Source organism: Salminus brasiliensis, chromosome 19 (assembly GCF_030463535.1).
Source record: "Salminus brasiliensis chromosome 19, fSalBra1.hap2, whole genome shotgun sequence".
Lineage (NCBI taxonomy): Eukaryota > Metazoa > Chordata > Actinopteri > Characiformes > Bryconidae > Salminus > Salminus brasiliensis.
In genome coordinates this window covers 4,647,687-4,791,865 of record NC_132896.1, presented here as the reverse complement: position 1 = coordinate 4,791,865, position 144,179 = coordinate 4,647,687, and the positions used below count along the sequence as shown (strand labels likewise).

The 144,179-nt window shown below is 42.8% G+C and overlaps 1 protein-coding gene across 2 annotated transcripts; it reads right to left on the bottom strand.

Annotated features, from left to right (window-relative positions):
- Positions 1-27,069: 27,069 nt before the first annotated feature.
- Positions 27,070-140,353, bottom strand: spon1b (spondin 1b). 2 transcript variants are annotated; one of them, XM_072663909.1, is made up of 16 exons: positions 139,695-140,353; positions 138,668-138,774; positions 127,293-127,426; positions 115,130-115,203; positions 113,355-113,471; positions 109,214-109,362; positions 58,538-58,602; positions 50,999-51,200; positions 47,597-47,737; positions 45,123-45,198; positions 41,656-41,841; positions 37,892-38,062; positions 33,659-33,826; positions 31,554-31,718; positions 29,523-29,753; positions 27,070-28,641 (listed from the first exon to the last, which is right to left on the bottom strand). In XM_072663909.1, exons 1-16 carry the CDS (start codon positions 139,897-139,899, stop codon positions 28,478-28,480), a joined length of 2,355 nt encoding a protein of 784 aa, XP_072520010.1. In that variant the 5' UTR covers positions 139,900-140,353; the 3' UTR covers positions 27,070-28,477. The 2 variants fall into 2 exon arrangements, with proteins under 2 accessions (XP_072520010.1, XP_072520011.1); XM_072663910.1 differs by having other exon boundaries at positions 28,482-28,641; positions 29,668-29,753.
- Between the last annotated feature and the right edge of the window lie 3,826 nt (positions 140,354-144,179).

The following is a 144,179-nucleotide window of genomic DNA, read 5'->3' as shown; positions in this document are numbered from 1 at the left end:
CTTTAACCTTTTCCTTCCTTAAACAAGTGGATATCTTATATCCAGTCCTCTCAGGAAGAACTCTCCTAAGGAGTTTGTGGTTAATGGACGTTAACAGACCTTAAATAAATGAAAGGTGATCTCTGACTTCTGCACAGGGCAGCATGTGTACCTACACCTATAAGTAACCTTTCCCAAATGTTACATATGGTATATAATGAGAATGCATTAACACACACACACACACACACACACACACACACACACACTTTCTCTCACATATTCACACCTGAACTGCGCATATACACACAACCCCCCCACCACCACCACTTCACCCATTCTCCCCTCTTTAACACGCCATCTCTACCATTTTAATTAGCTCCTACTCTAGCCATTGCTCTCCTGAACAGACAGACGCAGCTCCTCTGTGTGGCAGTAAAGATGCAGTGTCTCCTGCTGGATTATTTATAGAAGGAGCAGACAGACCATTCTTAGCTCTGTACAGCTGTTCTCAGATCAGTCGCAGTAAATCATACCTCTCATTTGAGCTGAAACACAAAGTGTTGGTCCCTCTGTTTGGAAACAACGGGGCATTTAGGGCACACACATCATATACTCTCTTCACTTATTTACATAGATAGGGAAAGTGTTTGTGTGTGTGTTGATGGTTTTGTTGTCTCCTTGGGGTAGCCAAAAAAAGATAGACTTAAGTTAAAGTCCTTCAAAATGACTTTGATCTATTCTGGGAGAGAGCCATTACACCCCAGTCTGTAGATGAAGAGCAGTGTTGTAGCTCTAGATGATGCACTGCATTGTGCTGTGAGTGTAATCCTACTCATGTAGTTTATTATAGAGAGGAAGCTGCTAACATGTATACATGTATTACTAAACTGCATTTAGGGTTGCTATTCCAAAACTGGAGAAACTGGAGAACTGAAAAGTGAAGAAGGTGTGAACTACTGAGCATTAAGATGTGCTTCATGGAGGGAAAATATGATGAGTAGTTGCCTATAAGAATTGTAATGGTGCAAAAAGTCAAACTTCAGAGGCATGTGATCAATAGTCTTTATGTTTATTATAAAGCTCTAGATTTATTCTCATCCAACCAGTCAAATTCACACTTTCTGGATGGCAGATTTATCTGGATAGGGTTTTTTTATTATTTGAAGGATGACAAGCCGAAATGAAAACAAACAAAAACAAACGGAAATGAAATAGAAGTAACAAGGCTATTTTTAAAAGGGAAGGAGTAGAAAGTACAGATAATAGTGTGAAAATGTAGAATAGTAAAAAAATATTCGACTGGAGTAGAATAATAATTACACCAGTAAAGCATAGATAACCAAAGTATTTTACTTAAGTAAGGTAACAAAGTATGTGTACTTCATTACTTAACACCTCCAGTGAGAACACTCACAGCAGTTAACTATAATTTAAGGGTTGCTTTTACAGTTTTTCCAAATGATGCTGGAAGCCATGAAACAAATCATTAAAACGTCTAACTCCCATACCAGAACTGTAAAGCAAAACATGAAAAGTCCTAGATCCTTAAAATTTCCATGGGAGAAGGTCTAGGCCCTTCAGATGTCCAAGTGAGAAGGTCCACCCCCCTAACCCCACTCCATAAATTCAAGCCAAGGTCCCCTGGATTTTCAAGTGAGAAGCTCTAGGCCTTCAAAATTTTCAGGTAAGAAGTCCTGGGTCCCCCAATATATGTATACATGAGAAGGTATAGGGCCTTCAGATTTCCGAGTAAGAAGGCCAAGGCCCAATAGATTTTCAAGTGAGAAGCTCTAGGCCTTCCAAATTTTCAGGTAAAAGGCCGTAGGCCTCGTAGATGTCTATGTGAGAAGGTATAGGCCCCCAGGTTTTTCAAGTAGGAAGGACTAGGCCCTCCAGATTTTCTGTTTACTCACTGAGGTGTAATCATTAAAACCCGTTCCTCCTCTACCAGATCTGGTAACCAACATCTTTTGGAAAATGTGAGAAGGTATATGCCCTTTAGATTTCCAAATGAGAAAACCAAGGCCTCCCAGATTTTTAAGTGAACAGATCTAGGCCCCCATATTTCTAACCGAGAAGGCCTAGGCTCTCCAAAATTCCTAGTGATAGGTCTAGGGCCTCCACATTCCCAAATAAGAAGGACTAGGCCCTCCACATTTCCAAATAAGAAGGTCAAGGCTCTCCATATTTTCACATAAGAAGGCCTAGGTTCCCTTAGATTTTCAAGTGAGAAGGTCTATGACCCCTGCATCTCCAAGATAGATGGCCAAGACCCACAAACTTTCCAAGTGAGAAGGTCTAGGCCCCACACATTTCCAAGCAAGGCATTCTAGGCCTGACAGATTTCCAAATAAAGAGATCTAGGCCCTCATATTCCTAACCAAGAAGACTTGTGCCATCCATCATTCCAAGTGATAGATCCAGGCTCTCCAGATTTCCAAATAAGTTCAAGACCCTTCATATTTCCAAGTGGGAAGGCCTAGGCTCCTTAAATTTTCAAGTGAGAAAGTCTAGGACCGCTGTATCTAAATAAGAGAAGCTCTAGACCCCCTTATCCAAGTGAGGAGTTCTAGATCTCAAGATTTCCCAGTGAGAAGGTCTAGGTCCTGCAGGTTTCCAAGTGAGCAGGCCTTGGTGCCCCAGATCCCCAGATGTCCAAGCGCGAAGGTCTCGGCCTACGGGATTTCCATGCAAGAAGGTCAACCCCCCTTCACAATAGTCCTAGAATAAGGACTTGTACTTTGACAGGAATACCAGATCTGCCTATTCATTTACACTACCAGAAACAAAGGTGCTAAAATGATTCTTTGAAGTGGGCCAGCATTTAAATGTACTCTCTGGTCAATTCTTTATTTTGAACTTTCTAACACAATTGAAAACATCACATTGTTGTTGTTTTGTGTGCTCTGACCTTTAGCATCACATAAGAGTGTGAAGAATCTGGATAATGTTAATGTTAAATTCTGTGCCAATTAAATGCTTCTCCTAGAGCCTTCAATCCCAACACCTTTATTTTCTAAGGGTGTACGTAACCATGTCTGCAGTCTGATGAAAGTCAGTGCACCTCAGATTCACCTTTCATGCTATCGTCGTGCCTGCACAAAGGGAAAGAGTGATGAAACTATTTGACTGCAGACAATGGACTTTCAGGGTCTTGAGACTGTGCGGGTCCTTAATGTTGGAGACTCTGAAGCCTAAGGCAGTAGACTTAGCCCATGCTGGCTAAAGAAAAGAAAACTCATCGAGCCGCTGAATGTTCAGAGCAGCCAGAGGCCAGAGGAGAGATATGCTGTCCACACTGTGATGTGATTCTCAATGTGCTGACGCAGACCAACCATGAATTCTGTGAAATGACCGCCCAACACACACACACACACACACACACACACACTACATATCATACACAATTGGCCCTTAACCACACTGAATTTTCTCTCTATCAGTCACTGTTTCCTGTCTGATAAATTACATCCACCAGCTCACCAATATGACCGGGTTCATATTCTGCAGTGAGATTTCTTTGGAAAAGAGTCATTACAAAGCACTGGGGCCATAATGGGAGGTATTTAGGGATAGGCGTGATTTACATTTAAGGCATTTAGCAGATGTTCCTCTCCAGAGTGACTTACAAAAGTGCTTTGCTGTTTACCCAAGAAAAACCTCAACTAGTCTGAATAGACTAAAAATTCAAAGATCCTCTAAGTTTAGACTCTACTAAACACAAGTCAGTAAGGTGATCACTCTACTATTTGCCTAAGTACTCTCAAAAGAGGAGGGTCTTCAGTCTGGCTTTGAAGACAGCGAGTGTTGGACTCCCAGAGGAAGTTCATTCCACCACTTCGGTGCAGGACAGAAAAAAGCCTGGACGCTCGTCTTCCGCAGATTTTGAGGGATGGCGGGTCGAGCCGAGCCGTACTTGAAGCTCGAAGGGTTCTTGGTGCAGATCGGCTTTTGACCATTGCCATCAAGTACGGAGGGGCTGGTCTGTTCTTGCTTTGTAGGCCAGCGTCAGGGTTTTGAATCTGATGCAGGAAGCAGCAACAGGAAGCCAGTGATGAGAAAGCAGCAGAGGAGTAACATGGCTGAATTTAGAAACGTTGAAGATGACCTGTGCTGCTGCATTCTGGATTAGTGATACTCTACAGATGGAGTCAAATGAAAAGTTTCAGCTTTTTCAGACTGTACATATACAATATATGCATTCAGCTACTGTAAGTTGCACCCTTTGAAGACAGAGATGTGCAAATGCACATCCACATGCAGCTTGACTAGTCCCTGTAGAAAAGTGTTGTCAATAGAGAATAGGATTCTCCATGCCTAATGCCAGTTGTGGGCTTGAGGGGTATCAAACCCATGCTTAATGCCAGTTGTGGGCTTGAGGGGTATCAAACCCATGCCTAATGCCAGTTGTGGGCTTGAGGGGTGTCAAACCCATGCCTAATGCCAGCTGTGGGCTTGAGGGGTATCAAGCCCCTCGGCAGCATTGAGCAGCATTGTGGAGCAGTGGAAGAACTGTGTTCTCTGGAATGATGGGTGGTGCCCCATCCAATACTTTTGGGACAGGCTGGGGATTTGCGGATGAGGTGGGGTGGTGGTGATCATCATCCAACATCCTGACCTCACTAACTTTGCAACAATGGTTCTTTGCCTCTTATATACGTTTTTGCTAGACCGCCTAGCAGGTCAGCCCAGAAGTAGGCAATTTCGCCTACTGACTGGCTGAGTGAGTGACTGACTGATGGACCTGTCTCTTGTTTGCTTAGAAGAGACATTTTCTTGTACTGCTGTTGTGAAAACCACATTTTGCCATTAAGCTAACAAGTATCTGAGCTGCTGAGGGGAGATGTAGTCTTAGGTAAACTAAGCTAAGGTTGGATTCCCTGGCTTGAAATATTAGTGTAAAGGGAAGTGGAGCAAGGACACAAGTGTGTGTCAAAGTCTGTAGCAATAGAATGGCGACTCAACATTGCTACCGTGGCATTAGCAGCGTGCTGGCCCGGCATCGCTACCACAATATTAACGCAGCAGCCTCGGCCAGCATCACTACTGCGCCATTTGCATTGCTACCATGCTGACCTCCTAAACTATGTTCATGAGGTCCTGGGCCCTTCACATCTAAAAGCTAGTAAATCTAGTTTTTACTTGGGCGAATAACAGAGTGGTGTCCTTACTGACTTGTGTTTAGTAGAGTCTAAACTTAGAGGTATCTTTGAATTTTCAGCCTTTTCAAACTAGCTGAGGTTTTTCTTGGGTAAATAGCAAAGCACTTTTGTAAGTCGCTCTGGATAAGAGTGTCTGCTAAATGCCTTAAATGTAAATGTAAATCTGTGATCTACATCTTAAGGCTCTAAGGGCAAGGCTTAAGTCCTTTACCAGGAAGCCAAAGACACTGAAGCTAAAACAGCATTGTTGCTTTGACTTTTCTACTTTACCACCGAAACACACAGTGCTGTAAATTTACATATTCCGAATGTGTCGATCGGTTGCACATGAGTTCAAGTATTCTGTCAGCTCAGTTCCTGTCTTTCTGTTTATGCCTTCTATAAACCATTTGAAAACAGTTGGCACATTAGAATCATGTAAATTCATCCAAACACCATTTGTTTCAGTGCTGGAGAAAAAAAGGCAAGCGAGGCACTAACTAACATTTGGCTTTTTATGTAGCGAAACAGTTTGAAGTTGGTCGTCTTCTTACATTCCCATGGCAGCAGCATCTGGGAATCTTGGCAGCGATCAGTTAGGTATTTCTCCAGATTCGCCCTGAAACTTTTTCAATCACCATGTTTTGGGGAAGAGTTACATAATTCATGCTGTAATCTCCCTCGTGGGCCGGCTGTAACACCATAACCACTTTTGAAGCATATGTTGAGGTAGATATTTTAAGGATTTCGGTTGAAAAGCTTGTCTGTTTTAATCAGTATAGAATTGTATTAATAATTGTATTAGTCCTATGGCTCGCCGACGGTCCGAAAGTGTTGTTACAAACTTCTATTATGGCCTTACCAGTTTGTACAGAAGTAATAGTTACTGGGTAATAGGTCTTGTTAAAGGGTGTTAAGTTGTAAAATTGCTTGGATTTGGATTGATTTAGCAGACTTTCACTGTCTCTCAGCTAGTGGCATGTTAGATGAGTTAAAAAGTTTGCCCTCATGATGCTTTCAGCTGAAATCTTGTGTTCCAAGCTTTCGCACACAGTTATTCCCAGGGTCGGGGTCGCAGTGGGTCCGAAGTGGGTACCCTGAATTAATGGGCGCAAGTCAGGGATACTGCCCTGGACAGGGTGTGAGTCTATCGTAGGGTACCACACACAACCACTCACTCAAACACTCCCACCTATTTAGCACGGCCAGTTCACCAACCATGGGTTTTTGAGAGTTGGGATGAAACCACAGTACACAGAAGAAGCCCACATGGACATTGGGGAGAACACATCAAACTCCTCACAGACAAAAAAACAAGCAAGGATTGAACACACAAGCCCAGGCCCCTAAAGCTGTGCAGCACCACACTACCTGCTGCACCACCCTTCCACCCTGTGGACACCCCTTCTAATGAATGCATTCAGCTACGTTTAATTAGAAGCCATTACTGACACAGATGTGCAAATGCACACACACACAGCTTGTCTAGTCCCTGTAGAGAAGTAATAGGACTCAATAGAACTGTGTTCTCTGGAATTATGGATGGTTCGCCACCTAGTACTTTTGGGATGACTTGGGGAGTTGGAGATAAGGGAGGGTGGTGATAATCCATCCACATTTTGTGGCTGAATGCAATCAAATCTTTACAGAAATGCTCCAAAGTCTAGTAGAAAAGCAGAGAAAGTAACTTCAACAAAAGCAGGATAAACTCTTTTTTGATACCCTTGATTTTGGAAGAATATATTGTCCCAATGTCCCAATATTTTTGTCCTTTTTTTGTGTTTTAATATAGCAAAAGCAAAGGGTCAAACTTTCATTACCGACATATTAGTTTCATAGTAATAATAGTGATCAATTAGACATAAGGACAGTCCTATATCTTAAATTCGGACACAGTCATGTGCAGTTGATGGCTGCTTGATGTGTGTGAATCACACAAATGTCACTGGATGTTGGGCATCTTCCCTGCTGACCTTCTGCCTGGCCTGTAACACAGCTATTTTCAGTTCCTGCTGTTTTCAGAGAGGTTCTGCCTCCCATCTTCAGTGAGTGAAATGCTGCTCAGCGGGGTCCAGCTTGGGTGATTTACTGGCCCGTCAAAATATTCTTTTTGACCCTGAAAAACTCCACAGTTGTTTTAGTGGTATGTTTGAGTCACTGCCTTGAGTCATTTGAATCTGAGCAGTTAAGATGTTTCAGTTCACTTTAGAATTTGTGAAAATGCTGAGTGCCATCATATAAACAAATAGACTCCAAAAGACACGGTATTAAAGACACAGCTTTAATTTTATAAGCAAGTTGTGCTACAGCAGCTCTTAACAATACAGGTGCTACAAAGGGTTCTTTGGGTGATACCATAGAAGAATTACTTTTGGGCCGCTAAAGACCCTCTGTGACATAAGGGGGTAGGAGATGGGATGAAAGCATGGAGCTTCCTCTATTTCGTCTTTCCAGAAATGAAAATCAATTACCTTATAAAGGAGATCTTTTCAGCTGTGCTTGCAAAAACAGTAGCTAAGAAGGCAAATTGCACTACCCCAAGAATCCCGCCAGCATCATGGCTCAGGGAATTGCTGGGTTGACTGGAATGACTCTATGTTGTACCTTGGAAGTTTTCCAGGCCTCCAACAAGAGTGACTCTACACTTAAAGACTTTTTGGGGGCTGCAGCCAGAGTGACTCTACATTGTGGCTCTGAGGTTCTCCAGGCCTTCTGCCAGAACAGCTTTATATCATGGCTTGTGGGACTGCTGAGTGACTGGAGCAACTGGAGCAACAGCTTGGAAGTTGTCTGGGCATGTTGCTGGAGTGACTCTACATCTTGTGTCAGCGTGTAGGTCTACTTCCAGATTGGCTCTACATCGTGGCTCTGAGGTTTTCCGTGGCTGCCGCCAGAGTGACTCTACATCGTGGCTCTGAGGTTTTCCGTGCCTGCCGCCAGAGTGACTCTACATCGTGGCTCTGAGGTTTTCCGTGCCTGCCGCCAGAGTGACTCTACATCGTGGCTCTGAGGTTTTCCGTGGCTGCCGCCAGAGTGACTCTACATCGTGGCTCTGAGGTTTGCCGTGCCTGTGATCTGCGTGTGAAGCCAAGCTCCCTGTTGGAGTGGTGATTGATGGAGGAAAGGGAGGAGACAGGGTGGAGGTGGGTTCGAAGTTTGCTAGACCAAGAGTTGAACTGAGAAGCAGTGGCTTATATGGGGTTTGAGGACTGGGGGAGAGGAGTTAAGGGTGTGCTCCTTCTTCTTTCTTTATGCTCTTCAGGTACGCCTCATCAGGAAAAGACTCCTCAGCCACCATACAACCTAGATAGCACAGGAAGAAACGGACAGCTGATTGGACTGCTGCCAGGATTATATGTTATTATATTTACTACAATATTTGCAATCATCAGGATTTCTCTAAAGGCCAAGAAGAGTAGTCCAGCCGAATAAGGCACTGTCATTATAACCAAAGGATCGGTAGTTCGAATCTTGGTCATGCTGCTTGCCTTTGGCAGCCGGGGCCAGAGAGAGCACAATGGAGCTCGCTCTCTCCAGGGTGGGTAGACGGCACTTTCTCCGCCATATCCCTCCAGTGCAAAGCTAGCTGGCACTGTCGTCTCCTGGCCGTTGCATCAGAGACATGGGTACACTGTGCTTTCCTCTCAGTGCGTTGGTTGCTGCCCGGTGACGTTGCATCGTCAGCAGTTTGTAAATGAAAAAGAGGCGATGGCAAGTTGCACAGGTGTGTGTTGGTCTTCACCCTCCCAGGGGGAGAATATGTATGGGTGGGGTAATTGCCGATCCAAATTGGGGAGAAAATGGGTAAAAAGATCGAGTTTAAAATAACGAAAGCCCCTATATATCCTTGCTGATCTTTACCAAGGGTGCCAATAATTCTGAAAGGGGCTGTGTATTTCAGTCTACTTAAACACTAAGCTCTTCTAAAGATGCTGATCATACAGCTGCTGATGTTTAGTTCCATTAGGATGTCTTAAACTGGTTTAATATGTGGACCGTCCCCACAGATATATCTTAGCTCTACGCCAGGTGCAGAGTTGTATTAGAAAACTAGCCTCTTAAATGCATGATCCCTGTTGTCTCATTAACTTTATATTGCCTGAAGCACAAATAGATATGTTAATACTATGTTTCCCTGTTCAGACATTTTAAAAATGAAGGAGGATGATGCCATTAGGGAGGAGAAGGTGTCTCAGTCACTGAACTTCAGTCTCCAGAGGTGGGATTAACTGTATCTCTGTGCACCAAATAAGACAGAAGATAAACATTAAGCATATAGTTGATATAAGAAGACCAAACATCTAAAGTCATCGTAGTCACAGAGATCGTGCCGGCTACTTCCAGCCTCCGAGTTGTGAAACAGAAAGCAAGAATAGAGGTTCTAGACGTTCTGTGGTCTCAAAAACCAACAGCATGTTGAAGGAACACTGTGCTGACGCTCTTAGTGTTTAAAAAAAGACCTCCAGACTGGTACTCTACATACAGTTACCCTAAATATAGGACATATTCATTTTTCAATGATCTGCCATAACAGCACTGTGTTGTCAGTAGGCCTTGTGTATGTTCACTTCTAAAGGCCATGTCCCAAGAGAACCTCGTGCACCATTGCCGCACACTGTTACCATAGCAACAGGGCCTCCTCTGGTAGAGGTGTTAGGCTCCATCGGTAACAAGGTTAAAAAAATATTAGCACATGCTTATAATTCGTTCCCATGGCACCAGCGTTCATTCAGCAGAGCGCTGTAATTCATAAAAACTATCTGACGGAATCTAATAAAGGAGGGACACTAAACCCAACATACAAAGCAGAGTCAAGTAGCACTTACAGTTTTCCTAGAGTGTTTAGTTCTCTAAACTGAATTCTCTCGTACTGTGTTGAATAAACTTTACGTCAGATTACTTTTAGTGTTGAATTCACTATCACAGTATTTAATTCCCTGTTACAGTGCTGAATTCATGATTACAGTACTGAATTCACTATTACAGTATTTAATTCCCTGTTACAGTACTGAATTCATGATTACAGTACTGAATTCACTATTACAGTATTTAATTTCCTGTTACAGTACTGAATTCATGATTACAGTACTGAATTCACTATTACAGTATTTAATTTCCTGTTACAGTACTGAATTCATGATTACAGTACTGAATTCACTATTACGGTATTTAATTCCATGTTACAGTGCTGAATTTGTGACTACAGTACTGAATTCATGATTACAGTACTGAATTCACTATTACAGTATTTAATTACATGTTGCAGTGCTGAATTCACTATTACAGTATTTAATTACATGTTGCAGTGCTGAATTCACTTTCACAGTATTTAATTCTCTGTAACATTGCTGAATTCATGATTACAGTGCTGAATTCACTATCACAGTATTTAATTCTTTGTTACAGTGCTGGATTCATGATTACAGTGCTGAATTCACTATCACAGTATTTAATTACATGTTGCAGTGCTGAATTCACTATCACAGTATTTAATTCCCTGTTACAGTGCTGAATTTGTGACTACAGTACTGAATTCACTATCACAGTATTTAATTCCCTGTTACAGTGCTGAATTCATGATTACAGTACTGAATTCACTATCACAGTATTTAATTCCATGTTACAGTGCTGAATTCACTTTCAAAGTATTTAATTCCATGTTACAGTGCTGAATTCACTTTCACAGTATTTAATTCTCTGTAACATTGCTGAATTCATGATTACAGTACTGAATTCACTATCACAGTATTTAATTCTCTGTTACAGTGCTGAATTCATGATTACAGTGCTGAATTCACTATCACAGTATTTAATTCCCTGTTACAGTGCTGAATTTGTGACTTCAGTACTGAATTCACTATCACAGTATTTAATTTCATGTTGCAGTGCTGAATTTATTATCACAGTATTTAATTTTATGTTGCAGTGCTGAATTCATTATTACAGTATTTAATTTAATGTTACAGTGCTGAATTTAGTTTTACTGTATTGATTTCACATATATAGTACTAAACTCACTGTTACAGATAGTGGATTCACTATCACAGTCCCGAATTCACTATCACAGAATTTAGTTACCTGTTGCGCTACTGAATTCAGTATTACACTATTTAGTTCATTGTTAGCGTAGAATTCACTCTTACTGTGCTGAATTTAGTATTAATTGTATTGAATTGTGTTGATTTCACCAATAAAGTACTTAACTCTCTGTTAACAGAACTACATTTACTATTATGGTGTCATTCATATAGTCACTATTATGGAATCAATTTATTCATACATTGTTAAACTTACTGATTTCACTCTTGACTTTACTGATACATCTCGGGTGTACAGTTAGACACTAGAGCCCAACTTTTAAAGCTCAGTTTGTGTCAGCTGTCCCAGTGGCTATCCCAGTGGTTACAACCCTCTTCCTGGATATCTACAGTGTTATCTACAGCACACCTCATTTAGTAAACACCTCATTACATAGATGTATCAGACAGGGATGCAGCTAAACTCTTACAGGAGCAGGGTTGAAATTCAGAAACTGACCACAGAGCTGTTCTGATACTCCCACACATGTCACTGTCCCTGCTGTGCTGAGAATGGTCCACCACCCGACTATCTAACAAATATCTGATGGCTTTTAGTGCTCTTAGTGGTGGTTATGTGTGAGTTTTACTCTATACATCACATTCTCTATGTCTTTACAATGTTGCTCTCCTGTATGGCCTCTGAAGGACCACAGTGAACCTTCTTCTACCCATCTAGGTTCTTCATTCAACACTGTAGGTGCTCATTCAGAATTTGGAGAGTTGGTGGCAGACCTAGTCAAATATTAACCCAAGAATGAAGTTGGCATGATCAATACCTACAAAAGAGGTTCACTCAAAATGTACTTAGATTATGGTTGCAGTCTTTATATTTCCATGGAAACAAGTTTTTAGCATGTGTTGAACCTCAAGTGACCCGCTGTGGCTGAGATGCTCGAGACTTGGCCCGGTGCCGGAGTCTTTACACAGAACTACTTCTGTCTGACAGTGAATCTCCATATGCATCAAGCCTAAATGTCACGTGCAGTCCAAACTAAACTCATTCCTGATGTTATTACCCTTTCAAATGTCATCTCAGAACCAGTACTATGCGCTGGCATTTACAGAGCAAAATGAAGAGTTTTTTTGAGAAAAAAGAGCTTGGTTTGGAGATCTTATCAGTTAACTCTTCACTGCAACAGGTGGCGTACAAAAGGTTAACTGTGCAAACTCCAGATCAATTACATAAATATTGTTCATCAAGATGGACAAGTGGTTTTGACAATGTGGTGAAAAAACGACCACCAGCCATCTGAGCGCTTGGCCTATCATCAGGAGGTTGTTGGTTCAATCCCTGGTGATGCCACAGCCATCCGTGGATAGCCTGTGGATAGCCCTGAGCCCTAGAGGGTATAACTGGCCTCATGTTCTCTCTGGGTGGGTTAGATAGCCTTTCCTTTCCACCTTCACTCAATGCCAAGCAATGCTAGCCAACACAAGGGTTTGTTAGCTGATGTAACAGAATTGGCGGTCAGTGTTCTCCTCCAAGTGTGTTGAGCTGTCCAATGACTTTGCATTAATGGGAGTTTGAGTTTGAGTTTGAAGATGCTGTAGTTCACTTTAAGTGACCCAGAGGAACCATACACCAATCCGCCATAACATTAGCACCACTGACGTAGAGCTGCATCTGTCTGCAAAGGGGTGGAAGGTGATTGGCTTAACAGGAAAAATGAGAAAGGCACTTTGACAGGAACCAAACTGTGATGTTCTAGACGACTGGGTCAGAACATCTCCAAAATATTAGGCAGGTCTTGTTGGGCGTTCCTGTGTGTGCAGTACCTAGCAAAAGGGCTCCACGGAAGGACAACCGGTGAAGCGGCAACGTGGTCATGGGCACCTAAGGCCCACCCACCTCACAACTTACAGGACTTAAAAGAACTGCCGTAGGTCTTGGTGCCAGACGCCACAGGATACCTTCAGGGTTCTTATGAAGTCCATGCCTTGAATGGGCAGATGTGCTGTGGTGGCCTACTCGATATTAGGTAGGTAGTACTAATGTTATGGCTGATCAGTGTATATACCTCATAGGCTCCTCCTTGCTGTGTGAAAGCAGGAGTCCCTGATAATAGGTAGGAGCTTGAAATGACTAAATTGGGAAGAAAATGAGAAAGAAATCCCAGCAAGTGATGAGAGCTAGAGCAGCTCATGCAAAAACTAAATCTATCCATGAACTCCATGAAATGTTTTGGCTCCAGATTCAGACGATTCCCAGTGTAATTCAGCCCACACCAAAAAGGCCAGGAGTCAATCTAAAGCCTCCAAACCTCCTCTCTCAAACACACTTCTTTCTGGACCACAAGAGTGGATTTGGGAGAGGAAGAGATGCATTCTCTGCGCACCTGCAGGCAGTAAACATTAAAAAACAGAGAGGACTACACTTTCCACAGGACCTATAGTGAGCTACAGTCCAATTAAGTTTAACTTTCCAAGCAACGTCTCCAACCAGAGGAGGAAACAGATATGACAGAGGGAGGTTTGAGAAAAAGAGATAAAACTAAAAAGAATATCGTCCATATACTGAATCACCTTGCCAACCACTGCCCGTGGTGACCATGGAGATCTATAAGCACTCCCCCATCTCTCCAACTGTAACAATAATGGGTTACCAGCATCTACATCATCTTTATAAACTGCAAACCAGGTCACGGTAATATTTAGCCTCTAAAATTCAAAACGTCCACATAACCAATATGTTTCCACCAGAGGAAGAAGTCCCTCAGGAACCAATTGGTCAAAATGGTACTGCAGCAAAAGCCCAGTGCAGTAGATCGTTTTCTCAGTAGGAGCTTCTTGATGAGCTGCACATCCTCGCAGACCCACAGCATGGATTTTCTCCTCTATCTTTCTATGATGAAAGCTATTCGAGCTGTTTAGCTGGTGGAGGCGGTGTTGATGCTTAAGCAGATCCTGCACAGTTGTGAGAGCTCCCGTACAAAAGTATTGGGACACCTGCTCATTCATTGTTTCTTCTAAAATCAAAGGTATTAAAAAGAGTTTATCCTGCTTTTGTTGGAGTTACTGTCTCTGCTGTCCAGGGAGGAAGGCTTTTTAATAGATTTTGGAGGAGCATTGCTGTGAGGATTTGATTGCATTCAGTGACAAGAGCATTAGTGAGGTCAGGATGTTGGATGATGATCACCACCCCAACTCATCATCCACAACTTCCCAACTCTTCCCAAAAGTATCGGATGGAGCTCCACCATCCATCATTTCAGAGAACACAGTTCTTCCACTGCTCCACAGCTCAATGCTGGGGGGCTTCATACCCCTCTAGCCCACGCCTGGCATTAGGCAGCATGGTCCAGTAGCAATAGCCAGTACCTGTCCACAATGTGTGCACAAATATTTGAAGCATTTAATAAAGGAACTCATGTACAGTAGAATAGACAGTGTGGGGGGTATGATCATAGGGTTTAAGCCAACCTAAGGTATGGATTTAAAGGGTTTAAGGGGTGAAAGATCATGTTTATCTTTCCCATTTGACTGATATTTGCTCACCTTTTCACTCTTGCCTGCTTGAATAGGAGGTCATTCATAAGTGGTCATTGATTAAGACCCTGTTCATGTACAGAGCTGGCATCACTCTCCTTCCCAAGTCCACAGTCGATCAATAAAAGTGAAATTACCTTGATCACAGTGGTTACTGAAATCACAGGGAATGGCTATTTGCTCAAGTTCAATCTAACAAATGCTCCAGGGCCATCTGTAGACCACTGTGTGCCCATCAAGAAGTTAACAAATTAATCCAGTTTCAAGTAAGTGCTTTAGCATCTATTGCTCATTCCAGCGGCTTCTGCTGGGCTTCTGCTGAGCGGAATTCCAAGGAGGTTCCTGCTTCTCCTCAGAGAGACCTGTAAATCGTGGCCTACACACTTCTGTTTGCTGCAAGTACACCGGAAGTCAAAAAGGACTGCTCAGATTTCCATAGTGTCATACACAGATGTTGTTTAGCTCTGTTGGGGGTGTCTAAAGGATCCATTTCTTCTTTTTTTGGGTGGAGAACCACCAACCATGACCTGATCTGCCAACAAGACAATGCAGGACACCTCTCTGACCATCAGCTGATGGTGTAGGATGAGGAGTAAGGACGTTCGGGTCACGTCATGCAAACCCAATCACCAGATGTTAACCCCCATGCAGTTTGGGACTGCCAGTTTATGAGGGAAGCTGACCAATAGTACACAATATGTCCAAATGTTTGTGGACACAATAATGAATGCATTCAGCTACTTAAAAATCCCACTTGTTGCTGACATAGATGTGCAAATACACACACAGCTTTTCTAGTCCCTGTAGAGAAGTTGTTGTTATACCTAATGCCAGGCGTGGGCTAGAGGGGTATAAAGTGGAAGAGCTCTGGAATGATGGATGGTGGAGCTCCATCCAGTACTTTTGGGATGAGTTGGGGATGATGAGGTGGGGTGGTGGTCATCCAACATCCTGACCTCACTAATGCTCTTGTTGTTCAAATCCTCACACCTCACAGTAGAGACAGTCACTCCAACAAAAGCAGGATAAACTCTTTTTAATACCCCTAATTTCAGAAGAACCAATAAATAAGCAAGTATCACCAATCCTGTTCCTGGAGATCTACCTTCCTGCAGACTTCAGGCCTGGCTAAACCCTACCTAATCCATCTAATTACACATTCAGTGTGCATGAGTAAGGTGAAATAGGGGTTTCAGAGTAGAGTTGGAGGTGAGATCTGCAGGAAAGTATGGTAGATGTCTAGGAGAAGGGCTGGTGACCACTGATCTTTTTGAGGACGACAGTGCTTGTGTCAAGGTTCTTCCTACTATCCCACAGCTCTCTTAAGTGTTTTTGGAATCGACCATCCTATTCACATTGTCATTAACATTTTCTAGCAGGATGGCTCCTCATTTTCACATCAGTGCTGGCCTTCAAATGGAATGTGGATCCAATACATATGTCCATGTCCCCTGGCAGAGTCTCAGACAACATAACGTTCCATAACATTAAATGTTAAGTGTGCAATGATGGGTGTAAAATTACTATATGTTACTTTGCCAGTGACCTATAATTACATGCATGATGATTCAAGTGTAACGTTTATTCCCAGCAGGAGGTGACAGTGGCAAAAGCCTCTCTCCTGTATACTTGCCCAGTGTGTGCTTTAGATTTTGCTACATTACACATGAGTGGCTTCCACAGAGCACACACATATACGCTATGCATAAAAGCAAAGCATAAAAGCAAGCAAAGAATATATTCACAGTGGAGCTGGGATCGTCAAAACATTGAGCCAAAAGCTTAGAGGCAATAGCATTCAGGCTCTACTCTATCAATGATAAAACAGTGAAGGTATCAGGCCAGTCAGTTAGTGGAAAACGACTGGTATGCATTAAAATAAGGCAATTAAGGAAAGTCAGCGGTTCAGTAAAATCACGTCATTAAATGTGCTATTTAATGTATCTGAAATTTCACAATTTTCCTAAAATGCCTCAACAGTACCACCATCATTTGACTGAGGCAGTTCATAGCTATTATCAGCGTACATTTGGGGACATTTCACTGTGCACTTTCTTTAAAAATCCATTCTGAAGTGCAATTTAATTTATTGTATTTACTCATGATTTACCCTGTAATGCCACAACAGTTCCACCCTTATTAAAGAGAGGCAGTTCATGGCTATGACCAGTGCAAGTTTTGGAAAAATTTTACTGTGCACTTTCTTTAAAATTCCATACTGTCATTTAATTTATTAAAATTTCTAATTATTTTCCCATAATTATTTTATTTTATTTTATTATTTCTAATTATTTCCCCATGTAATGACAGCTGAGAGGATCATCAGAGTCTCTCTCCCCTCCATCATGGACATTTACACTGCCCGCTGCATCCGCAAAGCAACCAGCATTGTGGATGACTCCACCCACCCTTCACACAGACTGTTCTCCCTCCTGCCATCAGGAAGAAGGTACCGCAGCATCCGGTCCAACGCGACTAGACTCTGCAATAGCTTCTTCCCCCAAGCCATCAGACTTCTCAACTCTACCATTTACCCCAGACAATATTGGAAGCATTTTGCACTAATAACCTTACTTCCTCACTGGACTCAATATTTATTGCACACTGCATAATTTGCACACTACACCAATAATTTATTATTCTCTGTCTGTACTGTGTTGTATTGTCTGTCTGCACTTGTACTGTGTTGCACTTGTGTTCTGTATGCACTATGTCTATGTTGCACCATGGTCCTGGAGGAACGTTGTTTGTTTCACAGTGTACTCTCTATGTAGTTGAAATGACTTGACAATGCCACAAAATCCATCATCATTTTCAGGGGCAGGCCTTTGCTATCACTAGTGCTATGAACTGTAAAACAGTTAGGGTATTAGGCCAGTCCATTAGTGGAAAACAACGGGTATGCATTTAAATAAAACAAATTAGGATAGCTAGCGGTTTGGTAAAATGGCATTATTAAATCTATACTGAATTGTCATTTAATTTATTACTATTTCTAAATATTTTCCCATTATGCCACAAAAGTTCCATCATCATTTTCAGGGGCAGGCCTTGGCTATCGCTAATGCCAGCAGAAAACAGTTAAGGTATTACTCAGTGCATTAGTGGAAAAAGACAGGTATGCATTTAAATAAAGGAATTAATGAAAGCCAGCGGTTTGGTTAAATGATGTAATTAAATTTATACTGAAGTGATATTTAATTTATTGTAATTACTCATCATTTTCCCAGAATACCACAACAGTTCCAACACAATTTGAGAGAGAGATGGCCCATAATCATCATCCCTGCAAGTCTGTAGAATTTTACTGTATATATATATATGTTATTTTTTTATCATATTGTTTCCATACAATTATTTTTCATCCATACTGAAGTGCTTTTTAATTTATCTCACAATTTCCCCATAATGCCACAACAGTTCCACCATCAGTAGATAGTCCATAAGCAGTTCATGGCTTTTACCAGTGCAAGTTTGGGAAAGGTTCACCGTACACTTTCTTTAAAATTCCATACTGAATTGTCATTTAATTGATTTCCATTTCTTATTATTTTCCCATAATGCCACAAAATACCACCATCATTTGAGACAGACAGGCCCTGGCTATCACTAGTGCTCCTCTGTCAGCTGTAAAATAGTGAAGGTATCAGGCCAGTCCATTAGTGAAAACGCCAGGTAAGCATTCAAATAAAGCAATCAAGGAAAGCCAGCGGTTCCGTAAGATGACGGCGTTATATGACTGGAGAGGCTCTGTCCACTCTTTGCTTACCTCTGCTAATGACAAGTGGTTGAGTACCACGGTTTTGACCTGATGAATCAGCAGCTTTTCAAGCATATTCCATTTGCAAATGCATGCATTGACCAACATGTCTCGGCATGTCTGGACATGCTATCGACCTCTCTGTGTTATGAAGAGCCCACAGTCATGTCCAGTGTGCTCTGCAAATGGTTATGGTTTAGTGAATAAGACACCTTAACTGGAGCAAGCAGGTGAGCAGAGAACATGAATGCTGTAGGTGTATTAAAATGTGTATGATATTAATGTATGTATCTATAATCATTAATAACAGGGTTGGGTGGTAAGGGAATACATATAACAGTGTTATATAATACAGAAAACAAAAAGTAACTGTAATTAGAATAATTAGATTACAGGTATATTATATTAATAGAGAAATTACAAGCAGGATTACATTACAGCTTAAACAGGATCACTCCTCTTACCATGTTCATCGTACCTTTTTCTTCTCTCATATGGAGCTGGTTCACCCCAGTGGAGAATCTTGAGATTGCCTTCCTGAGCGTGATGGAAAAAACCTTCGGTAATGGAAATTTCAAAAGAATTTTTTTGAATTTTTCAAATGGAAAGGAAAAGAATATCACTCTCCAAAGCAAAGTGAGGCCTTACAGCAGTAATGCTGAGCTCCATTTACCTCAGAAGTCAGATGTCAGAGTTGGGAATGACGTCACATCACTTTCCAATGAAACCTTCCGATAATTAAACCCTATTTGAAAACATTTCCAATAAATAGTTAATAGTTAATAGTTAATAAATAGTTTGTTAAAGACTTCTGAGTTTTCCACAACTGGTTTAATCTAATCAACATTTTCCCTAATTTCTATGTCCTAGATTAGCACTGTTAGCATTGTCCCAGGTTAGCATGGTTAGTGATGCCAGTTGATTATAACAACGCATTATACAGTGTTCTGTGCATCCAAACACCATTAAAATTGTACCATGGATTTAATAAGACATAGATACATAGAAAGTGTACTAAGCTGTAAACTTTTATTACAGTCTATATGCAGTGCCGCCATCTTGGACTTTAAACTTGGGGTTGGTTTTAGACTCTCCTGACATTTTCAATTTGGAACTCCAACAAATCCAACATCCCAGTTCAAATGGAATGCAACCTAAATATAATCTGAGCTTTAAAAGACTCACTCGAATTTAAAGAAACATTGGAAGGTAAGGTGGCGTTGTCTAAGTTTTTCTTTCTGTTGATAATCGAGTGTGCAGGTGTGTTTCTGTGTGACATTTCACTGCTAATTATAATTATCACAATAACTTGTAAACTAAATGTTATATATCCTCAACAACATAATGAAGCATTCTCGAATCCTCTTTCTTACAGGGTATGTATACAGGCTATATACAGTATGTATACAGGCTATATACAGGATATAAACGTTCAGTCTATCAGTCTAATAAATTTAGACTATTTTAGATGGACATGGAATTCATGCAGATCTAAGATGTTTGTTTCAGAACATTTTAAAATTGAATGGACTGATGGAGATTACCCAAAACACATGGCCTTTTTTCTTTTCCTGTGAAGTTCCCTTGTTGGAGATGAGGTTTTGTTCCAGCAGTGTTGGTTTTCATAATTTAGGGGATTTGCTTCATGAGGACGTGAAACTGTTTGAAGTGCATATCAGACTGTCTGGTATTTGGTGTAAACACACAGGACTGTTTTGTGTAAATTTATATATTACATTTTTACTCCTTAGTTACTTAAAAAGTAATGGAATATATTCAATTTATGTTGCAGTTACATTCATGAACAGGTAACTAATCTGGAATACATTTTTAAAGTAACGCTGCCAACCCTGATTAATAACATGTCCCATTTGCATGAAATACATTATAAAGGTTACATATGTTCTTGGTTCTATCTCTTCTTTTTTGGTTGAGAATCACAAATAATGTCTTAATCAAGAAGCTCAACAAGACAGTAGCTGAGTTTCCATTCAAACAATTCCATCCACTACAGTTACGCCAAAAAACGTTACATGATGTAACCCAGCCAACATGCTCACGTGGGGCTCACATGGGTGAAACGTGGGCAAGGTGGGTTCCAAATCTCGGACTGTGTGAGTTGGGCTTCCCAAATGGGCCCCATTGTTAAAGCTTACCTTAATCTCAAATGGGTCCAAATCTAGGCAATAAATGCAATGTATAACCCATGTTTAACCCCTCCTGGTCCCATCACGGACCCTGGTGGGCATCGATATGTGGGCCAATATGGAACCCGAGGACAACCCTTTTCTTGTTCTCAGTTGGGCTACCCATACAGGCCCCACGTGGACATGTTTGCTGGTAGGCTGCCATGGTTAGGAGTGGCATTGAAACCAGCAAAATGAAGAGGTTGAGCTCGGCCTTTGCTTTTAGCAGAAGCATCTTTAAAGCCATTTGCAGTCCTTTTATGGCTGGGTTGTTGTTTGCAGTTCAGAGAAATGCAAGGCAGGACGAGCAGTGGCCCTCCTAATGAGGGCTGAAATGTAAGTGCCACCCCGACAACATTCACCATGCAACTGGGAGCACAAATGCACCAGCCATTTCTGCACTGAGTGCAAAGCTACCAGCTTTGGATTCAGCATTTCAGAACATTGAATGCCTTTGAAAAGCTGTGTATCATGATCTCCAATTACCGGCTACCTGTGCCAACTGACGAGAGTCCAAGACTTTTCCAAATCTTTGGGCAATATTTTGGGATATAATTTTGGAAAATTTGTTTTTTTTAAGTCAATTACTTTTGTTTTTGTGCATTTTCAAAATTACATATGATTTTAAAAATCCTAAAAAAATTGGTGAATGGAAAACCTGCCAATATCAAACCCAACAGCACTCACAAAGGATGGAGTTCGTTGAGAGGTAAAAGGAATTTCAAGAGATGTCATGGAAGCACAATCACCAGATTTAAACCCTATTCAGCGCTTGTGGAACTGTGTTGGAAAACATGTAGAGAAGAACTATGGGAGGTGTGTGCACAGCCGTGAAGAATGCGTGGGAAGTAGCTCGTTTTGAACCTTGTCTATATATTGACCGGGATCTATTGGTGGAGAACCTCCATTAATGATTTGATCTAGAAGACCCAAGAATGAGAGAGAGCCTGTTTGACTGTGTTGGGAAACATATGGAAAAGAAACCCACTAAACTCTGTTGAAGGTGTGTGAACAGCAGTGAAGAACGTGTGGGAAGCAACTCATGTAGATCAGTAATGAGGCATGAGGCGGTCATCAGGGCCAGAGGAGGGCCTACACAAAACTGATTCACACTCTTAGTGCTCTATTTTTCCTTTCCATTTCATTTCTGGTGTGTATCATCGAAACCTAACCTCAATCTTAACCTGATTAAAAATGAAACAAAGAGCTTTTATATAAAGAGCTTCACTGCTCCTGTAGATTAGTCCAGTTTTCTCTGCTTTTACTACAGTCAGGACATCTTTCATCTCAAAAAAGCACAAACACACAAATGAAGGTCAAGCACACCCAGCGTTTTTGTGAAGTCAGTGGAGGACTTCTGCACACACACTAACGAGAACTGCATCTAGCTGTACAGGCTGATGAAACATCTCTGAAGAATGGCATTCCAGCACTGTTGTTCACAATGAAGAAGACCTTGTGTCTCCAAAGGAGTAAAGGTAAAGGTGCATGTATCTATCACTGTACTCTGTACAGGAAAATGTGTCCTCCACATTTTACCCATCTGTGGTAGTGAACACACACACACACACAAACACACACACACTAGTAAACTAGGGGCAGTGAGCACACACATACACCCAGAGTGGTGGGCAGCCAACTCCAGCACCCAGGGAGTAGAGAGGGTGAAGGGCCTCGCTCAAGGGCCCAAAAGTGGCAGCTTGCCGAGCCAGAGTATTGAACCCACAACCCTGTCATCAAACTGAGCAGGGTTAAGCGTTAAGCTGAGCTAGAGGTGTTGTCACATGAGCCGACAATCACGCAAGACGTTTACTCTCAGAAATTCATCTTCTGATGCTGTTGTGGATTTGTGTGTCAGACCACTTCCTTTACCAGAACTCATTAGTTTCATTTTCCAGTTTCCAAGCATTTTCAGTTGGTGTAGAAAACTGGACTCACCACACAACAATTTCCACTTTTAAGATTACTCTGTCTGTGTCTTTTTCTAGTAATTATGAGAGCAATCTGAACGGCGGTGCAGCAGTGTTCAAGACTAGATTTAAAATTTACCTTTTTGCGCAAGCTTTCAATTAACCCTCCATTACAGACCACTGTTTCCTTGCTATCAAAGTCTACCTGCATATTACCACTGTTCTGTGCTTCTCTGAGAAGCTTTTATTGTTGTCTACTTGCTTTACGGGTCTTACACCAGACTATCTGTATTCCTTATAGTTGGGTGCTGCTGCTTGCCTACCCTCTGGTCCAGGCTCTCCTGCTGTGCAAACCTGCCAGTTTTTTGCTGTGATGTACCTAACCCATGTTTTTTTCTTCTTTTCCGTTTTCTTCATATCACTTCCCCATGTACTGAGATACCAGTAGGATTGTTTTATTCATGCCTCACTGCATGGCTGTGCTTATGACTGTTTAACCTGCATGGACTTTGATATTATCACTGAGTATGTGTCCTCTCACTCACATTCTGATCGTTTATGGCTTGATGTTACATTAGCCACAGCTCTTTTTCACTATTTTCGTCCAGTTATTTTTGTTGTTCTGTAATTTTGTCTGCTATTTGGTGTCGATCCGAGGAGGATCTTCTCAAGGTTTCTTACTTCGTTTTTAGGACATTTTTTACACTTTACCTTGTTTTCCCATACCTTTTTATTTTTACTTCATTGTTTTCTCAAACGCCTGTCAGTATGCTGCTGACCTTTGTAGCATTTGAGGTCACTGTACTGTACTCAGCAAAAAAGTAGAAAACTGGAGGTCTTCTAAAACTAGTGGTGTTCACATCTTGCCCACTTTATTAGAAAAAACCTACCTTCCCTTTCCACTTTATGATATAAGTTGCACTTACCTGTGATATTGCACCATTGCACCTTTCCGGGTGTTACAAAAGGAAGCACAGGGCCAGTCTACAGTTGATGATGAATATACTGCAGGCCGAGCTGATCCAAGATCAGCATCTTTACACTGAGATGCATTGTACGAAAGCTCTCAGGATGGGTTTAGTAGTGCAGTAATTATGCAGTGATATGCAGCCTTATAACTCTCCTTTTAGATTCCCACTCAAAGGGACACATGATGAGGTACAACTATCATTTATGTCCACTCAGTGGTGAACTGCAACCGTTAGAGCTAGGCCTTCAGTTCTGATTCTGAGCCTTGAGGTAAAGCTGACACACATTAATATTATTTAGATTATAGTAGCTATATATATATATATATATATATATATATATATACTCTTTCAGTACAGAGCTGTAGTACAGAGCTGCTGCCACTGCTTTCCATTTCAAACAACAGCATGATTGGTACAAGTGTTTTAGGCACAGCAGGTTTTCACATGACAGCATTGATGTATAGGTACACTATATGGACAAAAGTATTGGGACACCTGCTCATCCATTGTTTATTCTGACATCAAGGATATCAAAAAAGAGTTGATCCTGCTTTAGTTGGAGTAACTATCTTTACTGTCCAGGGAAGAAAGCTATTACATTAAGTGACAAGAGTGTTAGTGAGGTCAGGATGTTGGATGATCACCACCCCACCTCATCCCAAAAGTACTATCATTCCAGAGATCCCTCTAGTGTTTTCCAAGTCTGGTCATGGAGGCCCACCGCCCTGAACATGTTAGTACAGGCCCACCCACTACAACTCTGAAAGGGATTGTTAATGGGTTGTTGATTAGTCGGATCAGGTGTGTTGGGAGCATGGGCAACACTAAAATATACAATACACTCATCTAGCCCATTCTTGGCATTAGGCATGGTGCCAAAAGGTTCATATTCTTGCTCCAGACAGTCCTATTCTATTGGCCTAGACAAGCTTTGCGCATCTGTGTCAGCAACATGTGCAACTTAAATGCATTCATTAGAAGGGATGTCCACAAATATTTGGACATACAGTATATGATTTTTAATCTTTATTTATATATTATATTTTATGGTTTTGACCCTTGACAACCCACAGACATTGCCTTTTGGCCCCCCTAGACAAAATCTTCGAGGATGTTTGGGCTAGAGGATGGCTTAGACAAAGTGCAGCTACACAACAAAGGGGTTTCAGAGGCCAGCAAACATCTTATTTGACCCATTCCTGACACCTTCTCTAAAAGCTCTGGCCTGTCAGTTTTCTGGGTACTTGTCTGGAGGTCCTTTCAAACGAGCACAATATGCTTCCAGGATACAGAGTGGAATGCAGTTGTTCTGCTCGTCCAGAACGTGAGGAGCCTTTCATCCTATTTGGCCTCAGCTGATGCTTCTACCTCACCATGGATATTTATATATTATGCATCAGCAAAATGTCTCTCTGACAACTGCCGGTAAATGTTTCATGAGCGTGCCATGTAGGCTGTGTGTGTTGCCATAGCTACGGCTGTGTTGGATAACAACAGTGGGATGATAGCTAATTACGTTTTTATGCAGAGCAGAAGATTGGGCCAGAGGCCTCTTAGCTTATGCGTAATCACAACAAACATTTGCATATGTTTCACGTTTGGATCCAGCTTTCTCTTAAAGTTGGTACAAAAATGTCTCCAGTTTTCGCTGATTTGGGAACAGTTTGTACAGTTATAGTAATGCTGTAACCCTAGGGGCCTTCATATGGGCCCGTTCTTTAATTCCTACCTCTCAAATAAAATAAATAACACCAGTTTCATAGCAGTTATGAGGATATCGGCTATATAGGCTTAGCTAAGGACTGCACACTATAGCACATATGCCTTTCATATATCTGAGGTCATTTCACCTCAAAAAGTCTATTGACAACTAATGCTTGGGAAGCTTTAGAACCCCTAAGAACCTTTAGAACCCACAAAAAAACCCAGCCTAACCAGTTCAAGCTAGTTATAGTTATAGTGTTATTATAGTTATAGTGTAATTCTGAGCATTTATGAAATGCTGTTAATCTGATAAGCACAGTTTAACCCCCCAAATGTCCAGCAGGTCTAGCAGCTGAACAGATGAAGGCCAGTTGGTTTCTGTGTGGTTACTGCTCCCTCTAGTGGACAACAACCTTTATCATATGGCTTTGAGACTGGGGAGCACAACCTTCAGGGACTTCACTGTTGATCTTTAACCAGATTTCATTGGTAAATAGATGCAGAATCTACTGGACATCCATTACTAGCGATCATCTTAAATATGAGTTGGACAGAAATGTCTTGAGTGCTTGGCTACAGCTTGTGTAAGGAGAAAACTGCAGATGTCATTTTTGGCACAGTCATCACTGAATCTCTACAGTAAACAGATACAGTAGATCACTCAGCACCATCTGGTGGGGAACACAACAAACTACATCATTTAGCTTTAAGAAGAACAGGCTGCTTAGAATTTGTCTCCTTGTTCTGTGTCTCCCTCTGGAGGAAAAACTGATGCAAAGCACTTAGACCAGAGAGTCCAGATATTATTACACACCAGTAGTTAAGCTCCTGAAAGGTCCTGGTGGATGTGTGTGTGTGTGTGTGTGTGTGTGTGTGTGTGTGTGTGTGTGAACGAGAGAAACAAAATGAGAGTGGATATACACTGCATGGACAAAAGTATTGGGACACACCTCTTAACCCCTGAATTTACATGTTTATGTTGCCACAGGTAAAAATAAAATCCAGCCCTTGCCATGCAGTCTGCCTTCCCATGCATCAGTGAAAGAATGGGAGGTTCTGAAGAGCTCACTGAGCTCCAGTGTGGTTCTGTATGTAATAGGAGACAACGCTGCACCAACAACAACAAGTCAGCTGATTAAATTTATTAAAATTGATTAATAATGCCTATGGGTTTAAAATGAGACAACATAAAAGCTCCAGTAAGTGTAATGTGTAGGTGTCCTAATACTTTTGTCCATACAGTGCATCACCATGCCACTGCCTGATACATCTGAGAAGGCAATCTTGTACTTAACACATTAATAATAAAGTCGATTAAAATACAGAAGAATCCACTGAAACATGCTTGTATGGAACTAACCCAGCCACTGCCCAAACTTCCACCGGCGCCGGGTACCCAACTCCAGACACCAGAATAAGGTGATGCCAGTATGAGCCGAAGTTCGAATGCAGGGTCATGCTGCTTGCCACCAGCAGCCGGAGTCTGAGAGAGCACAGTTTGTCCATGCTCTCTCAGGCATGGGTTGACAGCGCTTCCTCCTAGTGTGATATTGGTCAGGCTGAAGCTGGGGAGCCGTGCCTTCCTTCAGGCATGCTGGCTACCTAGTGGTCAGCATCAGCAGCAATGGCAGGGGCAGTTCAAAAGAAGGCGGTGGCTGGCTTAACATGTGTCGGAGGAGACATGCTAGTCTTCACTCTGGGGGGCACTGCTAGTAATAAGGGGGAGGGGTAACTGATATTAGAAATAAATAAATAAATAAATAAATAAATAAATAAAAAGGGTTTTTGCAGATACTGGCCCTTTAAATAAATGTTGGTATGGATCATAAGGAGGAGTAACACACTGAGGTTTTGTCACATTTACTTTTATTGTAAAGGTGATTTATTCCAAAATAGTAATATATTGCAGAGAGAGAGAGAGAGAGAGAGAGAGAGAGAGAGAGAGAGAAGGAGGGAGAGAGAGAGAGACTTACACATGACTTTGGCAAGAGTTTCGAGTGTTGATAATATCAAAATCCCACAGAAAAAAGTTAGAAAGTGTCTAAAATTAGAACTGCACTCCTCAGCTCCCGTCACTACGGCCGAGTTACTGTGTCACATTAGCCTCTACAGGTTATTTTATTTATTACAGCGGAATAAAAAGTCACAATGTACTTTCAACCCAAAACCAACAGACCATGGTGTACAAAAGACTTGGAATGGTTGTTCTTACTGTGCTTTCTGTTCAGCGACACCATTCTGAAGCATCCACAGGCTTATTATTATTATTTCACATTGTATCATTTTTTGCTTCAAAAAAAAAAATAAACGTTTAAAAAAATCATTTCTTGCCCAGCTGGGAGTCTTCTAGACGGTGCGACAAAACTACTTTGTACAGACAATGGAAAATCAATCCATCCCCAGCAGATGGTTGCTGTCCAAATCGATTGGGCATTGATTGCGGGTGACCCACCTTGATGGTGCTCAATAGCAGTGGCTTGATGTGGCCGTGCTGACCCCCGGATTAAAGGCAGGGATGGGAGAGGATGGCTGGGGGTAGACTCGATTGAATTGCAAATCCTGGGTGACGCCCTTGACAAAGAACAGCCGGCGCAGACGCGCTCTGCCAATTCCGAACCGGACCACCGTCCAGCGCTCTGGACCCATGCTGCCAGGTGGGAATTTCCACTGACAGCCCTTTTTTAAGGCCTGGGCTGTTTAAGCTTAAACTAAGCCCAGCTTTTGCATTGTGGAAAAAACAACAACAAATAAACTAACGTGTGAAAAAAAAAAGTGTGTGTTGGTGTGCTGGGCATATATATAGTGCATTTACGTCTGTGGAAATTTCACACTCGGAGACTGTACAGTGCATGCTAATGGAGGGGTGCGGACAGAATTAGTGCGAGTGAAAAAATCGGAACGTAAAAAGAACTGATGTTACTGATGTTTTAGTGTGTTTTAGTGTGTGGCGGGTGAAGTCGAGTACTGCCGGTTATAGAGTAATACATACGCCTGCTGAAAAGGCAACTAAAACTAATCACGGACGTCTGCCTAGTCCTCACTCGCGGTGAGGAAGACTCTAAAAGCCTACGAGCTCTAGCTGCGGAACACAGAACCGTCTCACCAGTCTAGAAAGGCCTCACGCCTCACCCTCGGCTAGGACTGAGCGTGCTGACGTGCGCACGCTTGTGTGTGTGTATATGTTTGTGTTTGTGCGTGTGTGTGTGTATTCTCGGCCTGTGTCTGTGCGTGTGTGTGTGTACCCCTGTAGTGAGGGGTTAGCAGGAGTGCATGTTGCAGGTGCGGATTTCTTTCTTGGGCTTGCAGCTGTTGGACTGTGAGCCTTTGCTGGTCTTCTTTACGGCCTTCACCCGCTCCTGGATCCCACCGCCACACAACTTGGAACACTCCGTCCAGCTGGACCAGGGGCGCAGTTTGCAAACTGGAAGGAGAAAGCAAACGAAGGCTTGATCAGGAGGGTTTTACTGAGGTAAAATAGATTATTAATTTTTTTATTTTTATTTTATATAAAGATTTTTTTTTTTGCTAAATTTTCCCCTTTTCCTCCCCACTATCAATGCTCCTGACACTAGGAAAGTAAGGATTTAGCACTTGTCTCTGATACATGCAAAGCCAGCCACCACCTGTTTTCAACCTGTCACAGCCCAACACAGCCTCCAGCTCCACCAGCATCGCTTAAAAGTGATGAGGGGAGAGACCCATCTGTAGGGAAGTACAGCCAATAGAATAGGACTCTCTGGAGCAGATAAATAAACATGAACCTACTGGCACCATGCTGCCTAATGCCAGGCGTGGGCTAGTAGAGGGGTATAAAGCCCCCCAGCAGCATTGAGCTGTGGAGCAGTGGAGGAACTGTGTTCTCTAGAATGATGGATGGTGGAGCTCTATCCAATATATTTGGTATGAGTTGTGGAGTTATGGATGAGGAGGGGTGCTGCACCACCTAACAGACGCCTGCGCCGGCCAACATCGCTTTAAAGTGATGAGGGGAGAGACCCATCTGTAGGGAAGTACTGCCAATAGAATAGGACTCTCTGGAGCAGATAAATAAACATGAACCTATCGCTCCATGCAGCCTAATGCCAGGCGTGGGCTAGAGGGGTATAAAGCCCCCAGTATTGAGCTGTGGAGCAGTGGAAGTCTGTGGAAAGTGTAATTCACTTTTTCAGCATAAATCCAAATTGTGCTTTGTGCGCCACATCTGGAGGTACAGAAGCAAAGAAGTGGGCTGAGGTGGTAGTGTAATACTACAGCACTTTAGAAAAGTCACGGATTTGAGGTCAGTGGTATTTGTGGCCACACCTGAACCTGGACGTCCAGAACGGTCCTGCTTTTTTTTCTTAATATCGCTGTCCCGTGGGCCCCGGGTGCATTTTCTGATTTTACACTTCTTCCTCTGCACCGTCTCCGGACATGGCGCTCCCCCAAACTGAGGCTCTAACTTCACCATTCGAGAGCGGATCGCGTGACCCTTCCCACAGGACTTGTTGCACTCTGACCACTCTGACCAGTCGGACAGCATACAGTCCACAGCTGCAGGGGAGGGAAAGAAAGAAGTGAGAGAGAGAGAGATGGGGACAAAAACATAAGGGTGGGATTAGTTGGGACACAGACACAAGCAGTGTTACTGTACCTTTAAAGCCTCTGGAATCACAATTTGATATATTGATGATTTTGTTGGGTGTGAACTAGGGTGCTCAGTGAAGCGTCCAGCAGAGTTTAAATAGAAAACACAATGCGCTGTGCTGGACGGGCAGGGTAAGGGTGGGTGACAGGCATTGGATCTGCTGCGTCAGGATATTCCGTCCGTCAAGAGGGATGATGGGGGATGCGCTTTAGCCAGGTTTTGGTTTAGCTTTCGCTCTCCAGCTCAGACTCAAAAAGGGGGTGGAGCAATGTTAGCATCGTGAATGGTCAGGGGTATGCTGACATAAGCATTTCCCACTTTTAGGACCACCCATCTTACATCAAGATTCCAGTTTGTTCATCATTTGCACATCATGTCAGGAGATACATGGATTAAAATGCTTGGGTTGAGGCTCAGATAATCACTCAGATAATATATATATATATATATATATATATATATATATATATATATATATATATATATATATGTAGTATATATGCAGTGCAAACATAACAACAATAAATAAACAAAATAAAATAAGTAAAATATACTGGATAACTAAAATAAAATACCATAAAGGAATATACACAAAATGTACAGGAGGGACGTATGTAGAAACTCTGCAGAATACATGGAGAGGAGAGCAATACTGGTGGAATCCAGCAGACGTTTAATAGACTTCAGGAAGATCTTCATAAGACATACTTTGTACGTTTCCACCGGGGGCCCTGAGGAGCCAGATTCACTTCATTAAAAAGAACACTCAGATTAAGGTTGCCAGGGGCTTTAAGGCCCCTTTAACTCAGAGTTCACATCATAATTAACGAGTAATAAATGATAATAAAGGGTGTAAACACCCATATTTGCATAATATCAGTTTTTCCTCAACACTCTGCAAAAGTGTGTGTTAAGCACACAGAATGTGCATCTGCTTTTAAAAGGGGTTCACCGTTGTGTGTGTGTGTTTGTGTGATTACCATATTACCATACAGGGGGCAGTGGTGGCTCAGCGGTTAGAGCTCCGTACTATTGATGACAGGGTTGTGGGTTTAGTACCCGGGCTTGGCAAGCTGCCACTGTTGGGCCTTTGAGCAAGGCCCAAGCCTTTGAGCACCCCTGTCCTTCACGCTTAGCAAAAAGGGGTCTATATAGTACCGGAAATGAGTTCTTTGACTCATATTAGAGGATAGTGCTTCCAGGTTCTACTATTCTGCTATATAGCCTATATATGTAGAGAGAGTTATCATATACATGCCATATAAGGCCTTGGTGATGCCACTTGGTGATGCCACTTTAGGGCATTTCACTGTAGTGAATCAGTGAACCATTATCAATGCAAATTTTAATACAAGCCAAAATAAACATATAAAGAACCTTATCTTTATATGGTTCTCATCTTTATATCTAGTCTCTCCGGACTATTGATGACAGGGTTGTGGGTTTAGTACCCGGGCTCGGCAAGCTGCCACTGTTGGGCCTTTGAGCAAGGCCCTTCACCCTCTCTGTTTTCCCAGGCGGCACAGCAATGGCTGCCCACCGCTCCGGGCATGTGTGCTCACTGGTGAGTGTGCGTGTTTTTACTGCATGGATGGGTTAAAGGTGGAAGCCAAATTCCATCTGTGTCACAAATTGTAGCATGCATGCTTTTTTATGTATGTGTGTGTGTATGTGTTCCTTTGGATGTGTGGGTGTGTGTTACTCACGGCATTCTGGCATCATGCACTTCTCCACCTGTTCCAGTGGTTCTCCACACTGGTTGGGCAGTGCCGGGGTCTTCAGCATGCGCCGCCGAATCCGCATGCCCATTCCGCACGTCACACTGCAGTGACCCCACTCTGACCACGGAGACACCATGCAGGACAGTGCATCTGCACACACACACACACACACACACACATATACAAATGTATACTGCATTAGAAAACACACAGATAATCACATGCATACAGTAAAAAGCCTAAATTCGCTCTGTGAACCTGGCGGTGGGGGTTATGGTGAATTTGTGCAGAGGTGTGCTCAAACGGAAACTGCATGATGATGCAACAGCAATCATCTTAGACAATGAAGTCAACAAAGTCGAGTCAAATGAACACTTGATGCAACACCCTGGAAATTAGAAGCTGTCTCCCTGTTTCAGCTGACGGTAAAACCATTAAGACGTTCCTTCACAGATTAAAGGTGGTTTGCTGAGGGGACTCGGGTCATGGAGGTAAATGAGGCTGTTCCTTTCAGAACTTAATGGCAGAACTAGGAGAATGTATGGAACGTATGGAGAGTTAGGGAGTGAGTCACATATACACACACAGCTTGTCTTGTCCCTGGGAAGGGAAGTACAGCCAATAGCATAGGACTCTCTGGAGCAGATAAACATGATGAACCTATTTGCTCCATGTCTAATGCCAGGCGTGGAGGCTTGAGCGGTGTAACATGGAACTGTGCTATCTGGAATGATGGATAGTTGAGCTCCATCCAGTTCTTTTTGGAATGAGTTGGGGATGATGAGGTGGGGTGGTGATTATCATCCAATATCCTGACCTCACTAACGCTCTTGTCACTGAATGCAGTCAAATCCCCACAGCAATGCTCCTTCAAAATATAAATTAATACCCATGATTTTGGACGAAACAATGAAGGAGCAGGTGTTTCAATACTTTTGTCCAAATAGTGTAGTTATGAATATTTTGACGGCTATACTTAGTTTTGTACATTTTTGTGGAATGTATGGGGTTTCTATCACTTGTTTGTCGTCTATGGATCTTCGACCCAGTAAAAATGTGGTACGTGGACCTGTCAGATACTTGATATTTGAGCACCCCTGTCCTTCACGCTTAGCAAAAAGGGGTCTATATAGTACCGGAAATGAGTTCTTTGACTCATATTAGAGGATAGTGCTTCCAGGTTCTACTATTCTGCTATATAGCCTATATATGTAGAGAGAGTTATCATATACATGCCATATAAGGCCTTGGTGATGCCACTTGGTGATGCCACTTTGGGGCATTTCACTGTAGTGAATCAGTGAACCATTATCAATGCAGATTTTAATACAAGCCAAAATAAACATATAAAGAACCTTATCTTTATGCCTAGAGTGCAGTACTTACCCTTCTTGGGCACAAATTTTAAAGTCTACATGAAGTTATGAAATAACTGAAAGTTTGGGAGAAGGACCACGCCCAAACTCCTCCTCTCCATCACTATGTACTATAAAAATGAAAGCTCCAACTTTACTCAACCTCTACCTGGCAAGGTGGGGTCTGGCTTCGGGTCCCATTAGCCTGAAGCCCCCCAGAATTCCAGTCCAAATCTCTCGAGGTACTTGCCTCAGCTAGCAAGTGTGGTGCACACTTCGCAAAACATGTGAATAATTATGCCAACACATCCAGAGATTTCCATAACTGACCACTGATGAAGGGCTAGAGGATGGCTAAGACAAAGTGTACAGTAATACAGGCCCACTGTACATCTTAAACTGGACACCAGCAGGGTAGAGCAACAGGCTAAGGGTTTCTGATAAAGTGGACAATGAGCAAAGTCACTGATTTCTATAACTTGTCACACCTCATGATGAAACAGCCTGTGGATGATACACTGTATTCCTTATTGAGAGACAAGAGTGGGCGATTCTGCATGATTTAACCCTTCAAAGGAACAACTGTACCAAACCTGCTCATGAGGCTAACAGTAAACGAGCATAGCATGACGCTAACTGGTGGCTGTTTGGTTTCATTAACTGTTAGCAACATTTAGCTTGTTTTCAGCTCTGTGTGTGTGTGAGTGTGTGTGTGTGTGTAAGGTTCATACTCACTGCACTCGGGCATCATGCACTTCTCAACTTCCTCCAGCTCCGCTCTGCATGGAGAGCCGTCCGAGGCATCCATCTTCATCATCCTCTCCCTCCTCCTCATCCCTACGCCACAGCTCACACTGCACGGCTCCCAGTCACTCCACTCTGTCACTATACAGCTGCTGGGGGCTGATGCACCACACACACACACGCACACACACACACAAACACATGCTGATAAGCTTACACCTTAGAACTAAGTAAATCAGGCCTGGACAAGGCCTTGATCTTCCTCTGACACTGCACCCACAGATGCATGTGGACATAACGCTGCGTAACCCGAGTCATATTCGTGTAAAATCCTGTAGTATTACTCTGCCGCCTCAGTCCACATGCTTCTCTACCTTCAGATGCTGCTTCTGGATCTCTCAGCTTGTCCAGAAATGCATGTGTGCAGCTGTCCATGAGAGGGCGCTTAAAGCGTGACACACCACAAGCATGCTATATGTCCAAATATTTGTGGACAGCCCTTGTAATGAATGCATTTAGCTACTTTCAAGTTGCACCCACTGCTGACACAGATGTGCAAATGCACACACACAGCTTGTCTAGTCCCTGTTGAGATGTACTGCCAATAAAATCAGACTCTCTGGAGCAGATAGACATGAACCTATTAGCACCATGCTGCCTAATGCCAGGCATGGCCTAGAGGGGTATAAAGCCTCCCAGCATTGAGGAGCTGTGGAGCAGTAGAAGAACTGGTGGTGGTGCTCCATCCAGTCCTTTTGAGATGAGTAGAGGATGAGGTAGGGTGGAGATCATCCAACATTTACAGTTACTTCAACAAAAGCAGGATAAACTCATTATAAATGTTTTCGATCCCCTTGATTTTGAGAGAAACAATGAACAAGCAGGTGTCCCAATACTTTTGTCAATAGAGTATATAATGGCACGTTACACTTCTTTGATTCTCCTGCATCTGTCTTTGCTGTAGCCCCGTTTTAACACATCTTGCTAAACAGACAACAGCCTGTGGTTGGTTGGATTGCACTTGGCCACTTGTTTTTTTTTGATGATAGGCAGGTGTCTATGATAGCGATGCTCCATTATAACCGGTAAGCGACTCCATCAAGTTAATGCAGAAAATGTTAAAGAGTTTCTCTTGCCAGCTCTGTCACTGTATCCTCATAATCTAAACTCCCTAGAGTAAAAACACACATGAAAAAAGGACTTCAGTGTTATGTGACACTTCCACTGATATTACACCCTCCTCATCTCATTTCCACTCTTCACTGCTGCTCGAAATGAAATATCCCCTACCTCAGGGACCAAGGCATCAAAACACGACCAAATATCATATTTGCTTAAGGAGAATTTCTCCATTATTTTTGAGGCACATATAAAGTCCGGCCTGGCCTTAGTTCCACTGTCAGTGATCCTCCATAGAAAATCCCTTTTTGCACTAGGCTTAATCTCTGTTCCGCCTCCTGACTGACTTTGCAGTGTTAAATGAGTTCACAAATGACTCATCAGGAGTCTTCTCCCACTCTCTCTCTCTCGTCCTCTCACGCTCTGGCTTACACAAGCACCATACACACTCTAAAACCGCTCCTCTCCCTCCTCTCGAAAGCTCCACCACCGCACCTGCTCCTCCCGATGCTCCAACTATACTCAACCTCTACCTGGCAAGGTGGGGTCTGCCTTCGGGTCCCATTAGCCTGAAGCCCCCCAGAACTCCAGCCCAAATTTCTCGAGGTTCTCCTTCCTTGCCTCAGCTAGCAAGCGTGGTCCGCAGTTTGCAAATTATGTGAATAATTACACCAACACATCCAGAGATTTCCATAACTGACCACTGATGAAGGGCTAGAGGATGGCTAAGAGAAAATGTACAGTAATACAGGCCCACTGTACATCTCAAACTGAACACCAGCAGGGTAGAGCAACACGCTAAGGGTTTCTGATAAAGTGGACAATGAGCAAAGTCACTGATTTCTATAACTTGTCACACCTCATGATGAAACAGCCTGTGGATGATACACTGTATTCCTATAATTATTCAGAGACAAGAGTGGACAGTATGGACAATAACTCTAGCCATGTTCACAGGTGATTCGTCCTTTTGAACATCTCAGAGCATTTTAAAGGGCAAGTAACACCTGTAATCACATGCTGAAGATCTGACCAGACGATGTGAGGTGATATTCTGGAGAGTTTCTTCATACACTGAAAAAGAAGGCAGTACGAGACTGAAAGGATGACAGCACTGCGACCATAGAGCTACACACTGAGAACGTCCCACAACTGAACCAAAATCATTCATTCTATCAGATCACCCCACCTTTTATTTTACCACCCCCCCCTCAAAAACTCAATTTGGACCATCTAGGATTGTTCAGGATGCTCAAAATATAACAAGCTTATTTGCATATCGCAGCATTCTGTGGTAACAGCATTGCAAAGACGTTTGCCCAGAATTCATTATGCAGAAAAATCTCTATAATATATTTAACAAAGTGAAACTGTGAAGAAAACATTCAAGGTATATATGTATATAGTATAAAGGACTATATAATATAAATAATAATATTACACATTGCTATTTTTAGACTGTTGAAAGCATATTATAAGATTATTTAAATTTTTATAATAATTAGTCAGAATATTGGCATATAATAATTACAATTACAACGAATATGTTTCTACTTGTTTGTTATTGTATATGTTAATGTTATTGTATTATTATATTATTTATATTATACATAAATAAGTACTATACAAATAAATTTGATTTGAGTTGATCTATTGAAATCTTAGTATTTTATTAACTAAGACTAATAATTTAGCTTATTGTAAAAACAGACATCAGAAAGATAATATTGCTGTTTTTAAACTATAGTGCAGATAATATTGCTCAAGCAATAAAGCTTAAAATAAAACCTAAAAACATGAAATAAAATGATATCTGAGTATAACTGAGACTTTCACTGGATAAAAACAAGATTAAAAAGTCAACAGGCTAAAGTCTAAAAAAAGCTGTTAAATATGACACTTAAATTAATATTTAACAAATTAAGTTGTGTTTAATGTAATATTCACTCAATATTCTTATTGACATTGATTTAATTAATTTACGGTTAAAATTTAATTTCATTTGCAATTCACAGGTAATTTACAACTAATATTTTAGTACAACTTTAGAAAGAGAAATATTTTTTAAATAAATTTGAGGTGATTTTACTGATAAGATCTTCAGTTCCTTATTAGTTCTTCAGTAGCGTAACTTCATTAGTAAACTCAATAGTTAAATAGAGAAACACTGGAATGCTTAATGGTTCCTTTCCCTGTTTAAATGGTTCTTTACTAGAATGCATAAGTTAATTATGCATGTTAATGTGGTATGGTGAGTAGTGGATCACTGCCAGGATGCTTACAAGAGGATAATCCTCTACTGTGCCAACTGCAGATTGAGAAGTAGAATACTGATCAGTTGATTATGACACTGCGAGTGTGCTGACGAGTATATCATCGCTGTATCTTTCATTTTTTTTAGTTTTTCACTTTTTGACATCATGTGAATCTATAAGGTGTTCTTCATAATGTCAAATGAAGTGAAATCACATTTATTTTTATTTTTTTTTACAACTGCCATTGTCACACAGCAGCTTTACAGGAATCAGCCAGAGGACAAGAGATCAACAACATAAAAACCTAAGACCCCCAGTGGGCAGCTAAAGGTGACCGTAGTAAGGAACAACTCCCTCAGAGCTGGAGAAAGAAACCTTGGGAGGAATCAAGACTTTATAATTATAATAAATTATTGATAAAAGTCACAGAACCACTGCATAAGACTGTTCTACTGCTCAGGCAGGGCAAAATAATCATAATACAGTATAGCTTATATAATCATGGCAGTGGTGGTAAGAGTAATGAGCTGGTTAATGCTGGTTAAGGGTGGTAATAATACTTGCAATTTTGGAGATACAAGGTTTTGTGGGAGAATGATGATACAAAAGCTTAGGGTACAGTGCCTTGTCCAGCAAGGTAACTATGGAGATGCCAGCATGGGTGTCGGGGCGTGGCGTTCTGTAGTTCTGTTCTGACCTAAGTGAGCTCTTCTGGAAAGCTCTTAAGAGACCTTTCAAATAATGGTTCTATACAGCACTGAAAAGGGTTCCACCATTTTTGCTTAGACTTTGGCACACACACACACACACACACACACACACATAAACACAGTGCAGCAGCATGACTTACAGCAGTCCTCGTTGACCACACACTTCTCTGTCTCCTCGGTGGGCTCCCTGCAGCTGGACCCATCCTCAGGAAACTGTTTGATGTACCGTTCTCTGGACCTCATGCCCATTCCGCATGACGCGCTGCAGGGTGACCAGCTTATCCACTCGGACAGCATGCACGTAGACGGCTCTGCAGAATAACACACACACACACACACACACACGCAGCATGCTGAGCCCTTCGCTTACAGACTGATCTGAAAATGATGGCCTCCACTGTACTATACTACAGCGATGGCTATAAAAAAAATCACATACATTAATAATAATATGATGTGTATGACAGGATGTCTACTTGGGGCAGCAAAGAGTGACAAAAGAGAACACTGCTATTGATTAGATACATATTGCTTACAGTAATGTGTAGCTCGCTGAGCTAGTTAAGCAAAGGCTAAGGCACCAAGTATCAGACAGCCGAGAGCAGCTGCTGCGGACTAACTGCTGAGCACCGACACAAGTGTTGACCACAAAAACTAATGTCTGGGAAAACGAAGTCCAGCTACTGGTGATGGGAAGAACAGAAAGGTGAAATGAGAGCCCGGTTCTGCTGTGTTTGGACTCTTAGCCAGCTATGTAGGCTTCGATAAGTTAGCTAGCAGGATAAACACCACAGCACAGGCCAGGTTCCAGCTAACCGAGGCTCAAATCACACCAGTTTAGAGGATTAAGCCTCATATCTGAGAGCGCAGAGTCGAGGAAATGGTGTTAGGAGTGTTTTCCACTGTTTTCAGCCTCACTTAGTCGACTGGCTCATCCAGGTTTGCTTGCTCTGTCTTTCAGAGCATATGGCTTAACTAGCAACTATGGTGGGCTTGTTTTTTGTCCACCTGTTTTCCCACCCTGTGGCTCTCTTTAATGCACATCTGGCAACGGGCCTAAACACAGAACAGATATGTGACACCTCTGACTTGAACCATGCTTAATGCCAGACGTGGGCTAGAGGGGTATAAAGCCCCCCAGCAGCATTGAGCAGTGGCAGAACTGTGTTCTCTGGAACGATGGATGGTGGTGCTCTATTCAGTACTTCTGGGATGAGTTGAGGAGTTGGGGGTGATGAGGTGGGGTGGTGATCATCATCATCCAACATCATCCTGACCTCGCTAACGCTCTTGTTGCTGAATGCAATCAAATCCCCACAGCAATACTCCTCCAAATTCCAGTGGAAACAGCTTAATGCAGCTTAATATCTCATTTATTGTGTTTGATTGTAGCTGGGATGTCCAGCTTCGGTCTTGGAAGTCCAGCACTCCAGCACAATTAGCTGAGTTCTCTGCTCATCGCACATCAGTTAATCATCAGGTCCATTCAGCAGCAGGGAATTGAGCAACCTGTGCCGCCAGCACTGGCACTGGACGGCCACAGCGTCACAGCCTTTTCCACACTGTCCATCTCTGCCCTTCACCTCGCTCTTCTCCCTCCACTCGGGCTGATAAGGCATCAAACAGCCTCACTTTATCTCCTCCCCGCCGCTCCAATTAGCCCCGAAGCAGGAGCTTGTAAATAGATTTGTTATCAGGCTGGATGAACGAACTTGGGGCCGCTCTCCATAGATTTCTGCTCGCCGCTGCCCACTGGGACTGATCAGCGAGTGGCGGTGAGTGCCGGCTAATGAAGCAGAACTAAGCGAATCATTAATAAGAGATGTAAATAAATAAGGCCTTGACATAAGGGAAAGGGAGGGGGGGGGGGTTGGAGAGGCTCCGGCATTGGCCCCCACCTGGCCCGTCATCAATCAACAGACCATTAAATAAAAACAAAAGAGCGAAGTGGTGGTGGTGGTGGTGGTGGTGGGAGGGCGGGGGTTGTACAGTTTACTCTGGTGATCGATAGGGAGCAGCGGAGGAAAAACAAAAGGCTGCAACTGCTGGAACAGACCACACGTCAAAGTCTGCAGTGAGGGGCTGCAGTGAGTATGAGGATAGATGCTCATGTGTATATTCATGGTGAAGGTGTAGCCAGTGTTACAAATTACAGCAAATGGCTGTAGTACAGTATAGTGCACCAATGGTCGCTAGGTGGCAGGTTAGAGAGGGTTGGTAGGATGGACATGTGTAAGCAGAGACAGAAAAGTGACAGAAAAGAGAGAGAGAGAGAGAGAGAGAGAGAGAGAGAGAATACCATCAGCATGGTCCATACTGTGTCTTTGCCTTATCTCTTGGCCCTAAATCTCATCCAGCTGAGGTGCAAATTTCCCATCGATTTATTTAAACGATAAACTACGCCCAGAAACAGCTTTATGGTATCTTCCTCTCTTCCTCCACAACAAGGGAATCGATGTTCTGGGCTACAGTGGGCAGATCATTTACATTAAACCTGCTGCCAGAAGCTGAGGTTAGATAAGGGCACCCAAATCCAGAACATATAATCATGCTCTACCAGGATTTCTTCCATATTATTTAGCTTTAATTTGGCAAAACAAGTCAGTGAGCCACCCAGAACAGACCCCCTAACACCCCCCCCCCCCGCCCCCCAAGCATCTTATGCTTTACCAGTTGAACTAGCGGGCCAATGCTCACACATTTGCCCTAATGGACAGATTTATATAATGAAACATTAACTAGTAACTAAATATTAAAATTTTTAATTTTAAAAGAATTGTTGTTGATAAAAAATAAAAATTACATTTTTTATTTATTCAAATGAACATTTCATGATAAATGGGCCAATTACTTTCAATTTTAAAACATTTCTGGCCTTTTCTTGTGAACTTACCATTTTATAGATGTAAAAAAACTGTAAGAACCTCTGCTGGCCTCAGTGAGGAGCTCATGCACAGTAGGTCATGTGCTCCAGTATGCCAGGGCTAAGCCCCGCCCTTCACCTGAGGCTCATCTCCAGCACACAGGTGCTGTTCATAATTGGACTGATGAGGACTCCTCTTAAGCGTCTCAGTTTTGGGTGTTCTTGGTAAGGTTACTGTTATACTACCAATCTTGGGTGTGTTTATGGTGCCTTGTTGTAGTTTTGACCTACTGCTTTGTTCTCTTGACTGTGCTGTATCTGCCTGCCTGTTTCTTGACCTCCGCCTGCCCTGACAAGGAGTATTGCTATAGCCCTAATAAAGTCTGTTTAAACCCATATGTTACAGATGCCAGACTTTCATTTAACACATGAAGCTAGGCTTCTTATTCAGTAATTAATTAAGAGAAACTATTGTGAATTATTCAGTAATTCTCAAAATAGTCCCTCAGGGTTCTATTTTGGGGCCTATTAAACTGATGTTAATCATGACAGTAATGCCGTTATGAGAGTGATGGAAGAGTGGATTTACTTACAGCGTCTTAGGGGATAAAGAAAAGCCACAATGGTGGAGATTTCCATGCAAACAAAAGTTCCAGAGGTGGATATTTATGATGTAGAAAAAGTTCAACCCCTGCACGGATGGAAAGGCTGTGAATCTCTATAGCATTTTCCAAACTGTCCATCAGATCTCTGTATACAGAAAAGTTGTACTACTGCAAACTTCTACATAAAGAAAAGTTACACCATGAGATCTTCAGATGTTTCACATCTCAGAAAAGTTGTAGAGATGAAGATCTTGGTTCAAAGAACCATCACCCTTCAGCTGTGAACTTAACTCACTCTTCTCACCCATCTCCTGTGTGCTGAGACTGCAGTGTGTGAACCTGACCCTGCCAAACACACTCCTCTACACATACAAGTCCTGAAGATTCAGAGAAAATGTGTGTGTGTGTGTGTGTGTGCGCTTAATCTCCGCCGTACCCTCTTCTCTGCAGCCCGGCCCCATGCAGGGCTCAAAGTCCTGGGTATGAAGGCAGGGCACGGTGGCGTCCAGCTGAGCCTTCAGCATCCTCTGCCTCATCCGCCGGCCCTTATCGCAGGTGGATGAGCTGCAGGCTGACCAAGGAGACCAGTTGGAGTAGATACATGTCTCTGGAGTGTTGTCTCCTGCAGAGGAGAGAAAGAGAAAGGACAGCCGTCTTTGAAGGTCCAGTACGACATGACTAGACTACCTGATCACGCTGGCCTTATCTCCCACACTGGACAAAAAAAGAAACAGTGAATTCCAGTTGATTCAAAGGTGTGGATCCTTTCCACATCAATAAAATCCACTACATCAACACAGATACTGCCAAAGACCAGGGACCTGAAGGACCGGATGTGTTCTACTGACGTCAAAAATGAGCAAATGGTTAGCAAATGGTTATCTTACTCTTTTGTCTCTATGGAGATTACCCTTCGTCTGCCGGCCTGAAGTGGTCCCTCCCCTTCTTTGTATATGGTAATTCAATTAACCCTCAAAAGATGACAACAATCAAGTGGTCATAACGATAACACTCATATCCCCCCTAATGTTGATACTCCAAGTGCCCGCACCTTTATCCCCCTCCTTAAAGTCCTGTTCTTCACCTTCATCCCCCTCATACCCCTCCTTAAAGTCGTCTTCTTCATCTTCATCCCCCTCATACCCCTCCTTAAAGTCGTCTTCTTCACCTTCATCCCCCTCATACCCCTCCTTAAAGTCCTCTTCTTCATCTTCATCCCCCTCATACCCCTCCTTAAAGTCCTCTTCTTCATCTTCAGCCCCCTCATACCCCTCCTTAAAGTCCTCTTCTTCATCTTCATCCCCCTCACCCCCCTCCTTAAAGTCGTCTTCTTCATCTTCATCCCCCTCATACCCCACCTTAAAGTCGTCTTCTTCATCTTCATCCCCCTCATACCCCACCTTAAAGTCGTCTTCTTCATCTTCATCCCCCTCATCCCCCTCCTTAAAGTCCTCTTCTTCATCTTCATCCCCCTCATCCCCCTCCCTAAAGTCGTCTTCTTCATCTTCATCCCCCTCATACCCCACCTTAAAGTCATCTTCTTCATCTTCATCCCCCTCATCCCCCTCCTTAAAGTCCTCTTCTTCATCTTCATCCCCCTCATACCCCACCTTAAAGTCGTCTTCTTCATCTTCATCCCCCTCATACCCCTCCTTAAAGTCGTCTTCTTCATCTTTATCTCTCTCATCCCCCTCCTTAAAGTCCTCTTCTTCATCTTCATCCCCCTCATCCCCCTCCCTAAAGTCGTCTTCTTCATCTTCATCCCCCTCATACCCCACCTTAAAGTCGTCTTCTTCATCTTCATCCCCCTCATCCCCCTCCTTAAAGTCCTCTTCTTCATCTTCATCCCCCTCATACCCCACCTTAAAGTCGTCTTCTTCATCTTCATCCCCCTCATACCCCACCTTAAAGTCGTCTTCTTCATCTTCATCCCCCTCACCCCCCTCCTTAAAGTCGTCTTCTTCATCTTCATCCCCCTCATACCCCACCTTAAAGTCATCTTCTTCATCTTCATCCCCCTCATACCCCACCTTAAAGTCGTCTTCTTCATCTTCATCCCCCTCATCCCCCTCCCACAGTTCCCAATGTATATAAAATCCTCCCGAACTATCCCTAATCAGACTGGATTCGATCAGACTGGATTAGTTTAGACTGGATTCGATCAGACTGGATTAGTTTAGACTGGATTCGATTAGACTGGATCGGATCAGACTAGGCTGGGTCGCACTGGCCTGGAATGGACTGGACATGGTCGGACTAGACTAGACTAGATGTATGATTTTCTGTCTGCACGTAAATAAACTCCAATGCTCAAGACCTCTTGACTCCTGAATCTGCCTGTTTGCCGGATTTCTAACAGCACTCATTTGAATCTAGTAAATCTGATACTTGATGCTTTTTTTTGGTGTACCCTTCCACCTAAGCAAAAGCAAATTATATAAACAATCACTCTTTGTGAAAGTGCCTTTCTATCATTACGCAGACCCTGATGGTAACCCTGGCACAGAAAAGCCTGATTTGGTCCGTTTGCTGAAACGTCTTCAGGAAGACTAATGCTTTGACTCATCTGAGTCTTTCTTAATGTACACAAACCTAATTTAGTGCTGTAGCCCTGCCAGCAAATGACTCACAGCTATTGCTTTTCAAAACCAAATGGAGTGTACTGTTTAAGCTTTAAGTCCTTAAGACATGAAGTTCACCCGTGTTGTTCTTTGAATAAATACAGAATTTCTTAACACACTCTTAACAAGCTGGGAGAGTCACTCCAAAGCCTGACCATGGTGGCACAGCAGGTCCCGAACATATCACTTTGGTTTTAATTGGAGCTGCGAATTAACCCACCCGTCCATGGCTCCGCCTAGCACCTTGTGTCGGTAGCATTGCTGGACAGCCGTCACAGTCTGAGGAAAGTGCCGGGTCCCCAGCTTCCCCTACAACTTACAGATGCCTGTGCCAGCCAACAGCGCTCAAAAAGTGATAAGGGGAGAGAGAGCACGGCTGGCCGCTAATGGTAAAGCGGCATGGCTCGGGATACGAATTCTCGGGATTGTAACCCCCCGGGCCATAGTGGTAGTGCATTAGACCCCTAAACTTTACAAAGCAGGGCTCTGGGTGGCTCAGTGGCCTACGCGCTGCCACGCCAGCCTGGGGTGCCATGACTCCTTGCCATCAGCAGCCAGAGTCAGAGAGAGCACAACTGGCCTGGGTGGGTAGATGGCGCTCTCTTCCTTCATCACTTTCAAGCATAGCACAGACGTCTGTTAGCTAGTGTGGCTGCTTCACTACAGCATCTCTAGAACATCTGAGATGCTACCACCCTTCACCCACTGTCACAATCATATCAGAACATTATGACCACCCCGGTTTGGAATGAGCTCGACCCAGGACATCACAGATGCTACGTGACAGAGGGTTTGCTGCAGGTATAAATAGGTGAGCACACCAGTCAGTTGTAGCACAGTGCAGAACCATCATTATAGGCAAATGATGCGATCTGACTGATGTCCAAAAGGGCATGATAACAGGGCACTGGGCAAAGGGTGGTAACATCTCGGCAACTGCTAACTTTATGTGATGTTCTAGAGCTGAAGGAGAATGGGGTAATAATGGACCTATAATTATTAAAGCCTTAATAACTGACCAGCCCTCATTTATATCCTTACTCGTGTTCTAGGACAGTGAATCATTTGGGTACCAAAGGGACCTCATTTAATGAGGCCACAAACTTGCGCACTGGGCTGCCTGATTGTAAATCACGGCCAGCTTTCTCTCCTTCTGTATGAGCTCATCCTGACCACGTCCAGAGGTTTACACAGTGACTCCTGCTGCCTGTCTTGTTAATTAAACATGTCCAGTGGCAGTGTTCTTTAAATGAGACTCTATGAAGGAGATAAGATAGAGCACCTTCTTCCTTATCCTCTGGGGGAATGTCTGCCACAATATCGTCCACAGTGTCTGGGATGGTGTTGCACTGCTCTCCCTGTGGGTCAGAGGAACACAGAAGAACATTACAGCGCATGAGAGCTTCCACCACTGGCTGTCTGATCACTATCTAGCTGAAAGCTGTAAACAAAAGCAGATCCGTGTGGGAAAGTGACTGTGAACTGGCACCGGGCTAAAGGTTTCTGTGTTCCCGCACTTCCCAAAGCTCCGGGACGAGCCTCGTCCCAGTCGACAGGCAGAAATGGAACATCTGTATTCTGGGAGATAACAGTAAGTGCTCTAATGCCTCTGCTGGGGACAGGGAGGTCTATTGGCCTTTTGCAGGATATCTGACAGAAAGGCTGGAAAGAGAAAAGTAACCAAAACCCAGGGAGGCCTAATTGAATCTTTTGTACTGTCTGATTCGTGAGTCATCCCCACATGATTTAAGATGCTTTTGTTATGTTCGGCGGTTTAGTTTTCTCGAACAAATGAAGTGTGCGTGACTCAGCAGTTCCAGTGAAGTCCGTCTCCTCGTAACAGAGTACAGCTGCTCGGGCGAACAATCACAGCACATCAGCCGCTGCTTTAGCAATCACGCAGAAGAGCATGGGACGGATCACGAAGGCGCAGTCTGAGGAAAGAGCTCTTATTTTGCAATGGTTGGGTTGAAAAATCCAGTTCACACTTACACCAGATCTAGCCGCTTAGCCGAGTCAAGGCAAGTTTGCCGTCCAATTTCAGCCTCAAACCCAGACTGAAGACCCTCCTCTTCTGAGAGTACTTGGGTGAAGAGTAGAGTATTATGGTCTCTATATTGAGTCTAAACTTAAATTTTAGTCTATTTAAACTAGCTGAGGTTTCTTGGGTGAACAGTGAAGCACTTTTGTAAGTCACTCCAGATAAGAGCATCTGCTAAATACCGTAAATGTAAATGTAAATGTTTTCTGAAAAAGATTTGTCCTCTCACTGCATTTCCAGGTAGTTCAGACTGCTGAGATCATGGGATGCCTTGTGCTGAGTGCTACTACACAATTTTGGCCCCCAATCTTCCTCTCGCAGGCATGTTTCTGAGATCTGAAAGTCTGAGAGCTGTCGCAGACGTCCTGGTATTTTCGAACATGTTTGAAATTACTGGTGATTAAATGTGGACTACATGTTCCTCCATAACACGCAGCAGGAGCAACAACAAACCCACAATGAGCAGCAGCCAATGGAAGCACGGTTTTGGTACAAGCAACCAAAGCAATAACAAATATGGCCAAAAGGATCAAAGAGGGCTTTTGGAGAAAATCAGCAGGAATACAGACAGAGGCTGCATGCTCAGTGCTGCTATGGTTAAATAAATAAATAAAAAAACACTGAACATGTCTTGAGTGATCGACTACATCACACACAAACGTATCTCCATTTTTATTTGAATTCTTTACTTATTGATTTATTTTTGTTGATGACAAGCAAGCCAAAAGTACCTACCGAAGTAGAGTGTTGTTAAATATAGCATCAAAACAAAAAACAAACAAACATGGAACCAACATACAGCCCTTGTTACACCACAGCCTTAGACAGGGATGGATGAAGGAAAGAAGGGATGGATGAAGGGAGGCAGGGATGGATGGATGAAGGGAAGGAGGGAGGGATGGATGAAGGGAAGAAGGGAGGGATGGATGAAGGGAAGGAGGGAGGGATGGATGGGTGGATGAAGGGAGGGAGGGATGGATAAAGGAGGGATGGATGGATGAAGGGAGGGAGGGAGGGATGGATGGATGAAGGAAGGGAGGGATGGATGAATTGATGAAGGGAGGGATGGATGGATGGATGGATGAAGGGAGGGATGGATGAAGGGATGGATGGATGGATAAAGGGAGGGAGGGATGGATGGATGGATGAAGGGAAGGATGGATGAAGGGAGGGATTGATGGATGCATGAAGGCCGAGAGGGATGGGTGGATGGATGAAAGGAGGGATGGATGGATGCACTAAGGGAGGGAGGGATGGATGAATGGATGGATGAAGGGAGAGATAGATGGATGAAAGAAGGGAGGGATGCATGAAGGGAGGAAGGGATGGATGGATGAATGGATGGATGGACTTCCACTGACTTCCACTGAAAGTTAAGAAGGTGCTTTCCTTCGTGAGTAAAGTTACTATGTCTATATATAGGAAGATACATATTTAAGGCAGTCATAAATAAATGTACAAGCTTCTAGTGGCATGTTGAAGCCCGGATGTGCTCTTCTGCTGCCTGCTGAGGGTGGCTGGTATAAAAGGTCACACTGAGTGCACAAGTGAGCGCACCATCGGCTGAGCACTGCAGAAACGGACTGGTTCTAAAATGTGCTTCACTAAAACAACACCTTAACTACAAGCAGAGCTGCTGGAGACGTGCTCACAGCCCTGGTTGGCCTGGTAAAATCACGGTGTTGCATGCTGCTGTAGCCCAGCAACGTACGCACCTTTCTGGCGATCCTCTCCACCACAACTCGGGCCAGGGGCATGATTGCACCACCATGGGGGTTGTAGAAAGGACTCTGGGGATGGTCCAGGCTGGTGAGGGGCCGGATCCTCTCTTGGGGGTTGGTGGGCTTGTTGGGAGACTGAAAGAAGGGAGAAAAGAGGGAGACGAGAAAGAGAGAGAGAGAGAGAGAGAGAGAGAGAGAGAGAGAGAGAGAGAGATTCACTGTTAGAAGCCATCTGTCAGGGGCTCCCACCTTTCATCTCCATCTGCATCCTTCAGTCTCTCTGTAATATTCCCTCTCTGGGTGATTTATAGCAGTGTTTTCTGTCGGGCCGCTCTGAGAGGCACCTGCCCACTCGCCTCGTTCCGCACTAACAGCTTCACAGAGGCACCGAAAGCAAACACCAACTGTTCCTCTCCGCTAAAGTTTCTGGCAACTTTCAAAAATGAGTCGCTGCTGTTTCGTGGGGGTAACATTACCAATGTAAAGGAAACTCTGCACCTGTTCTTGGTGACCAGCAGGGGGCAGTGTGAGGAATTTCTGACTGAGGTCCAGAGAGCACATATTTACTCTGTAGAGGCTTAAAACATTCTGGTATGAAGCCACTTGTGTAAATACCACATAATCATCTACATATGAGGAAAACACTGCAACTCCCTCACTCCCTCACTCACTCACTCCCTCACTCCATCACTCCCTCACTCACTCACTCCCTCACTCCCTCACTCCATCACTCCCTCACTCCATCACTCACTCATTCCATCACTCCATCACTCCCTCACTCACTCACTCCCTCACTCCATCACTCCCTCACTCCCTCACTCCATCACTCACTCATTCCATCACTCCATCACTCCACCACTCACTCACTCCATCACTTACTCACTCCCTCACTCCATCACTCACTCATTCCATCACTCCATCACTTCATCACTCACTCATTCCATCACTCCATCACTTCATCACTCACTCATTCCATCACTCCACCACTCACTCACTCCATCACTTACTCACTCCATCACTCCATCACTCACTCATTCCATCACTCCATCACTCCCTCACTCACTCATTCCATCACTCCCTCATTCCATCACTCACTCATTCCATCACTCCATCACTCCCTCACTCCATCACATCATCACTCCATCACTCCCTCACTCACTCACTCCATCACTTACTCACTCCATCACTCCCTCACTCCATCACTTACTCACTCCATTACTCCATCACTCCCTCACTCCATCACTCACTCATTCCATCACTACATCACTCCCTCACTCTCTCACTCACTCATTCCTCCACTCCATCACTCACTCATTCCATCACTCCCTCACTCCCTCACTCCATCACTCCCTCACACCCTCATTCCCTCTTAATCTCACGTTTTCCTGCCCTCACTCACCCATTCATTCCCTCATGCCCTCACTCATACTGTCATCATTTCATTCACTCATTTACTTATTCCCTTATTCAGTTCCTCACTTTCTCCCTCCCTCCCTCTCTAACTTTCTTATTTATCACCCTTCCTCACTCATCCCCTTCTTGGGCAAGTCATTCCCTCACTTATTCCCTACTTCCCTTACTCATGCACTTATTCCCTCGTTTACTCCTTTCTTTACATGCCTGTTTTCTTACACACTCACCCCTCTGTTGGCTCAGGTATTCACTAATTTGTTCCCTCACTCTGTTCCTCATTCATGTGCTACTCCTCTCACTCAGTCACTCATAATTCTTGCATCTTCCGTTCGTCACTCCTTCATTCCCTCATGCCTTTATTTCTTCCACTGTCACTCCCTTCCTCACTTCCTCCTTCCTTCACTCACTTTTTAATTGCCCCTCACTCACTTCCTTCTTGGCTCAACTGTTCACTCACTCACTAACTCTTTTTTTCTTACTGCTCACTCCTTCATTCCCTCATTTGACCCTCTCTTCATTTCCTCTCCTTTTATCACTTATTCATTACTTCCTTCACTCACTCACTTGTTTACTCTTTTTCTTCCTTCTTCATGCCCTCATACCCTCTCTTGCTTATTCCCTTATTCCCACCCTCACTTCCTTCTTCCCTTACTTGTAATTGTCCCTCCCTCACTCACTCTCTTCTTGGCTCAACTATTCACTCACTCATTCACTATTTATCTCACTTCTTCCCTCCCTCCCTCACTCACTCCTTCATTTCCTCACTCATTCTGTCATTTCTTCTCTCCCTCCCTCCCTCACTCCTTCCCTCCCTCACTCACTCCTTCATTCCCTCCCTCATTCAGTCATTTCTTCCCTCCCTCACTCACTCTCTTCCTGGCTCAACTGTTCACTCCCTCACTCACTCACTCCCTCACTCGCTCACATATCCCTCCCTCTGTTTGTTGTCCTCCTGCTGTGTGTTGATTCACGAGCAGTAAACAAAAATAAAATGCAAAGCTGTTGAATCGGCGCTACACCAGCACTCCCACACTCCACTCATACACACCATCACAGCCTGCAGTCCTCACAGTCCACACACACACACACACACACACACACACACACACACAAACACACACACACACACACACATACACACACCTCCCTGTCATAATCATAAGTCTGTCTGACTGTGGATAAAAGTGAGTGACAGTTTGCTGTTGTATTTCCTCTCACAGCTCTTTGGACTATGAAACACTAACCTTCAATTAAGAGATGCCAGATTAGCAGCTTCCTCTAAAAGCCTCCGTTTCCATTCATCTCTTCATGCATTTTAAAAACGCATATTTAAAAGGCTCATTCTGATGTTTTGGATTGACCATCATGACAAATATTAATGCAGTTCAGACGAACTTCAGAGCGCAATAACAATGAATTTATTATAGCTATAATTATGAATTATAGTAATATAAACTTAATATAGCTATATATATATATTTATGATAGCTATATAATACATTACTATACATATATATACTAACTAACAAAATCAAGGTAGTCTACCTTCTGGAGTCCTACCTCCAGTCTACCTAGCAAGACTGAATGATTGGTAGACAGTCAATTTATTAGATTGATTGTAGAAAAAAAACATATAATATAATTTCAATTATAGCTCTATGGTAAATGTACTAAATAAAAATATACAGTATAATATATAAAAAATATATTTGTTATAGTATATAACAAACACTACATATATAACAACAATAATATATATATATAAACTAACAAAATAAAGGTATTCTCAGATGAAACAGTAACTTCTACCTGGCAAGGCTGACAGTGATTTCAATTTATATATTTATTAAACAAGACATAAATATGATAAAACAATAATTAAAAAATTATAAATATATATAATATAATATAAATATCAATTTAAAATAAAATGTGTTTTTGTTATCTGCGTAGTTTGTGGTGTATGGGTGTTTGAGTGCTGACCTCATACGTGACCCCACTGTCTGTCCCTGCGTCCCAGGGATGCAGGTCTTTGACCAGTCTCTGCACCCAGCCGCACTCCTGTGTACACAGGTTCTCCCCTGAAAGACCCACGTTCCAGTCAGGGCTTGGACCCAACATGGTCAGGAAAGACATGAGGTGATGCACTCGGTCCACCGAAAACTCTGCAGATGGAGCTGCACGGCTGAGAGAGAGAGAGAGAGAGAAAGAGATAGAGAGTCTACATGTAAAGCACTAAACAATGTTAAGAAAAGGCCACAGTACTGCTGTTACAGTAACACACAATAGTGCCACATTTTGAAGAAAATTAAGTACAAATACATCATTTTTCTCAGTTGCAAGTTATACCTACCTGGTCACTGGTCATTTCCAGAGGTGTTGAGTAACGAATTACAAATACTTTGTTATCTTACTTAAGTAGAAATGTTGGTTATCTATACTTAGTAATTACATTTTACTTCTATTTCTCACATTTTCACCCAATTATCTAAACTTTCTCCTCCTTACATTTTAAAAACAGCCTCGTTCCTCCTATTTCATTTCCCTTTGTTTTCATTCCGGCTCTAAACCCTCTCCAGATAAATCTCTCCATCTAGAAAGTGTGAGTCTGATCGTGGTTGGATGAGAAGTATAAACAGACACCATTCTGACTCCCTATTGGTTTATAAGAGATCCATCACACCTGCACACGTCCTGTCCCTCTCCAGCGAGCTCACAGCAGACGTCTGTAGTCTAGTATGAAGACTGTGTCCGTGGCAGAGACTCAAGAGAGCTGCAGTGAAACGTCCCGACTGAGCCCCACATTTACACTCCAATAAAGCTTATTGATCACACGCCTCTGAAGTCTGACTTTCTGCAGCTTTACAGAACTTCTAGACAACGACTCCTCATATTTTCCTCCATGAAGCTCATGTTAATGCTCAGTAGAGCACAGAGACGCTCCTTTAATAGAGCTGATATTACTGAAATGCTTCATTTTCAATGGGCAGATCTGCAGCTGAAACAGGAGCCTAGTGCAGCCCAACATTTTTAACATCAACATTTTAATAGAACATTCTCCTCATTATGACTTTTTTTTTTTTTAGTAGTGCACTATAGACCCCTGTGGCGCGGCCTAAGCTTTCAGCCATTACTTTTACTTTTCTACTTGAAGTCGTTCTGAAACCAGTACTTTTACACTTTTACTGGAGTAAAAAGCTTCGGTTGATACTTCAGCTTCTATAGAAGTCTTTTAAACCCTCCTATCTCCACTTCTAGTACCATTTCATGATGGGTTGACACATAACAGAATGCAAAGGGACTAAAGCTTTTGTCTACAGAGCTTCTATTGGGAATACTGTCATTGTCACGCAAAACATTCAATGAATGCATCAACAGAAATGCTCTAAAATTACATTTTCCATTAAGGTTTTTTCCCTCTGTTGTAAAGATGCCACTTTAGAGATACAAGGTCTTTGCATAACGGCGACAATGTGTTACTTTTGTACTTTTGTTATGAAAAAAACATCACTGAATACATTTAGGACAGTGTATTTAGTATTCTGACAGCAATACTTTTCAACAATACTATACTTTTTACACCTACAGGAATCTTTAGGACATCCCTTTCCTGTACGGTGCTCCTCAGCACTCAGCAACCGTTATTTTATGTGATGTTTTATAAATATTATTATATATTTTAATAATTCCCTTATATAACGTATTACTTAATCATTTAGATGGACCTTTAATATTCATCCTCTTTAGTTAGGTCACAGTGACGGGGTGTGTGTGTGTGTGGGGGGGTGTTTTCTGTTGGAGATTGCTGTAAGTGTCAGAGAAGCTTCTCTGCAGTTCTGCGAGCGGTCCCGGGGTCGAAAGAGTTGAGCTATGAGATACCAAGCTATCTGAGTGAAGTACCCGTAACCTCTCCTCCGTATAGCCAGCGCGTGCCTCCTCTATACAGCCGTATACAGGTCAGAAGAACCTTTCTCCAACCAGCCGTTTCTTCTCGTTCACCTTTTCAGAGACTACGAGACACAGAAGGACTGATTTCTGTGCTTCAGAAGGACACGGTGACATTAGATAAGGATCAAATCATGTGCTCTTCTTTAAGCCGTGGGAACTGCCAAAGAGGACCCCTCCCCTCACAGCCATGGGAGCTGAACAACATGTTGATTGGACACTGCTGATGCCAGTCATACTGATAGATATGCTTGTAGCGATGTTGGACGAGGACCGTAGCTGTGGTAGCAATGTTGCACGTGGCCTGTAGACGTAGTAACGATTTTGGACCGTAGCTAAATCCGCGGTACAGATGTAGCCTGTAGCCGTAGTAGCCTGTAGCCGTAGTAGCAATTTTGGACGAGGCCTGTAGTCGTTGTAGCGATGTTGGACGAGGACCGTAGCCGTGGTAGCGATGTGGGACGAGGCCCGTAGCCATGGTAGTGATGTTGGACGAGGTAGCAACGTTGGACGAGGCCTGTAGTCACGGTACCAATGTTGGGCGAGGCCCATAGCCGCGGTAATAATTCTGGGCGAGGCCCATAGCCATGGTAGCCATGTTGGACATGGCCCATAGTTGCGGTACCATTGTTGGACGAGGCCCAAAGCCACGGTAGCGATGATATAGTTGTGGCCAAACTAATAATCAGTGCTAGATCCCCACGAAATTAAGCCCTCCTAACGAACAGATCTATAGACCCAAGTTCGGTTAGCTAATTGTGCTAGGAAACCAGACCCAGCCTGGGTTTGAAAGCGCTCCATGCTCCGTGTCTCTGTGGAAAAGCCACCGATACGTCATGTGTTCAGAGCCGTTCAGCCCTGCAGTGGAAAGGCGACCACTGTTAGCTGGGGAAGCAGGTTAGATGAACTAGTGGAATTAAAGCTGATTGCTTTAGCTGTAATTAAAGCTGGTACTTTCCAAATCCCACCGGGGGGCCCGTACCAACCAGGGACCAGCCACGGCAAATGCCTCTGGTGGAACCCGTACTCGCTGAAGGGTTAATAATGCCAGAAACCAAGACAAAGAAAGACGGAAACAAAGAAGAGGATGGGAATTGAGAGAAAAGAGAGAGAGAGAGAGAGAGAGAGAGAGAGAGAGGATTAGAGTGAAATATAAACAGATGTTTGAGGCATGTAATGCGAGCCACTGCTCCGAAGCAGATAAAATTGAAATCTTTTGTCACGTTCTGATCTGATTTAGAAGACAGGGGTCAAGGGGGTAGCTGAATGGGACGGATGTTTACACAAAGCGCGCTCTGCATGTCTCTGATGGGTGGTGTGGCGGCTGATTGTGTGCTATAGTGTAATTTCTACAGAGATAGCGCTCCGTAAGCCAGCACAGATGGTAATTAATCAAGTTAATTGCCCTGATTAGAAGCCATCTCCAAAGCAACTGTTGCCACTACAGCAGTGCAGGCTGAGGCCTGGAATAGGCACTGCTTGACTCTATCGATTAACAACCATAAAATATTCATCATCTGCCTTCTGACTCCCACAGCCAGCACTTCACAAGCCAACGCTTCAAAACGCGAGTGCTCTTCCTTCTCTCTCACACACATGCACACACACACAATGCACTTGTTGTGTGTGTTCATACATACACACACACACACACACTCACACACAGTCATATCAGAATATTATGACCACCTACCTAATAGTGGGAATAACCAGCCTTGGCTTGGATGACACTAGCAAGACGCCATGGTATGGACTGTATCAGGTGAAGAGGTTAGCTGCTCCACAGTGGCAGGTTGGGCCGTTGGGAGACACTCAATGTGCGGGACGTCCATTCTCAGGACACCTTCACTACAGTGGCTCTAGAACATCTCATGCAGTTAGCGGCTTCTGAGGCTCTACCCTCCTTAGCTCACTGTCACGGTCATATCAGAATATTATGACCACCCTTGGTTCGGAATGAACTGGGCCGGGGACGTCACAGATGCCACATGACAGGGTTTGCTGCATGTGTAAGTAAGCGAGCACACCAGATAGCTGTAGCAAAGTGCAAATGATCGTCATGGGTGAAGGAAGAGATCTGACTGACGTCCAAAAGGGCATGATAATGAGGTGGTAGGGTGGTCTCGACATCTCAGAAACCGAAAACTTTGTGGGATGTTCTAGAGCAGCCATAGGAACATTAAGAGCCTCCCAACAGCATAACGGTGCTGCCCCCCACGGCGAGTGGTACAGAGCAAGTGGTAATCGACTCATTTGACTTTTTATTATTCCTTAGTTTTCTCCCTTTCTCTGGGATTTAACGACCCCTAGTGTTTTGGTGCTGAACTGCAGCCAAAAGCAGCTAAAAAAGCACTTTGTAAATAATTAGTAGGTTATTTGTTCTCTGCTGATGGATTTCTGCTGAGGAACGCAGATGGTGAGGTATATCGGTGTGTGGGGAGTCTTCTCCTGGCACAGTTTAGGCCATTAATACCAATCAATCATTGCTTGAATGCCACAGACTATCTGCTATCAACCTATTGCTGACCATGTGCATCCCTGCATGGCCACAGTTACCTCATCTTCTATTGGCTACCTCCAGCTCCAGCATGGTGATGCACCACATCTCGAAGCAAAAGTCATCTCAAACTGGTTTTATGAACAATGGACAATGGGTTCAGTGCTCATCCATGCCATTTCCTAGTCATCGGATGTGAATCCAGTAGTATGTACATATTTGGGAGGTGCTTCTGGTAAATCTGTAGAATCTGCGAGATGCAATCATGGACATGGACCAGAATCTCCAACATTTTCCAGCATGCCACGAAGAACTAAAGCCATTCTGAAAGCAGAGGAAGGTCCTACCCACGGAAATATGCATTACCGAATGTCCTAACAAGGTGGTAAAACAAGCGCACTGCACAGCTGCACACACTCACTCTCACTTTCAGAGCAGATAGGGAAGGTGGCAGTTGTTTGATGGGAATGAACTGGACCTGGTGGCTGTGGATGTAAATCCAGGCTAGTTCACACGCCTGCAAACACAATGAGTGTGCCAAGAGGGGCAGTGTTCCCACACACCGTTCATGCTAGAGCATAACTAACCATGACTGTACCTGAGCATTCCTCCAGAGGCCAGCCCGGAGTTAAAGGGGGGCAGCTGAAGATTCCGGGCTAAGGTGCACCAAAGCCCGACAGCGAGAGGAAATGCATTGCACATCAAAAGCGGAAGCCCTCCCTTTATCTCGGAATAAAACGCCACATAAAATATTAAGCGCCTCATTAACGGACGTGGGGAAACATCCACATGCCCAGCAGGTGCCCTTTGGAAATCTGTTTCCACCTCCCCCAACTCCCCCAACTCCCCCACCACCGAATTTCAGAACCATGGCAGGCAGCGCAACAGCTGTGCTTCACCTGCGACTTTAACACAAACCCCACACACTGTATCTTGTCACTCACTATCCCACCACCTCCACCAGCCTGGGCTGTTCACACAATGCCGGTTGGATCTCCCTGGATTCATGCTGCTGCTGCTGCTGCTGCTACATTCTGACCCCATCAGACCAGGCTGAGTTTCTCCAGTTTTTTGGTGAGCTTGTGCTGAGCCGCTGCAGCCTCAGCTTTCTGTTCTTGGATGACAAAAGTGGAACCCGACGTGGTCTTATGCTGCTCTAGCTCATCCTCCTCAAGATTTGATGTTGTGCTGGGGCTTCTAAGATGCTTTTCAGCTCACCACAGCTGTACAGAGTGACTATTTTTGTATATGGTCACAACACAACATTTAAAGCTTATATATGATATTCTGCACATTTACACTACACATACTGCCGCTTCCGCTTTTCCAAAAACTACCTGGTATCTCCAAAATGTCACCTTTACAAGAACAAAGAAAGTTTTATATTTTAAAAGCAAAATCAGTATAAGTATTTTATTTTAAAACAAAAATAATTTATAAAAAAAACATTAAAAAAAATAATTTTATATAAGTAATTTTTGAGCATTTCTATTGGTCCATTAATCATGAAATTATGACACAATCTATAAAACAACAGCTAGATTCACACTATGTCAAAAAGGTAAAAATGGCATAAATGGAGGTACAAGGTTTTTGCATGACAGCAACGTCTACACTTTTAAAAATACAGATGGCAGGAGGAATAAAAGAGCCAAATTTGTTTTACAGTACCGTTTTTGTAAAAAAACAAGTGTCCAAAACGATCCTTTAACGTCGTAGACCCGTGAAATTGTGACTGTACCACGTCTATTGTGTCTAATCTATACGATATAATATAATATATCTATATAATTCTATATAATATCTCACCATCACTTTACCAGAGGAAGAAAAAAGACTTCAATCTTCAAGACACAATCTACAAAATAACTGCTTTACATTATGTCAAAAAGTAAAAAATGGCATTAATGGAGTTACAAGGTTTTTGCATAACAGCAATGTCTACACTTACAGGTAAGAAAAATACAGGTAAAAAATACAGGTAAATACAGGTCAAAAGAGGGTTCTTTGCCCAATGCCATGAGAATCACTTTTTATTCTGTAAAAAAGACAAAACTATTTTATAGTACCGTTCTTGTGAATGTGTGAAGAACCTTGTTAAAGAACCTCCACAAGTAAAATGTCTAATTTAAACATCTTGCCGTCAAACCTTGCATCTCTAAACTTTAACTATTTAATAAAAAATAATTATCAATGGAGTCAATATAAAATGATTTTGGAGCATTTCTATTGGTCCATTTACCATGACATTTGCACAAATATTTATTTTTGACATGATGTTAAAAAGAAAAAAATGGAGATACAAGGTTAGTGCATGACAGCAATGTCTACAATTTTAAAACACAGATCGAAAAAGGGATAAAGGAAACCCTTTTTTTAGAGTACTGTTTTTGTAATGAACCAAGTTTCCAAAAAGATTCTTTAAAGTTGTAGAACCATTAAATTGCAGCACATGGTTTTTGCATGACAGCAACGTCTACACTTTTAAAAATACAGGTCAAAAGAGGGTTATCTGCCATAATGCCATGAAAGAGCCACTTTTTGTTCCGTAAAAAATACAAATCTTTTTTACAGTACCATTTTTGTAAATGTGTAAAGAACCAAGTTTCCAGAAAGATCCTTTAATGGTGTAGAAATGTGAAATTGCGACTGTCCCACGTCTTTAGTGTCTAATCTCAATATCTTACCGTCACTTTACAGGAGGATTTAATGGAAGTCATTGTGGAGCATTTCTATTGGTCCATTCATCATGAAATTATGACACAATATTCAAAACTAATTTTGGCTAAACAGTGACATATATATATATATATATATATATATATATATATATATATATATATATATATACAATATACAGTATACAGTATGTTGAAAGTCAGCTGTTTATTTCTATCTACATCTAATAAACTCTGTGTTGTTAAGGAATGACCATGGACCTTTCCATGCTGGCTGAAGATGGATAAATGTGATACTGTGATTTAAGGATTCGTGGCTGACTGCTGAGGTAAGAGCTGAAGGCGCTTGAGGCGCTGTGTGACAGCAGAACCGAGAAAGGAAAGGACACTGGGCATACTCACATGTTGAGAGGCTGCCAGGCAGGCCACTGAGCTTTAGTCTTGATAACTGTCATAACGTCATCACCCTGAGAGAGCGAGAGAGAGCGAGAGAGCGAGAGAGCGAGAGAAAGAGAGCGAGAGAGAGAGAGAGAGAGAGAGAGAAAGAGAAGAGAGGCTATATTTAATCATCAGGGGGTGTTTAAGATTCGCATATCTGTGGCAGGAAAGCGAGATAAGTCCACCGTGCTCAACAGCAGCGGACAGCAGCAGACATTAAGCTACAGGCACACACAGCTGTCAAGCTCAGTGTGTGTGACATGTGCTTTTCTGCCCAAGGACTGGATGTTCCAATGACAGGACTGAGCTGGAGAAAAGCAAAATGGGAACAACGGTACGAACATTTCACCAAAACCAGTCACAGCTTTCAGTAATATCACAGTACTGTGCAAAAGGTACACAGCAAATAATACGACAAATAGGACTGATGGACCCTGGAGCAGTATCTCCACTGGGTTTAATAGTCAGACACTTTTATAGTTGGTTTATTGATATGAATACGAAACTATTGGCAATATTAAAAGGACTTGCTGGTGAACATGTGCTGTCCTGGTGTGTGCTTTGTGTCTTGGTGAAGACTGTAGAAAAAAAACAACACTGATTTCATATGGCTCCTTTAATTCATCTTTAACCCCTTAATGCAAGGCCCATTAACTAAGCTGTACTACTCTGTACACACTGGTGGGGCGATTCTCTGGTCATAGACGTTTGCAATAACACCTTTGGCCCACCGGCTGGCAATTGGCTGCTTAAGGGGTTCAAGGCTTGTCCCGAATGCTCAGGTCCGCATCTGGGACTGATTCGGGGCTCATTTTGGGGGCAGGGCCTTATTATCACTGGTTTGCTTCCACACAGAAGAGTTACATTTGAACCGTGGAGCAATTATGCAATTTCAAACTGCATTTTTTTGCAGCATTTCTTTGCAGTTCTTTCATTTATTGATTTTCCTTATTAACACCCAAAGATTCTGACATTCTGACATGGCGTGTGCTTGCTTTTTTACATGGGTTTCATCTTTAGCTTGTAAGGTAGGCTGGTTTTTAAATATACTTTTAACTAGATTCTGCTAATACTCTTGTCTTAGGGTTAACATAGAAGCTTGGTGCTCATTAGTTGAGGTTCCTGCTTCTTGGCTTCCTGTAGCTGCTGTAACCCGCATCAGATTCAAAACCTCTGTACTTGATGGCGATGGTCAAAAGCCGGTCCTCACCAAGAGCCCTTCGAGCTTCAAGTACGGCTCGGCTCGACCCGCCTTCCTTTAAGATCCATGAAAGACGAGCGTCCAGACATTTTTCTGTCCTGCTCCGAAGTGGTGGAACGAACTTCCCCTGGGAGTCCAACGCTCGCTGTCTTCAAACCCAGACTGAAGACCCTCCTCTCCTTACTGACTTGTCTTTAGTAGAGTCTAAGCTTAGAGGTATTTTTGAATTGTAGTCTATTTAAACTAGCTGAGGTTCTTCTTGGGTAAATAGCAAAGCACTTTTGTAAGTCGCTCTGGATAAGAGCTAAATGCCTTAAATGTAAATGTAAATGACCTTCTAATTCGGGATTTGTTCAGTTTACGAGACCACTCAGATCCATCATTATAAGAGCAGGGCTGTGAACAATCCCGTGCTTTATAAAACATCATGAATCTGACCTAGGCGTTTTGTTTTGAGCTTTTTAAAGACTTTTATCTCCCGCAACAAATTTATAAAAGTTCAGTTTGGAAAGTATTCGGCAGATCTTGGCCAATGAGGCCCAGTGTCTTTACTGAGGAGCCCTCACAGAAGTGTGGGCTTACTTCCACTGTGAGCTTTTAAACTGATGGTAACTGTACACAGGTATTGGAACTATTCAACCTTGAAATAGGGTGATTATCACTGGGTTTCACGCAGTGCTATATTATTAAAACAATAAGGGGCCAATCACTAGTCAGAAAACAACTCATTATGGTCATTAGGGTTATATAATATGTCCGTGATGCAGCGGAAAAGCAGCCTTTTAACACACTGAATAAAATAGCAGGGTGATAAAAAAAGAGAAGAACTGGTTTTGTGAGTGTGTTAGTGTGTGTGTGTGTGTGTGAGTGTGTGTGTGTGTGTGTGTGTGTTTGTTACTCTGACCTCAGTTTGGTTTTGCCTAAATGCAGCTTTCTAAAGTTGTGTGAACTGGATGGGAATACTCTGAGACAGGCCCACGTCACCATGACCCAGAACAGACTCTCCACTCCACCGGCTATGCTCTTGTCACACACACACACACATACACACACACACACACACACAGTAGTGATGCATGAAAGAGTGTATGTGGAATGTCTGTGGTTGGCCCTTGAGACGTCTGATCAGTCTGACATCTAAAATCAGAGAGACGAAACTGAAGTAGGCAGTGTTTCCTCAGTGAGAGCCACGTTCACATCACAATATGAGATTATATAAAAACTAGCATAGAGAGGGTTTGAGAATGACCAAATATTACCTACTGTATGGTATATAGTACGCTAATGGTGGGGAGATATCTATGTTTGTCATGGTAGGGATGCAACAGTACAATGCATTAATACAGTACTGTATGATATTGCATGGTATTGTATTTTAGTAAAGTTGCAAATCAAGACACTACTACATCATACTGAATACAGAACACAGCACAAATACATGTAACACAAAAAAGACCAATCATAGGAAACCTGCCGACAACCAACACCGATCCGACCCAGGGCCAAACCAGGCGTATTTTAATGGATCAGGCATTGGCTAATTTGATCCCATTCCAGTTCCGACATCTTTGTTTGAACCACGGCAGCACCCAGCCGGCTGCAGCAGCAGCAGTGCGGACCTTCTCAGAAGGTAAATAAAGGAGTTGAGGTTCTGCAGTGTGGAGCTATTTTACAGTGGAACCTGAAAACAGACCATAATATCTGACCCTTTATATAAAACTCTCACTGAAATGCTCTGTTTTACCAGCGGGAGAACCGGACAACCGCTCGCCTTTCTCTGTTTATACACCAGAAAACCGAGTGGAGGCTAACGCTAATGCTAACACACACACACACTATAGAAACCCAAATCACACACAACACATTCACCCACTATAAACCAGTTATTACACACCAGTAGACCAACAACCACAAATACCAGTCCATCACAAATACTTGAAGTGATTAGACTGCAGTGTTGTAAAGGAGCTGGGAGCTGATTGGTCAGGGAGGAGAGTCAGACTGGATTAGAAGATATTAAACACTATAAAACATCATTTTAAGAAAAGTCTCGACTAAACTAAATCAGTCAGTCCAGAAGGTCTGATTATAGAAACTGAGACTGAAAATAAAGGATTTTACTGATCTGATTAATCAGCAGCTCGTCTGATCTGAACTATGGGGCTGGATTATTGATACTCAGCATTAAGGGACTTGAATCAGATTGTGGGGTAGTCAGATAGGGGTAGTCCTTTCAACTACCCCTATATGAAAACTAGACATCACAGTGCAAAACGTTCTACAGGAGGACACCATGTGGCAGAACACCAACAACATCATCATAACTTAGGCCAGTAATGCAAGAGCTGCTTCATGGAGAATGACTTTCTCACCCCCGAAAGCAGGTCTCACACTCTAATCAGCTCTCTGGAGAGCTCAATCTCCAGCTCCCGCCATTCGGATGACCAATTAACAGCTGCCTCATAGTAATTAAGCAATCAATCTGTTAATTGGCTAAATTGATGAATACGTTTGGCTGTGGCAGATGGTCTTGCACATGCATGAAGATATTCATTTACAGAGTGATATCACACTTTCCAACAGCAATTCTATACTTTACTGTTATACACACTGCACTGAAGCCCTGCACTAAGCTAAACTACACCAAAACACACAGTGAACAGTATGAGTCAAGCATTATCACTAACTGATCACCACAAGTGGGGGTTTATAGTTCTCTTATTCAAGCAGTCAAAAAGTATAGCTAAGCCAAATGGACGAAAGTATTTAATGGCCTTGATTCAGAAGAAAACATGTATGAGCAGGTGTCCCAATACTGTCCAGGGAAGAAGGCTTTCTACTATTGGTCTAAATGTTGGAAGACCGCCCCACCTCATCATCCTCAACTCCCTAACTCATCCCAGAATTACTGGATGGAGCACCATCAACCATCATTTCAGAGAACACAGTTCTTCCACTGCTCCACAGCTCAATGCTGGGGGGCTTTGTTCCCCTCCAGCCTACACCATTAGGCACCATTGCATGGTGGCAATAGGTTCATGTTTGTTTGTTGATCTGCTCCAGTGAGTCCTATTCTATTGGCAGTACTTCTAAGTACTAAGGGCTAGACAGGCTGTGTTTGTGCATGTGTGCATCTGTGTCAGCAATGGCTGCAAAATAGCTAAATGCGTTTTTTAAGAAGGGGTGTCCACAAACTTTTGGACATCAAGCAATGGAGGGGTGGGTTGAGGGGTGAGGAAGCTGAGGTGGGACGGTCATGGCAGCACAATCTCCACTCTTAACACCAACCATCACATCAGGAAAGCAGCTCATTTAGATCATTTTAGGAAGATAACGCTGGGCTGATAAGGCAAAGAGGAGCATCTATACAACAGTGACACACACTCCTAGCTGCCTTACACTCCTGACATTTGCAGTCCCACAATCCTAACAGAGTCCCACACACTTGCAGGAATCCACAGAGCATGTGTCACGTTTTTAAAGGCCTTCAACTGTTCCCACTGTTGTTAACACTAGGCCGTCCACTGTGGTAAGTACCAAACCAGTAAGTTTAACTGTCGGGTCCCTAGAGACGAGGTTGTTGTTGTAAAAAGAGAACAGCAGAGGGAACAGTGCAAATCCCAGGGGAGTGCTGGTGCTCAGATTGATGGAACCCGGAGAGCTTCGCCAAACTCATTGTTTCCTGTTTGTCAGGAAGCTGGTGATCCGCTGCCGTACAGTTTTGAGGTGGGATAGTTAAATCTGTGGGGAATTCATATGTAATGTTGAGCAGGGGTCTACAAATAGTATCTCCACATTTCTTCAAGAACGGACCAGTAGAAGACCTTCAACCTTCCGCAAATGTACAATTGTGAAGATACAAGGTTATCTTACAGCAGAGCCATTCTGTAAGCTGAAGTTCTGCAAAAGCAGAATAGAGGCCCATGGAGGGTCCGGTCTGTACAGCAAACCGACGGTTCTGAAATAATGGATGACTCACTCTCCAATCAGTTGAACTAGTCTAATGCCCTGAGCGAGAGACAGGTTACACAGGTCAGCACAGGATCTGTCCATTGAATAATGGACTGTAGTGGGACATACTTGGTTTTCTTGCTTCTCAGTGGTCTTGGAGCTCCAGACTAGTTCAGAAATGTGCATTTGTAGGATTTGGAGAGGGAGGTGGAGATTAAGGCCTAGCCATGGACCCTTTATTTAGATCCCTATAAATAATCATATAAGAGACCCATTTATGGCCATAATATACCATCTATAGATTAGTTATTAAAGAACTGGTGGAACTCTCAGCTCTCATTTAATGAGAGCCCATGTGACCTAGAGCACCGTGTGAGGAGCCCTTAACCTGAAAAATCAAGTCCACCAATCCAAATCCACCAATTAAAGAGAAGAGGCAGATGACGGACACACAAATCCCCCAGTTAGACACAGCGAACGGCAGGAGACAGGTTTCTCAACCCTTATTCACAGTCTTGTAACTCCGTATGTTAGTCACGTAAGATCCGCCGATTTAGATGCACAAGCTGAACACGCTTGGAGGAGAACACTAACTGCCTATGGTGCTCCATTGGCTAAAAGGCACCTGCTTTGGCTTCTGAGAGCCCGCATCACCTGATTTTATCAGAAAAGCAATCATCAGACATGGCTTTAACTGAGATTTATTGACTTCTTGTCTGGTCGGACGACGAGAAGCAGCTGTAGATGTCAATTCCCTGTGTTTCAGCTCTGCAGTGAAGCTGATGTAGTTTGTCTGGGTGCACTGCAGAATGAAGGGCTTTCTGCGTGGACAGAGCGCTGCGGTAGTGAACTGGCCCTGCTGTACTTTTCCTTATTTCCATTCTACTCCGCAAATAAGCATTTTTTCCTCACAGGGACCAGCAAAATGTCCCCAAAATGTCCCCAAAATGTCAGACTGTTCATCGTTTCCTATCGTTGTGGGGACATCTGGTAAACGCACAGCGCAGCACGTACAGACCGAGACCTAGACCTAGACACACACTCAGCGGTTTTCATGATGATGAAGGTTAGCCAGTTTCCGGCGCCCGCTGCAAAAAAAAAAGTGAGACAAAAGTGTTGGGTTGATGTTCGACTGTTGCTCCTGCAGCATCACCTCCAGCCTGCTGCACTGCGAGCCTTTTCATCTCTCCACAGCCTCCAATCCAGCTCCCTGCACCCCGGGGCAGATCTGCTGCAGTCTGTTCTCCTCTCCTCTCTTCTCTCGCTAACAACAAAGTTTTGACAAGAAATCTCTCTCTCCCTCACTGCTGCTGCTGTCTCGCTCAAATAGGCACACACACACACACATACACACACACACACACACACACACACATACACAAAAACACCTCAGTACTGTACACCATCCAAGCCAATTTGATTTATGTGCAGGTCATAATCTTTACTAATGTACAGACACACATACACACACACATACATTGGTATAAATCAGCCATAACATTAATAACATCTGTCTAATATTAAATAGGTCCCCTCTGTGCTGTCCAACAGCTCTGACCCGTTGAGACATGGACTCCACAAGACCTCTGAAGACCTCTATCAGGCACCAGTCCTGCAAGTCGTGAGGTGGAGCCTCCATGGGTCACATCAAAAAGCCTTAGCTGCCCATTGTCCTCGTCACCGGTGCCTTGGTTGCCTTAGGTATGTACTGACCACTTTATGAGAGATCTGGCAGCTTGGCCATTTTTCCTGCCTTTAACACCAACATCACCTTCAAGAACTGACTGCCTTGACAGACGCCACTGCTTTTCACTTCACCTGGCAGTGGTGCTAATGTTATGGCTGATCTGAAAACCCATGATTCTAATGATCAGGCCTAAAATGAAGATTTTGGGCCTGATAAACTCATGAGGTCTGCTCTCCATTAGAGAGATAAATGGATGAGCTTGTCCAGAAGAAGAGCCGATTCATCACTCTGGCAAATTCTGTTCTCCATTCCAACGAACATGAAGAACCGCAGAATCCGAACAGTGTAACTGTAATGCTGCCTGTACATAATATAATAATCATATATCAATATATGTATTTTAAAGAATAGGAGTTAGAAGAGAGCTCAGCTGGTGATTATATGGTAATTATATGAACATCTGGAAAGATAAGCTCTATCCGACAAGACTCTATAACTCTATACCAATCTAGATTATGGTAAGAAACCCAATACATGAAGATAGCAAAATCCTGCACCTACCAAACGGGTTACATGTACATGAGAAGATCCTACACCTAGTTATTAAGATCGATATGGACATTTCTGAGCTGATCAGCAACACTCCTACACCAACCGGTTAAGACTACACATAACCTTCCCTTCGCCCGCTACATCGCAAGCTCTTCACAAGGGTCATCAGGTTTCACTGAACCCCCCTAAAAGAAAAGCTCCAGAAAGCTCAACAGTGAAGTCTGGCGTCCCAGACGCACTACCCTCCAAACTCACTTCATCATTTGACGCCATAATTCCAAAATAACCCATAATCATTTCCCCGAATCTCATAAACATTACGACCTGAGCTCAGCACACACTGAATGTAATTAACGGCCTGGGTCAGTCCAGCTGTGTAGAATCTGAAAATGACACCAGTTTCTTCACAGGTTTCTGCTCCTTCCTGCATGACCATGTTTTACACTTCACAGCCAAACAGTCTGGGGTGACCCAGGCTGACCTGGACAGGTGGGACAGAGATGGGAGGGAGAGGTGGAGGAGAGGAGGTGGAGGACGAGGAGGAGGAGGAAGAGTGTGAGTGTGGCAGACAGTGTTCAGCTGCTGTCAAAGGATCAGCCAAGAAACACCAGCGGAAAGGTCACACACACCTTTCCAATGCTGCTGCATTCATATAGTCACACACACACACACACACACACACACACACACACACACCTTTTTAACATTGCTGCCGTCACACAAGCGCACCTACACACATCTAGAAGTCTAGGCAAAAAGTCTGGCCACCCCTTTATTCATACCTAGTGCAAATAAGTACTCCTCCTTTACACAGTACACATGTATGGATTACCAATATTTATTTTATGCAGAAAAAAACATTATTTGGACATTATTATTTGGACATGATTAAGGGTGTAAATAATGCATGTGTGCCTTGGTTTAAAATGTGTCTTTGTATATAATATTATAATATTAATTTATTATTTTCTTGGCTATAATCCACTATGTGTTTTTCTCCCTAATGTTCTCCAAGCATACGGCTCCTCCGATAAATGTGACGTTAGCCACCATCTCTGTTAAAAATAAAGGTCTCACAAAAGGTTATCTGTGGCATCTTACAGAACAGTGGTCCCATACCTTGCCCCCCCCCCCCCCCCACACACACACACCCCACCCCCACTAAAAATATAGTTAAAGTACAATACCGTAAGTGCACAGTTAAAACCCGTACAAGTGTTTTAAATGGACCCTGAGGGAAAATATACAACTCAAGGAAAATGTAGGGTATTTAAGATACGGGCCTTAGCACTAAGGATATGAGCGTCACTCGACAGGGATCACGGTTCAAGTGCTTGGTGTGAGCTATAAGATTAAATACGGTCATTTCACAAAGTTCATGTGCCGCCTGGCAATCATAACTGTTAGCCGTTGGATTTGAATGGTATCGTGGGAACTGTAGTACTTCACAAGTATCTTTACATTTAATTAAGTAATTAATTAATGTATTTATTTATACATTTTTTGCCAATTATACTTGCACAACCTCCTGCCGCCTCTTTTTCAACTGCCGCCGATGCAGCATCACCGGGTAATAAATGCGCTCATAGGAAGGCACCCGGTACCCAGTTCTGATGGATTGGCTAGCAGAAACCCGTGCTGGCCAGCATCACACTCAGGAGCAAGGCCTGTTGTGCTCTCTAGGGCTCCGACTGCTGATGGCAGGCAGCATGACCTGAGTTGGAGCAGCGATCCTCGAGTCATAGTGGCAGCGCCTTCGGTGGTCTGCTGGACCACTCTGAGCCCCGGGTTCTTCTATGTGGTAATTCAGAGCTGAAGCAAAGACATGAACTGAATCTTTGTGAGATTTGAGATTTCGTAATTCACAGAGTCGTTTCGTAAAGGAATGATAATTGAATTAAATCAATGTAAGGTCAGACACACACACACACACGCACACACATAGATGAATACATTGTATAATCAGAGTGATACTCGAGGGATGTGCTCGATTTCCTGGAAATGTCCTTCACACAGCGATGCGGTCAGACAGCAACTGTTCAGCGCTGCCGGACATCAGCACCTCTTCAGTTGCAGCCACAACACAAAAGCCTTCCCTTCCATCTGCAGGGCTGCTGGCAGGGTGTCCACTTCTTTTACTATAACTGCTGTATCCACACACACACACACACACACACTCACACACACATGCACAATGACCTCACACACACACTCATTCAGTGACACACTCCTCACAATCCGCTCCCAGTCTTTTATTGTTGTGGCTTGTGGAGTTATCTTTTTAATATTGTGTGAACTTGACCCTGCCTCTCCTCCTCCTGCATCTGCAGAGTGACCGCAGGCTCGGGCAGAGTCAGGCAGACTCCACGGCGGCTCTAATTGATTTGATTTAAGGGGAAACTGTCAGTCAGGGCCGGCCACTGGACTCGGAGCAGGAAGCTAGCTAACGAGGGAGCTTCTCTTATTCAGCACACACACTGGGGTTTGATCTTTACATACACATACACACCTTTGAACTATATTTTTCTCCTTTTAGTCATCGGTCAACAATGAAACCCCAATTCTGACCCATGAAAACACACCCCTTCTCTGAAAATGCCCGGCAGGCATTTTGGGGTTTTAGTGAGGAAGCCGGAACTTCCAGGATTTCCTGTTAAGATTATTGCTAGAGCATCATGGGCAATCATTAAAAAGGTATGAAGAACCCAGAGAGAACCCAAAAGAACAGCAGAAGACTCTACAAACTGCAAAAGCCTCCATGGGTCCTCTATAAGGAATAGAACCGAACTAGAATGGCCTTCAAGGAAGGGTCCTAGCTAGAACTTTTCTATTATGTGGAGCATGTGACCTACAGAACACTCGACCGTCTGCACAAACTACCCATGTTCCAATCCGGCTATTTAACCCCCTGAGTCTCCTGGTGCTGAGTATCAGCTAAAACCGAACCCGATCAGATCTGGTCTGTGTGTGTATAAATATATAATCCAGCCCCACAGTTCAGATCAGACGATTAATCAGTTCAGTAAAATCCTTTATTTTCAGTATCGGTTTCTATAATCAGACATTCTGGACCGACTGATTTGGTTTAGTCGAGATTTCGACTAAAATGATGTTTTATAGTGTTTAATATCTTCTAATCCAGTCTGACTCTCCTCCCTGACCAATCAGCTCCCAGCTCCTTCACAACACTGCAGTCTAATCACTTTGCCACTGCATGAGCAGTCCAGCTTCTCCATGGGAAAGAACGACTGGCTGCCAGAAAAGCAGCAGTAGTAGCAAGGTCCCAAATGTACAGCCAAAATGTACACTGACTCCAGTGTGGCTGACCATGAAAAACAAGCATTCAGCCAGATGTTCAGCCTTTAACCACAAACCATAAAACGGGAACTACGTTTAAGAGTAACAACCAAGGGGCTCAGAGTGGTCTATAGAGGCAGAGGATCGCAGGTTTGAATCCTGCTTGCCATCAGCAGCCAGAGTCAGAGAGAGCACAAGTGGCCTTGCTCTCTCAGGGGTGGGTTAATGGAGCTCCTAGAACGATGTGGCTGACATGTCAAAGGGGGGGGGGGGGGGGGGGGGGCTTTCAAATTTAGGAAGAAAATGGAGTAAATGGAGTAACAAGCAAGAGCTCCAGTGGTCATGCCAAAGACTAACCGAGGTAAGCAGACCAAACCCCATGCAATCTGTGCAATCCATGCCATCATCATGCTCCTATTTGCTCCTATTTCTGAACTGTTGCACTACATTCCCACAAGCATTGCAATGGGAAGATCATTTTACCGTCAGTGAAAGCTCTACATGCTTTATCATCGTGCGGCGGATGCCTTAGGGAAGCTGAGCTGAAGCGGAAGAGGGGTAAACAGTGATGCCGTAATGATGGAGAATGAGCAGAAACCTTCCAAATCAAGGAGGCCGTGGATCTGCTCTCCAGAAACCAAACAAAGTTAGACTAAACAAGTCCGAAAAATCGCTTTTTCCTTTGCGCAAGACAAATTCCCTTCGCTACAGACGCTGTCGGCTGGAAGCTTTATGACACTGATCAGACACTACTACAGTCTACAGAGCTCAACATTAACCAGAGCAGCTCTTGCTCAAACACTTCGTTGACATTTTGGCTGCTCCGAAGCCCCAGGAGAAAGCTCCGACAGATTCTCCGACTAATTGGACTCTCTGTTTGTCTGCTATAGGCAGAGCACTGTTGTGGGGGGGGGCACCTCCACTTGAGCGTTTAAATTTAGTGCAACGATGCTTAAATGCACCAATTGAAGGCTGGAAAGATTTAATTTGGGGTGACGTCAGATTTAATTGGTGATGTTCTGGGAGTAAGGCTGGCATGCGTTGCTGTAGTGGTTTATGAAAGCCTCGGCACAGGCTTAAGCAGGCTGACAGATTTCGCGCTAATTAAATACACGTTGTTTGTTTTCGAACCCTGTTAAAGACAGTGGACAAACAATTTGCAGGTTAGAACCTCCCCCTACCACATGATGTCCACAGACTGGGAAGCTTTAGACAAATGGAGGGCTGAGCTCTTGCTGGGGTTGCAAGGATGAGCAGCAGTTAGACCGTAGGGCCGGTATAGAGCTATGAAATCCCACCACATAAAAACACAAGTAAATTTACCTTCAGTTCTTTTTTGGACGTGGGAAATGTATGATCTCATCACGGTTGATGACTTTCAATTAGGTTTTTCATCAAACTTCAGCAAAACATCGCTCCTTATCATTATGCAAATACAGCGTCATTTGCACTCTGTGGTTCTGAATAAAGTTAGACTTACAACGAAGCCGTAACTGATATGCAGGCATATTTAATATGTGTAATATGTATACAATTCATAGAAACCACTAAGTGAGGAGATCAGATGTCTAGATGCAGCTGACAGGCCTGAAGGCAACAGAAAGTGGACATCCCTCACGCTACATTGTTTCCAGAGGTCAACTCATAAAGTACTGTTGACCAAACTGAGATGCAGAGGTAAAAAATAAAATATGAGTTAGGAGAACTTTTGCCTAAACTAAGTTGAGTTAGCTCAAAAAACAGTTTAGGTTTGAGTTGGCTTGACTTTCAATTATTTACAGTGTGCTAGAAGGGATATCACTGTGCAATTTGTTCGTAGATCTGTATTACAAGCTGGGTTCTGGCCCCAAAGCATAACAGAATAATTACACAATTTAAAATTAAACTGAATTAACATATATATAAGAGTTTAAGAGTTTATGTACAGCTGAATATGCTTAATATGTACAAAATGAATAGAAAATCGGTCATGCTACATTATTTCTTTTAATAATGTAATGTTCTTTTTATTTATTTGCAGTGTGCTAGAAGGGAAATCACTATATGTATATATATGTATATATATATATATATATATATATATATATATATATATATATATATATATATACAGTTTATATGTTATTATATTATATTAAATTTTTTTTCTATATTATATTTATTATATATATATATATATAAAGAGAGAGAGATAGAGAGACTAAGAGTTTAATATATTTAATAACTCATTATGTACTGTTGACCAAACTGAGATGCAGAGGTAAAAAATAAAATATAAGTTAGGCTCAACTTAGTTCTCATAACTCATATTTTATTTTTTAATAGGAGTCAAGCCAACTTAAAATTAGTGTTTTTTGAGCTAACTAAGTTGAACTAAGTTGAGTTAGCTCACTTTAAGTTGGCTTGACTCAAAATTATTTACAGTGTGCTAGAAGGGAAATCTCCAATTCCGCGGAGAGCCGCTGTGCTTTGTTGTGCAATTTGTTCGCAGATCCGACTTTAAAATGAAACTGCATTACCATATATATAGACATTAAGAGTTTAATACATACAGTTGAATATGTTTAATATGTACAAAATGAATAGAAACTGATCAGACGCCTAGATGCCTTTGACAGGCGCTAGCTGGAAGGCAACCGATGTGTTGTTCAGAAAGTGGACATCCCTCACGCTACATTGTTTCCAGAGGTCAACTCAGTATGTACTGTTGACCAAACTGAGATGCAGAGGTAAAAAATAAAATATGAGTTAGGAGAACTAAGTTGAGCCTAAACCTGAGTTGAGTTGAGTTGAGTTAGCTCAAAAAACACTCATTTTAAGTTGGCTTGACTCAAAATTATTTACAGTGTGCTCGAAGGGAAATCTCCAATTGCGTGGAGAGCTGAAACAAGAGAACCGCTGTGCCTTGTTGTGCAATTTGTTCGCAGATCCGTATTACAGGCTGTGTTCTGGCCCCAAAGCATAACAGAATAATTACAGACCTTAAAATGAAACTGCATTACCATAGATATAACTGCTTACACACTCCCAAATACAAGTACCACACTGATACGAGGCCTGCAATCAGCACAGTTTGGACTCGGGCAAGATTAAACAAGATTAAACGAGATTCAAAAATAATGCTAATCAAACTTTATGACCAGGTTAGGACATAATTAATGCTTTTCGACCTGCAATCGAGCTGAGATCAAACAAAGCGCAGCACAAAGGCTGATCAGGCTTCTCCAATGACCTCAATACGGCAACATCAAAAGAGCTCATATCGTCAGCAAGGGATAACAACACTGTACTGTGAGTCTGTGTTTATGGTAATATAGCTGCTCCAACGCAGGCAGAGAGAGAGAGAGAGAGAGAGAGAGAGAGAGAGAGAGAGAGAGACAGAGGGAGATCACTATTCTAATAATAACTAACTCTTACTGGAACCCCATCCAAGGCCTTAATGTAATCCCTGGAAATGCAATACAGGAACAAACAAGATAACACTGAGGCAATGTGCTCTCTCTCTCACACACACACACATGCACACACAGTCATGTACACACACGTACGCACATCTATGTGTGCGGTTTTGCCTTCCTGCAATGCTTTTAAAGGGGGAGGGGGGGGGGGTTGTCAGTGCTACAGTTCAGCTAAAATAAGAAAATGGGACAATTATGTAACCCTACTTTCTTTTCCCGTCTCTTCTCCTCGACTCTCTGCTTTCTTTGCTTTCTGTCCCACCGCTGTCTTTCCATTGCAGTCAGCTCCATCCAAAACCTCTTAACCTACTCTCTCCTCTGTTCCCCAGCACGCACAGGCGGCCAGTGGCTTTCTCCGTCTCCGAACAGAACCAGGAGGACACTTTAGCCCAATTTCTCATGTAACAACAGATGCATGACGGAAATGTACACCATAATAACTTTACAGCTACTTTAAGTTAAGCTAAGCATGCATTGCTGACACAGATGTGCAAATGCACAGATATACACACACACACAGCTTATATAGTCCCTGTCCAGAATAGGAAAAAAGATAGGACAGATAAACATGAACCTATTAGTACCATGCAGAATAATGCCAGGCGTGGGCTAGAGGGATATAAAAGAGGGATATAAAAGAGGGGTATAAAGCCCCCTCAGCAGCCTTGAGCTGTGGAGCAGTGGAAGAACTGTGCTCTCTGGAATGATGGTTGGTGCTCCATCCAACATCCTGACCTCATTAACCCTCTTGTCCACCAATTGCAATCAAATCTTCACAGCAATCCTCCTCCAAAATCTAGCAGAAAGCCTTCTTCCCTGGACAGCAGGATCAACTCTTTTTTTTTAAATACCCTTGATTTGAGTGTCCAAATACTTTTGTCCATATAGTCTCTCCACTTCTACTTAGACATACAAAAAACTGTGCCTTTAAGACCGACCTTAGTCAAAAAGCAGCCTGTGCTTATCCACTTCTTATTTCTTTAGTGTGAGTGGGCGGGGCTAAAATGTTGTAGGCTAGAAAAATTGCCAAAAAAAGGAAGTGAACTCTATGGAATGACCTGGATTTCTGAAATGATCACTGATAAGATGTGGTCTGTGGTCACAGCCTACCAACATAACAGCACACAAGCAGTTCTTGACTTCTCCAGGAGCTAGTTGGCAAAAAATAAATAAGGGGTGAAATTTGCCGAAGTGCTTTGCCCATTAAATAACGACACCCAAGGCTGGTTACTGACACACATCTGAGGACAGGTTGGTGTGAACTGGGCCTCAATGCAAGCAAGTTTCAGAAAATGTATTATATAGACTCTTAAAATCTGCAGTGGGCCACAGAAGCATTGCCAAAGACCAGGAAAAGGTATGAGAGGAAGGTAAGATTTAGCAGCTGAATTCAAGGTAGTGGAACGACTAGATAAGTATATCATCAGGATTACAGTGATGAGGCCACAAATCAGGCGCTGTGGGAGAATTGATCAAAAGCTAACATTTTCTCGCCCTCTGATTAGTGCAGAAATACACTCTGTGCCGCCGCAACGATCCCCCCCTCCTCAGGCGCTGAGTGACACTGGCGACTTGCTTCAGCCGTTTAATTGTCCCTAATAATTTGTAAAGCTGGCATTTACGCTAGACGATGCTTGACTAAGATTCATTAATCAACTCATCCAAACCGCAGAAAACCCAGACATGACCACAGTGCCGTCTTTCTCCCTGGAGGGCCGGAAGAGTTTGCAATTAAAACCAGCTTTCAATAAATTAAAAGTAGTAGAGTGAGCCTTCAAAAACGTCCATATGAGCGGAAAGGGCATCCGTCAAGGCAGTCTCTGAATGTTAAACTTTCTGAAGAGCATCGCAATCAATCAATCCACGGCAAATCAAATTTCCTTTGGGACTGAAATATATTGATCGACATACATTTGGCAAAATGCTCACTGCTAAAAACATTTCCTTACAATCATTTTGAGATGCGAGTTAAAAGTCACAAGGTTTCGTACAGAAGATTCCTTCACAATGCTCTCTTAAATCTGATCTGACCCTTCAATGCTATTCTTAATACTATACTACACTATACCTCTGTAAAGGTAGATGTAGTGGAAGCAGGGAACACACATATATACACCAGTAAAACACACACAGTATACAGCACAAATGAATGGAGTGGTGCTCCAGGAGCAGAGAGGATGAAGGGCCTTTTTCAAGGGCGCAACAGTTTCAGTAATTGAACCCACAACCATGTCTTAATCAAAGAAAAATAAAATAAATAACTAAATAAATATAATAATAATAATAATAATAATAATAATAATATAATAAATAAATTATATATATATATATATATATATATATATATATATATATATATATATATATATATATAATTTTTAATATACTTTTAATTTTTTGAAAGCTGGTTTTAATTGCAAACTCCTCCAGCCCTCCTGGGAGAACGACGGCACTGTGGTCATGTATGGGCTTTCTGCGGTTTGGATGAGTTGATTAATGAATGCCAGCTTTACAAATTATTAGGGACAATTAAACGGATGAAGCAAGTTGCCAGTGTCACTTAGTGCCTGGAGTGAGGAGTGGGGTATCGTTGTGGCACAGAACATATTTCTAACATATATATATATATATATATATATTTTTTTTTAACAGGGGTGATTCACGTGTCGGATAATTTCTACATTTCCTAAATGTTATTATTATATTATATTTATTACTAATTTCCTATAAAAGATGCCTTGACCGACCCACTGGAACAGATCGGGACACCCAACACAAATATGAGGATATCTAGACCCTATGTCGAACAATTATCCGACACGTGAATCACCCATGTTAAATATATATATATATTCGACATAGGGTCTAGATATCCTCATATTTGTGTTGGGTGTCCCGATCTGTTCCAGTGGGTCGGTCAAGGCATCTTTTATAGGACTGAGTTCCAGCTATTTTAAGCCCAATCCAGTTCCAATCCTTTGTTTTTACCACTGTGTTCTTCTAGCAGTGCAGCCTCAGGTATCCTCTGAATTATTACATACTAGATGCATTATTCAGTAACTAAAGGGACGCCTGTAGAAACTAGTGGGGCTATTCCGTGGTAATTGGCGATCCATTGGCTGTTTTAGGGATTAACAGACATTTTCCCAGCCTGCAACAGTGAGCAATGAGGAGTGGTCTCAGTTTAGGAACAGATTAGAGTCAGTATAGGGTCTGTAGTTTGGACTACTACTTTACAGTGGAACATATCTGTGGTTTTAGACCTTGATCTCTCTATTTTCTGCCACCAAAGCAACACAGTTTAATTGATATTCTATTCTATTATTATTATTATTATACATTATTATTCTTTTTTACTCTGAATTTACTGCTGGTTAGAATCAAAATTATAGAGTAAATATCCTGTTTTACTAGCAGGACCACCGCTCGCCTTGGCTCGGTTCTACACAAGGGGAGGAGGCTAACGCCCCACAGTATAGACAACCAAATCCTAGCATCATTATCCTACAGCAGTCAACAAACCACAACATCTCTCAGTTTAGGGTGTGTACCACTACACACTACACAACACCATCTTCAGAAAATGTGTACCGTTAATTCCCCAATCCATGTGGTCCACATTCGGAAACTAAGCTTAGTCGTATTTCAGTCTGGACTGCTTTTAGAACGAGGCACAATTCATGGTTGCCAACCAGAACTGAGATCCAGTTACACTGCATTTCCATCCTAATGGCACAGTAACAAAAACAGCCTAATGAGAGGTTGGAAAATGGTCAAGTAACAATGAATTATGACTGTTTTTCGGTTCAGAAAAGCGAACTGTCGATCATAACTGTCATGAGTGGAGCTCAGGTGACAAATAAATGATATAAAAATTCACCTCTTTCTGGCTAAAATCTCCTCGCCAGCATTTAGAGCAAGATGATGCAAAGACGAAACTGATGCAGGAACATGGCAACCTGGCATTAAGTTCAAATTGCAATGACAGCTGGAGTTGCACAGAAAGTTCCAGTGTCTGGTAGGATGGGGAAGAAGCGAAGCTGTAATTGATGCTCATACACCAGCGTTGCGTAAATCTGTCCCCTCAATTAGAGCAGATTACTCGGAGCAGACACGCATGCATGTTTCAGTTGATTTGCCTGCCATTGTTGCTATATTCATTAGCTCTCGGACATGACTCAATTTAATTAGGCAAGCAGAATTGGAATAATTGCCGATGTTGCCGCATATCTTAGCAACAAGAGCGGCACTTCTCGTTTGTGCATCATAATAAGACGTACGGCTCCAGATGGCGAACGTTTAGAGGCCTATTCCTTGCTAATAAGGGCAGCCGAGGCTTTCAAGTTGAGCTTTGGATATTCAAACTTTCCACTTCTGGGAAGCAGCAGCTGTGCTGAGGTTCACCTCCTTTTATACGACATGATTGGCCTATTAAGTTAAGGAAAAAATGTATTGCGCTGTTATTCTCGGGCTTCTGGCACAGTGGGAATTAGCACCTAAGAGGGAAAAAAGTGGGAAGGAAATTGCAGATTTCTTTCCGAAAACGCCGTGTGCTCCATACTGGCAGGCGAAGGACTGAATGACTGCACCAGGATGTGTCTCAGCCTGTGGTTTCACTACCTGCTGGGGGTTGCCATGTAGAAACGTCACGTTAAAAGCCTTAACCTTCCTGCTACGAACGTTTCTCAGGCTTCAGCCTGGTAATTAGCTGCAAACCCCACCACCTGTCCAGGGCACTGACTTATTCGTCAGGGAAATTGACCCAATGACCCAATGAGGCTCGCTCTAAAGCAGCTGGAGAGTTGCAGGTAAGATGGGATCACTGTATTTTGAATTTGAAAGGTGATGGATCAATTCACACCGTAAAGTCATGGCAATTTATTTTACTTTTAAAATGTTATTATGCTAAAACTGTTCTCTCTCACAGGTTTGCGTTTTTTTTTAAGGCGACATAAAATCATTATCGTATTGGTTTTGGTTCTGTGTGCTTGGAAGTTAGGCATTAAACTTAATGGGTCACTGAAATCTAGATGAGCTTCTCTAATAGCGCTGTTCCGAGCCGTAATTGCTCTATTTCTCCTCCAGGGAGGCACTCCGTGAGGAGGAATTGAGCCATGAAAATTTCCACTGTTTCACTTCTTTGTACTTTCCAAACTTGGCTCAATTGAAAACCAACAGGCACTTTCAGCTCCCGTAGGGCAGCACTGTTTATTCATAAAAAAACGCAATAACTATAATGACCTACAAGCAATATTAGGTGCTTGGCTCAAATATTTGTTATGTTTTTTTTTTTTTTTTTTTAATTCATATATTCGTCCTATTGGCAAACCTTATCAGCACAAAGAAGAGAGCCATCAAACGTATCAAAAGCTTGGCTTTCAGCCTGTCATTGGCACAGGGCTAGCCTAGGTCAGGAGCTCCCAACCCCTGCTAAGCTCCTGAGCCACATAATCAGCCTACTACAGCCTTTAATTACCACATTCAGGTGTGCTGGGAGCAGGACAGGAATAAAAATGTCGTCTGGCTGGGAAGCCCTGAGGGCTGGGGCTGTTTTCCATTGTCTGTTCGCTTCTAGCGCTGTGCTGGCTCTGGCCATTACCTTCACACCTTTCCAAGGCACTCAGCATTGCGCTCACATAAAGCCATTCCATTACCATGTGACATCAATAGAGCAAGGACTGCCTGGGAGGCCAGCTACAGAAGAACAACGCTTGCGTCCTACACGCTAGCAGAAAGCATTAGCACTGCATTCACAGCTGAAGAGCGCAGTCTCTTTGGCTCCCAGACTCCATAGAGATGCAAATGGGCCTTTCTCTGTGTTCCGAAGCGTCCATCCGAGCTATCCCACTGTAATTATCTTGTCTTTCGTGCTCTGGAGGTCTAAGCTCACATAATGGGAAGTGACGCGCAGAGTAAGCGAGTCGAGCAATTAAGACAGGGGAGGGAAGAAAGACCTGGCAACCTCTCCGAAGCCGCACAGAATGTGTCACTCACGGACCAGCGCTTAAGTAAAAGGGACTCTATCCTCACAAAAGGGCAATCAGTCAGACTCACGGGGTAAACAGGACCTATTGAAAGCTAACACAAGCAAGCAAGACGGCAGCATAATCCGAAAGACAGGCCGCAAACATGTCAGACGTGGACGCAGAAGCGAAGGCTTTGGTTTGATGGTGCCACTGTTTGTACGACACGGTGGACAGAAGAATAGGAATCCACTGACACACAGTAAACATCGCACTGATTTACATTTATATGGCAGTTTATTAGAGCACCTACACCCTACACTACTCAATAATACTCTTTCTATTCCACATACTATCAGGTTTAAATACTACGCATGCAACAAGAGGTACTTTTTAGATGCCATGTTCAAAGTTTTTGGCATTTTCGCATCAACAAGAAGTTAATTATGGATCCATAATACACTGAAGTTATCTATTTATAGAATATTTATAGCATATTTAAATGATCTGCCTCAAGATATAATGGTTACATGTAAAATCAAAGGCATTCTGGTTATTAAGTTTATTAATATTTAATAATTAGTCATTTTAGACTCGTCTGCATTTTGGTTCGTCAATTTAGAATTGACACATTAAAATTTCTTGTGCATTTATTTTACTGATTTCTACTAATTAAATGTCCACATATAATCTTGAAAAGTGGCACAGGACTAATATATTAAAGTTACCACCATACTGCTTGCTTGGGTATATTGTTTATATATATATATATATATATATATATATATATATATATATATATATACTTTTAAAAATGTTCTGTATACCACCCTTTTATTACCACTGGTGGACTACTCTACTATCAAAAGCTCTCTCTTTATATTTTCCATACTATTATAATTCACTGCATGTTTAAATACTAAGTACACAACAAAAGGTACTTTTTTAGGCATATTTAATATTTTAGGCATTTTTGCATAAATTGGATAAATTATGTGTTATAAAACGTTAGTTATCTACCTTGATATGTGATGGTTGAAAACATTTTGTGTATATATAATATATATTTCTAATATATTTCTAATTTCTAATATGTATATATATATATATATATATATATATATATATATATATATATATATATATACATATATTTGAAAATGTTCTTTATAGCACCAAAAAGAAGCTTCCACTATTGATACAAATCAAGGACTTTTTTAACTTTTTGACATAGTCATGACACATAAAATGTGCCATGTATAATTTTGTTATATGTATAAAATACTTGCAAAAAATTATATTAATAATTCAAAAAAAAAAAAATTTTCCATTTACTGCACTAAATTCAAGCCAAATGTGACCAATGTCCAGACACACCCCCTCATGTTCTATCTACAGTTCCACAGTAAATGTGAGAAGTTCCCAGCATGGCTAATTAAGCCAAGTCACGGGCAGACAACACATTAAAAGACAGGCAATGTGAGTAGGACCAGCCTGTGACATAATGCTCACCTGGCCCAACTAATCAACTCATTAACAAGCCCTTACTGAGGTGAAGTAAGTGTTCCAAAGCTGGGAAAGCAGAACAATGTGTAGGGGCCTCCAGGACCAGGATCTAGAGAAAGTGGTGTCCCAATATAGACTAAAGCCATTCACTAAGCCAAACCAAGGGTTTAGACCACTGCTAGGAGTCCAGTAATGATAAAAGACGACAGAAGACAGAACCCAGCAGAAAGACTGAGAACCTCATTGACATTCCTCATGTTCCTCAAGCTCCAGACAAGGTTTTTTAGTTGTTTTTATCTTGATATTTATTAAATCTGCTGGCGTGGGCCTCACTGTGAATCATCTCAAACGTTCCGCTTCTGACAAAAGCCCAAATTAACACAGCCATGCTTTTTGTTCGACACAACAAATGAAGGAAATGAAGGACAATTAAAAATCAGTGCATTTCAGGAAATCTGTTTTTTCAAATGCCAACTGAAAGACCTTTAGGCAAAAACATAATTGCTCATTCATGCCCAGGTTTGTATTACTGCTTCCACGCATGTCGGACCCAAGGGCCTCTTCACTTCCAGATTTCTGTCACGCCACAGAACAACAGGTGCGGTGCTGGATGTCGCGATTGCGCCGGCTGGCTGGCATTCGGGGGGAAAGGTTATTCAAATAAACGCTTGACATTGGCATGTGTTGTTATTAAATCATCCTCCAGGCCGTGTGATACATATTCATTACTTTAATCTCATTAGAGAGTCGATCTCTCGACATGTGAAGAGTTTGTAGATCAGATATCTAATCACTATGCTTATCAGTGACTCCTCCGCTGCAATTCTTCATTGTCAAGCCGGCGAGTATTCCTTAGATGAGGGGGATGGATTTTGCCCTGATTTAAACTCACCTTTAGTAGAGTGGGTAGAGAACCTTTACACAGTAAAGCGGTGAGGAGTTACAGTATAAAGAGAACCAGTCAAACATCTGGACAACAACTCTTCTTTCACCTCAGCCAGTCTGATCCAAAGCTTTCTTTAATGTCTGAAATTGTTTCTGAGACAACGGTGAAGCAGACACATTTGAAATCATTTTTAATAATGATAAACACTATTAAAACGTCCAAAATAATTAAAAATACATTCCTAAAAGGTGCCACAAAAAGGGTTTAAACCATTTACAGCAATATTCATATTTTGTTTATTTGATGTTTTATGGGTTTTTAACACGTTATTATTTATTAAAAAAATAAATGGAAGATTCACTAAATATCACAAAGCCAGGTCTGAGCAATAATTAACATTTTATACAAAATAATGAGAAATTTTACATATCTCTCTGCCTGACATCACTAGATGCAGGTCACATGATTGTTTATTAGAGCTGTCTGCAGATTTTGTGCAGTTTTATATCAGAGGTTACAGAGACATTCTGCAGAAAAATGATATTCTGGGCAATAGATTGTTTATAGAGTTAACACAAAAAACTAAAAATAGACTTTTTTATTTCATGTAAAATTTAAGCTAAAAGTATAAATCAGGAGCTGAGTCATTTAGTTCATATTTTTTAATCAATTGTGCTTGAAAATGTAATGTAATTAGTATTATTCATGAAAGATTGTTTTAAAAAATTATTATATTATATATGTATTTATAAATTATATATATATATATATGTGTGTGTGTGTGTGTGTGTGTGTGTGTGCGTGTGTGTGTGTGTGTGTTACTTCTGCAGAATTCCTATTTATTCTCTGTATAACATATTATATGTGCCATTACTTTTTCACATGCTATATTTAATGGCTTTCTTTTGTCAGTATGTCACATTAAGCAATTAAGCAGTAATTATACTGTATAATGTGCAGAATTGTGTCTCTGTAACACGTGTGAATATAGCCCCTCCGTACTTGATGGCAATGGTCAAAAGCCGATCTGCACCAAGAGCCCTTCCAGCTTCAAGTACGGCTCGGCTCGACCCGCCATCCCTCAAAATCCACGGAAGACGAGCATCCAGACTTTTTACTGTCCTGCACTGAAGTGATGGAACAAGCTTCCCCTGGGTGTCCGAACAGCAGAGTCCAACGCTCGCTGTCTTCAAACCCAGACTGAAGACCCTCCTCTTCTGAGAGTACTTGGGTGAAGAGTAGAGTATTATGGTCTCTATGGAAGAGCGTATGCTAAATGCCTTAAATGTAAATGTAATGTATTTTAAATGATACTAAATTATTATTTTAAATAAATGTATTTTATAGTACATTTATACATTTATATTATACATACAGTTTGCATTAGACTGTACACACATGTACTTTTTCAAAAAAAATAAAAGTCATTGCTAAATAACCTTTACATCAACTGAAGGTTCTTCAGTCAACCACTAACTGTCCAGGGCATTATCAGCAGCCAGATCCAGGTCTGAAGGTTTAACAGCACTGGGCTCTTTATATTTCCAGTCTGAGGGTTGTGATGTTTTTTGTGCTGCCCAGTGTTTCTTTGCCGTCATACAGAGAAGTACCTAAAATTACATGAGAGACAATTCATCTGACAGCTTCATTTCGCCCAACGATTCACAGACTACATTCCTGCCACCAAAGTTTCCAATGGGCAGAAAAAGAAAAGACAAGCGGGAGCAAAAACCAGAAGGTTAAAGGAAATAAGATTCATTTAGCCTGTATAGCGTACATCAGAGACAAGCTCGTTGATCCTTCATTCATAATGTTCACTTTCAAATTCCTAATCCCCTTTTAGACGGGCGAAAGACATTCAACTAAATTGAACTGCCGTTATAAAAACGTCCAGCTCGATTAAGTTACTGTCACCATTTCCAAACTTATGAAGAGCATTTTTTATAGGCCTATTCTTCTTGTACTGTATGCGATGTACAAAGCTCAGCCTAACAGCCTAGCGTGGTGGAGGGACGGCTGACAGCGTGAGTAAAAAAAGGAATAAAGAGGCTTGCAATGGATTTAGACGAACTGCCAGTAATAGAATAGGGCATTATAAGGACAAAGACAACTTCAGGTAGTCACATGACAAACAGACCGTAGCTGAAGTTGTCAAAACGGCTCAGGACAATCTAGAAGATGTGGCTGAAGGCGCTGTTCCAGCAGTTCCACAGAACCACGGTGGTTTCCCACCATCCTAATCTGTTTATCATTAACTAAATATCAATTCTGAGAACTGAAAAGTCCTCTGTGACACACAAAAACACACACACACACATTATCGTTTAACACACACTCACACTCATGTACACCCAAATTGCTCTCTCCACAAGCCTGAGCTAATCGTTATGCTAAAGAGATCATTAGTTTGTATTGCTATGCAAATACCTTGATTATTCATTCAGTTAATTTAATAAGGGGTGGAAATCTCTATTGTTTTCGTTTCATGCATAACTATGCAGATTGCACCTTGCTGTCATCATTATTATCTGCAAATGATGTGTGTGTCATCTGCTTGAGTGCCCAGGTTTCCATACGATGAATATAAATTGATTAGAATTTGATCCAGGGCACCTGCATTTCAATATGCCTATAATTTATCATGCTTTGCATTGTCAAGCGGTCTCCAGGAACGACAGCAAGAAATGCAGCTCCGTACGCAGGAACGTACACATAGTGCAAAGCTGGACTTGTATATGAATTGGAATTAGAGGGGAGCAAAGCTCAATTCAATGACCTGATATAATCTCTCACCGTATCACGATATCAGATGATGTGCAAGTTAGCAGCAATAACATTATTGAACCCATTCTTCCTATGTAATGGTTCAATATAGGGATGCAGTGATCCGATACTAGGATCTGATATCGACCCACATCCCAAAAATAATAACAGCCGGATCTGGTATCGGATGATTAGGCCGATTCACCGGACCCGAAACACCGGACCTGATTCCTGCACCGCCGGTGTCGTAGGCTTCATAACTCAGGATGAGAGCAACACACAGACATGATACATGTATCACAGCAAGCAGCAAGGTTTACCCTATCTAACCAGCCTCGGCCAGTCAACTCAAGTGAGGAATCCAGCCCGGAAAACCAGCTAAAATCCACACACGCCGCCCTCAGCAACAAATCAAGAGGATCTCTCACACATGCAGGCAGGCAGGCAGGCACGGCCGAACACAGTTTCAGTCCCAGAAGAGTCTAAATCTACAGATTTTATTCATTTTCCACTAAATAACAGTAAATCAGAGTTAAATCCCCATCACCGTTTTAAAAAACACAGCTTTGCTGGGAGACCAGAGCTGAACTGCTTGGTTGGAGACTTACGCCGGTAACAGAGGACGGCTGAGAGCGAGGGGGGGCGAGGGGGTAATGATAATTACATATAAGGACACCCAAGAAGGGAGGAGCTGCTAGCTCTTATTTGGTCTCACAGACTGAGCCCAGACAACACTGTGGCAACACTTCTGCACTTAATACAGTGATTTATACTCAACATCTGCTGCTTTTCATCTAATTAACCCAGTCTAATTACACTGATAGTAATGAAACTTGTTTATTAAGCACTGACTTTATCCTCGATATGCTTAGAAAAGCTTACTGTTATCACTGTAACAAAATATATCGTCATATTGCCCAGCTCTAATTTGACTGATATAAAAAGCTATAAACAAGCTATAAACAACCCCAAAATAAGCTTATCTCACAGCATTAAATCTGTATTCCACCTTAAACAGCGCCACAGTGAGGGTTTTTATTTTTCGGGGTCGTATTTTTGTATTTTTTCAGTATTAAATACAACTCTTTAGCTTATGTAACTGATGAGCAGCTGATGCTGGGTCATACCGAGACGTCGCTAATTTGAAACCGTCCTTTAAACAGCATCCAGCAAATGGCTTTCATTGCAGTTAAGCATCGAAACGCTAGGAAGAACCTTTGTGAAAACAGAATCACTGCTATTTAATGGCCTTATCATGGATGAAGCTCATTCTCTATCAAATACAACTGAAACACGCCATCACACTCCATCAATACCCTGGTTTATATACTAGTGTAGACTATTACTCACTCAGCAGTGATCTAAACATTCTTAAAAAAGGTCTACAGTTAAACAGCAAAGCATGCAGCCTCAGTTCCAGGTAATTTTTTAAACTTTTTTAAAAGGGATGTCTTCTGGGAAGAGATCTGGCACCCAGCAACCAAACCTGCCACAAAGTACTCCAATGCAGAAGGCCCAGGAGATGGAGCTGTGAGTGTTAAAGTGCCAATCTGTCCATCAGAGTACTGGTGCACTATCGGTCGGATCTCCCTCTCAAAGAAAACTGCAAGAATGCAATCAGGAAATGGTGCCAGACAGGCTGGTTATTAATAGATAACACACTTTCCAATAAGATTTCTCCTACCTCTGAGCCTCCGTGCCCTCAGGTGTTCAATTAATTTCCATTCCATTTACAAAAAGACAAGAGCAGTCCTTGAGATGCATGGCTCGTAAATGGAGAATGAAGTAATAAATTATTTGTAAATCCCACCAACAATAAACTGAAAAGAAACCATAAAAAATCGAACATCCTCCACATTGCACACATCATTCAAATGGGCTTCCCACTGTGGTATCTGAGCTATGAGAGTTTCCATGAAGTCTTAGTTTGCATATTGGGAATGTGTACCTATTTGGGCATCTCTGTTTTTTTATGGTAAGGACATAACCAGACCAGAGGTTAAGAGGTTATGGTTGTCTCCTCCCCTGTCTATTTAAACAGAAAGCCTAGAGATGTTACTGAGAGAGAAAAGATCTGTTGTCTTCTTCATCATCTCCACACAACCTCACTAAAGACATAAACCACACCACCTACACGTCCAAGATGCTTCTCCCAGAGAATGCAGCACAGTGTGTGATGGAAGCAGCCCAATGTCTCACTTCTGAGGCATGGAAGTAGGACTGACGTGGAGGAAGAATCAACCCCCCTGGGGATTTAGGGTGGCTCAACATCGCAATATGCGGTTTTACCGTTAGTCCTTGTATATGTACTCAATTTCCCAGACTCCTTTGCTAGTTTTAGAACGCGCCCCTGAAGCTCACCAGCTCCGCTACCTAAGCTCTCCTCATGCAATGAATGTTTAGACTCTTCTGCCCTGTTGTGTCTGTTTCTCATTTTCGGATTCTGCCTCAGCCCTTCTGTTATGGTTACCACAGCTCCGGTTGTGACCTTCACCTGTTTACTGGTTTGATGTTGGATCACCACCTTTTTAATAAACGTTTAGTCCTCGTGAAGATAGCATGTTCGCCTTGTGTGGTTTAGAGAGGACCTGAGTGGGCTAACAATATGCCCAACCGCACCAAACACTCTTTCTGAGTGATCCGCTCTGAGTGATCTGCTCTAAATGATCCGCTCTGAGTGATCCGCTTTGAGTGATGTGCTCTGATTAATGCGCTCTGAGCGATGCACTCTGAGTAATCTTCTCTGAGGGATGTGCTCTGAGCGATCTGCTCTGAGTGATCTGCTCTGAGCGATCTGCTCTGAGCGATCTGTTCTGAGTGATGCTCTCTGAGTGATCTGCCCTGAGTGATCCGCTCTGAGCGATCTGCTCTGAGTGATCCGCTCTGAGCGATCTGCTCTGAGTGATGTGCTCTGAGTGATCTGCTCTGAGTGATCCGCTCTGAGTCATCGGCTATGAGTGATCTGCCCTGCGTGATCCGCTCTGAGTGATGCGCTCTGAGCGATCTGCTGAGTGATCTGCTATGAGTGATCCGCTCTGAGTGATGCGTTCTGAGTGATCTGCTCAGAGTGATCCGCTCTGAGTGATGCGTTCTGAGTGATCTGCTCTGAATGATCTGCTCTGAGTGATCTGCTCTGAGTGATCTGCTCTGAGTGATGCGTGATTCACATTAGCAAAAAATTCCAAAAATGCAGACTAACTTTTCTCTCCACCGAAACACCAGAGTGATGTCACCATGCTGGATGTAGTACCACTGCCCTATGAAGATGGACCAATTGCCATCTTTATTGCTAAAAGTTTCATGTTCCTCTGACTCTAAATGCAGGTTTTGTTCCCGAACGAGGCTTTATTTATTTACTATATGCAAATACAACTCCAATTACAAGCAGCCACCTCGTTAACAGTGACCTGAAGTGACCTCTCCTCCCATCATATAAAAAGCAGCTCTCATGTAATGCAATTATCCTCCTTTTCAATTACATTTCAGCCCTTGTGGAGAGAACACACTCTCGATTAATCACTCTGCTGAAAGCTGCTGAACCTCCGCCACCAGTTGCATCAACAGACACTTTTGCCAGGAGTGTCTGAGTGTGTGTTAAATACAGGAAGGGGAGTCTGGTTATACAGGGTGTGAGGCACTAAAGCTACTGCTCTTTACTACACGCTGGTTGTCAGGATGTAATCAACCTTCTGAACCCTGAGCTGGAGCATCCGGTCCCCCTCTATGGAAGCTTCATCTAAGGTCGGATCGCACTACAAAGACACAGTGCGTGTGTGCGTGTGTGTGTGAATTTATCAAAGACTTTGAACATCACAGAGAGCTCTGGGCCTAGATTGAGTCATCTCTGCAAATATTTCAGCTCGACTGTAATAGTGTTTTGAGTGGGCCAAGATGATGTAAGGCTCCAGGTAATGGTTCCAATTTGCACATTCAGAGGAATTATTTTCAAGGATGCCACACTTCATTTCTTCATGCCGTTGGTTTTCGCTTTCCTTCTGGCCACTTTGCGAGCGCCTTTGAATCTCTGGGATGCCCCAAATGTCCTTTCTGCTTATTAAATTTCCGATTTGTTCAGACGGTTTTTGCTTCTTTGGCTGTTTGCTGGCGTAATTATGAGGCTTTAAAACCACTCTTTTAGGTTCGACCGTGCCGAGAGCCTCTTTAAGTACTGCCTCTTACAGCGTCCAGAAATCCAACACACTTCCTGCAAGGAACGCGCTGTGGCATCCTTCAAAGCGGTCTAAATATAAGATTTCTGCCTCCACTCCATCCACAGATCCTCCTCTCTGGAGGCTGAAGTGTCTTGTCTCTGTTCTTCACTGCCTTCTCCATTCTAAACCGACTAAAACGCCGCTGAGCAGAGCTACAGGGTACGCCTAAAAATAAAGGTGCTTCAAATGGTTCTTTGAGAGATGCCATAGAAGAACCGCTTTTAGTTTCATACAGAAGCATGTTTGTAATGGGGATGAAGACGTGAGTGTGGAGAACCTTCTAAAGGTCTAAAAAACCTTTATCTGATGTAAAGGTTCCGTACCAACATTGAGAAATGTGAACGTAAAGGTTCTTGTAAAGGTTCTTTAACAGCGTAAAAGGTGAGTGTGAAGAACCTTCATCTAATGTAAAGGTTCTGTACCAACATTGAGAAATGTGAAAGAGAAGAGCATTTAAAGATCTAAAGAACCTTTAATTGATGTAAAGGTTCCTTATCTACTCCAGGTGTGTCAGACCAACAAACCTTCTGAAACTCCAAAGAACCATCACCTGAAGTAAAGGGTTCTTATCAACTTAAAAACTATGAGTGTAAAGAACCTTCTGAAAGTCTACAGAACCTTCATCTAAAGGTTCCGTACCATAATTGAGAAATGTGTGCGTGAAGAGCGTTTAAAGGTCTCAAGAACCTTCAATTGATGTAAAGGTCCTTTTCAACTTAAGTATGAGTCTAAAGAACCTTCACCTGAATTAAAGGTTCTTTACCAACTTAAGAAGTATGAGTGTGAAGAACCTTCTAAAAGCCTAAAGAACCTTCATCTAATGTAAAGGTTCTTTAACAGCTTAAAAGTTTTGAGTGTGCAGACCCTTCTGAAAGTTTAAAGAACCTTCAATTGATGTAAATGTTCCTTACCAACACTGAGAAATGTGAGTGTGAAGAACCTTCTGAAAGTCTAAAGAACCTTAATCTATTGTAAAGGTTCTTTAACAGCTTAAAAGGTATGAGTGTGCAGACCCTTCTGAAAGTTTACAGAACCTTCATCTAATGTAAAGGTTCCATACCAACATTGAGAAATGTGAGCATGAAGAGCGTTTAAAGGTCTAAAGAACCTTCAATTGATGTAAAGGTTTCTCCAAAAATCTGAAGCACTTTTATTGTTACTCTCCAAAAACTAGGTTGATCCTGGTGGTAAATTTTTTGGGGGAATTATTATGGTCCTGGGTAGGTCTTTCAGTTGGCCCAGCCAATGGGTTTAGGACTATATCACACTTACAAGCTAAGTAGTAGAGCAGGGGGTGCCAATGTGTATCTATTACCTGTGTAAAGATGACCGGTACAGTAGATTATTTGGGAATTTACAGTACCAGAGCTCAGCTCTGCTTCCCATTTCATACAAAACAAATGTGCCAGAAGGGCCAAGTGCCAGTTTGGCAATATTTTGGTTATTGGATGTTAAGAGTGTTACTGTAAGTCTGCCTCTGCAGAATCTGGTTATCATTATGAATGATAGAAAGTAATATTAGAGGTAAGCTCAGTTGGTAATCATATGATAATTATAATACCATCAGGAAAGACGCGAGCCGTGGAGTAAGGCTGTGTAATCCTCACATAACTTCATTAGGATTGCAGTAATTTTGTTTATAGTGGTAATTTAGGAGGCCTGAACCTACATTATCATTTAAGCTTCTGCCAGAGAATTTCCTTTACTCTTAGCCAGGGAAACGAGGCCAAGCCGAGGAGAGATGGATCATCTCATCATCTCACATCCATCACGTCATTGGAAAGGGATTCTCATAGTCTTGAAAGTGGAAAATATGCTTCCAGAGAAAAACCGAGGCAGTGCGGTAAGATGAGCGTAAGCATGCTCACACTTTTAACATTGGAGGAAGACCCCTTTAAGCCCCATGTGTCGAGTCCTGGTGGACCACAGCACTCCAGACTTCAGAGTTCGGCCTTATTAAGCCCCCTCATAATCCAGTTCATTACTACGACCTGAGTTGATTTGGATTTCTGGGAGAAAGGGAACACAAACTGAGACTACGCCCTTAGAAAAAAGGTGCCACCAATTGTGGCATCCTTAAACAACGCCATAGGAGAAACATTTTTGGTGCCATGAAGAACCATGTTTGTAGAAGTGTGAAGTACCTGCAATTCATGTAAACGTTTCTACTGAGCGTCCCTATGACGTTCTGTAGAGAAGTATTGCCAGCAGCTAGACAAGCATTAACCTTTTGGCACCATGCTGCCTAATGCCAGGCATGGTCTAGAGGGATATAAAGCCCCTCAGCATTGAGCTGTGGAGCAGTGGAAGAACTGTGTTCTCTGGAATGATGGTGTTTCACCCAAAACCAGTAGGATGAGTTGGGGATGATGAGGTGGGGTGGTGAACATCCAACATCCTGACCTCACTAACTGATCTTGTTGCTGAATGCAATCAAATCCTCACAGTAACGTTCCTCCAAAATACAGTCTCTGGACAGTAGAGACAGTTACTCCAACCGAAGCAGGATAAACCCTTGATTTTGAGCAGGTGTCCCAATACTTTTGTCCATACAGTGTATACTGTTTAATGTGTATGATTCATAATTGAGGTAGCCGCAATGGACTGGTGCCCTCTCCAGGGGGTATTCCTGCCTTGCACCCAATGGTTCTGGGAAGGCTCCGGACTCACCGCAACCCTGACCAAGAAGAGGCATGCGTATGAAAAGACGGATTGCTGGATGGATCGCAGCCACAAATGCACTGTGAGCAGACTGGAGGGTAAAGATAGTCTGAGAAGATTCTCAAGTTCTCAAGGCCGCCCTGAACTTTGGACACCTTCCATGATTGTTGGGTAGGTGAAAGGGCCTCTATATAATCCTGAAAATCTTATAGCGTGTCCTAGGACATTAGCCTTGAAAGGTCACACACCCAGAGAGGTGGGCAAAGAAGGTGAAGGCTCTTACTCAAAGGCCCAGCAGTGGCACCCTGTCGAGCCTGGGTATCAAACCGACAACCGTGTCCTCAACAGCCTGGAGCTCTACCCGCTGAGCCCTCTGCATTTGACCCATCTGTGGTAGTGAACACACACACACTAGTGAACTAGGGACAGTGAGCACACACACACACACACAGAGTGGTGGGCAGCCAACTCCAGCACCGGGGGAGCAGAAAGGGTGAAGGGCCTTGCTCAAGGGCCCAACAGTGGCAGCTTGCTGAGTCCGGATATCGAACCCACAACCCTGTCATCAATAGCCGCCCCACTGCCGCTTGACTTACACATCTAAGGAATCGTTCAGTATACTGCGCAGGGCTTTGACTGCAAAAGAAGGCAATGCTAATATTTCACTGAGCTCCGCATACTGCTATTAGGCTAAATGACATGCTGTACCTGCTGTGATTATTCATCCCCCATCCAAACTGACAGCTACAGCACTCCATTCTTCAACCTGCCAGCGCACGGACTTAATGCACAAACTGACTGTAGAAGATTTGTACAGGTTAAAGAGTTTTCCATTATTCTAAATCACCCGGAAAATAGCAGCACTGCTGTACGTGCGAGAGCACATTCTCACACATTCCCAATCCGATTCAAAACACTGCATTAGAAATCATTACAGACAACTAAAAGCAACATGGCTTGAGTGCTCTGTGATTAATTCATACGTCTGCTCTGGCATAAAAGCACACAAAGCAAGCAAGTGGTGATATCTGTGGAGAGCAGTCATCAGTCAGAGTGGCAGGAAAGTCAAACATCACAGCCCTCACGACTTTAATGAGTTTTTACGCTGAACTGTAAAAAATACATGTTCAAGTTTCTCAAGTCTCTCTCTCAGCCAGTGCTATCGGCCTAACACCTCCTTATTCCTGCAGAATTCAAGTTTAAACATCTGGACGTTCGATCTTTACACTGAGGAAATCACTAATCTAACTAAACACATACAACTGAAGACATTTCTATAAACATCATTAGTAAAACCAAGAAATCTCGCTCCCCCCACACTTATATATTTAAGATGATGGTCAGAACACGGTTCGAGAGGATTGATCTGCTCCTGATGGTTGAAGTGAGTGGTGAAGGGCAATGGTCAAAAGCTGATCTGAACCAAGAGCCCTTCCAGCTTTAAGTACGGCTCGGCTTGACCCGCCATCCTTTAAGATCCACGGAAGACGAGCGTCCAGACGTTTCTCTGTCCTGCACCGAAGTGGTGGAACGAGCGTCCCCTGGGTGTCCGAACAGCAGAGTCCAGCGCTCGCTGTCCTCAAACCCAGACTGAAGACCCTCGTCTTCTGAGAGTACTTGGGTGAAGAGTAGAGTATTATGGTCTCCATATTGACTTGTGTTTAGTAGAGTCTAAACTTAGAGGTCCATTTAAAATAGCTGAGGTTCTATTTGAGTAAATAGTAAAGCATTTTTTGGGAGAAGAGCGTCTGCTAAATGCCTTTGTAAATGTTCACACTTATGTGAAGATAATCATGGCCAGATCCAGAGAGCTCTCTGAGGCCTTCAGAGAGAAGGTTGGAGATGCAGAAGAGTCTGCAGATGGAAGGGGGTATCAGAACAATCAGAAACCAGCCGTTCCACTGTCCACTAAATTTACATTTACAAGTGATGAAAAGGTCAACCCGTGCTAGCGAGTTCAGCCCAAGAGCAGACCACAAGATGAGTAAAGAAGTCGTCACGGTTTCAAGTGGATCTCACCACAGTTGCTGTCAAAGTATACTTTATCTGCCATCAAGATAAAGACCAGGAGCTCTGGAACAACGTGCTGGGACAGATGAGCCTTCCTCCTTGCACGCTGTCATCCTTCTGATGACATTTTAGGATCGTTGGAGACTTCTTGACTCACCTCAAGGTTTTGCTCTTGGCTGAACATGGTCAGGCCGTCCTGGCAGTCATTTTAAACATTCTCTGCTAGTAAATGATTTAGTGGACAGTGGAACACTATTGATTTTTTATCACACAATAAAATTGCAATTTTTAAAGAACATGCGATCAGCTGAATGTGCTTAGCTACAACCTCCGTCTCTCCATATTGTTCAACTGAAGATCATTTACATTTACATTTAAGGCATTTAGCAGACACTCTTCTCCAGAGTGACTCACAAAAGTGCTTTGGTGTTTACTCAAGAAAAACCTCAGCTAGTTAGAATAGACTAATAGTTCAAAGATCCTCTAATCTTAGACTCTACTAAACACAAGTCAGTAAGGAGACTCTGCTATTCACCCAAGTACTCTCAGAAGAGGAGGGTCTTCAGTCTGGGTTTGAGGACAGCGAGCATTGGACTCTGCTGTTCGGACACCCAGGGGAAGCTCGTTCCACCACTTCGGTGCAGGACAGTAAAAAGTCTGGACTCTTGTCTTTTGTGGATTTTGAGGGATGGCGGGTCGAGCTGAGCCGTACTTGAAGCTTGAAGGGCTCTTGGTGCAGATCAAACGTCCAGGCGCTTAAATACGTTTAAAAAAACAAAGGTTTTCTTAGGGTGTCCTCATTTTTTCACGACTTTTCACGAACCTGTGTGCCCGATGCCTGCGTTTGAGGCGCTGGCTGCATCAGCCGGCTTTGTGTGACCTGTCTCTGAAGGAAGGGTGTTTTTAAGGCTGTTTTTAAAGCCTGCATGAAGGATACAGTCGCACAAACTGAATTACGGCAGATTACCGACAGTGGGCTCTTTGGAGCCGAAGTCTCATTTACATGGCGAAACCACAGCAGGAGAGGGGGGGTCTTATTGAAAACAGATTTACGAGGGTTCCCTCATGAATTTCGAGAAAGCAGGGTGCATAATGCGCATTTATTGTGTTATTGTATTGAGTGCTGGGGATATGACTGCGCCAGCTAAGAGGGGCTCTGGGGACCAGGCCATATCGCCTGCATCTCAATATGGGAACATTTTCGTCTGTGCAGCTGGAGCGCAGGACTCTTCTGAGGAGAATTCGCCTTTCTCTGGGGATCAGCACAGAAGACGTTCCACTAGACGGCTTCATACACACCTATACTCCCTCTGCAATACCCCACAGCACTGTCATTTTCCACACAGACTTACACTGTATGCCTTGGGTTTCAGTACTGGTGATATTTTATATTTTCTTATATTGTTAATTAAGCTATAATTAACAGTGTGTTGGCAAAATGTGTTCTGTGTTCTAGAGAAAAATGCTGATATAGAATTGTTTAGAATAGCCAGGATACGAACCAGACATCCAAAGCATTTAATGCCTTGATGCCTCAGTCTGATATCTGGAAACTTGGGATGAGCAATTTTATTACTATTATAATAAATAGATTTTAATGATACAGTTTATTTTTCTAAACCCTGTGATGGACTGGCATGCTGTCCAAGGCAGAATTCCTTCCTTGCACTGAGTGATTCCGTGTTAGCGGAGGTTGAAGAAGCTGAATAAACAAATTCTTTGGTCAGTACATCATAGATACTGTCCCTCTTTTAAGAATACTTATGTTTTAATACATACGGTCCACATTTAGTCCTGTTTCACTGGATTTCTTGTAAGAAAATGTTTGAAACATTAAATACTGTAATTTCTGTCATTTTATTTAGTACTTTTAAATTGTGTTTTAAAAAAGCTGGTGCTTACTGTTTAGCCCCAACATAATAAAAAGAAATACTGTGATATATGTGTGTAAGTTGTGTATTGTGGAAATGAAAAAGTATTATGTTTATAGATTTTATTTATTTATTTTTATTTTTTATATAATCTATATCTTATCTAAATTCACATCACGATTCACATCAGCCTATATGTAAATAGTAATGTAAACATCTCTCACAATATATATTAACCTAGATTAACAGTACAATAGTGTAAGATAATATGTACAGTATATATTCTATATTTCTTAATTTGTATATATATGTTTAAATATCTTATATTTTACTACTATGGGGGGCTATGCACCTGTATTAATGTGATGTGACAATATACCTGATTTCATTTGTTTTTATTTTGTATGCATTTATGTACTGATTATATTTTCCATGTACATAACAGCACTACTGCTTATTTACCATGCACATACTGCATACCCTGGACTTATTTACTAATACACAACATACTGTACTCTGCCTACGCCCTATATATTTAGTCTGTATGATATCAAAAGACATATTTTTATGCCTTTTTACATATTCTGCACTCTAAATATTTGATACAAATTTGCATGTGCTTATCTACATATATATGAAATGCTCCAAATGCTCCAAAATGACTTGAAATTTAATATATATATATATATTATAATTGCAATAATTGTATTTCAATGTCACAAAAAAGTCATATCTTCAAAACAGCAACTTTACAGGAGAAGGGAAACACTTTCAATGGAATTCAATATAATTTTTTATAATAATTTCAAGTCATTTTGGAGCATTTCTATTGGCCCATTCATAAAATTGTGAAACATGGCAAATATTTTTGTGAGACATTTTTGTGTGACAATACTAAAAACGTATTGTTATAAAAATCTATGAGATCCCAAATCACAATTGGAATCAGAGCAGGGCATTGATCGATTATGTATTTTTTTATTGATCACTTATGTAGCGATTATGCCGTTTTTAGCAGACCTGTTTCACTTTTACTTTTGATCTTTTTGGATCTTTTTTTATTTCATGTTATTTAAAAATGCCAGTTTAAAATCAGCTAAAGGCAAATTTTTAAAGGCAGTCAGAATTGGAATTGACCATCAGAAAATCATCATTGGTGCCCCCTTTTGTTCACTGATGGGTTTGGATGGCAAATAAACTGTCTGTATTTGTATTGTAGACACTGTGACCCCTGTTTCCATTTATCACCACTGTAAAGAAATAGGCAATTTCCTCTACAATGAATCTCAGTGATTAGATGATGAAGCAATTTTGAAAATCTCTCCTTTAAAACGCTCGGCCTGATCAGGCTCAGGAAATGTTCCTGACAAATTCTCCACGCCGTTACGCTCCTCAAAGCTGTCAAACCGGGACGCCTGACTGGCAGCAATATGTGCGCTGCTAAACTACGCCTTAAAAAGTGTGTGTGTGTATGTGTGTGTGCAATATCTCTGTGTGTTCGTCTCAGCCCGCTTCAGACGCCGACTAAAGGCATGCTTCATAGCGGTGGAGATGTGAGGCCGCGTTGAAAGATGTTGTCAGATGTTGGCGCTGAGCGCCGGCGTTTCTCAGCCTCAGCAGACTGTTGGGAGGCTTGTGTTGGGAGGGTCGAGGGGGAGGGGTGGGGGTTAGTGGGTGCTGGGGGGGGGGGTCTGCTGCAATTTCCCCTGAAATGAACAAGGAACAGAGATGAAAGTGAAGGATGGTGATGCGGACAGGCAGGCGGGCGAGCAAGCTCACCCCATAACATGTCTCTCTAAAATGAAGCCCTCAGAAAGAGTGGGGGGTGGAGGGGGGCGAAGAAGATTGCTGGGGGTGGAATTGGGGTGGGGAGGGGGTGGGGGGTGTAGATGCCGGGGATTTGTTTAGCAAAGAGAGGAGAAAGAGCGTGTCAGTGGAGATGATTTGAAGAGGACTGTGTGACACTGAGAGAAATGGAGATACCCATCATCGCCATACGCAATCTAAACAGACACAGTGCTCAGTAGTATCACCCCGCGGAAACAATAACAAGTGATCCTGGCACGTCTTGCTATCCGCCTTCACACACACACATACATTACACAACACAATACACAACACTTCACTCTAACAGTTGGTGGATTTCCAGGTTACGCAGGAAACGCATTAAATTCCAATTAAATTTAAAGCCAGCGTCTGTACATGCCCCCTGCCTGCTCCCAATGGTCAAAATACCTCCAGGAGCGAAAGCTCGACCACCGAAATCATCAGTCCAATTCCATGAGTCCACATTCTCCAATGCTATTGCTGTTCTACAGTCAGTCTCATCATGAAAAGATAGGTCTTAACCCATCGCGTTCTGATTTCACTTTTTTTTTTTTTTACAGTAAACTACTTTAGATGGTCAATTGGTTGCTAAGATAGGGCCAGGTCTAGGTCTTGCTTGGCATCATAACTCTTTCAGATCTATCATTTGACCAAGATATACGTAGCTAATATGACTAGGACAGATTTTTAATACCTACAGAACAGAGGTAAGCTAAGAAATGCCTTATCTCTACAGGATGCAGAAATATGAGTACATGCTTTTATTACCTCAAGGTTAGATTATTGTAATGCACGATGGTCAGGATGTTCTGGCAACTTCAACTCGTTTAAAAAGCTGCAGCCAGGGTCCTTCCTAAAACTAGAAAATTTGATCATATCAGCCAAGTTATGTCGGAACTGCATTGGCTTCCAGTTCCAATTCCGTACTGATCATAAAATCATAAAAGCCCCACAAGGCCTCGCTCCTGAGTACCTGCGAGATCTCATTTTCTACTATGAACCATCAGGATTACTTAAATCACAGGTTATGGCTTCTTACTAGTTCCCAAAATTCCCAAAATTCAGAAGCCTTCAGCAAAAGGAAGAGCTTTTTCTTATAAAGCTCCTCAACTCTGGAGTAACCTTCCAGATAATGTTCAGGACTTAGACACAGTCTCAATCTTCAAGTCTAGGCTGAAAACTCATCTGTTGAGTTTAGCTTTAGGTAATTAATCTATCCTTTATCTAAAGGTTGCATATTCAGAAGTTCATGGACACAGGGAATTGTGGTAAACTGAGATGTTTCCAGATGTTTCAGGGAGCACCCATGTCTGTGTTACCTTCTGGCCCTCTCCTTTCAATTAGATGACAGTCAGATCTGCCAGAGTCGTCAGTCGAACTCTGAAAATGTTAAACATGATTCCCTCCTGCTACCCACATCAGACCAGCTGCCCACCCACCAGACTGACCGCAGCGCTCACCTGCCACCTGCGTCAGACTAGGTACACACCCTCCTGGTACTGCTATTAAAAAGCTGTATGCAAGCATATAGTAAGCCGTTAGCCACCCAGCAGCTCAAAAACTGCAGGGAAAATAAAGAAATAATATTCAGTTTGGTAAACAACAGTGTTGTCAATGGCTGTTCAATGTGTAGATACTCATGAGAACACTATACCAGCTGTCAAACATGGTGGTGGCAGTGTCATGGTATTGGGGTGGTGTGTTTCAAGGCCTGAGCAACTTCTCTTAATTAACAGGACCATTAATTCTAACTTTCTAGAATACGAGAATGTCCAATGATCGGTCAACAAACTGGACCTCATGCACAACAAGACATTTCAACATTTCAAAGCACTGAAAGTCGGTGAAAGTACAGCCCTGAATGGCTCAAATGAGACAAAATGAAAGTTTTGGAGAGGCTCAGTCGCTGTCCTGACTTCAACCCTGTTGAGATGCTGTGGAAGGACCTTAAACAAGCAGTTCAGGCTTAAAAGCTTTCCACTGTAGCTGAATTACAGCAATTGTGCAATGAAGAGTGGCCCGGAATTGCTCCACAGCAATGTGAAAGACTCATCTCCAGTTACAGGACGAGCTTAGTTGCAGTTGTAGCTGCTGAAGGTGGCACAACCAATTCTTACATTAGTTTTTCAAGACTACAACTGCTACTACATTTATTCTATATGTATACTATATGTCCAAAGTTTGTGGACACCCCTTTTAATGAATGCACCCATTCCTGACACAGATGTGCAAATGCACAAGCAGACAGTTTGTCTAGTCCCTGTAGAGAAGTACTGCCAATAGAATAGGACTCTCTGGAGCAGATAAACAAACAAGAACCTGTTGGCACCAGAGGTGGGCTAGAGGGGTATAAAGCCCCTCAGCATTGAGCTGTGGAGAAGTGGAAGAACTGTGTTCTCTGGAATAAGGGTTGGTGCTCCATCCAATACTTTTGGAATGAGATCCTGGCACATCCTGACCTCACTAATGCACTTGTAGGTGTAATGCAATCAAATCCTCGAAGCCATGCTCCTCCAAAACCTAGTAGAAAACCTTAGAGACAGTCACTCCAACAAAAGCAGGAGAAACTCTTTTTGATTTCAGAAGAAACAATGAACGAGCAGGTGTCCCAATACTTTTGTCCATATTGTGTATATTTAATCTGGACACATGGTCACCAGCTGCAGCATCACCCTGAAATAATCAGCTGCAGGTCCACAGTAAAGACATCCAGGTCCTGTCAAACTGGAGATAATTCTTCGTAGTTGCAATAACCACTTCTCATATCCATGTTTGACCTGCTAACCTCTGCATCTAGAAAGCGTCGTGCACAATTAAGCTCTGGCAACCTTGGGTCTCGTATTTGTACAGGAAGCCTTTGAGAAATAAATGAATTACCTGTCAGAAAGATTATTGGGTCCACTAACACAATGACCAGGCTGCTGTCGGAGCTTGCTCTGGCTCTGGCTCTTTCCATATTACTAACTGCATGAATAAGCTTCACAGAAGCTTCTTCTCAGCACGCCCCCGGGAGAGCTCTCAGCCATGGCCGGCCTTGTTCCTCTCTCTGGGTTAGGCTGCTGTAAAGAGATCCGCAGCTCTGTGTTAATATTATCGGAGTAAAGTCCACCATGAATGTTTGAGATTCTCCCATAATCCCAGGGCTTACTGAAGCCCAACATCTAAGCACCTTTGGGCAGTGCTGCTAGTGCAGGGTGCCCCACAAACACACACACACACACACACACACACGTAGACAGTTATACAATGCAATTTCTGAACATAAAAAAACAACTCGACATTACAGAAGGGAAAAACCTTCTTGCTTTGGGAATGTTGAAGCTAACACACTCAGGGCCCTATTTTAGCCATCTTTTGGCGAGCCGTCAACCGTGCACCGCACAGCTTGATTTAGGGGGCATGTCGGTGTGCCTTTGCTATGGTAATGACAGGAAAAGTACGCCTTGCATGGCTCGAAACACGTGCAAAAGGCATGTACTGCGTCTCTTAAGTAATCATGGGTGTGTTTTTGGCGTAAGGTGCAGTGATAAACCAATCAGCCTCTAAAATAATTTAATATTCTGTTTATTGTTAAAGTGAAGGTTTGCATAGCTATTAATTGGCACGCGCTATGGGTTTGTAACAAGCGGGGGTGTACGAGCGGCGGGCTGCACGTGCCTGTGTTGACAATGCACTGCCAAGATAGCAACGTACATCTGACTGTTGACGAATGTCTGCCCAGCCTGTTTTCAGTCAGTGGAGAAATTGACCTGAACCCCTCATTTCGAGACCACCATGACCATCGGGGTAGATATATAAGCAAGCACTGCTGGTGTTTAGATGACGCAGGCGGAAATAGGCATGAAAATAGACTGTTTCGGGGTGCAAGATAGCAACGAGCATCACAACGTGCCTTGCGTGGGGTGTAAGATAGGGCCCTGAAATACTCATAGTTATCACGATGAGTTGTTTATTTGCTTATTTATTTGTATTTAGTCTAATGCTGGCTTTTTAAAACTCTATTTATGTAAATACAAAGGATTATATGTAGAAAAATGTAGAAAATCTTCCCCATTAAAATATGCTCCTGTAGAGCAGTACTGTTCAGGACATTTCTGTCCTTAAAATGTCTGAAAACAAACACACCCCAACCAGCATGGACTTACTACTGAATCTGTAGCTCAATGCCTGCGGTGCAAACAAGTCTGCGGTAGCCCTGCAAATACAAGCTTGCTCAAATAAACATTCAGGCCGTGTAGGTTGATGAATGCCTCTCAGAAAACCCAGCTCTTGTAAAGGTACACAAACACCTGGACCTGAGCCTGGACGTGGTGGCCTTTACTGCAACCCTGACGTTGGATATGTGGCACAAGGTGGATGGAAAAAAGTATGAAGCGTCAAAGTTAAACTGATGAGTTTACATGAGTTTAAATGAGCCTTTACGTATTAAAAACAGTCAATATTTGAAGACTGAAGCTGAGAAACCAGAGCCGTGTGTTATCCTTAGATCTTCAAGAAGAAATTGCGGTGAGAGAGAGAGCTGGAGAGAGGGGGAAACCTGCATGTGTTTGTTTGCTGGAAAAGGTTTTATAGGTGAGCTGCCAGTGAGTGAATAATAAGGGGGTTTGTGATCACATCATGGTATCCGACTATTCCACCTGTGAAACTTGAGCAACTATTGAAGGTTCTCCAGTCTCCAGAAGATTCTCAACTGTGGAGGAACCTCTTAAGATGCTCTGAGGAACATTCAAGAAGAAGTTTTTTTGGAAGGAAAGGTTCTTGGAAGGTTTCTCAAAACACCTTAGGAGGTTTCTCTAGTTTCAAACTGGAGAACCTCAAGGATCTTGTGCTTGACCAGTGGAGGATGGATCGGGTCCCCCTTGTGACTCTTGGTTCCTCCCATAGTTTCTTCCTCATTGCCACTGTCGCCGTTGGCTGGATCCTTCATGTCTTACGTTATTTCTTTTTTTTTCTGTCTCTGTCTTTTACTAATTACTGATTATGTAAAGCTGTTTTGTGACAACAACAGTTATAAAAACCTATACAAATAAATTTGACTTGACTGACTATTAACAGTGTATGGTGCAGTCTACTCTCCTAAAAACAAAGGTGCACCAAAGTCAAGTCAAATTCAGTCGCATGTATCTGTACAGAAAAGAAACAATGCAATAATAAAATGTACAAAAGTAGCTAAAGTTAAAGTCTGAAGTTCTAGGTTTTGTGAAGAACCCTGTTTGTCAAAGAGATGAAGAAGTATGAGGAACCCTAAAACTGATAAACAACCTTTAAACCACTTCTTTAAACCTTATCTTCTCTTTTACAGAAATGGTTCATTTTATGGAACCAAATGATTCTTCTATGGCATCACTCAAAGGACCCTTCCCTTTGTAGCTCCTTGTTTTTTCAGAGCGTGCCATCACAGGAAAGCTTGGTGATAGCGCGAGAAAAATTGCCTGTGGAAAAATTCATGGAGGTTTTCCAAAAAAAAATTAAAAAAATAAAAAGCATCTTCACCCACAAAAGGAGTCCAGCGGCCCTCACGCTGGGCTGCGTCTGTTCTTTCTCTTCTTTGGTAAAGTTGCGTCTGTTGGAATTGTAGCCAGGGGACGCATTAGCCTTGTTTTTTCGTTCTCGGACATCTCCACGCGGCCTCCAAAGCCGAGCTGACAGGCCCCTCGAAAAATACCAGCCGCCGAAACCAGACAATTGTTCTCCAGTAAAGTGCTGGAACACGTTTTTCAAACTTTTCAAAAACAGCGCTGCAGGCTGCGGTGCCTGGTCCAGCCCGGCCTGGCCTGGCCAGTCTGGACAATGGGTCAAGCCGCGGCGAGGCCCGTCCGGCCCGCAGGAATCCGATGGCGGCTGTCCAAAGGTCCGGTCAGCTTAAGAGTGTGGGTAAAAGGCATTAGAGGATATTTCTCCTGCCATCATTCTGTTCTGTTCACAGCTCCAGAAGCAGAAAGGCCCGCCTCGGCCTGATCCCCCCAGGAGCTTATTTACTCCATCCAGCCTCTCCGCTAGATCAGCCTGACCCGTCTTAACCAGAGGAGAAATGTCTTATAATGGGAGATGGATGGGCCAAGAGTATAGGGCTGAATGCAGAGTGCAGGGTGATGGTGGTAGTGGGGGAGCTTTGGGGGTCGTGTAGCGCTGGTTATTTCAGGGGGGATTCCACACGGACGAATCCGACACCCTGCATTGATCTTTATGAAGAGAATGTAGGTTATTTGAATTGTTATTGCGGAGAACAGCCATGTCTTTTTTTACAGCGGCTGGGGAATTTATTTTCGGCCTCCCGAAAAAGCTTATCTCCGTCTAGCACGTCGTGTTCACAGCGCAGATCCAAATTTCTGTCATTAATACTTTCAAAAGGATGCAAATGAGACGCGAGTCTGCTTTGAGACAGAAAATATGCGACGCAGAGAGAGAGAAAACAGCGCTAATTAACAAAGCTACACCTGATCGATACATCAAATGCTTTCTTTGAAGACTCAAATCTGCCAAAACCGAGCCATACATTATCGCTAGAACATTAGAAATGCTGCCTCGTGTTCATCCGAGTGTCCCTGAAAGAGATCACAGAGACACAGACAGTGAAAAACAGCATGCGTTCGTTTGTTGGAAGAGGTTTTACAGGTGAGCCGTCAGACAGATGCTTAGTGAAGTGAGCTTCAGTAACTTCAGGATACTTTAGGATACCAAGCGACCGGCCTTCTGGTGTCTGGTCTCATAACCTAAAGGCCCGGAGCAGAAATGCACCGAGGCAAGCTGTAAATGATTCCATAATGTCTCTCCGTTCTCCAAGCTCGATTCGGGACACAAGCGGGACAACCTTCAGCTGTACACAGTGAGGGATATCTGTCTTCTTGAAATTCCAGCGGCGTAGATCACTCACACATAAACAGAGTGCTCTCATACTGTTACTGGAATGGAGACCTCACAGTGGCGCACATCCGAGCGCTGTACAATACATCAACCAAGGCCTCCTCTTCAGCCAAGGCTTTCCGCACCAGCTATTTACCTCCCATCCTACCTATTTACCTCACACTGCTTTCGCGATGGACCGTGGAACACATACCGTAACCCAGATGAGACGGTAATGAGAATAATAACGGTGCCCGGAGCGTCTACAAAACAAATGTTGGCTCTTGTTTTTCGGCTGATTGATCATTAGAAGTGGAGAGCCATTACTTTCCTTTGGTTAAACTGTCTAAATGTAATTATGGGGGGGGTGTAAGGATTCACTAAATTCATCATAATTTGATTCACGGTGCCTTAATTGCCTGATTCCTTTTTCAACACACCTGAGAAACATTCATCATTATAAAATACAGTATAAAAAGCTTTATAGTGTCCCAATCTAAATATATATGTTAGCCCCAAGCTAATGCACTAGCCACAATATAACCTGCTTTCCACTACACAATAATACAACAGGGTTGCATTTCTACCCTGCTAAAAACAAAAAAAAAAAACAACCTACCCAGCTCAAGCTGCCCAGCATGACCAAGCTGACCGAACATTATGACCAACATAACTAAGCCGGCCGACCAGCATGACCAGCTTTACCAACCTGGTTGATCAGTATGACCAGCATGATCAAGCTGGTTGACCAGCATGAGCTGTAAGACCAAGCTAGTTAAAAGGCATGACCAGCATCACCAAACTAGTCCAGCATGACCAGCACGACTAAACTGGACGACCAGCGTCACCAAGCATGTCCAAACGTAAATGTAATATACATTATGCTGGTCAAGAGCTGGTGAGGTGAGGTGGCTCAGTAGTTAGAGCTCCAGGCTATTGATGACAGGGTTGTGGGTTCGATACCCGGGCTCGGCAAGCTGCCACTGTTGGGCCCTTGACCAAGACCCTTCATCCTCTCTGCTCCCTGGGTGCTGGAGTTGGCTGTCCACCATGCTGTGTGTGTGCTCTTGCTGTACATAGTGTGTGTGTATATATACATACACCTTTACCAGTATAGGATGTGTTTTTTTTTCAAAAAACAGCTTAGACCATCTAGGAGATGCACTTTTCAGCAGGGTAGTAATTACATAATTATATATGTAATCACATAAAGTGTTCTGTAATATTAGGTTATATTTTTTACAGCTTATATGTAAATCATACAAAATTAAGACAAAATAACTATTAACAAAACACTAAATAACCACTTTTTTAAGCAAAAAAAAAACAATATATGTAGAATTAATTACATTAAAAATCATATTTTATTCATTCTATTTTGTATGTTTTTTTTTTTTACAAAAAATATAATTATAAAAATAATAATAATGCATACAAATAATAAAATAATAATAAAAAACTAATAATAAAAACGTGATCTCAATTTAATGTGAAAAAAACAACAGTGCTGTTAACACAAATTCTATCTGACCTGCGAGTCAACCTTAGTTCATGATGAGACTTGACTGCGCATGACAAGTTTGTTCACTATTTAATTATAACATTTCTCTCAAAAATCCTTATTTTCTATTACATTTACACAGATATAAAAACAACGTGATTAACTAAATGAAATTCTGTTCATTTCAAATCGTTTGACGGCCCTAATGTTTTTTTTTTTTTGCATGAACAAAATCCAATTCAAAGGCCGTCCCAGTAACCAGTAAAAAATACAGCATGGTGTTTTAGCTGCTGGTGACAACTGACGAGACTTCCAAGGGTTAAAAAAGAAACTCGGAATCACGCTTTTGATTTGCACGCCTACATGAGCACAAATCACACGCACGTCAAGGTCAGTTTCCTTTACCGATCAGCAGTCATGTCATCTCCCTCGGAAAGCCACTGAAATATTTTATAACGCCGATGCGAGCTTCTCTCTGACTGCCAAGCAGGTCTCAATGCAACCAGCCACAGGTAATAAGTTCAAGGTTAAAATTCACCTAAGCAATCAAATCCCTTGTCACTGAAGAAGCCATTTGCATGCAGTCCTCATCATACAAATAAATAAATAAATAAATAAATGAGATAAGGGTGGTCATAAAAGTGCAGGTCTGTGATAGCTTCCCCGTCTCCTCACCAGGATGAAGACGGAGACATGCGATCACGTCCTCCGGCTTCCTGGCTGTGCTGCGCTCCCTGACCACAGTATTCTTCTGTTACACACTTACGACAAAATAAATAAGACGCTGCCCAAAAAAATTGTGCTCCCAATTTAGGACTGTTATATTTGGGGCTCATCTGAGCATGCCGTAACACAAATTCAATTTGAGATAATTCCTAACTCCTCTTTAAGGTGAATTCCATCAAAGGCAGAAGAACCAAGATAAGCCCGGCTAATCAGGAGCAGCCCAGCACTTTGTCTCAGCGTAATAGCACACTAAATCTGCCGGCATAGTAGGCGTATTGTGTCAGGGAATATTATCTTTAATGTAATGACAATTATCTGGATTATTATGAGTGCTTTGCTTGGTTTAGACAATGATGACATCATTACATCCACTTCAGAGTGAGCGGAATCAGAAGCATTGCTATTTTTCCTCTCCGATTTTAGATCTTAGCCAACTCACAACTCCCATTTCACATGTAAAGCTGCCGACATTGGGAGCCAGCCTCTTTTCAAACTGCTGCCAATACAACATCACCAGGCAACCAACACGTTCTGGGAGAGTACCAGGTACCCAGCCCTAATGCATCGGCTAGCAGACGCCCGTGCTGGCTAGAACCGCACCTGAGTGATGTGGGGAAAGAGAAAGAGCCATCTATACTCAATTGTGCTCCCTCTGGCTCCAGCTGCTGATGGCATGCATTGCTCTTGCTTATTATTGTTATTATCTCTGCCGATGTTCCAGGAACATCACTGCTGATCTGTCCAGAAGCAATAGCTGATGCCCTTCCACACATATGACTCTTACTGCTGATATTACAGCTAATTCTTGATTTAGTCTGATGTATGAACGCTGGGACATGATTTTGTGGTTGATGTGTTTTTCCCGAGACCTGAAGCCGTTTAGTCTGACGTCCGAAATCTGGCACTATAGAGCCTTTCCGGCTCAATGACACACAGTCAGAAGTCTTACAGAGCAGCACGTAATATTTATTGGACTGTCAGACTTGTTCAAGTGATCGTTGCCCTTCAAAGACAAAGAGCAGTTATGCCAACCAATATCATAAAAAACAGCTGTTTGTTTTTGATTGTTTGGATCTATTATTCATCAGAGCTGTATTCACAGCCACAAAGACAAATGGCTGTGTCAAAGGAAACCAACCAACAGCATCCATACTGAATCCAAGCGAGTGGAAAAAGCCCCCCCAGGCACCCAACACAGAAATAGTCGCATGACAAATGGAGAAGACAGGGCGGAAAAAGAAAAAAAAATCAAATGCAACCTTGATAGAGTGTATGACGGGCGGACGGGCGGACGGACAGACGGACGACAGCACACAGAAAAAGAAGATATGACAAGCTGATGAATGACACCACCGGCACACAAAGGGGGAGTGAGGGAGTGGATCGATGAAGATGATTGAGAGCGAAACCAACACCTGTTGGCCCAAAACGCACAAATCAAACACCTACCGAACCGAAACCAGAGCAGAAGGTTAAATACGAAATCATCTGATAACCTAATCACACGAGAGGCAATCTGTCCTTATCAGCCCGGGAGGTGGGGCTGAAAAAATCTCATTTTCAAACTGTAATGGCTGATATATTAATTCATTAATTCTTTCTTGTCCAGGCGGAGAATTGCTTAATAAACATCAGAGCAGGAGCCAAATGAAACCGAAAGATGAGCCCTGATGGAACGGATGCTTGCCGCCGGACCAGACACCACAGACGGACGTCCATCATATGCGTGGTCACGTGGGCGAAGCTGAAAAGCCTTGTCTGTCATCAGTCTGAGATGTGTGGAGATTGGCATTGGCAGTCCACCCACGCGTCGCATTGTGTTAAAAGACAAATGGGAACATGTAGGGGATGAACCTTTTCTGCGTGACCTTTAAAATTTTCTCCCTTGTCGCCGTATTAACGCCACACTAGCTTTCGCACACCGGCCCGGCAGAGCGGCCGTCGCAGATGCCCGCTGACCTTCTGAATCTCATCTCCCTCAGTCAGCCAGGCGACTGCTGGCATCGCCTTTCAGTTGGGAGGAAATTAACATGAAATTAAAGCTCTGAGAAGATTGGACCCTACCGACTAATAGGACTAATTAAGATGCAAAGCAAAAGCCCCCTCCCTCTTAACTGATCCACCTTTGACACACTATTTCCGAGGTCTATGGGTTTGTGGAGAACATCAAGAATCGAAGGGCTGACCAAAGTAACTTTGACAGGATAATAACAGTGAGAATGCTAATGAGGTGGCTGATGAGATCCGAGCACAGACATCCCGGGACGCCAATTTTTTATTATACCAACTTAAGTGACCACTTAAATCCTCACATCTCACTCTCATTACTACATACACTAAATGTCCAAATGTTTGTGGAATGGTCTAGTCCCTGTAGTGACGTATTGCCAAGAGATTAGGACTTTCTGGACTAGATAAAAATGAACCTATTGGCACCATGCTGCCTAATGCCAGGCGTGGGCTAGAGGGGTATAAAGCCCCCCAGCATTGAGCTGTGGAGCAGTGGAAGAACTGTGTTCTCTGGATTGATGGTTGGTGCTCCATCCAATACTTTTAGAATGAGTTGGCAATGATGAGGTGGGGTGGTGATCATAAAACATCCTGACCTAATGAACGCTGTTATCTGTGAATGCAATCAAATTCTCACAGCAGTGAGACAGATACTGGAAAGGTTTCGGGTCATCACTGTCAGCAGAAAACCTTAAATCTCCCAATGCATAAGCTTACAAAAGAATGAATACACACTAAAAAAGGAGCATTGTGTGAGAATTGGCACCCCTACAGGTGGGGAGTGTAAGTCACATTTACACCACTACCATAAATACAAACTATGTGTATGAAGAAGACTTGATAAAATAACAATGCAATCCTCACAGCAATCCTCCTCCAAAATCTAGAAGAAAGCCTTCTTCCCTGGACAGTAGAGACAGTAGTGACTCCAACAAAAGCAGGATGACCAGGTGTCCCAATATGGGTCCATACACTGTTGAAAGTATAAGATCCTTTGACACTGTGTAGACACCTTTTAAGGAGCTTTGAGGAACCTTCAAGAACGGTTCTTAGAAGAAAGAGGTTCATTGAAAGTTCCTTAAAGCACATTAGGAGGCTCTTCCACAGCTGAAGAACCTTTAAAACTGAAGAACCTCCAAATGTTCATGAGGGATCTTATACTTTTAACAGTGTATAGTGGGCTTTACACAAGACACTGATCATGGGTCTGTGGACTACCCTTTAAGGCAGGAGTGCCCAAACATTTTGCCTTAGGGGCGAAAGTGCAGTGTTTATGCACTTCTAGGCAGTTGCTAGGCTGTTGCTATGTGGTAACTAGGGTATTTTTTTTCACTAGGTGGTTGCTTTGTTGTTGCTGTGGTGTTGTAATTCACCTTTACATCAATACCATGAAATAAAAACTGTGCAATACGTTTCATGGACAGCTGTACACATGCATTTGTTGACAGGCTGAAAAATGCAGATGCAGCATCTGAAGTGAAAGAAGCATATGGACAGGAGGCAGTATTGCTATGGTGTTGCTAGGTGGTTGCTGTGGTATGCAGGAGGCTGCTATAGTGATGCTAAGTGGTTTCAAGGTGGTTGCTACGGTGTTACTAGGTGGTTGCTAGGTGGGTTCACTTTTTGTACCCCATTCATTCCTATGTGATTCCTACTGTCCTCCTTTTTCCTGCACCTCTAGCCAAGATGCCACATAGCGGGACATTGGGGGCCTACCTTTTGCCGTATCTCTTCCTCCATCTTAACGGGAGAGCCGAGTTCAGCCACTTGGCGGACTCCCTCGCTGGCATATCCCCCATATTCCCACAGCACGTAGTTCCTGGAGTGAGAGGCTCCGATCAGAGCTGACCAGTGATTTGCACGCCCTTTGGGGAAAAAAGCACAGCGGTCAGCAAAGTGGTGAGACAGAGACTGGAAAGGTTTCGGGTCATCACTGTCAGCAGAAAACCTTCAATCTTCTAACCCGTAACCTTACAAAAGAAGAAAAAAACACATGAGAGTATCTAAATAAATAACAAAACTGACAGTTTTTTGGCCCATTTATTTAAAGAGAGGCTCCACTCCTCTCTTCAAGATTCCTATGCTGTTTAAACTGGGACATTACTCTTTTAACAATTGTAAATTACATTCGATCAGCCAGTAAGGTCGTATTTACAAGTGAGAAACTTACTCTAAATGAAACACATCTTTACCAAAAGTATTGAAGAAGTGAGAAATGACATTTTTTGCTCCTGGGCGCCCCTATAGGTGGGGAGTGTAAGTCACATTTACACCACTACCATAAATACAAACTGTGTGCAAGAAGAAGACTTGATAAAATAGCATTGGTGAGTCGTGTGAGAGAAAATCTCCAAAAAATTGTGGATATTTGAAAAGATGAATGGACCAAAATGACTGGAGAAAGATTAAGGGGTCCTTGTTTTGGTGTAGTTAAGGTTAGAATAAGGGGTTAGAATTAGGCTTAAGATTAGGTGTAGATTAAGATGTAGCCTAAATTTGGGTTAAAATTATTCATAGGTGTAGATTAAGATAATACAATTACATTTTAGGTTTCATAGTTTTTGCTTTGTTACAGTTATGTTGGATTTGACGAGTCGACTCTCTGTTGTGAGTCGACTCAGACAGGAGGCCCCTGTAGGCTCTTCTTCGTTGCTACAGGTCGCGTTTCCTCTTGAGCGTAAAAAAAAATGAACTGTGCTGTGAACATCCCCTTATTGACACCAGTACACATGCATTTCTGGACAAGCTGAGAGATCCTGAAGCAGCATCTGAAGGTAGAGATGCATGTGGACTGAGGCGGTAGAGTAATACTACAGGATTTTACACGAATATGACTCGGGTTACGCAGCGTTACACTGCAGTCCTGGAGAGAGGGTCTAGTTGTGCAGCTCTACCAAAGCTCCATAGTGCCTGGAGTGGCAAGGACGGAGACGCCATTCTCCCTGTTATGGTGAGTGGAGCATCAATGTGATTCTGAAGCTGCTGTTTTAAGGTGAAAACTGCTGCATGATGCTGCTTTAAAACTGATTTGAGTATTTTCAAATAGTATAAACCAACAGCTTCAATTGCCTGACGGACACTAAGACAACTGCTACAAATTCCATTAGGATTTACTGACGGCCACTGAATACTAATGCTGAATCGGCCTGCCCAGAACATTAGAAGACACAAAATGGTTTGAAGTTACTAAAAACGCAATTACAAGGCTCCCAACTAATCCGACAGACTAACAGTCCTCCTGTGTGTTTATTTCCTCTCCCTCCAGCCCGATGAGAAAGAGGATTCTTCAATGTCTGTTTCCGAAAGCCTGGTAGGTGGCCTCGCAGTGGCTGCCCTGCTCTCGCTGACAGGATCTCTCTACTCTCTCCTGTTTGGTAAATGATTAGGGCTCCTGCTGTTGTCCTGTCTTCAGTAAATAACTGACTGTATGCTTTCAGACACGCACACGGGTAATGAAGCCTGTCTCCCACAGACACTCAAACTGACAGGGAGAGTCATAGGGGGAGACAAGTCTCTTCCTGTCTCTTTTACACACACACACACACACACATCTACTGTGTGTAACGTTGTTGCTTGTGTGATGATGCAGTCAAATAATAATAATAATCCAAATAAACTGATTAAATATCATCTCATACTTCAACCACACTGTATTTTTTTAAATCAGTAACTGATTACAGAGCTTTGAGTTAGCTTAGCTTAGCTCAGTCCGACGTTCTCCTAACTCACATCTCAGTTTGGTCAGCAGTGCATTCTCACCCGAGCCTTAAAAGCATCAGTAAAGGAGCTGCAGCTAATTAAACTGGTTAAATACTGGGAACGATGTTTAGTCTGTGGCTGCTCCCCGTCAATCTGTTAACCATTTATTCCCATCTGCAGGTTAGAGCGCCCCCTATCACATGGGAAGAGGGGTCTGTTTCTTTACATTTTATGGCATTTAGCTGACGCTCTTATCCAGAGCAACTCACAAGGTTATTTGTATTACCAAGGTGGGCCAACGTAGTGTTAGGAGTCTTGCCCAAGGACTCTTATTGGTGTAACACAGCATAGTTACCCAGAACTGGAATTGAACCAAAGTCTCCCACATGGTGTGGTACCTCACTAGCAGGTAGTGGAGTTATCTGTAGCGCCACATCAACTGCCCAGTGCTCTTTAGACTCCTGATCATGGATGAGGCCAGTGGTGTTTATGGGATTCAAACTCCACAAGTGGGCAGTTAAGCCCTGTCCACGTGTATCCAGTGGTATTTTTGGGTTTTGGCGTCCCGCCCACATGTAAATGCTGGATTTTTAGTTACTGAAACCACAGAATTCTGAAAACGCTCTCCAAGGTGGAGATATGTGAAGACTCTGTTTTCCCTGTTGTCATGTGGACTGTGAATGGAGCCTTTGGAACAGTCTTTAAGGTGGAGCTATCTGAAAACCCTGTTTTCAGTGTTGTTGTGTGGAAAACTGAGCTTTATGAAACCCCTGATGTCATAATGTATGCATATTAATACCTCAAATACCTCAAATACCTCTTCAAATTCTGGAAATGTCTCAAATACCTCCTTCCTCCCTATATGGTGAACTGCATCAGTTATAAAACTACAGCGTCCACATGCAGATAGCACTAAGGTTCCAATAAGGTCCTAAACTTGCCCATGTAAATTATTACATTTTTACATCTGGCAAATTCTGTTAATACTTTCCCCACTGTGTGTGTGTTAATGTACTGTCCCCTTTAAAACATACTACTACATGTTTAATCATGTGACTTCTCGCCCCGTTCAGTCTGGACCATGGAAGCATCATGGAGTAGAACTCGAATACTGAGCCAACTGAGCAATTCGAGCAGTTAATAATGAGGTCAAATGTTTAGTTAATCGTGAAACTGTTTGGAGGTCATATCACCCGGCACTAGCATAGGGATAAGTGTGTAACTGGAGATTAAGCCTCTGTGTTTTCTTCTTTCTTCTTCATGTTGTTTTGATGTCTCTATATATGAGATCCTGTCACCCCACACAGCGCTAGCATGCTAATGCAAGTGTTTTTCATCTTGTAAATATTTTTAAAAACAGAGGGTGGGAAATCTCTGGATTTGTGTGGATGGAGCCTTAGATAGTTGTGCCACTCTAGAGCTGTGACGCCATCCTCATTTCGATGTCCAAGAAATAAGGGGAAGGTAAATTTACTCAGAGCTGTGTTTTTATGTGATGTAATTTCACAGCTCTAGACCGGCCCTACAGTCTAACTGCTGTTCATTAAGTATGAGGAGGTCATAAGTTCAAATCCCAGCAAGGGCTTAGTGCTCCGTTGTTAATAGTCTTTTAGTCTGGGACGTCATGTGATAAGGGGCGATGGGATCTGCCGATGGGAATAAACAGTAAACGGACTGAGGGGGCGGAGCCGCAGTTTCAGCTTCAGATCATTTACTAATTTACTGAGTACGTTTTTGAGGCTCAATTCAATTTAGATCGCTGACCAAACTGTGAGTTAGGAGACCTTTTGATTAAACTAAGTTGAGCTAACTCAAAAGCCGCTCTGTAGTCAGTTAGGTTTTACAGTGCATTGAACCATAGGGCACTAAAGTAAGCCTTGCTGGCCTTTTCAACCAGCAGTGCCAATCAATACCTTTATAGGCCCCATCATTTTTTTTTTTTGTTGCTTAGACTAGGTTAGATACAAGATTTACAAGATTAGATTAACACGTAAAAAGTTGTTATTAAGCTGGTGTACCCAAACATGTGACAGGGCAGTCTAAGCGCAGCGTTTTTATTTATCATTTATTCCTGGAACACTAATGACTCTGCAACACTCTGGGAGGTCTGGGATTTAAAAGAATGACGTCAAGTCTCTGACAAGTTACTGTTACTCACTGGGGTAGTCTTTGGGATGCACTTTCTCTGACCAGTTCCCGTAGAAGGTGACCCGGTACTTGGCTGTTCCACAAGCGCAGCAGTCCTGCCGGGGCTTCTCTGTAGCTCTGAGAGGGTCTGGAACGCAAGCACACAGGATTAGTGTGTATGAGGGCTCACATCACACACTCACAAACACGGCAGCACAAATTCATCTTCACCTGCCCACACACATTCTTCAATGATGCCGTATTTAGCGAGGTCATTCCGCAATGGTAAGGTTGAAGCAAAAAAAAATAACAAACAAACAATCAGCAATAAGCTTTCACTGATACGATACTATCAGAGCGCATCCAACAATAAAGGCAGCATGTATTCTGTTACTGATCAACCCTGACAGCGAGAGATGTGCTTTAATAGGGTTAATATGAGTTCAAGCAATTTTGGGCTCATTTCAATGCTCAGGACCCCACAGGACTGACCACCACAGAGCAGGTAGTAGTATTAGGGTGGTGGGTCATACTCAGCACTGCAGTGACACTGACTGACACAGTGGTGGCGAGTGTGTTAGTAGTGTGTGTTGCGCTGCTGGTACAAGTGGATCAGACACAGCAGTGCTGCTGGACTGAGGATAGTCCACCAACCAGAAATGTTCAGCCAACAGCATTCTGTGGGCAGCGTCCTGTGGGCAGCATCCTGTAGGCAGCAACAGATGAGCTTCTCTCTCTGACAGTCTGTACATCTACAAGCTGGACCAACTAGGTAGGAGTGTCTAATAGAGTGGACAGTGAGTGGACACTGCCGTATCTGATCCACTCGTTCCACCAGCACAACACACACACACACACACACACTAACACACTCCTCCCCAGCATGTCAGTCAGTCTCACTGCAGTGCTGAGAATGACCCACCACCCAAATACTACTACCTGCTCTGTGGTGGTCAGTCCTGTGACTACTACTGTCTTGAATTATAGAACTACACACTGTTCCTACGTGGTCAGTGGAGCTGATATAATGGACAGTGAGTGAAGAAGTTTTAGGCAAAGCTTAGTTAAGAGCTTTTCTCTCAGATAAAACAGGTGAACATAAATCCAGTAAAAACGAGAGCTTCTCATTCTGAAGAAAGAAAGTAGTGAGATCTTGTCGGTGAGCTAGTCTAAAGAACAGAGCTCGGTTCCTCCAGGTTTCTCCTGGAAGCCCCCCAGTCCAGCCAGCACAGCGTGGAGGATGTGTTCAACTCCATCAGCAGCAGCAGCAGCAGCAGCAGTTCACCTGATTTACCATCATTAAGCCCTGATTTACCACCAAACCAGGTGTTGATCTGAGGAGAACTCTAAATAATACTAGACTCCATGAGAGAGGAGAACTTTGGAGATGTTCTAATGATGAACACAGTGATGGAGAACCTCCACCACCTTCTGTAGGAGTGTTATTATTAGTGTTTATTCAAATATCAGTGATTTACTGAGCTAATCCAGATCCGCAGCTTTTTATTCAGCACTGTACGTATATATTTGATATGGCAGCATATGATGCACACGTGTGTTAATACAGACACAAGCACACAGGCTCCACACACAGGAACACAAACACAGTGAGAACCTCTAAAAAGCTATAATAAAACACAACAGCTTAATTACGCTCTTTAGTACGAGCAGAGGAGCAAAACAGAACAGGAAAGAAGGGAAAGAAAGTACAGGACAGTTTCCCAAGCAAATTACACGGAGCAAATTGGACAAACAACGCAATGATACGGCTCTAATTGCATAGCTGTGAAACAATTTTGCAATTACCTTTCTCGCACAGTCTCCAAGTGAGAGAGCCTTCATCCTGGAAGTAAATGATCTTCCTCTGTACGATACTCGCCCTGCGGTGAAGACAGAAAGGTTACACACCGTGCATCCGCAGCTTTACTGTTTACTGCTCGGTCCGCTCTAATCGGGGACAGCTCCTCCGTCGCGTTCAGAGACGCACTGCTGTCAGCTGGAGAAGTGAGAGCAGTCTTCTCGGGTTCATTTTGCTCCTTTACAAGCTCTCACAGATGCACCACACCATACAGCCTGGGTTAGGGAATGCTAACTGTGATATCTGACACTTACGTGTTTACAAACTGTACCTCAAAATCCATAAAGCTGACTCTGTGTCTCTAGGTCATATCTGCTATTGCTCGGATCAGAGCCTATCAACATCCTTTAGCTCTATCTACTAGAAGACGCTGTTTACAGTAGATTTATTGCTGAAGGTCCTCTTGCAGTGTTTTTCTATGGATTCTATGTTTTTTATTATATTTATTTGGGGATTTAGAAAAACCATCATATTTATCTAATGTATTAACTCATGTTTATTGTCACATCACATTACACAGGTGTACAGGTGAGTGAAAAACTTGCAACTTACAACTTATACCATACATTAGGGCTGGGCGATATGGTAAAAATACTATATCATGATATTTAAAGATTTTTTTGCGATACACAATATTTATCATAATACATGTAAACACAGACTAAATACATCAGTATCCACAGATTCTTATAAACTACTATTCAGGTTCTGTCCTGTACTGAATACAGTGATTTATACTCAACATCTGCTGCTCTTCATCTAATTAACCCAGTCTAATTACACTGTTAGTAATGAAACCTGCAGCTGATCAGTAAATGTTTAATAAGCACTCTCAGTCTCACAGTCTCCTCCATATGATTAGAAAAGCTTACTGTTATCACCATAACAAATTTTATCACGATACGATAAAATATTGTCATATTGCCCAGCTCTACTATTCATATACACACACTATACACACTCTCTATTTACAATACTGCACTGGTTAAAGCAGTTAAACGTACAGGGTTGGTAGAATCTGAATGTTTACATTATTTACTAAAGGCACTGGATGGGAGTGAGTTCCAGTCGTAAGTGCAGGGTGAAGAGTGTGAACAATGCATTAAAGCATCACTGATAGGAAAACAGCATACTGTATGTTCAAAGTTCTTTATAGGTAAAGGAACCAAATCATATTGTCGCTGTCCCACAAAAAAAAAAAAAACTTCTTAACTTATAATAGAAGTTAAATTTCTTATTACAGGTGTTTTTGGAGCATTTCTATTGGCCCATTCATCATATATATATATATATATATATATATATATACATATATATAAATCTGAAAAATTTAATTCAAAACTTGTCTTTACAATATGTACATGGTTTTGTTCCATGTTGGAGCATATTTTTATTTTATTTTATTTTTTTTTTATTTTAGATTTTGATGAGGAAATATTGTAGACTATTTTCAATACAGACATATAATATAATAATATTTATTTATGTATTATTATTTATTAATATATATTTATCGTTTTATTTATTTAACTTATTTTATTTTATTTTATTTATTTAATAATTGCTCTTTGGGTCTAACTGGGACCTTGAAATTCCAAATTTCGTTCCACCCCATGTTCCACATGTGATGCGAATGGTAATAAAATCTCCCTTGAATCCTAATATAATCCCAGGCTGTCATATGGATTTGTGATATACTGAGACAGAGAGAAGCATGTATTTAAGTTTAAAATGAGCTATTATAGCATATTTTATTAATTTATTTCAATTAAAACATCATGAACATAAAGAAATCACTTCTCCAACAGAAAACTGTGGTAGAAACTGCGGAAATTACAGATATTTGCAGCATGCCAATACTGAAATAATCAACTCTGGTTTTCTATAGGCTTACTGGGTGACTGTATCCTTCATTACATATAAATAAATCTTACATGTGATCTAATAAATAATCAGATGAAACAGATGAAATATTTCTAACTTTTTATCTTTTTCAATCTTTTTCTTACTGGTCTAAAAGGACAGACTATGCTTCTTTCCTATAGAAATCAAAAGACAGATGTGTGGTTCTACATCTGTGTGTTCTGATGGGTCCAACAGAACCTACATTCTGAATTAGCCGACAGTAAATCTGCCCAGATCACCGGAGAGAGGCCGCCTAAAGCAGCTTACCCGTTTCAGTGGTTTGCGTGGTGGATGTTGTTCAATGGCGAGTGAGTTTGTTAGGATTCTCCTCCAAAAGTTCACCAATGCCTCCATACTTCAGACCTTCTCTGAACAATTGGTTACTGCTAGCTTAACTTACCACCCCCTCTGCCTCTGCCTCCGCCTCCACCTCCGCTTCCTCAGCTTCAGCCTGACTCAACAGTGAACTACCAGCGCATGCTGTCACTCAGACTTTCTTTAAGCAAGCACACCAGAATAGCAGCCCTGCTAGAATATGAACATATTTATGTGGGATTCCCATTATTAATCATTTTCGTAAAAAAAAAAAAAAAAGACATTGACTGAAGAATGTCAGTTGACTGACGGGTCTCCAACTGATGATTTGACTCTTCAACTTTCGGGTGGGTGTCTCTGTCACTTAATTAATAATTAAAAAAATGTATTACAGTATACATTTACATTTATGGCATTTGGCTGACACTCTTGTCCAGAGTGACCTACAAGGTTACTCATATTACAGAGGTGGGCCAACATAGTGTTAGGAGTCTTGCCCAAGGACTCTTATTGGTGTAGCGCAGCACAGTCACCCAGACTGGGAATCAAACCCCAGTCTCCCACATAGTGTGGTAGCTCAGTGGCAGGTAGTGGTGTTATCTTTTGCGCCACACCAACCACTCAAGTCTTGTTCACCTTCTAATAATAACATTTTATTTACATATTATTTTACTATATCCATTAAAAATAGTCACAATTCTAATATATTATAATAATATTTCATATATAATATTTGCCACAAGAGGCACTGCCAACTGAAAGTGACTGTGCCTTAACTAAACATTGAGTGTGAGGTGGATGGGGGTGTATTTACTGCCTGGGATTATAGGATTACAGGCTAATCAAGAAGCTCTGATGTTTATATCATGCATGTGGAATGACAATTACGCAGCCAATCAGCAGTCTACATTTTGGAATATGCATGCTGATCATGGCTCACTGATGCTGATGAGACTGATGAAACTTCTTTAACTGAAGGATTTAACATGTACCCGGTCCTGATTTACTGACGACAAAGTGGAGAACTAAGCAGGACTGTACTGAACTGGGATAAACACGAATATCAACCACAGTGTTTTTCACCTTGCCTGTCTCCCTGCCGATATTAGCATATCTCACATTTCCCAAAAGTTGGACGCTACCTGTTTAAAAACAACAAGCATCTACAACCTTCCGACTCCGGCCAGCACCAGCCCGCCTCAAAAAGGCCCTGGAGGCTAGGACAGCACCGCATCGCATCAACCCCACTCGACACCTCCACTATCCCCACCATTCCCACTGAATACTAATGCAGCCCCAGCGCTGTGTCCCAGCAGAGCCGGCAACTGCTGTCAGTCAGTGATATGACATGTAGTATGGAGGAGCTGTCCATCTCCCCCTGCCCTCCAGGCTATACCGCACACACACACACACCACTTTCCGTGAAGGCTTTATACATGGAAATGATGGTTGTCTCACTGAGCAGAAATCGGTGTGGACTCGTTCGCGGCGCCATCTGAATTTCATTTCCGTCGCTATTTTCCCGTGTCAGTTGTATAAATTATTGGGGAAAAGCTTCACAAAGGCATATAAACCACACTTTTGTACAAACAGACTAAATAACAGAGTCTGTAAAGAGAAATCAGTTCAATGCCCAGCGCTCAAATGCACTTATACTCAGTAGCCTCGACTACTAGTCTAGTCTAGTCAGCATACTGCCTGTCCATACAATAAACTAATGAGCCAATCAAGGCTGTGCATTACAGTGATCTAACCACAGTAAAGAGCTGATGTTTGACCCAACGAATAACCTTCAGCAGCTTGTTTTAGACTTAAAAAAGCTGCCGTACCAAACAGCAGCCCTCCATCAACATCGGTCAATATGATAAAATACACCAATGTTTATGGACTAATCCAATTAACTAGGGAGTCCCTGCAGAAACGGCGAGTGTGACTGCAGCTCAGCAGTGTTGCTGTGATACACTGTGATGTAGGTGTTGGTTGCTAAGGTGTTACTAGGTCGAGGCAGAGCTGTGTTGACAAACGTCTGGCTAAAATGTAGGGTGCCAAAGCTTTTGCCCAAAACATGTTTAGTCCAAATGTTTATTCAGTACATTTGCCTAATAAAGCTGTGTCCACAAACTTTTGGCAAAAATTTACGGTGACAAAATATTTGTCTAAAAGATGGCTGGGCCTGAAGCCATAGCACAGATCGTACAGGAGAGGAATGATGAGAAAAGGTGGGACCTATCAAAACACTCCACCATTGATTCCTAAGGGGACAAAATGTACAATAATTTGACGAAAAACGTGACTTGATTGATAAAAAAAAGCTTAAGAATAAAACTATTCAATTATTTCTATGATTTGGCCAAATTCTGTGTTCGTATCTCAAAAAAATCTGTCCTGCAGAGAAGTAGGAATTTTTGGTTAAAAGTTTACGGACAGATTTTAGTATATTCCTATGAGAGTGTTTTGGCCACAATAGTTTCTTACTATTGTACTGTTTATACTACTGCACCTATCCAAAAGAAAACTGCAATACCTACTGAAATCACACTAATTATTAATAATCATCACAGAAAAAATCTTCTTCTGCACAGTAATCCAGTTTGTTAACAGTAGGCCATGGTTGTCAAATAGCATAATGGCCGCAAGACCCTGTTTACATCCGTTAGTCCTCACTAACAGTCTAATTTCCTGCACAATAATAAAAAAAACTAGTCTAAATCTGGGTCTTCAAATGTGTATTGGATTAAATACAGCCAATTTACAAATTGTCTAACTGTCTAATTTGCTAATTGCTTAATGACTTTTTTATCAATACAAAACTCATTTAGTTGATTTAAGTATATAATCAGATATAATCCTGATTCCGAAAAGAATTTAATGTAAACAAAGCTGTCACATCTCTGCTGACTTTGCCGTGTGCAGTATTCAGCATGACCTGCCATTTGTGTGCTGTGAATGATCTGAATACCTTTGTAATATAAAGTGACCCTTTTAATTTATTTGACCCATTTTTTCCTCTCACTCTCTGCACGAATCCCACTTTATTGACCATGTGCTGCTTTCAGACCCCGTGCTGCTCGCTGTGGCCCTGTCCCCAACTGCGGGACAGCAGCTTTATCAGGTGTCTGGGGGCTAAATCTGTTCTATTCAGTGCATCAGGCCTTACAGCAGGGGTCGAATCTGACCGGCGTAAAAGACTTTTGCTACACAGGCACCCAACCTTGCTCCTGAATGTGTGGCCTCCTGCTGATTTTAAATCCAGCTTCAATCTAACACGTCTGCTCATGTTTTTATTGCCACCATCTAAAAGCTGAATTTACACTAAACAACTGACTGGAACACTAAAACACTGTTTTTTCCCCAAAAAGCACTAAAAGGTGACATATTATAACCCTTTTAACAGCTTAGCACAGTTACTTGAGGTGTTCATGCATGAAACGTCTGTGACATGTTTTGGCCCAAACACCATAAGAACTACTGATCTCCTCCCACTGTCTAAAACAGCCCTGTTCAGAAAGTCCGGTCTGAGTGCCTGTCCCTTTACATGATAATTACTAAACCCACCCCTGAGCTCCACCCTTCTTTATGGATCCTCTCAGCTACACAAGTTCTCAGTGTCCATGTTTAAACTAGCTAGCTAACTTTTACTCCACCTTGAGTTCATATTTCTTTCTCTCTCGTTTGCCCCCTACACACATACAATTTCCCTCTCACTCTCTTTCTCTCTCTCTCTCTCACTTGCTCAACCTTAACATACACATACATACTGTGTCCCTCTCCCAGCTGTAGTCCACCCTACCTACCTTTCTGTCCTTAGGTTTTTAACTACTCAAATCAGGACCAATATCCCTATCTGGCATCATGACTGAACAGTAACCATGCTACTAAAAGGCTGTACCCACTAATTATTTTTTTATTTAATTATGTAAATATTAAATATTTGTTTGTACGTGAAGCATCAGGCTCAGGATTCCCACTCGAGACCCCCAGGCCTTAGTGGTAGTGCATTAGACCGCTGCATTAGTCACTCAGAGCCACCCCATATGAGTAGCTCTTCTCAACAAGAGCTTCAAAAGGCAGCGGGGGGTCCAAATTGTTGGTTTTTGAGGCTACTTTGAAAATGTCACATGGCCACGAAGAAATTAGACTGGAGACAGAAGGGAATGAAAGCGATTAGCATAGCAAAAGAATAAAAAGCTGAAGCAATAGGTGATGCAGAATTGTGGGACATGTAGTTCACAAGGGGTCAAAAGTGTGGATTACAGCAAGATTCAAGGTGTTTATCGCACTGACAAAGGATTTCCTAAATTGATCGATAAAGAAAACGACACTGTGGTCTTTCAGCCTTCCAATACTAGTACTAGCTAATAGTCGCTAACCTTCGGTTTGCAATATGCTTGCTAGCATCTTACCGCGCTGTGCCATAAGCAACGCAAATGTGTGTTTAGACAGGTGGTGTCGAGTTTTTGTTGCTTATTGCATGTTGCTAACTCTGTAGCTGTACCTGTAGCTTGTGAAGTACATGCCACACAATTCCACATCACAGATTGCTTCAGTACACAGTTTTTTATTGTTTTGCTATGCTAATAGCTTTCATTCCCGACTGTCCTGCTGCCTTTTGAAGGGGGTGGCTCCAAGTGTCTCAGCGGCCTAATGCACTACCACTAAGGCCTGGGGTCTCTAGTGTGAATCCTGAGCCTAATGTTGCTTTGCCATCAGCAGCCAGAGTCACTGGCCACACTCTCTCCGGGCGGGTAGATAGCGCTCTCTCTCCCCTCATCACTCTTAAGCAATGTTTGTCAGCACAGGTGTTCCCAGTGGAGCTGGGAACCCGGCAATGCCACAACGGCAGCAGTTCAAAAAGAGGCAGCGGCTGGCTTTGCATGTATCGGTGGAGCCATGTTAAGTCCTTACCCTCTTAATGCCAGAAGCATTGGTAGTGCTAGGGGGAGTTAGGAACGAGGGGTTCCAATTCTTTTCCACTTGTTTCAGTGAGAAGATTTCAAGGTCTATACACAATGGTGGACAGAGGATTGTCAATGCAGGAGAACTGTAGCTTTGTCCTGAAGACCTTGATCAGCTGGAGGTGTTTTGCTGGAATTAAGCTCTGCGGGCGAGAAGCTCCCCAGGAGCAAGGTCAGACTGCCCTAATCTACAATGAAAATGACAGACCTCTTATACAGCAATCAGCACTGACAAGCTCACGCCAGCCTTATTCCGCACAGAGAGGAATCTTTCAATGGTGGTTTACACAACGCTGGGCTTCCGTTACTCAATAGCTTTCCTTTCAAACCTTTCATTTCACTGCACTACAGAAACATACCTGTAAATTAAGCAGCGGCAGTCTGCAGAGATCAGATTAGTCAGCCCATGCCCAGTCTATCCACTACGGTCTACAGTCAGCTACACCAAACACCAGCGTTGAAATTCACTCCAATCTGCATCTCCCTCCACCACTGTAAAACGCATACATTACTGACAGCCCGACGCAGGAGGAGTGCTGGCCGGCTCCCAAACGTAATTGGACTTTTATTTGATGTTGGCTGCCAGGCTCTGCCAGGCACATTTCACGGCCTTTCGGCTGGCGCTGGGCCCGGAGCTCTAAGGTGCGCCCCGCCTCCCTGACCCGGCCATGCCAAGACACCAAGTGTCGTCTTAACACAGCAGATGTTCCAAGTGTCAAAATATGCGGGAGAAAGTCACGCACAGCAATAAGGGGCAGAGAGAGTAGTCTGGCCACTGGAGTGGTCTGTTTGTCCTCAAAGCTCTCAGACCCCTTGCTTCTTCAGCTTTGTGCTGCGGCTGTGAGAACTGTAAACTATATGTCCAAATGTTTGTGGACACCCCTTCTAATGAATGCACTCAGCAACTTTAGGTTGCACCCATTACAGACACAGCTTGTCTAGTCTCTGTAGAGAAGTACTGCCAGTAGAATAGGACTCTCTGGAGCAGATAAACAGGAACCTATTAGCACCATGCTGCTTAATGCCAGGCGTGGACTAGAGTGGTATAAAGACCACCAGCACTGAGCTGTGGAGCAGTGGAAATGAGAGGCTCTACCAGAAGACTCCAATGCTTCTTTATCTATCATTATCAGAACTTCTCCTTACTCCCCACGACCTTCAGTCTGCCGTCCAAGATGAACGTTTCTACGTTCAGCCATGTTCAGCTCCTCCTCTGCTGTGTTCTCTCTTCACCGGCTTCCTGTAGCTGCTGTCCACATTAGATTCAAACCCCTGACTCTGGTCTACAAAGCCAAGACTGGACCAGCCAGCCCCTCCGTACTTGATGGCGATGGTCAAAAACCGAACTGCACCAAGAACCCTTCCAGCTTCAAGTACGGCTCGGCTCGACCCGCCATCCTTTAAGATCCACGGAAGACGAGCGTCCAGACATTTTTCTGTCCTGCACCGTGTTCCGAGAATACTTGGGTGAAGAGTAGAGTAGTATGGTCTCATATTGACTTGAGTTTAGTAGTGTCTAAACTTAGAGGACTCTTTGATTTTTTTGTCTATTCAAACTAGCTTATAGGTTATTATTGAGTAAATAGCGAAGCACTTTTGTAAGTCTGCTAAATGCCATAAATGGAAATGGAAATGTCTTGTCGTCTGAATGCAATGAATGCGCAGGTGATTTCTCAGCTAGTTCGCTGGTATTTCAACTAGTGACCTGTCTCTGCATTCCATATTTTTTGAGCTACATTAGCCTCATCATTTACAAGCACAGCAATCCAAATAAGAAAACACATGAAACACATGTTATATCCTTCCCCAAATCTACTGTCTAGTGTATCTAGTGTCGTGTGTGTAAATGACAACATACAGGAAGTTCAGGAGTGTATGCAGTGTAAACAACCTCACACAGTATTCACATGCAGGAACACAAAAAGCAGCTAGTGTTCAGGTTGTGAGAATACTACACAGCTTGTGTACAGTGGAGGGCGTTTCAGCTAACCCTAAGACCTAAACCTTAAATCTTACCTTAAAATGGTTGTAAAGTAAAGGTTAGGGTAAGGGGTTATGGTTGGTTATAGGGTTACATTCAAATACCCTGTTTGTCTAATTAATTAATACAAAACTCTTCAAGTATCTTCAAAATACATGCTAAGCTTGTGCTCGTCTGAGTGTTAATATAACTCTAGACACTTTTATACACCAAGCATGTCTCAGCTGACTGACTACATTTGAGTTAAGTGAGGGAACAGAGCAAATTAGTTTTTTTTTCTAATATTTTCTCCAGTTCACGCTCAAAGGTAATGTGACAGACGGTAGGCTGAGATAACGCAGGCCGGGGATGACGCTGGCTATTATTCCTAGCAGAGGGGACAGGAGTGGGAGAAGAAAGGTGTGGAGCAGTGTGGCTCATAAAGAGACAGTAAAAGGCTAAATGAGGTTCACCTGCTGTAACTGCCCGGGGTGGACGCTTTACACCGCGAATCAGTTCAGTCTCTATGCTCATTCTGCACTCACAAAACCGTCACTCCCCTCCGCAGCTCTGCCGTAATCAGGACGACTAATGGCTCTTGAACTTCCTATTTCAAATTTTTGGAGGTCTGTGAGATATCTCATTAAAGCTCCATTCACCTGGTCGTCCTGCTAATCACACAGAAGTGTATGTGTGCCTCTGCCTCTGGGTTTGTGTGTGTGCACATGGACGAGTGAGAGAGAAACCAAGATGTCTGTTCAGTGTTCAGGCCAGCAGAGAGAGAAAGAGAAAGTATGTGTATGTGTGTGTGTGTGTGTGTGTGTGTGTGTGACATTGAGAGAGAGAGAGAAATATCATTTTTAAAAAAGAATGAACTGGATCATCTTGACCTTCACGAGTTTGCAAAGACCCTCCTAAGTGAAAGTTCCACAAGTCCACACTCTAACACACTGTGAAAATACTGAAAGCTTAAATTGACTATATAGAAGCTTACAAAATATTACTGTTATTAATATTTCATAGGAAAACTGATAGTATTGTGGAAAATGCATATTAAGCTGAATGTAAATACCCATGCACAGTCCTTCCAGGATTTTCCAATCTGCACAGTATTTGCCAGGGCCCGCAGTTTTGTCCAATTACTTATTACATTATTTCAACACTAAACTTGTGGTCTTGTAACTAACGGGCTACAATAGGCCACGGGCTGCATCCTCAACCACATACTAAGCATAGTGTGATGAATGAGCTGCTAATGGTGGTGTACTATTCCACACGCTATTTAGCATGGTAGTTGACACTTGTGGACACAGCCGCAGTCTCTGCCTCAGACACCACGCCCACACTCAGACCGACCGAACGTCTGATATCTGTGCTCGTGATTTTGTCCAATAAGTTCTGATTCGTGTTTATATTCATTCAGATGCTCAGACTTAAGGACTGTCTCAGTTCCTCTGGCTGTAGTAGAAGGACAGGACTGTAGAAGACAGAGTTAATGATCACGAGTCTTCAGTTCACTCTCTAAACAACTCTCTCGCCCAAAAGAGAGAGAGAGAGAGAGAGCTGAGTAGACCTGACTCAACCCGCCACATATAAGAGTTTCATTTGTAAAACCAGTGAGGAGAGCAGCTCAAACCCCTGAGCTCCACTCTCTGTAAACTCAACTACTGCTGAAAGATCTCAGGCCATTCTGACACATACGAGTATTTGCAGGAGGTGAGCTGAGCTGAGCTGAGTTAGCTGTATTTGCAGACTATGAATGGCATAAAGTTACCCAACTGCAATGTGAAAGACTAGTGGAGAGCCGGCCAAGACATGAGAGCTGTGATTGGCAGTGGTTATTTCACCATAGTGATTTCTGAATGGCTATCTCACTGGTATTTCAACTAGTGACCAGTCTCTGGAACATTTGGTACCATGAGCGCTAGTGTTGTGTCTTGTGTGTAAATGGCAGTGTACAGGAAGTTCAGGAGTGTATGCTGCAATAGACCAGTCCGGTGTTGTAAGCAGCATCACACAGTATTCATACGCAGGAACACATAAAGCAGCTAGTGCTCAGGTTGTGAGAATAGTACACAGCTTGTGGACAGTGTAGGATTTCTGATTGCTCTCAAAGTTCAAATATTAGGATTGTGCTGTTTAAATTTTAATAATAACTTTATATAATACCTATTTGCATTATAATGATTATAATAATTTCTTTGCATTATTTGAGCAGCTCTTTTGAGCAGTTGACATTTCTGCAAATAAATAAATGCTCTAAATAGCAAATATTTTTATTTGGAATTTAAGGGAAATGTTGTCCCTGGTTCCTTAAACACATTGATATAAATAGTAAAACCAGAGAAACTGATAATGTAGGGTGATCTCTTCATTTTTTCCGGAGTTGTATATCATACGTGAGTGTGTAAACTTGTGTGAGATGTGTGAACACACACACATATCTCCTATGACAGAACCTTGGGGAAGTGCTAATTTAGTTCTTAAACTCCAAGGAACTGACATCAATTCCTCAGCCTCATAAATACATAACTAACATCGTACTTTTACAGTAGTGAGAATAATAGTCCATACGATGAATAATTTAATATGCCTATAGTTTAAGGGGGGTTAATAAACTCTCTAATATGACTATAAGTGTAACTGAAGTGTGTTATTGGTGAATTACTGCAGGAAGTTTGAGTATCAGGGAAGCACAGAGAGCAGTTCAGGTCAAAGCGACCCATTTATGCACAACTAAAAAGCTGGAATTATGACTAATAACTGCATAAACACGTTGACTGAGAGGCCTTATGCTTTCTCTCCATTCTCCTTATCTGGAGTGTCTGTTTTCAACCATGCATTCATTTCCTGATCGAATAATCATGTATAAAAAAAGTCAATTCAGCTTAATTATTAGAAGCATAGTTTTAGTACCCCTCCATCCATCCATTTCTTCATCAGCTATCTCCATTATAAGAGAAAAAGACCACTAACTTGAGTATGACACAGCCGCTGCCAGTAGGGGGTGCTGTCCAGAACACTTGTATCCGGGTGCGTCTCCTGGGAATACTCTCTGTGACGGCTGGGGGGCAGTTGGTCATGAACTGTGTCTCATCCTCATCTATGATCTGTGGACGAAGGGAAATGAAAAATTCCATTATGTAACTAAACAGCATCAACCAAGGGTGCGCCCCAGTTGCGTATTAATTACTAATACGTACTAGTTTTAAAGTATTAAGTATGTAGTTTAGATCAAAGTTGTGTATCCTCAAATATCCACTATGCATACTTAGAACACTTTATTTTTCCACAATGCAGTGCGACAGGGAAAGGGGGGAGCTACTCAACCCTGGAACAATTATAAGAAAGGATGAAGGACAAGGATGCAAGTGCAGCGGCAACAGCAGCTGGAGAACTTGCAGTAATGTATGTTGGCATAGTATCACTTCACCACTTCCTTTAAGTATATAACATGTTAATAATTAGTGTATTAACCTGCTAAACCTGCACTATTAGGATTAGTATATAATCTACACTTTATTGTGATAGTGTGTAGTACGCAACTGGGACGCAGCCTGAGTCTGGGGTGCTAAAGCATTATTTACACATTGCGACTTCACTTGAGGATACTTTCAAAGTTCTTATTTTCAGATTGACTGACCTTCCCTTCTTATTAATGATGGACTGTCTATTGTCTTTACTTAGCTGAGCAGTTATTGCCATAATATGGATTAGAACATTGCTCAAATAGGACTTTTCACTGTATACCAACCCTATATCTTCACAACCCGACTAATGGTCTCAAACACATTAAGAGGGCAAAAGTTTAAAGTAATTAACTCTTGACAAGGCACAGCTGTTAACTGAAAGCCATTCCAGGTGACTACCTCATAAAGCTGACTGAAAAAATGGCAAGATGTGCAAAGCTGTCATCTAAGCAAGAGATGCCTACTTTAAAGAATATAAAAAAATATAAAAATACTGTTTAACACTTTTTTGTTTACTAAATAATTCCATATGGTTTCTTCATAGATGTTTAGATGACTTTAGTATTCATCTATATCTATATCTATTACCTATAATTAATTATAATTAATTTAATTTTATTAAAATAATGAAAAACATCTGAATTGTGTCCAAACTTTTGACTGGCACTGCATATTATATATGAATCATATGTTATATACTTGTACAGTATAACACATTTTTCTTCTCATATCCCAGTTCGGAGGGTTGGAATATGAGATATGGGATATGGAAACAACTAGCTATGAATTTTACCATAAAGCAATTCACAAAGGAGATAAAAGTATTGGGACAAGGAGCCTTGCTATGAGGATTTGATTGCTTTTAGTGACAAAAGCATGTTAGTGAGGTCAGGATGTTGGACGAATACCACCCTACCTCATCCCCAACTCCGTAACTCATCCCAAAAGTATTGGATGGACCTAGTTCCACTGCTCCACAGCTCAATGCAGGGGGGCTTTATACCCCTCTAGCCCAAGTCTGGCATTTTGGCAGCATGGTGCTAATAGGTTCATGTTTATCTGCTCCAGAGAATCCTATTCTATTGGCAGTACTTTTGTACAGGGACAAGGCAGGCTGTGGGTGCCATGGGTGCAGCTTAAAAGAAGTAGAAGGAATTCAACAAAACGGGTGTCCACAAATATTTGGACATATAGTGCATTTTAATTTAAGCTTTTGAGCAATAGTGTAAGTACAGACAGTACATAAAGCATTGGTGCCTTTTGGTCAAATACTTGTTTGTGTGATGGTTTCAAGGACACACAGATCAAGCTTCTGTTCTCACAGTGTGAAAAACACGGTGAATAATACATTTACAACATGCAATCTTCAAAATCTATTACTGCTAACTGCTTCAATATATTCTGTATATTCTACACTGTTACTCTGGGTTATAAAAGCAGGCAATCCATAATATTCAGTAAACCATCCCACCCCTAACTCCTGTTAGGACTTTTCTGAAAGCTGCACAAAGCTCTGTAGGAGCCGTAAGTCTTAATGCATTCTGCAGGAGAGCCAAATGTAAGCATGATTGCAACCTGGCTTGACACTCAAGAAGAACGGCATTCGTAAACAGCACAATTATTACAGGATCTATAAAACTGCCATCATTTAATTCAATAAAAAAAGGTTAAGTGCTTGTGTTCTGATGTGTTTATGGGACTAAAAATGACTTCTAGAAATGATACGGTTTAGAAAACACTTTTCCAAAACACTGACTGCTTATATAATGCAGGCCTTTAGCGCAGTGCCGTGTAGAACTGCGCACATTTTCAGGTAGTCACTCGGAATAACCCACGTCTGCACACAAATACACATTCGTTGAGACAAGCAGTCGAATCCCATTTGTGTTTCCACAATTCTGGCCATTAGATGCAATCTCGTCTAACCAGGTGTTTTCAGCTCAGATTTTGGGCCATTGTTACTATTTCAGATCGTTACCACATATTGCTAGCACATCTACTAACCCTTTAATTTAATTGGCTAAAGGAAATCTAATCTGAGCACGTCACCCTGCTATTGAAACGTAGCCCAAATGTACACTAACTTGGATTCTGAGATAGCTTTCCTCTTATTGGAAAAATAAGGTGACGAAAGGGCACCGAAAACTCAGACTAAGAGAAGAATTTAAAATCCATTTATTTTGGGAAAACTGTAAGTGATGTGATTTTCAGGGCTCTGGAATGATGTTTGTCATCCCGCATGGCGCCATGGTGGTACAGCAAGTAGGCAAGTGTGCACTGCACTGCACTGCTCCAGGGGCCTAGGAATTGTGGGTTCACTCTGGTCACTCCCTTTAAGGTGTTTGATGTGTTCTCTTTCTGTGGTCCATCTGGACCACACACAGTAGGTGAACTGACTATACTACTAGGTGTGGATTGGTATGTGTGGTACCCTGCGAGGGGCTGGCACCCTGTCCCTGGGTATTCCTGCTCCGGAATTCCTGGAACCACCGTGACCCTGACCAGGAATAAACTGATAAGAAGAAATGTGGAGAAATATCCAGCTGCCATCCCAAAACTCTGCTCCAAAAGACGACCAAAGTAAAGTAATGTGAAAATATATGGTATGGACAAAAGTATTTGGACACCTGCTCATTCAGTGTTTCTTCCTAAATCAAGGGTAATAAAAGGAGTTTATCCTGATACTGTAGATTTTGGAGAAGCATTGCTGTGAGGATTTGATTGCATTCAGCGACAAGTGTTAGCGAGGTCACCTGGGTGGTGGCGGGGAGATCAGATTTTTCTGGTAGTAATCAATTAACCAATGTGACTGACCTCTAATATTAAATAATTGAATTCCTCTAGAACAGGGGAAGGCAATGGGGTCCAGCACAGTTTGCTGAGTCCCCTGCTCTAACAGACCTACTAAACCTGGCAACTAAGAAGTAAGTTGAAACAGATTCAGATGTGTTTCAGCAGGAATTCAGCCCTTCAGGATTGGAATTGCACACCCCTGTTCTAGAAGCTCCCTCCTAAAAAGTCATCACAATAAATTTGAATAAAATAAAGACATTACTGTACGGTAGTTTTGTGACTTGCAGGTCTTTGGTCCTGATACATATTTTTAAAATTCCTCCATTCAGGGTGTTTATCCAGATTAACCATGAATTTACCATAATAAAATAAGAAAAACTTGCTGCTGTCATGCAAAAACCTCATGCCTAATATGGGAACTTTACAGGAGAATTAAAAAACGTCTTAACTTTCAATAGAAATCAATGTAAAAAGATTTTATTCCAAGTCATTTTGGAGTGTTTTTATTGGACCATGGAACAGTCAGATTCATATTGTGTCAAAAAGTGAAAAATGGGGAAAATGAAGATGCAAGACTATTGCATGAACTCAAAGGTTCACTCATGGTTCTGACATTGTGACCTTTTAATTCCTCAATCAAATTCACTGTCATAAATGCCTGACTGATTTGCAGCCATTGCAGACAGCTTTGCTACATCACCCTATGCACTACTTTTCTTTCAGCCCTGGAAGGCCAGGATAGTGTTAATCTGGGGGTTTTGACTGTTAGGGCACTTTCCCAATACCTCACATGCTGTGAATACGCAGAGTATCATCTGTACTGCGTAACTGCCGTCCCTTAAACTTGTTCCAGATGGCCTGAGAGAGGAAGTTCCTGCTTGCTCAGTTTTCCCCAGGTGCCAATAAGACACCCCCACCCCCTTCCACCAACCCTCTCACCCACTGGCTCCAGGCAGGGCCTGGTCCACCCCTCCTGGAGCGAAAGACAGCGGTAGTGGCTGGTGATCTGCAAACCGCACTAACCTCCACGCTGTCTGAATGTCCGCCATGTGTCCTGACCTTACAATAACACTGACTCACCACCGCTTCACACGGGCCGGGGAGAGAGAGAGAGAGCGTGAGAGAGCGAGAGAGAGAGAGAGAGAGGAACTCATGAGTTTTACACTTCACAAACAAATCGCTGCCAAACTCTGAATATCTCAGTGCCGTCAGGCTTGGGGTGTGTTGGGGTTGTTGAGGGCTTTCAGTTCCAGGACACCGGCAAACCGGCACACTCTACAAGGCCAGTGTCTCTTACCCCCCTCCCACTCTCTCTCTCTCGCGGGCTCTCTCACTCTTTGCACACAATCCCTGTGGACTCCCTCAGCACTCATTAGCCCCCCTGCCTCAATCCCACTCCTCCAGATGCTCCAGATGTGTTTGGAGCGTCCTCGTCCGTGTTAGCCTGCTGCTCACACGCAGCCCAGAGCCGGAGCCTTTCCCACAGCAGCTGAACCAGAGCAGCACGCAGCCGGCAGCACCCAGCCTGAGCAACTTCACACTTCTGTTTATTTTAACTCTCCCAGCTCCCCCGTGGCGCAGTCGCCTTGAAATGCATCCTCTTACACCGAATTACTTCTTACATTTAATTATTTCTCACGAGGGGGTCGGTTAAACAAGCAGAAATTCTGTCAAAAGCGCAGATTCTACACTTTGAATCCAGATGTAAATGACGTGAAAAAGAGAAACACAAGTTTGACTTCTTGGTGGGGGTGGAATGAGTACTGACAAATACTAATTATTGAATTTTTTTATATTTTATACATTATTTATATATTTTTGGTCAGATATTTTAACCCTTTATTGCTGCAAGGCTTATTACACGCTAAGTATGTGTAATACTCAGTAACTACAGGGACTTCTGTATAAACTGGTGGGGCTACTTTTTGGTAATAGATTTTTATAACACATATATATAACCTGGTTACTTATAGCACTTTTGGCCCGTCGACAGCCTATAGGCTGCTTAAGAGGTTAAATATGATGTCACTGTCAGCACAAAATCTTTTACGTACAAGCAGTTGGTAGTATCAAGCCAAATGAAAAATAATAATAATTATAATTAATGAATTCCCCACAGCATCACAGCATCAAAAGTTCTATCTGTCTGTCTATCTGTGGGACATCTGCCCATTCATAGTTTTCTCTCAAATCAGGGGTATTAAAAAGAGCTGATCCTGCTTCTGTTGGAGTAACTGTCTCTACTGTTCAGAGAAGAAGACTTTCTACTACATTTTGGATGGATGTTAGATGATCCCCACCCCACCTCATCCTTAACTCCCCATCTCATTCCAAAAGTATTGGATAGAGCACCACCATCATTCCAGAGAACTCAGTTCCTTCACTGCTCCACAGCTCAATGCTGGGTTTATACCCCTCCAACCCACCTTAGTACAGCTCTACTGGTGGCCAATCAAGGAAAAACAGCACAACCCTAGCCATTAAAAACACCATAACCGAGCATCAGGACATAAGAATAGCTAAATAGCCCAGCTAAGAAAAAGCTAATGTCTGCTTAATAATGTCTAATTATTCAGTAATAAATGACATCAGGCATCGTAAAAGCCCTGCTGAGCCAGTAGCCAGTAGCTTGACCCAACTGAGAGAGGTTTTGGGCTCTTCCCCTTTGGCGACCTGGAAGAACATCCTGCTCAGCCCGACCCGGCATGTCCACTGTCCACTGTGTTAGCTTGTTAGCTGTGTTACGCTTTATCAAACTTACATAGGGAACGTAGGGAGTGAGTGCCTTGTTAACAGGGAGGTATGGTAGGTTTTTTTTCTGACAATATTTGGGAGAAATTCATACTGCTTAAGACAGCTAGTGTTCCATGACTGGCCACCAGGGGAGCGCTGCATAAGAGAGCCAGTAGAAACTGGGCTCCTCTGCTTTGGCAATCTGGAAGAATATCCTACTCAGACCATCTAGAATGACCTAAAATGAGCTATTTCAATATGATTCCATTTAAAGAAGGTCATTGGTGTGTGTGCAACCCTGTATACACTGTTTTCTAATGTAAATGCAGTTTGTTTTCCATTTCTAACTATGAATTATTAATACCGTAGTGTAAATAAACGTATAGCAGAACAGCAACAACAGCCCTGAACTTCTTGAGGTTAAAAAGAAGCCAAGCAGTGCTGTGCAGCTCGCATCCTCGGGAGGAAAGCGGGCTCTAAGTGGCTGTCAGTGGCAGGCAGCTGGGGAATAGAGGGAGCAGGAGGAGGAGAGGGAGGGGAGAACAGTGTTTGTTTTAATTGTGGCTCCTGGCATGGCCATGCGGCCTGTGTGCTCTCTCTCTCTCTCTCTCTCTCTCTCTCTCTCACTCTCTCTCTCTCTCTCTCTCTCTCTCACTCACGCTGTCCCTCCTCTCTCTACTCTCCCAGCACGCAAACCCACTCGAAGATGGCACGCTCCGGGTAAACACCCATTTCTCCTGGAGGAACAGCGGATGCTTCAACTTTCGAGAGGAACCCGGTTCTCAGCCCTCAAAACAAATGGATCAAGTGTGAGCGTGAGATGTCTAGAGGTTTGATTGGAGCCCTTCTGGTCTGCCTCTGAGACACATTCATCAGCTCGTGTTAGCGTAAGAAGCACAGGCACTGATGTGTGCGTGCTCTCTAAGACGGATAAGTACTGTACTGAGTTTTGACAGTTCTGTGAGGCCTAGTAAACAGACGCTGGCAAAAACAGCTGGTGATGAGGTTCAGCAGAGTAAAAGCAACTCTGTGGGCCTCCAGGGGTGCGGAGAGCTAAAGTTTGGCTCATTTTCATTTGTGACAGTTAAAACTTCACAACCGAGAGAAGAAGAACCCGAGAGCTGGCCTTTGAAAGCTTCTGCTTGTGCACTGGCCATGCACTCCATACTAATGCCTATGGGTTTAGAATGAGATGTGGGTGTAATGCGTAGCCGTCCAAATACTTTTGTCTATATAGATTATAAGTCCTAGCAAGGTCTCAGACAGCTTGTTTTGGCTATGGCTTGTTCCCAGCAATCATTAGACTTCTCTATCTTCTCTTCAGGCATGTCCCAAAGCTGTGAACATACACTAGCATTCAAAAGTTTGGAATCACAGTCAAAATGTCTGTTACTGTGAATAGTTAAGTGAGAAGAAGATACCTCCAAAAGGCTTAAAGCTGATTTCGCCAATTTACATTTATGGCATTTAGCATACGCTCTTATCCAGAGCGACTTACAAGGTTACTCGTATTACAGAGGAGGGCCAATGTAGGAGTCTTGCCCAAGGACTCTTATTGGTATAGCCCAGCACAGTTACCCAGATCGGGAATCGAACCCTGGTCTCCCACATGGTGTTGTTGTAACACAATGGTAGGTGGTGGTGTTATCTGTTGCGCCACACCAACCACCAATTTTAGAGTGAAACTGAAAGGAGAACCATGAAAACATTTGGGCAGCCCAAGAAATCTGAGCTCTCAGCTCTCAGACTGTATTTGGACAAAAGTATTGAGACACCCCTTTATTCAGAGGTTTTATTCAGTCCCATTGCCACAGGTGTTCATGCAGTCCACACACTAGTGAAAGAATGGCAGGTTCTGAAGAGCTCACTGAACTCCAGCCTGGTTACTTTATACTTTTCTAATCATATGGACGAGACTGTTAGTGTTAATAAACACTGATCAGCTGCAGGTTTCATTACTAACAGTGTAATTAGACTGGGTTCATTAGATGAAGTACAGCAGATGTTGAGTATAAATTACTGTATTCAGTACAGGAGAGGATGTGAATGGTGGTTTATAAGAATCTGTCACTACTGATGTATTTAGGCTTTGATTACATGTATCGTGATAAATATTTGCATATTAAACCTCATGATACAGTATTTGTACCATATCGCCCAGCCCTATGTTCACGTATCCATATCATACACATAGTCATTTTAATTGAGCTTGTTTTCCATTCAGACGTTCACACACACTCACACTGACACTACACTTCAGACAGCTCACTTGGGAATGAAGCCAGATCGTATCCATTAAACCTACTGGAGCAAGTCCTGCACTCTGCCTGCTACAGTGAAAGACTTCCCAGACACAGAGCGAGACACCCTACTGTACTACTGTCAGCAGCCCTGTAGAGGTAGAACATTCACTCCAGTTCAGCCCAGTGCAGATCATGCGTCTACACATACCTACAGCGTATGCTGCAGATGGCTGTAACCGCAGGACCTACAGTGAGTGCTGAGACAGTGTCCTCTACGCAGCACTGGGATTGAAAGGCAATGCGTTAGGCGTTCACCTGACACCTTTACTTTCATGCACTGTAACCTGCTGCAAGTCATTTGTTATATATTAGACATATTAGACATATATGTTGGACTATATGTCCAAATGTTTGTGGACACCCTTTCTAATGAATGACTGTCTAGCCTGTAGAGAAGTATTACCAATAGAATAGAACATGAACATTGAACATGAACCTACTGGCACCATGCTGCCTAATGCCAGGCATGGGCTAGAGGGGTATAAAGCCCCCCAGCAACACTGAGCTGTGGAGCAGTGGGGCCGTGCTCTCTGGAAGGATGGTTGGTGCGCCATCTAATACTTTTGGGACGAGTTGGGGAGTTGGGGATGGGGTGGGGTGCTGATCATCCAACATCCTGACCTCCTGAACTTTTTTTTAATACCCTTGATTTTGCAAGAAACAATGATCAATGAAAGCAGGTGTCCCAATACTTTTGTCAATATAGTGTATACAGTGTATGTGGAACACCTAAGCTTTCTTTAATGTAGGTCTTCTTCAAATACATAAAAGTCAATGAAACTATGGGTTAACCCAAGTTGTAATGGACTGTGATCAGAGTCACATGACTTCTCAAATGTCCAATAATCGATTAGGGTGGAGGAAATCTTCAAACAGGAAGCATCCCAATGCCAAAAATCTCCCACATTCATTGCAGGGAGTAACCAACAATGCTACTCGTATTACAGGGGTGGGCCAATGTAGTGTTAGGGGTCTTACCCAAGAATTGGGAATCGAACACCAGTCTCCCACATGGTGTATGTAATAGCTCACAGGCAGATTGTGGTGTTATCTGTTGCGCCACACCAACCAACCCTGACGCTTACATCTCCAACAAGTTCCTGACCAGTCACCCACACCCACACGTATATCTTGCTGCGCTTTATCCATCGCAGCCTAAAAACCAACCAAACCAGATGAAAAAAGACGTCCCAAAGCCCCAAACTCTGGTTCTGACTAGTAAGCGATGTAGGTTTCTAAACCAGGCCTTGTGTTCTCATCATTAAATATAGGTCTTGTGCAAATATCGAACAGCTGTGTCTTCTTACTTGGCAAACCCCTTCTTCTAACAAGCTGTCCGTGGAGATTAGACATTGTTTGCACAGAAACGCAATCTCTGGAGGCTGCGTTTGCTGTTGGGCGAGCCTCAGTGTTTTGAGTGAGGCACTGGGCACATTCCAGGAGAGGAGCCAGAGATGAGGCTACTCTCGGGAAAGAGCAATTATCTCTTCATCTTCATCAGATACTTCAGGCCACGCTTTCACACAAACACACGAAAGGCACTGAGATCCTTTCACCTACTGGCAAGAGTGATCGAACCCATGTGTGCCTCCTTATAATGGTCTCGGACAACTCTATTTTTTCCTTTTTTTTAAACTATAAACTCTCCTAAATAAAGCTTCCCAAATGGTTCTTGGCTCTGAAATGAAGGGTGAGCCTTTGCATGGAGGTTCTATAAACACTTATATTTAAAGGATCATCATCTGAAAGGATCAGCAGCTAAGTCCATGGCATTGCTCCAGCTTTATTGCGAACGCTGTACCTCAACCCTCCGACTAAGCAGTTGTAATTCTCTGGCGTTTTGTGGGGAGCGCTTCGCTCGCTTGTGACCTTTCACTTTCTTCATGACGCTAATTGCTTGAATTCAGTTTAGATTAGTCTCAACTCGCCCATTTGTCCAGCGTATTAAACTCGCAGAGGCGTAAAAACTCCTGCGAATTACACCAGCCCTCTCACATTCCAGCCTGGGCTCAGCTGTAACTCAACAAGCAGCAGCTCTTTCAGTCTGCGGATACTAAGCAGGGTCCAGCATGTAAGCTCTTTGGGCTGGTCTTCAGAAATACACACTGGTTCTGAGAAACGTCCCAAAATCCTCTCGTTTATTACAGACGGCACTGCGAGATCCATAATCAGGGGTATCGGGCCAATATCAGCAGAAAATGCTGGACGGGGATAAAGAATACGTCAAATCTGGTCCCGAAACAAATCTATCCTGAAACAGCACACACACACACACACACACACACATTCACACTGTGGGCTACGGGAGTGTTTGAGTAGCCTGAGTGGATTGATAGCCTGATTTTAGCCTACTTTTAAAATCATTAATTTAGGGAAGAAATATGAAATCAGTATCAGTATCAGGACTAGGCTTGGGCGATGTAATCGGAACTGACATGTGATGCAATTTCGAGCTTCAGACATGATTGCTGTGTTAAGAAATAGAACGAAAGAGGACTAATTTACCCCCGTTCACTGTTAAAAAAATGGGTTATTATGGCTATTAATAAGCTTCCATTGTATCTGAGCACAAATTAGGCAACCTGATGGCTCGGATGAGCTGCAAAATGATCCGATTTTATTGCTAATACTAATTTTTCACAAGAAAATATTGTTGCTGTTGTCCGTAACAGCTAATCCTCAACGTTTTAGTATTGGTATCAGGGTTGGGAGATAAAACCTGACAATCTCCATACCTAACCTAATGAACCATAGGCTTATTATCCAGCTACGAATTCTAAAAATTGTTTGTGGCGTCCCACAGGGTTCTATTTTAGGGCTTCTAAAACTGATCTAAATGATGACAGTAGAGTAGTTCTGGAAGTAAAAGTGAGGAGCGGGCTTACCTACAGGGTTTAAGCTGGGGTTAATGTGGAGAACGATGAAACGCAACACAAGAAAAAGGCATTTCTAAACCCTTCTTCCAGAAATGTGGCGGTATATACGGGTCGTGTTGAGCTGCTGTGGTTCAGGAGAGACAAAATAAAAGGGGTCACCAAAACACTGTGCTCACCTTGAAATTGCCAGCATAATCATCAGGGCTGGCTCCTTCTCTGCCTTCCTTCAGAGCAATCAGGGTGAAACCTCGGAAATAAGACGGACTGGAGGCGTGCAAACTCACTGGAGAGAGAGAGAGACACACACACACACACACACACACACACACAGAGAGAGAGAGAGAGAGAGAGATAGGTCAGATGGAGCACAATTTAGCTAAACATTAGGTCAGATCTCTAAGGTGTGCCAGGGCAAGCAATGCGTGTCAGCGCTTCTCTGTGTGTTTTTCCCATGAACAAGAACCTTCTGAAAGGCGTGCAAGTGCAGGCACGCTTGGCATGGTGTCTGCTGCATAATGTGGGCCACTTACTGGAACACTGCACTTTAAACAGCTCTCGTAATTCAGCCGGGTCTGGGCTAAGCGCATATTCCAAAAGATCCCAGCAGACTTCTGAAGTTTTGTCAATGAGCCGCCTTCCTTCTGAGACTGTTTAACAGGTCTGGGCCTGAGAATCCTACAACGTTTGACACCAGCTCTGTTTGCAGGATGGTTCGCCTTTGCTTAGATCAGTTGTCCTCCCTCCTGCATTGCACATGCTAGTGCTTTCTCCTCAACACTCAACACCATCAGCTCATAAATAAGCTCCTCTACAGCTGAAACTGCTCAGTAAACCTAAGCTCTGCTGGCCAGTGAGGCTCCAGGACCATTGGTTCTTCACCCTGGCAGTGCTTTCTCCATAAACTCAAAGCCACCAGCTCATAAATAAGCTCCTCTACAGCTGAAACTGCTCAGTAAACCTAAGCTCTGCTGACCGGTGGATCCCCAAGACCAATGGTTCACCCTTCACCCTGCACTGCACACTCCAGTGTCTCCTCCTCTAATGCAACCTTAGCAAACCTAAACTGAGCAGGTCCAAACTCCCAAAAGCTTTGAGGACCACTAGTTCTGAAGAAACCCTCCCATGCAACCCCTGTTTTGGAGTGTCCTTCTGTTCTTCTCAAGCACGCGCACAAACTGGAGAAGCCCACCACCCCGACCTCACCTCTGTAAGTGCTCCCAGGCTGGTAAGTGTCCGGGTCTCCCTCCACGCGAAGTCGAAACTCGTTCTGGCCGTCCCTCCTGGTGCCCCTGCTCTGCGTCCGTAGCGACCTGCAGTAGCCCTCCGAAGCGCCCACGGCGCGAGCGCCGAGGAGCGCCGCGCTCAGAAGGTAGCACAGCAAGAACGCATCCCCCCCGTGCATCCCCATTCTTGCACGTCCAGTGTGCACGAGCCCAAGTTTGCAGCCTTATATGCAGAGGAGAGGGGAGCAGGGGGGCGAAGAAAGAAAAAAAACACACACACACACACACTTAGACACACACACTCTCTCTCTCTTACACACACAACAGAACCCAAACTTGCGCGCCACCGGGTCTCGTTCACTCGGCTTTCACCATGACGGAGAATCCGCGCAAGTGTTCAGAAGGATTACAGGCTCGGTCCGGAGCAGAACTGGTCCCAAAAAAAAGAAGCAGTGCACCCAGTCCTCCACAGAAGCTCCTCCGCTCCTCGCACCAGCCAGACAGGCTCTAGCGCAGAGCAGCTCCAGCCGGCAGACTTTAAGCTAAGAAGCGCAGCAGAGGAGAGCAGCTGCTGGGCTGGAGACGAGCTGCTGCTGCTGCTGCTGCTGCTGCCGCCGACGATCCGCGTTGGAAGGCACTGAGGAGCCGAGGGGAAGCAGGCAGGAGCCTTGGGGGAGGTACAGTAAGGAGTGAGGAGAGAGGAGAGGAGTGGAGAGGGGGGGGTTGGCTGTTCCTCATGTGGACAGATGAGATGAGTGCACTGGAATGGGTTTGTTCATGTTCGGTTCGGTTCGGTTCGGTTCGGGAGGGAATTAAAAGCTATGCGTAAAGGGTAAGTCCACCGAGATTTCACAATTTCACATCATGACTATGGAAACAAAGCCGAAACACTCCGATTTTACAGAGACGTGCCCAATCAGAACTGCTCACAGTGGTGGTGATAAGAGCCCCAATGTTACCATGCAATTATGTATCAATTATGCCACATAAATATTTCCATTTTCTACATTTTGTCATGATGTGAGTCTGGCCGTCGCTATTTACATTGTTTCCAAATGTCATGAGGAATGGAGCATCAGAAGTATATGTTTGCATTGACTTCCATTGAAAGGTGAGGAGTTTTTTCCTTCTCCTGTAAAGTTGACATTTAGGAGAGAGCAATGATGTAAAACTTGTGTAAGTCCACTGCCAGGGATTTTGGGCCCCATGAAAAGATATTGCACTGGGCCCCACGACTCTAACAGTTCTGCCAAAGTACTCAATTAGTAAATTTTAGTGCCCCTGTCAGTCACAGGGTCTTAGAATCGTACTAACTTTCCCACCATATGACACCCCTGAGTCTACTGATGTTGTTTGTTACTAAAGGATCCTGGTTCCTATCACAACCACAGAGCATGAAAAAAAAAGTATATATATATGATAACTGATATAATTGATATATATTTTATATATATATATATATATATATATATATATATATATATATATATATATATATTTAATACAGAATTTATATGGACTTTATAAGCCTAAGCCAGAGGGTCAATTAACTCCAGCTATGGGCTGTGAAAACATCCAAACCATGATGTAGAGCAACTCCGTCGGTGGGCCTGGGAAACCTCCTAACTGCAATGTGGAAAAACTCAAATGGGACAATTCAGAGGTATCCCGGAAAGTCACTTTTTGGCCAACTTTAAGAGTGATAAGGGGAGAGAGCGCCATCTACCCACCTGGAGAAAGCACGGTAGTCATTTGTGCTCTCCAGGACTCTGGCTACTGATGGCAAAACTGCATGGCTCAGGATTCGAACCCCTGGCCTTCTGAGCCACTCGAAGACCCATTGTGACAAATTGAGGATCTGGCAGTTGTTCTTTACATTTTGTCAAATAAATTTGTGATAAATGGACCAATAGAAATGCTCCAAAATGACTTAGAATATTTTCACTGCACTGATTTCCAACAAACAAACAAAACTATCAACAACAACAACAACAAACAAAACAACAACAACAAAAACAAAAACACGAGCAGGCAGATGGAAGGACTCTCCAGACCAAGCTGTAAAGTCACTTATTTGGCCCAGATAGGGAGGCTTCTCCTGCCGCTGGTATGGGAGAGCTCCAAGCTAAGATGTAGATTTCTTGCCAGCCTAGGAAACATCGCAGCCAGAGGATCAATTAACTCCAGCTATGGGCTGCGGAAACATCCAAACCATGATGTAGAGCAACACTGTCTGTGGGCCTGGGAAACCTCCTAACTGCAATGTGAAAAAAACGGAAAGTCACTTTGACTTTGATAAATTACGGCTAAATGTCTAATTAGGAGCTGTTAAATATATAACAGACATAAATCAGATAAACAACACTTAAACATTCTTCTTAAAGAGGAAGACTGAAGAGGAGAAAATGTAGTCCCACTCTCGCTGCAGCCCTGAAAACACCCTCAGGTGTTTGAGTCCATCCTTCCACTGTGAGAAGAGCACTCAACGCTGCGGGTCTGAAAGGATGTGGAGCTGATCAGTCAAGAAGCTTTTACTGAGAAAAGCAAACAGACAAAACTGCTGCAGCGGATGCTGCTCTCTGAACAATGGCCTGACCACCAACATTGTTGAACACTTTGAGTCCAGACCTCAACATTGTTGAAAGTGTTTGGAAAGACTTGGATGGTGAGAAGCAGTGAATACTCCTGAACGTCTAAGACTGAACTTTGTAAATGTGGAGAATCTCCCTGCAGATTTCCGAACCCCCCACCACCATGTTTAACAGATGAGGTGGTGTGCTTTGGATCGTGGGGATGGAGATGTTTCTGCACAAACACGTGGTACTGCTAATTAACCCACCCATTCATAACTCATAACTGGCAATGCTCTGGACTTAACACACGTCTCCTCCAATACACACAAAGCCAGCCATCGCCTCCATTCGAACTGCTGACAGTGTGGCACTGCCGGGCAGCCGATACACTTTTAGGAAAGTGCCAGATCCCCGGTTCCACCACACCAGCTAGCAGATGCCTGTGCCGGCCAACATCGCTTTAAGAGTGATAAGGGGAGAGAGCGCCATCTACCCACATGGAGAAAGCATAGCCAATTGTGCTCTCCAGGACTCTGGCTGCTGATGGCAAAACTGCATGGCTCGGGATTCGAACCCCTGGCCTTCGGAGCCACTCGAAGACCTTTTGTGACAAATTGTGGATCTGGCAGTTGTTCTTTACATTTTGTTAAGAAATTTGTGATAAATGGACCAAGAGAAATGCTCCAAAATGACTTCCATTGAAAGTTAAGTTATCGTTTTGGAGAAAGGCTTTTTGCGGAACAGTGATGGCGCTTATTACTTTTTTCATTTCTTTACTTTATTTAAAGCATGTTTTGATTAAATGGTGGTCTCTGACATCCGCACAGCACCATAGATTCTCGAAGGAGGACGCAAAGGGCCTAACACCAGTTTAATCAGTGTACAGGTGATATCAGGACTGATAAACTGAACGAAATAACAAGCTAACGATATCCAGTGCTGACCAGAAGAGGGTGGGTTCCCCTTTTGAGTCTTGGTTCCTCTCAAGGTTTCCTTCTCCTGATCTTCCTCTAGAAGATCTGGACTCTGCACTCTGTAAAGCTGCCTTCTGAGAACATCCATTGTGAAAAGCGCTATATAAATACATTTAAATTGAACTGAATTGAACTGAATGGATGTTTACAGGACAACCATAACAACCCCCCCCCCTTTCAAACCCACCCACTACAAAAAAAAGACTCCAGCACATTCTGGTTGGGAGCATGAGAACCCTAAAAAAACCTTTGATATAGTGAATGTGTATCTTGTGTTTTTCCTCTGAGCACACTGCTTCTGCTCAAAGTTACTTGTAAGTTATATTTCAGGGGCTGTGTGAACTTCTCAATTTTTAATAACGTAAAAAAAAAAACAAAAAAAAAAAAACAGCAAGGCAGCTATTGTTTCTGCTGCACCTCCTGACTCTCCTGATCTGAACACATAGGGAATGTATCCTCGGGTTAGCCTTTGGGGTTCCCGACTGAACACCCAGATGGGCTGGTGTGAATTCCGACAGCAGAAGCACTGCTCATCTGCATAACACGGTCCAGAGAGAAAGTCTCGCACCCAGGAAACGCCTTTTGTTTCTCCACATCGCCTCTGGTAAGAGCCCCACACCTCTCCACCAAGGTGAGAAAAAAAAACAGGGGTAGGATGGAGCCGTAGACGCGTAAGCCATAAGCCACGGAGAGCGTCTGACTTACACGGCCTTTGATAAAGTTAGGCAGCCTCTGGTTGGAGGACGCTACCATAACGTTGACTGGGGAATGTCAACATTGAGTTTCATACAAAAGAACTCTGAGTCTGAGTTGATGTATTGTGAGACCCACAGGCTCTTCTGTGGTCTTCCTTTTGTTAATGCCGTATTGTTAGCTTCAGAAAGAACAGCCCAGACTTCACTGCCTCTCTTTTTTTTT

Bases quoted from the DNA above. Each gene is read 5' to 3' on its own strand.
- spon1b (XM_072663909.1), bottom strand. From the start codon at position 139,899: ATGGGGATGCACGGGGGGGATGCGTTCTTGCTGTGCTACCTTCTGAGC. The intron at 58,603-109,213 runs GTAGGCCCCCAA...TCGCTCTCTCAG, and splicing joins AGGAAGAGATACGGCAAAAG to GGTGATGACGTTATGACAGT. The intron at 38,063-41,655 runs GTACGGCGGAGA...GTTATTCTGCAG, and splicing joins GCCGGGCTGCAGAGAAGAGG to AGCCGTCTACGTGCATGCTG.